Genomic DNA, 127261 nt, shown 5'->3' on the forward strand with positions numbered 1-127261 from the left:
ATGAATATGCCTGCTCGTTCTCATGTGGTCCAAGAGAGGGGACTGTTGTGTACATAGTTCCACATAGTCAGTGCGTACACAACTTTCCCACTAGAGCGCGCCCCGCTAAGCACAACAGCGCAGGCGCAGTGCTTGTCCATCCCCGCACTACGAGATGGCGCTGCCTTAGAGATGGACCAAATTCTGCTTCCACCGATCTGCGTATTAATATGTAACGCAGCCAATGAGATTGCGGCTAACGTAGAACCTTTTCTCCTTGCAGATCACACTCGCGCAGTGATACATGAATGCATGAGGTATTATAACGAGTGTACAGACCTCCGATTAGTCAGTCTGCATTAGTCTGCATTTGTCTGCACCCGTCTGTACCAGTCTATAGTCAAGTTTCAGTCTGCGCCTTATAATACTATCATATTCCTGTACATAGCCTCAAAGAGAAATGAATAGACACTTCGTCTAGTATCTGAGATATGTGAGAATAAGATTAACGTACCAAGACCAAAGGAACTTCAGATTGTCAATTGTAAATAGCATCCAGAACCAAGCTGAGAAATTTTATGCTTCTTATTATTTTAATAAATGTGTGTGAAAATTAATCAAGTTCTGTTTAAAGTTGGTCACCGTCAATCTGCAACTCTAAGCGTGCAAGTGGCATTTCTATCATCTGACCTAATGGCAGAAGATAAACACGCCACAATAAGACCACAAGACATATTGCTGACACTCGCCTACTTCTTTAGAGTGACAAGTCAAATAATCTGATGGTGTGTGTACCGAAGGTCTTACAGTACGCACACCACAGGGACAGGTCTGGATATTGCACGATTCGAGCAGACGGCTAAATGGAGACCCACAATGAGGCCGCTTTTGGATGTGAACAGCGCATAGCGTTGGGCAGTTGGAGGTGAGCCGCCAGCAGTGTGGAGAGAGAGATGCAAGAGTTTTGAGCGGACGATCTGGAAGTGTGTCCGTCAGAAAAAGGAAATTTGTTTAATTGACTGTCACAAAATAATCATATATATATATATATATATATATATATATATATATATATATATATATATATATATATATATATATAATGACTTTTGAACATTATTAAGGTAAATACTTGTTTGTTCTCTATAAAATCTTTCATTTGGTAAACTATATGCCTATCAGTAGTTAGTACCTTCAGTAGTTAGAATCTTTTATTTAGCTGGCAGTATTGGCGCTCGCTGTACTGCAGTAGTTCGAGTAACTAAGATTTTTGTGGGGTAAGTGGTTCATGAAGGGTATAGGTTATTGTTATCAGGGCCATTCTTTTGTGGGGATTATTTAAAGTCAGATTGCGTTGCGCTAAAAATATTGTGTGTCAGTTTAGTGATGATCAGAATAAGTAAAGAGAAAACTGTTCGAGTACGTTGAGTTACACTCAGCTGTCTTTGTATCAAATAACTTAGAAGCTTAACACTACAGCAGTTCATAATTTTCAAAAGGGGCGTTTCAAACTTAAGGAAATACCTAAGATCTGACGGCGCTTTTAGCAGCTTTCAGCTACGAACTGCAAACGGTTGTACGCGAAAACTATAGACATCTGTAGAGCTATGAAGAGGCTTTGCCCTAGAGATGTTTACATAATCGCGTTGTAGACACGCAAAGCATCTGTGTCCAGTGTACAGAAACTTCCCGTGATCATCTCGTACAGAACCTACTACAGTAGTACACATAAGATAGCCATAATCGAAAAGAAGATGGTCTTGGTCACAGGTCAAATCGGCAAAATAAAAACCAGGGCAATGCCCGGTTTGAAGCTAATATGGAATAAAAGGGAGGCAGTATCCAGCAGATAACATTTATGTCGTTAAATCTCGAAGTGCTACATAGAGATAAGCAACTTTACATCTCAGCAAAAGGACGGTTCAAAATTAACAGAGCCGCATGCTTTGAGAGATTTTGCAGAGATATTTGTATTTTACTTCACAGCAAATTATCGGTAAAATAATACCATTATCAGGGTCATAAACGAGTCACCAAACTAGATTTCCTGACTTCAAAAAGGAAGCAGGTTGGTATTTGCAACGGAGGTTTAATTGCACGGAAAATCACTGATTGGTTGCTGAAGGGCATGTATATAACCAACCACTTGAGTTCGAGTCCTTGACGGTATCTACATAGCGAAAATTGTGCTAAGAACAATAGAGGTGTAGCAATCTGAGAGAAATAAATTTTATCTTAACATTCGTGTCTGAAGAACTCTTCAGATAATGAATTAACGGAAGTCAACACGTGATTCAGTAGTTTAGCTGAAGAATTTTCTGGGATTTACGTCTGACAGGCAACTGATTTGCAGTCGGTAGACGCAAGGCCTACAATTAGGCTACTCTCATTCCAGACATTCCTTAATCTGTACTTGGAAATCCCTTGAGTTTTCTCGTCTGATTAATAATAATTTCCCAACACACAAAATGATAAAACATACCTGTTGCACGTGCAGAATACTTGAAGTTATTAACTTGGATATTCGAATAATGCAATCAGTGACCTCTTTCCAAGTAGTGTGATCAGATTATAATTCATTCTTTGTAAGTACTACATGATTACTGTTGTGGAACTGCATTTTATTCAATCTAGATGGCCTCACGGAGAGAACACAAGAACGTTTACCATAGTTTCACTGTCCAGTTATATAATGTTCACTATTGCCATAACAGTTTCACAGTAACTTATTGTGCGGGATTTACTTCTACTTTGCTATTCCAGCACTTTATTTCAGTTTCGAATGACAAGCTGAATGATCTCATAATGTTCGAAGAAAATGAAGAATCTCCTCCTTGAGGGATTTCTATATTAGCAATGGACACAATGAACCATGTAAATACTGCGCACTATTTCAGCTTGTTACCCTTGATTCTAAGGGGACACACCTTAGTTCATACTACGGCAATAGTATATTGCCTCTGCTGTTCGGAAGTACGATAAGAAGTTCATTCGGACATGCATGCGTGTCCCCAGGCGCACTGCATCACACTTCTGAACAACACAGTCACGGCAACATCGTATTTATCCTCTGACACCGGGCAAGCGACTTTCAGTTAAAATGTCTCCCCGGCACGGGAACATACTTAATAGACGTACGAGTACAGGTCGTAGACAAATGGTTGACGACATATGGAGGTTTGGGTCTAGCCGAGAGTCGTGCTCAGATAGCCTAATGGTAAGGCGATGCTCGCGACAAACTGGAAATCCGGGGTCGAGTCCCTGTCTGGCATAAATTACCATTGTCGTCATTCCATTATACAGTTGATGGTTGTCCATTGCGCATCTGCGAATACATTTCATGCATAGTTCAGACTGGCCGAGTTGCCAATGCAAGAACTAATTGTTTTCTTAAAACCATGAGATTTGTCTGACAACGTATTTAAAAAATGTTTATATTCCCATCTATATATTCATCATATATTAAACAGACAGAGCATATTTCTTCCCAAGTATTAATAATTTATGATTAATGGGAAACTTTGTGTCACCCGCTACAGAACCCTAAGAACGTTCTAAATGTCGGTAGTAAGTATGCTTGATGTGCTTGTCATTTCCTTTTTGCGTTGTCAATATCTAGAAATTTTCGAACTTTATTTTTTATACATTATGTTTTTTATGAGGTATGAAACTCTGTACTTGTTGGGGTATCGTTTAACTAGCGCCTACGATTAGACTACCCTTCAGACGGCCATGTAGCAGAAATGATCTGCATCCCTCGCCTGCTTGCTACACGGACTCCGGCTATCACAAGGAAATAATCTAACGTAAATATACTGGTGTCCAAAATTGAAGCAACAAACTATTGTTTCCCCTTCCTGTGTTTAATTCACGATACAATCACACAAACTGCCAACAGACATCCGTACGATCGTATTCTGCACGGAAGATGGCACTTCGGTCGAAGGAAAACCACGCCAGCGATAACGTCTGGGCAGCTATCAAACGGAGTAGTGTTTGTCTGGTAGTCCGTGCAGTACGGCACAGAGAAGACGCCCGTAGACTTTCTGCTGTAGGGGGCCACAGGAAGAATGGAAGCAGGACAGTCGCCAACTCATGTGGCCCAGTGGCTTAACGTGTCATTCTGTTCTTTCTCGGAAAGACCGAAACTGTATCCCGAAGACCAGGGCAGTGCCGACCACGCGTGACTCCAGAAAGAGAGCACTGTTATTTGGCTGTAAGGGCATGATGGCACGACCTTATTACTGCGTACCAACTGGCATCGGACATCGCAGCACCTCCTGGACGTGTTGTATCGAGGGAAATGGTGAAGAGAAGGCTTCGACAGAGTGGCCTTTATTGTCAGAGACCTGCTGTTTGTGTGCCTCTGTCTCGTCTTCACAGAAGCCAACCTATGGAGTGGAGTGGTCAACATGCCACCTGGACAGTCGAAGAGTGGGCCAGTGTGCTTTTCACAGATGAGGCCTAATTTTATCTGGAGAGTGATTCTCGACGGATTCGCGTCTGAAGTGAATGTGGAACACGAATTCGAGACCCGAACATCGTGGGAAGAGACCGATTTCGAGGAGGACCCCTAATGCTGTGGACAGGGATTTTGTTGACCATTCGAACACCTCTTCATGAAATTGTAAGGGTGAATCGGGAAGGTTTAACTGCTGTCAGGCATCGTCACAAGGTCTTGGGACTGTATGTACCGTTGTTGCGATGTGCTGTGAGCCCAGACTTGACAGAGATAAAACTCGACCTCATAGAGCACGGGTGGTTAATGTTTTCCTGGAAACGGAAGATACTGCACCGATGGCGTGGCCTGCTCTCTCTCACAATCTGAATCCCATAGAGCACGTCTATGATGCGCTAGGGAGACGGGTTGCACCACGTCAACATCCACCAGCCACTCTCTACGACTTGCGAGCAGCTCCGCAGGAAGAATGGGCTTTATTGCCTCAACATGACATTGATGACGTTTTTCACAGTATGTGTTGTCAGGCCTCTATTGATGCAAGAGGTGATTACACTCCATAGTGACCACGTTAATCAGTTATCGGAAAGTGTGCTCAAGTTGGAAAAAACGAAAAACATTTTCGTCTACTGTTCTGCATGTCGCAGTTGTTTACATTCTGTATTATTTACATTGTTTCTACAATGCTATCACCTGTTTATACTGTTTTGCGGGAAGATAAACGCAAACTTGCAAAATCTCCGTTTGTTGCTTTCATTTTGGACACCAGTGTAAAAACCAGCGGGACTGTATACCTTGATGTCTCCAGCTGTCGTCGAGCGTCCTGGGGGCACAAGTTACTTCACAGTTGTCGCTGCCAGCGCTGGCACTATCTTGCTGCAGCCAGTCACGTGACTCTAAGCGCTGGTCCCCGTATCCTTCCGCGAACCAGCTATAAAGATCAGGGTTCTGCCGATCTAAGGCAGGTACACACCAGAGGAGCCTCGTGGGCAGGTGCCGACCGTTACCGGTTCGGCAGTAAATGGTAGGATTAACATTAGTATGGAAAGAAACATAAATCAATGTGTGAGAGACGTACTGGGAACCGACGACTTATCTCTGCTTTTTGTTTTGCACATCATTAGCGTCGCACATCGTTCAATGTTAGTACATTGTATATTTTATATCCTTGAACCGTGATTTATTTTCAAACAATATTCTCAAGAATTTATTTGATTTACTAGCGATTCATCAAGAACATTAACACATTTAATCACATTATGTAAGAATAGTTGCCAGGGAGTAACTGATGAAATCATAACCAAATTCCTTTTAACAAATGGGAATTTTCATCACTTTAATAGTGCCTAAAAGCATTTTTTAAAAGAAACTGATTCAAAATTATGATCAGAAAGCACCCTCTAAATATCAAAGTTACAATTTATTCAGAGGCAGAAAGAAACAAATTTTGACTGTATGTGCTTTCGGGCAGAGAACCTTACCGCTCCCTTTTGACACGGCCGTAGTTAGGACCACTCACAACAGCCTCTGAAAGACTACACTGGTGCAAATCTGCAACACACCAGATTACTTTAAACTAAGAGTTTTAACAATTTACACAAGCACACAAACTATGCACCCCAAGTAGGAGGTATGGAAATGGTACAAAACAGTAACAATTAAAATATTGACGTTGCCACCGAAGGTGCAACTTGATTTTAACTTCTAAGAAAAGTCTTACGGTGAAAGGGTGGCAACTTTATATACTAAAATGACCATTTAAATAAAAGCCCATGAAATGCAATCTTATATAAAATTCTACAAGGTTGGCCAAACAATAGTTAAGATGCTCTACAGTACACAGATACCGCCTCTCAAGATCATAGGCAATAATATCAAAGTTTCCAAAGATCAAAACATATTTCAGGTATCAGGCCGTTACACTCCAAGCAATAAATTCATTAGCACACCAAATCCGACAAACATGACAGAGGCAGCCAAATCCGACAAACATGACAGAGGCAGCTACTAACGTACCGTAGATTGATAGGGAGATTACCGAACAACCAGAACCGCAGATTGCTCTAACCCGCCTCTACTCCACAAGGGAAAAACGGACCACCCAGTTTATAAACAACCACCTTCCCGTGGGCGGGTAAACGGAGAAGAATGGTGGGACGACCCTAAAGCAAAACGGCTGGTGACCTCACCAAGAAAAGAAGTAGAATTTAACAAGTGTAAATCAAACAACATATCACCAATCACTTAACTTATGATAAACTGCGATTTCTCGAGAAGACCTGGCGCAGCACCCCCAAATCGCTCTCCCGAACCGTCCGCTGCCAGGCGCTTCAACGGACGTAGGATGGAGCGCCGATCTCCCGTCTCACGGCGTCGCAGCTCGCACCGGCCAGACTGATGTTGCTCTCGTGTCGACCGCGAAGTCACTATCCCTCGCTATACGCCGCGGCCCACTGGACTCACGTGGCGACCTCACATGCGCCGACGCTCAAGACGGACAAGTCATCTAGCGTCTCAGTGCGCGACCGACCAACCGATCGATCCAACCGCCAATGATCATTGCCTGAGCAAACTCGAGCAAACTGGCGGCCTAACGCGCAGACTCAGATGCAGGAACTAAGCCCCGACCGGGCGACCACTCGCTGAGTTTTACTGGCGGAGAGGAAAGACTCTCATTTTGCCGGCTTTAAAGGTTGATCCGAACGACAGACATACTAGCACTCCGAACGACAGGCAGACACTAACTGCCTAACAAATGCGGACGACAAACAGACTAGCAAGCTGGGGACGAGAGACTGACCCAGACTGACCGACGGGCGAGCTCATAGCGCCCCTATAATGCGCGTGAACAGGCAACCTTTCCCATTTCCCACCAGAGTGAGACACCAAAGCTGGGACTGCCACAGCGACGCCACGGCCAGAAATGGTGGGCGACTGCTTCACACTACGCGCTGCGGCGCGCTCTTCAAAACAGCAATTGTTACAACGGCTCAATCGTTACAAAACATAAATTGCATTTTATAAGTGATAAAAAGCCTCTGCGCTTTTATGTAGCTAATGCAATTACTTTTGATGCAAGTACAGTTTATATATATATATATATATATATATATATATATATATATATATATATATATATATATCATTGTTGTTATTTTGTACTCAAAGGCAAAAGTTTCCTGCTGTTACTGATAAGAACGAAAGTCGCTTATGAATAACAGAACGTGTTTTATATAAGCTTGACGAATTTTTAGGAAATTACGTCTCTTATAGCGCTATATGCTGTCTACATTCTTATTTTTAGTACATCAACCCTCTGTTTCACGTTATAGGTCAACAGTTTTCGAATAAAACCTGAATTAAACATTGACAATTTCAATTTTGCTACAAATACTATTTATTTTTAGGTGGCAGATAGGAGGTAACTATGTAGAGCAAAAATATTCCTTAGGTTACGCGGCCCTTTGAACAGCGTGAACAGTAATAAAACCGACAAACTGCAGATACAGGGATCTGACTGGAAATGGAGGAAAAAAGCTCCTATGAACATGTTCGGAAATGGACGGTGCAACGACGATAAATTGTCCCGGAACAAAATCCTTCCCGTAGAGGAAAATCCGCTGCTGATAATCCATGCACTCCTTACAGGTGATTGAGATAGTAACGGTTGTCAAGCGTGATACAAGTAATCGTACACTGGCTTCCACCGTGTTGGCGGGACACTTGTCTGAGCTTGTGCTAGCGTTCGTCTCAGTATCCTGTAGAACACGGTCCTCCAGATCTGCTGTACGCTCAGTCCGCCACCTCCCTGCTAAAGGTCGTCTGTCTGAAAGAACCCAGGATCACACAGACGCTCAAAAATGACTTGAAATGTTGCATGATGTGGCTGCTGTCTGTGAGGATCCTTGTTTTGGTATAGCTGTGCTGTCTCTCGAGCGTTTCCATATATTTGACTGTACACAAACACCATTTCAGCCTGTTCTCTACATGATTACCGGACTATTCTGCTGCATAAAATACGCTGCATCAATCACACAGCCAGGAACACACAAGGAACACATATGGCATGTGGTCAGAGGAACTTTCCATTCGTCAGCGCCACCAACTGTGTCAACGGTGCATTTCTGGACACATGTTGATAGGACCGGTGTTCCTCTTCTTCTTCCTCTTCGGCGTTTCCCCTCACGAGGTAGCCATTTTCTACCTCCGAAGGCTTCATTCGTTCCAGTAATCCTCTCTTATATTTCTGTCTTTCACTTCTTCCTGTATCCATTTTTCCGTCTTTCGGACGGCTTCCAGTTTAAAAGCTTCGCGGGCCACCTATAGTTAGGCATTCTCTGTATGTGCCCGTACCACTGAAGCGATCTATGCTCCTAAGTTTATATTATGGAGAACGTTATCTCTCTTCGTCTCCATATTTTCTCATTTCGTATTAGGAATAGCGGTTATCGCTGTAACAACCGGCTTTCCGTTATATCGGGCACGTCAGTTTAATCTGTCTGTCAAGATCGCTCAAAATAACCGTTTCTGAAATAAACGATTTTCGGTTTTTATTCCTATTATTTCAGGTAGTAATAAATCAAACAAAAATTGAAAACATTAAATTCTCTCCGTTTCATGATACATATAATGAACATATTAAATTAAACAGGCAAATAAAATAAAAGTTAGTCTCTCATTCTAAGGTCTGATCTAATTTTTTGAAACTATGCTTTAAAATCATGTTGTAATCGGTGATCATGCCACCATTTGCGCATTACGAATAATCAGCGCTAGGGTAAAAACTGAGGATGAAGAAGTCCTTCGTTTTTCGTGTTGGTTTTTCATGTCAGTTTGTCCCTTTTCAAGGGCTTGAAGCAGAAAATAAAGACATTACGTAGACACAGTCAGCGGATCAGCTACTTTCCTGTTTTTTTTATTTATACTAGGAATGAATTGTTAAGTTTTTACTTTAATACTGTTACCATAATTTTCTTCCTCTTTTATTATTTCACAGAAATAACAGACAAACCTTTAATCTTTTAAAGCAAAAGGAGCGTTGTACTTCATTGCCACGACGCTTCGTAAAAATTTTCCACACTAGGATTAGTGCCATTCTGAAATATAACGGATGTCCGGCGACAGCGAGAAATTACTTGATAGTCCAGGTTGTGACAAGTCTTGGGTACTGCACCTAATCACTTACCTTAAGCCACGACACGGCAACAGGGACTTTATTGTCTCCGCAATGCTGTACCACTTCTTATATCATGTGTTTGTTGCTCGTTTCCGTCGAAATTGTCATTAAAATAGAGCTAATCACTTTTCCCATTTTTTATAACAACACAGTATTTCAAATCAACGCAAACTTTACGAATAAAAACGACTCCGTTTTGAAAAAAGTTTTATTTAAAAACAAAAAACTTTGGACTGCTGCTATGGCTATTTGATATTTTGGTTTTCTTACTCGGATATAAGTAAAACCGAGACTAAACAAACACCGAAAATACCGGTTATTCAGAACTAAAATACCGGTATCGGTTTTAACTGGGCGGTTTTTTCCTTCCCTATGTCGTATCCTATATTGCCTCATTAACTGCGGATTCTTCTCATATAGCCCATTCGTATGTTCTAATTTCCTCCCTAACTTTCCTTGTTCAAAGCCACATCTTAACTCCACATAGAACTACCCCGTCCACCAATTCTTTACGCAGTCTTCTGCCTGATACTATTATACCAAATTTTCCCGTGTAAAGCTTTAGCTGTTCTGAAACAATATCATGAGCACAAGCAGATGAGTTATCTATTCTTAATATTCTCTCAAGATGAGCAGTATATGGAATACAATAATTTGTATTTGTAGTTCCTGGAGGATTTTATTAATGCGTCATTTGTATTTGTAGTTCCTGGAGGATTTTATTAATGCGTCATTTGTATTTGTAGTTTCTGGAGGATTTTATTAATGCGTCCTGTGCATCAATTCCCGTCCAACACATACGCACCGTTTATGTCCAGATTTATTCCCAAACAACGCTTGCTACACTCCTCTTTAACCTTTCTCAGCATATATTCCAGTATACTGCTCATCTTGAGAGAATATTACGTAGTGATCGCAAATAAAAAGAGAGTGTGTAGTATTGTCAACAATCTTTATTCCCACACCTGAGTATTTTCTGTACCAGCCATTCAGCGCTTGTTCCAAATAAAGGCTAAACAGAATAAGTGACATTCCACAGTTTGTTTTAGACCCTTGCCAACGAAACTACGTCGGGTAAACTTGTTTTTCAGTTTCATCATCACTTCTTGTATAACTTTCTGGCCAGGTTAATCCATTTTATCTCGCATTAAACGTTCTCACTGCTTCCCTTAATTTTAGGAACATTGACTCATGCTTTTGTAGGTCCACAATGGTTTTGTATACGCTTCCATTTTGATTTCTGCATTTCTCCAGTAACTGTCTGCTACAGTTTCTGTTATAAAGAAGTGATAGTCCTTGCCCAAAATCTTTTGCTCTTATTTCCTATTTTGTTACTCAAAGTACTGAGATAATTCAAGCTGCTGCTAGGATAACACTTGTTCATTTATCATTTGTGCATACCCTCTTGACAATTTTTTATAAATAGAGGAGATAGGAGATGCATGACAAATTCCACTCCATATGTGGATCTTCTTCATTCGTATATATATATATATATATATAGTATTAACTTCCTCCATACTCCACATACTCCAGAAGTTCCATTCGCATATTTCGAAGTCCTTTGGCTTTATTTACATTAGCTTTAAAAACCTCTTCTTTCACATCCTCTTCCTTTTTCTTTATATTTTTTCTTCTAAAATCTTAGTCTCTTCTTCTCCTTTGTAGTCCAACCTATTTTTCTGCAAGGACGTTCAGTAATGCCCAAGCATTCTTAAGCATGAACTTTTTTATAATGTCCTTATACTCACTTTTATTTCTCATTTTTAATAACTTTCCATGCCTCAGTAGACTTATTATACACTTGTGGCCCACCTATTTTCCTGCACAGCTTATCCCAGTGTTCATACCTCTCCACACTGACATTTATTTTAACCTGTTCTCAGGTTTTGATATATGTATCTTGATTCTGACGTCTTATCATTTAACCATTTCACGTTTTTTCTTCCTAAATCATGTATTCCGACTCACTGGAAAACTCTTCTACATATCTGTTCTTTTTATCCTCTCCGAAGGCTTCTCTTGCTGCTTACAAAACAGTTTCGTTCAGATGTTCGTACTTAGTTGTGGAATCTTCCTTCCTTTCCATGTGAAGCTTATTCTGGAGCCTATTTTGATGTAGCATTTTGAAGCTATATTGTCTAAAATATTTTGTCTTAAAAATCACTTCCTTATACTCTGTAAGTTCATCCTCCTTTGGTCGTACCTTGTTGTAGCATATTTTACTCACTTGCTGGTGCGCACTGGTTGTCTGCCTACTCTTACATAGAAGCGTCTTCCTTTTCTTCCTCAACATCAAATCTGTAATCGATTTATTCCTCGTAGACTCTTCCCGTGTGAATTTATGAATATCTTTTCTCTGGAACACAGTGTTTGCTACAGTGCATTCCTCTTCGTCGTCGTTGTCGTTTACTAATCTTTCTCCGAAAGAATCTACAGTTGCTTCTCCAGATGTTCCCATTCTGTTGTTCACGTCACCAAAAGCTATCATTCCTTCCAGCTCATTTACAGCTCTCAAATTATCAAAAATGGATTCCATTTCTTCATTAACCGAATTTTCGCTTAGTGCAATATTTTAAGTCTTTCTTCTTTGTTTCAGTTAGAATTATGACAACGATTTTTAACTGACATACTTCAATTCGTCTGCATTGATCTTAGACCTTGAATATCCCAAGTACAAATGGAAACAATTGTCCTTTTGCATAGCGTAAGTCGTCTTCTGTTGGTATTTCCTATCTGAAGCCTGTGTCTGGTACTGAAGGCAAGCATGTCTTTTTCCAGAAAATGGGGTGTAGGTCCATCCCTCCACTCCCCTTCCAGGTGGGCCAGGTTATCTTTTAGTTTATTTATTTATTTTTGTTTCAGAGGTTTCTGTCTTATTAGACTTTGAAGTTCAATCTACTGACAGTTTTGGTCCGCCTTGAGTATATGAGTTCCTTGGTACCATTTTTATCTGAAAGGTATTCATGGTCAACCGAGAAGGAGCCCGATGGGATACTAGCAAACACATACCAGTTAGAGACATTTTTTGTGGATTATTTGGGCCCCTTTTCTCGCACAAAAAATGTTAACGGATATATATTTGTCGTTGAAGATGCAGTCCCTTCTTTTCTGTGACTTATAACTACTAAAGGGATGACAGCCTAACGATTCAACATTTGGCTAATGTTTCTCTCTCGCTCTCTCTCTCTCTCTCTCTCTCTCTCTCTCTCTCTCTCTCTCTCAGTCTCTCTCTTTGGGCCTCACAGGGTCTTAGTTAGTGATAACGGTCCCAGTTTTGTGTCTAGGAAGTTTAGATATTTGTGCTTTGGAAACGCGATCTCATGTTACTACCATTCCCTGTTACCCACAGCCTTGTTTCGCAGAACTGGTTAACTGTAACCTTAGATCTAAACCGGTTATTTTCCATGCTCACCATCAAAGTAAGTCCATAGTGTGGTTGAATTCCGGCTTTATTCTGGCGTTCATGAGACCCATAGGCCACCTCTGGCTAGTCAAATGTTTGTTACCCCAGATTTCACCTATATCAAACCTATGGTCTATTAATGATCTCCTACCAAAACAAATCGATCCATACGTCATCCAGCGACAATGGAGGCGTCCAAAACACAATACTGACCTTGCACGTTAGAGAGAGGCTGGGAGGTATGTCCAGGTAGGTGTCCTACCACGTACATGTCGGAGAAATAGTCTTTATTAACAGTTTCGGGGCACAAAGAAAATGTGATAAGAAAATCTCCGATAAACTACAGTTATGGTTTGTTGGATCTTGCAAGATTTCTAACGTTTTCATCCTAGTTAGCCCCTTGGTTAGAAAACTGGCTACGAATAAAACAAGTCATGTTCATGTAAGTCAGTTTAAATCTGGTCATTGTAAAAAGCATTGTAAGACAATGGAATTACCTTACCATTTTCTCTCTCTCCCCATGCTTTTTAAGTGGGGGGTGGTACAGGGGGGTTGGGGGAACTAATGGATCTTTTCTTGTCGTAACCTATCAAGGAGTGCTAGAGTGCGTGCCAAGCTCCGCCTGCACAACTTAAGAGTGTTTTGTGTACGATATCAGGCTGTGTATGTCCCTCAATTAATGGCTTGAAGTTAAACTGGTAGCAAAACTGTTAGCACCGGTGACTCAGGCGCTTCGATAGAGATTACACTGAAGAGCCAAAGAAACTGGCACACCTGGCTAATATCGTGTAGAGCTCCCGCGAGCTGGCAGAAGTGTCGCAACACGTCGTGGCATGGATTTGACTAATGTCTGAAGTAGTACTGGAGGGAGTTGATACCATGAATCATCCAGGGCTGTCCATAAATCCGTAAGAGCACGAGGGGGTGAAGATATCTTCTGAACAGCGCGTTGCAAGGCATCCCAGATATACTCAATAATATTCATGTCTGGGGAGTTTGGTGGCCAGCGGAAGTGTTTAAACTCAGAAGAGTGTTCCTGGAGCCAATCCGTAGCAATTCTTTACGTGTGGCGTGTCGCATTGTCCTGCCCAAATTGCCCAAGTCCCTCGGAAAGCACAATGGACATAAACGGTTGCGGGTGATCAGACAGGATGCTTACGTACGTGTCACCTGTCAGAGTCGTATCTATGCGTATCAGGGGTCCCACATCGCTCAAACTGCACACGCCACACAACATTAAAGAGCCTCCACCAGCTTGAACAGTCCACTGCTGACATGCAGGAGAGCTTCTGTAAAGTTTGGAAGGTAGGAGACGAGGTACTGGCGGAATTAAAGCAGTGAGGACGGGGCGTGAGTCGTGCTTGGGTAGCTCAGTTGGTAGAGCACTTGCCCGCGAAAGGCAAAGGTCCCGAGTTCGAGTCTCGGTCCGGCACACCGTTTTAATCTGCAAGAAAGTTTCACATACCTCGATGTCACAGTCAGCTAACCAGTGACGACACAGGTTCACCATTCACATGGGACCACTGGCGTAGGATCTAATATTGTCCTTAAAACAAATGCAGCAGACATTGCTACGCGGGTATAGCACACGTGAAGCTGCGCCGACACATTACGATGTCTGAAGCAAAACGGTTTCTTTCACAAGCCAATATGGCGTTCTCAGGAAGGACCGTGGAATAATCACTGTAAGGGCTACCTGCGAAAGCTGAGGAACGCTGTCTTCTCTGCAAGGATCAATTATGAACGCACTATGTCGATGTGCTTCGGCGAAGGAGCCATAAAAAACTGAGGTGCCTGCCTTTGCAAAGAAATGCCCCATATCCGATAAACGAATGTCACTTGAGAACACAGGGGAACCCCCCTGCTGAACGCCTGTCTCTATCATTCCTGCTGCAGGGAGAAGCGTAACCATGACCCCTCGCCCGTCCTTCGCATCCTCTAAATTGCCAGCAACAATGTGGGTGTTCTGCTGTCTACGCCGGTGGCAGTTGCTGCGCCCAACAGCAGCCTCAGCCGTCCACGAGGAAGACCCGTTTCCAACATGTGCACAATTCCTTCACCTCAAAATATTGCATGCAGAATTACATTACAACCAAAACCAAGCCTAATCACTGTCAGTCCTCTAAACTGTTCACTGAATTGCTCACTATAACTCATTAACAAGACACAAGTGACCTAATCTGCATATGAGTGGCCTAATCTGCATTTGGTCTGCAAGTGTGATCAATTAGATGAAAGAGAAGCGAGCCCAAATAACTCGCTACCTTTCAGCTGCACGTGAAAAGCTGGCAATTGTATTCTTCATTGACTGCACCATGAGTGGAATACCGACGAAATTTTAATCGGGTGAGAAACGTTATGTCTTCCAGTGCTGTCTGCCGTCTGTCGTGTTTTCCATTATCATTGCTATAGCTCTCCTGCTAGAATGCTAAAAATTTGTATATTATATTATTACTGGTTTTGCGGGGATTATACGTACATCTTATTATGAGCTGGGGTTCCATCACTGTTTACTGCCATTGGGGGTAGAGAAGTATACGTATTTGGAACCATGTGCATTCACATAAGGTTGTTTGCTATTCTGACTGTGTTTGTGATATCAGCATTTATTACTATAAGTACCTGTTCTATTATACTTAATCTCTTTGGAGAATACAGTTTTTCAAATTAGGTATCTGTAGAGTTAACAGTTCATTTCTTTAATATTATCAGCTTTTATGGATTTATAAATCGTTATTCAGAATTCTGATTGTCTGTTTTCATATCTTGTATTGTGTATGTTTTATCTCCTTCCATGTTTTACGAGAACTTGTCAAACGTACAGGTAGTTTAAATCCACGGAAAATTGTTTGGTTGCATCATCTCACTGTGTATTGTGCAAATCGAGGTTATTATAAGTTGGGGACATCGACGCACATTTTATAAATTCTTTTAAAACCTGTGAAACACGAGATTCTTATTGTTATTTACTTGTATAATTCCTGATGGCAACAAAACGTGTGTGAATGTTATTTTTTCTGTAAAGATTAGAGCACAGACCTCAAGTTAAATAAAATAATTTCGGTCGTTTGGGTAGATGCTTTCTTATTGGCAGCTTCCATTCCCTGCTCCTTGTTCCCTATCTTACCTTCCTCCCCGTCGCTATCTTCTCCCTCAGTCTCGCCTTGTAAACTACTTCCATCTTCTTCTGTCTCTTCTACTTCCTTAATTATTCTGTTTAACGTTCCTCTTGTTTTGTTTCGCCTTTTTACGTCCAATAAGCCTCTAATTTTTCCTAATTTCTATAGATTCTTTAACCTCTTTTGGCGAATAGATTATCTCTTCTGATTGCTTCCTCTGATATCCTCACTGATTTTCTACTTGCTCTCATCCTTCCATTATTTTCTCTGGGTATTTTTTAACATAGTAATTCTATTCCATTGAACAAGTTTACGCTACTTCCTTACTCGTTCTCTAACTGACACTTTAGTGTCGCGGTTTTTTTCCCCTAACGTTCTTTCCCTTTCTTTCTCATGAAGCCTCCACCTCATGTTCCTCATACTCTAATACCTTGAATTGAGCTCAAGTTTTATGATGTCATGGCAAATTCAGTATGATTTCAAGGATTTTTGTTGATTCCTCTTCTTCTATTAAACCCAGAAAATTCCATGTCATGCGACCTTCTTCCCTCACTTTCCTGTACGAATCACATCTTGTTCTTCCTACATGTTTCATAAATTCCCACAGAATGTTTCTCTGTGCAGATCATGTATGAGATCCACTTCCTCCAATGACTGATTTTATTAGTCACCAGTTTACTTAAGTTCTTACAGTATTCTCCTATTTTTTCTGCAGTATTGCTTCTTTATTCAGGGTATTTTCTAAATTCTCTTCCCTACTACATGGCAACACTATTATTCCTAAAACGTCTCATGAATTCTTCAAAGGTTTCACATCTTCTCACGCTTTGACACTTCACCCTCTTGTGACTGCTACTACCCTTCGTTCTACTATTCGTATCATTCTGGACTCCAAGCAATCGTCAGTCATCCATCTCTTACATTCGACTATAAACATGACTTGGTGTACACTTCCCTCTAGATCAAACTTGCGAACCATACCTGCTATATTATTGCACCATTCTATCCAGTTCACTGGCACATTCCATCTAGAAATATTTCTTTTCAATTGATCCATTTCATTCTTATCCCTTCCATTTCTCTTTGAGTTTCATTTTTTCCTGAATTGAAAGCATGACTTAGATTACCTAATCCTGCTCCTAGCTCTTCAAGACTTTCTCTAGTTCTTCCTTGATATTCCCTGTCTTCTTTCAGAATGCAGATTTTTACTTCTTATGGTCAGTTTTGAGCTCATTGATAACTTGTTTCTTTCAAATACCGATTTTCTCTTTTACTTTGTTAATTGTTGCAGTTAGGCCAGTCATTGCTGTATCTAGGTCCTTGGTCTGGCTATCCTGTACAACTTTTATCCCTCCACACATTACGCTTGATAAGCATCCAAAATTTGCATTCTTTTTTCATTTCCTTTTTACGCCCCTTACTATACAGCCTTTAGTGACTTCTACTGAGCATCCAGTTTTGGATTTATTCTTCCTCTCAGTAAATCATTGTTAGACTTTACTTCTGACTTCAGTATTTCATTATTCCACTTAATATCTTCTGTTGTAGACTCCGTATTGGTACCCATAGCAATTATTGCTTCTCTTAACGGTTTTAAAATCTTACTGATTTTGGTTATTGGCCTCCTTTTGCGTGTACATATAATCCGTTTGAATCTTCACTGTCCCCTCATCCAGGTCGTCCAACTGGTATTTTTTATTCTTCTCTTTCATCTTTCTCTTAAACATGTCTGTCTGACTCATATCCCTCATTTCCTCAACCTGTGTCTTTACCTGTTTTGGCCACTCACTGCCAGCGCCTGCGGATCGATCAGCAGTGTCTATATATTCACCCTGCTCTCTATTTTCATCCCCGTTGGTTCTCTGACATTTTGACTTCAGTTTCTTTTTTTCGTTCTCTATTTTTGAACGACAACTCTGCTGTTTGAAGTTGTAAACGCTTGACTATTTTGTGACCAAATATTGAAAGCACTATCGCCATTTGCGACACTGACTGGCTTGTTTGATTAAACTATCTTACTGTCGTTGCCGCTACTTGCAACAGTCTCATCTACTTACATATTCACTTTGCTGTTACCTTAAAGACGCCACTAACACATTGTAGTTCCCTCATAGTTGTTAATTCTAACAATTACTTCTACACTTGCGTTCTTCTCATTTACTCTGATTACTTTATTATTGTTTCATCACCAGCTACACGTGGAAAGTAAGTAGCGGTCGCCTGTAGAGAGCGAAGTAGCGGCCTCCTCGTTTAACTGTGTAATGTATTCCGTGTGTCAGAATAACAGTCACCCTACCCGTGTTGGACACGGTCCCGGCCAGTCCCTGGGAACCACTCTTCCTTTCAAAGAAAGCTGACACCTAGCCGTCAACCGGTCCCAAAATAAGTTTGCTTAACCACACTAAACAGATTGATAAGTGTTTTTTACGTTTGTAAGTTTGAAATTTACTAATTTTATTAAAGGCAATTAACAGGACACACACACGTCCCAACACAGTCGCTCTGCCTGCAGATTGTAGACCTCTTAAAAGCGTACACATTCTTGGAATGCCACCAAGGCCCAAAAGTCAACTGACACTGCATAAAATTTCGCACCGCCACAATACTTGATCCTTTTAAAACGTTCAAAGAACTTGGAATTTCAGATTTTACCATTCATTTTTAAATTAAAAAATGTTCAAATGCTTGTGAAATCTTATGGGACTTAACTGCTAAGGTCATCAGTTCCTAAGCTTACACACTACTTAACCTAAATTATCCTAAGGACAAATACACACACCCATGCCCGATGCATTTTTAAATTACGAAATATCAACAAACATTGTTTCAAACTTCATGTCCTCACTCATGGACACAAGATAGTGACTGTTCTTCACAACATCGACTAACTCTTAACTCCGTCCGAACAGGTTAGAAGGCCCTACGGTACCAACCGACCGCCATGTCTTCCTCTGCCGATAGGCGTTACTGGATGCGGATATGGAGAGGCAAGTGGTCAGAACACCACTCTCCCTCCTGTTGTCAGTTTTCATGACCGTCTTAAGAACTGAGTGCACCCAGTTTGCCATCAGCACTTGGCAGATTGAACGGTCACCCATCCAAGTTCTAGCCAAGCCTGACAGCGCTCAACTCTGGTGATCTGACGGAACCAGTGTTACCACTGCGACAAGGCCATTGGCTCACAACATCGACAATATGTCGAAATTACACGAGTTTCTTACTTGTTGATTTCTTCACTCATAATAGTCGTAGAGACCCTTCCAATGCGTTTCCTGGAAATGTAGTCTATGGAATCGTGGGGGGTGCTGGGAACTGTCACTAGTCATTTGTATTTGAAATTTACTGTTTACATTTTTTATCTGCTCGCCCAAAAAAAAGTCACAAAATTACTGGCCGCAGTAATTATTGCTTATTCTGCGTATAGTGTGAATAGATCATTTGGTAGGTTTTAACCTTGCTGTATTCCCTTCTCAATTACTGGCTATTTCATATCCTTCGATTGTTCATGGGTTTTTCCTTTCTGTATTTTATACCTTATAACTTAAGATTCCCAAGAGTGTATTCCAGTATTCCAGTTGATTGGATAAGTGACGAAGAAATACTGAGGCGAACTGTAGAGAAAATCAATGTATGGCACAACTTGAACAAATGAATCAGTCGATTCAAAGTATGCATCGTGAGGTGTTATAGAATAGTCATTTTCGAATTAATTGGTGGGATGAACGTGTGGGCAGATGGTGAATGGTAAAATTTACGGATGGAGTCCAAGGCTGCACTTTAATAAGCAGGTTCAGATGGATGTAGGCTGAAAACAATGAATTCAATTTTTTTATTTTAAAGCTCTTAAAGATTTTAAAATAAAACAAACTCTGTTTACATTCGACATCTTCATTCTTCATATCTGCATATTTATTTCTCAACGTGATCACTCTGGAAACGAATACATTTCCTCCATTGAGAGACCAATTTGCTGATACTGTCACTGTTTGATTTTGTTGGTGGAACCACAACCTCACCTCTGCATAATCTGCCTCACCATAATCAAAGTGAGATCCTCAAAGGTATTCTTTAAGTTTTAGAAACACTCCGATCTCAGGGGTGTCACACACGTTGAGGTTTTTTTTCCTTTATTGTAATTTGATGCCCCTGCCCCTTATGGCCAGGGAAGGGCTGGCAGTGGCACAGTCAGCCGCTCTTCAGCCGAATGGCTTTGTAAAAAATGTATAGAGGGAACTCATACACAAAAAGGGGAATATAAAAACACAGTAAATGGAGATAATGGAAGTTAAAATACACACTAACACAGGAACATTCACTGGGACAGTTAAAAAGACGATGTATAGTTAAAATAACACAGCTGGAAATTCAGGGGCACTTAAAATACACTGGAGTCTCAATACAAGTTAAAAGCTGGCCACAGTATAAAAAACACACAGAGTGAAAGACATTTAAAAAGACATTGTAAATGACAGAGCACACATGAAGAAGAGTGAAAACCGCTTGTAGGGACCTGCCGAGTGGCTGGAAGCCTGAGAGGAGGGAAAAAGAAAGGAGGAAGGTGTGGTGAGGGGTGGGGGCTAAGGGGGTGGGAGAAAGAGGAGAAAGGGGGCAGGCAGCGCACCAAGAGGCAGGAGACAGGCAAGGCGGGAGATGAAGAGGGAAGACAAGGCTGGAGGGAGCACAGAGACACAGAAAGGGCACAGGAAAAGGGAGGGGGTGGGGAAAGGGAGCCCTGGGGAGTAGGGGAGGGGAAGGTGGGGTTAGAGTTGGTAGGAGGGGTACATCTCAGGTCAAAACTCATCATGTGGGAGGCGTAGGTGCTCTACGTTGCGTTGGGAAAGGAGGTGGAGGGTGTGGAGATAGACAGAGGGCGGGACACAACGGTGAAGGTGCAGCAACTGGCTGAGTGTGGAGAGGAAGGGGGAGACCAGGGGGTGGGAGGGATCGAGTCGGCGGATGATGTACAGGGTACAGACGTGTTTGAGGAAAAGAAAAAGGCAGGAGAAGGCGATGAGGTCATAAAGGATGTGCATGGGGGATGGAAGGCGGATGCGGAAGGTGAGGCTGAGTGCATGGCGTTTGAGGATTTGGAGGACATTCTAGAACCTGGGAGGGGCGGAAATCCAAGTGACACTGGCATAACAAAGGATGAGGCGAATCAAGGATTTGTAGGTGTGAAGGATGGTGGAAGGTAGCAGTCCCTATGCCCAACCGGGCTCGAGTTTCAGGTGGTGGATTCTATTGTGGGCTTTCTGTTGGATCGTTAGGAGATGGGGAGTCCATGTGAGGTGACAGTCAAGGGTGAGGCCAAGATATTTTACGGTAGGAGTGATAAGGATAGAACGACCATAAATAGTTGGGTAGAAATCATGGAGATAGAAGGAGTGGGTGGTGCACATTGAGGTTAGCACCATAATTTCCTCCATTATAAGCACGAAAAGCCCAAAGTCACACATTACTGATGTCGATACAATCATCACCATGCACACCTTTCATTCTTCTATGGATTTCAATTGGAGGCACGTTTTCTGCAGTTAGGAACTTGATTTAAGCTTCTTGTTGCTCACGCATTGGCATAGATAAGTTACACACCGCCATGCTACAAACTACAAATCGAAGCCCTCTAGCGGCAGAGGATTGCGACTTTCGACAGCGAAGCGGGAATGTCGAACGAGTGATATGCATGACCTGTAATATCTCACATGACATTGAGAACAGAATAAAAAATTCAGAAGCATTATTTTCCAGGACTCACTCGTAAGCTGCAGTGTATTTACAGAGACGAAGAGACTTGCATAGGATAGACTAGCATAGACAGCTGCATCAAACCAGTCTTGAACTGAAGACCACATGTACATACATACATTAATCCTTGTTCCATAGATCATGAATGCGACATTCCGTAATGTCACTTTTAACAAAAGTTTTCTTTACATAAGATATTTTTTCTTTTTTTTTTTTTTTAAGTTACTACTTCATATCTAAGAATTCATCTATTGAGTAGAAGGAGCTGTCATTCAGAAATTCTTTTAATTTGCTTTTAAATATTGGTTGGCTATCTGTCAGACTTTTGATACTATTTTACAAATGACCAAAGATTTTTGTGGCAGCATAATTCACCCCTTTCTGAACCAAAGTGAGATTTAATCCAGAATAGTGACGATCAATTGGGGGGCTGTGTGTAAGGGACTTGGCGGATTTTTTGAGGTTGAAGGGTCTCAGGTAACTACAGAAAGTGCACCTGTCTTCAGGGGTGTAGCACACACATAGGAATGTAGATCTAGAAACAATCGATACTGTAGTTGTCATGGCTGTGTTGTGAAAGAACCAGAGCTCCAAACGCTAATAGAAAGTAAGGTAGCACATGTAGTTATAGGTACAGAAAGCTGGCTAAAACAGGCAATAATTTCAGCAGAATTTTTTACAGAGGACCTAACCATGTTTATAAAAGACAGACGAAATACAGTTGGTGGTGGAGTGTTTATTGCTTTCAGAATAGTTTACCTTGTAGTGAAGTTGAAGTCGATAGTTCCTTTGAGTTAGTATGGGCAGAGGTTATGCTTGACGACTGGAATAAATTAATATTGATTCCTTTTACGGACCCCCTGACTCAGATGATACAGCTGTTGAACATTTCAAAGAAAGATTTAAGCGCTCGTTTCCCTCGCGCGCGGTTCGAGTGTAGAACGGTAGAGAAATAACTTCAAAGGTTGTTCGATGATCCCTCTGCCAGGCACTTAATTGTGAATTGCAGAGTAATCATATAGATGTAGACGTAGATGTAGTTGTACCAGTAGATCGAGTTAGAGTTCTACAATCATGACTAGTTAAACTGAAGGGTCGTTGATGCTCAGAGCTGTCATCGCTTTCTCGTTTACGTATCGTATTATTTATTGCGAAAAAATAAATGTACCATCCGTGTGGCTACTTGCAGTGTGACAGTTTGTGACCTCCACTGGTTTATTAAACGGTCCTTTCCTCTAAAGTATCCTTTATGCTCTCTGAGGTGTTTACAACTAAGCGAGATCAAGTGCTCAAAGTAAGCGGCATTCATACGCTAATCTTCGCGACTGCTTGCACGGGCCCTGACCTGCCCTAGCTTGCGCCCCCCATCACCAGAGTACGCTCTGGCTGACACCGGCGACGTGGTGTGACGTCACGCTGCACTGGTTACTCAGTCCCGCTCTGTCTGCGAGGCGTGACGCGGGGCGGCGGCGCCTTTGATCTGGGCGCCGTGTGGCGGCATGCAAGGGGAGGGATCCTCGCTGAAAGCCTCTGCTTTCCCAAGTGAGCACGCGCACGCTCCGTGAATGCTACGCAGCGTCTTTGTGAAGAGCGAAATGTGGCAGAGAATGTTTAAGTTGAGCTACAACGCTAACCGGAACACTACCGCAGTAGTCATGACCCTTGTTTAGCTTAGTTTAATTTATTCATTTGCGTGTTCCATAGAACCAAACAGTAGGAAAAGCAAATGCCAGACTGAAATTCACTGGAAGAATCGTAAGTAAATGTAATTTATCCTTGAAATAAATACACTACTGGCCATTAAAATTACGCCACCAAGAAGAAATGCAAATGATAAACGGGTATTCATTGGACAAATATATTATACTAGAACTGACATCTGATTACATTTTCACGCAATTTGGGTGCATAGATCCTGGGAAATTAGTACCCAGAACAACCACCTCTGGCCGTAACAACGGCCTTGATACGCCTGGGCATTGAGTCAAACAGAGCTTGGATGGCGTGTACAGGTACAGCTTCCCATGCAGCTTCAACACGATACCAAGAGTAGTGACTGGCGTATTGTGACGAGCCTGTTCCTCAGCCAACATTGACCAGACGTTTCCAATTGGTGAGAGATCTGTAGAATGTGCTGGCCAAGGCAGCAGTAGAACATTTTCTGTATCCAGAAAAGCCCGTACAGGACATGCAAAATGTGGTCATGCATTATCCTGCTGAAATGTAGTCTTTCGCAGGGATTGAATGAAGGGTCGTAACACATTTGAAATGTAGCGTCCACAGTTCAAAGTGCCGTCAATGCGAACAAGAGGTGGCCGAGACGTGTAACCAATGGCATCCCATACCATCACTCCGGGTCATACGCCAGTATGGCCATGACGAATACACGCCTCCAATGTGCGTTCACCGCGATGTCGCCAAACACGGATGCGACCATCATGATGCTGTAAACAGAACCCGGATTCATCCGAAAAAATGACGTTTTGCCATTCGTGCACCCAGGTTCGTCGTTGAGTACAACATCGCAGGCGCTCCTGTCTGTGAGCCAGCGTCAAGGGTAACCGCAGCCATGGTCTCCGAGCTGATAGTCCATACTACTGCAAACGTCGTCGAACTGTTCGTGCAGGTGGTTGTTGTCTTGAAACCGTCCCCATCTGTTGACTCAGGGATCGAAACGTGGCTGCAAGATCCGTTACAGCCATTCGGATAAGATGCCTGTCACCTCGACTGCTAGTGATACGAGGCCGTTGGGATCCAGCACGGGGTTCCGTAATACCCTCCTGAACCCACCGATTCCATATTCTGCTAACAGTCATTGGATCTCGACCAACGCGAGCAGCAATGTCGCGATACGATAAACCGCAATCGCGATAGGCTACAATCCGACCTTTATCAAAGTCGGAAACGTGATGGTACGCTTTTCTCCTCCTTACACGAGGCATCACAACAACGTTTCACCAGGCAACGCCGGTCAACTGATGTTTGTGTATGACAAATCAGTTGGAAACTTTCCTCATGTGAGCACGTTGTAGGTGTCGGCACCGGCTCCAACCTTGTGTGAATGCTATGAAAAGCTAATCATTTGCATATCACAGCATCTTCTTCCTGTCGGTTAAATTTCGCGTCTGTAGCACGTCATCATCGTGGTGTAGCAATTTTAATGGCGAGTAGTGTATCTTATTCGACCGACTCATGAGTATTGCTTATCTGTATGGGACTCCTGTCAGGTGAGATTAAAGGAAGAGATCCAAAGAGGAGCGTCGCTTTTCGTCACGGAATCGTTTAGCCAGCGCGAGGGAGTCACGGAGATGCTCAACTCTTACCAGTGGATTTTAAGCGGGACATTCTGTATCACGGTGGAGTTTTTCTATTGTAATTCCAAGAGTGTACATTCCAGTAAGAGCAGCGCAACGTATTGCTTCCTGCCACACATGATTCGCTAGGTGACCAAGACGAGAAAATCAGAGAAATCTGACCTAACGCGGAGGATTACAGACAATCTTTCTTCCCATGCGCCATTCTCGAACGAAACAGACAAGGGGGACAGGGGGAGGGGAGGAACGCAGTGGTACCAGAAATAACCTCCACCATACACCTTACAGTGACTTTCGGAATGCAGATGTCATCAGCGCCCGTGCAAGTTCCCATTCTTTCCAGTTCCAATCTCGCCACTTCCCGAATGATGATGAGGACAACACAAACACCCAGTCCTCGGGCGGAGAAAATCCCAGCCGGACGGGAATCGAACCCGGGATCCCGCGATCCAGAGGTAGCAACGCTAGCCACAAGACCACGAGATAGACATCTCGCTATAGTGAGGAACGTGCCAACACATTCCCAAATACATATACAGTGAAAATATAACTATATGCTGACAGTTTATGTGATTGGTTTGAATGTTAATACGCGTTTAAGTTCAATAACTGAAATTCATTTTCCTTTTATTAATTGAGAAATTCATGCACAGCAAGACCTGAGTCGAAACAAGGCCCCCGGAGTAGACAACATTCCATTAGAACTACTGACAGCCTTGGGAGAGCCAGTCCTGACAAAACTCTACCATCTGGTGAGCAAGATGTATGAGACAGGCGAAATACACGCAGACTTGAAGAAGACTATAATAATTCCAATCCCAAAGAAAACAGGTGTTGACAGATGTGAAAATTACCGAATTATCAGCTTAATAAGTCACAGCTGCAAAATACTAACGCGAATTCTTTGCAGACGAATGGAAGAACTGATAGAAGCCGACCTCGGGGAAGATCAGTCTGGATTCCGTAGAAATGTTGGAACACGTGAGGCAATACTGAACCTACGACTTATCTTAGAAGAAAGATTAAGAAAAGGCAAACCTACGTTTCTAGCATTTGTAGACTTAGAGAAAGCTTTTGACAATGTCGATTGGAATACTCTCTTTCAAATTCTGAAGGTGGCATGGGTAAAATACAGGGAGCGAAACGCTATTTACAATTTGTACAAAAAGCAGAGGGCAATTATAAGAGTCGAGGGGTATGAGAGGGAGGCAGTGGTTGGGAAGGGAGTAAGACAGGGTTGTAGCCTATCCCCAATGTTATTCAATCTGTATATCGAGCAAGCAGTAAAGGAAACAAAAGAAAAGTTCGGAGTAGGTATTAAAATCCATGGAGAAGAAATAAAAACTTTGAGGATCGCCGATGACATTGTAATTCTGTCAGAGACAGCAAAGGACTTGGAAGAGCAGTTGAACGGAATGGACAGTGTCTTGAAAGGAGGGTATAAGATGAGCATCAACAAAAGAAAAACGAGGGTAATGGAATGTAGTAGAATTAAGTCGGGTGATGCTGAGGGAATTAGATTAGGAAATGAGACACTTAAAGTAGTAAATGAGTTTTGCTATTTGGGGAGTAAAACAACTGATGATGGTCGATGTAGAGAGGATATAAAATGTAGACTGGCAATGGTAAGGAAAGCGTTCCTGAAGAAGAAAAATGTGTTAACATCGAGTATAGATTTAAATGTCAGGAAGTCGTTTCTGAAAGTAATTGTATGGAGCGTAGCCATGTATGGAAGTGAAACGTGGACGATAAATAGTTTAGACAAGAAGAGAATAGAAGCTTTCGAAATGTGGTGCTACAGAAGAATGCTGAAGATTATATGGGTAGATCACGTAACTAATGAGGAGGTATTGAATAGAATTGGGGAGAAGAGGAGCTTGTGGCACAACATGACTAGAAGAAGGGATCGGTTGGTAGGACATGTTCTGAGACATCGAGGGGTCACCAATTTAGTATTGGAGGGCAGCATGGAGGGTAAAAATCGAAGAGGGAGACCAAGAGATGAATACACTAAGCGGATTCAGAAGGATGTAGGCTGCAGTAGGTACTGGGAGATGAAGAAGCTTGCACAGGATAGAGTAGCATGGAGAGCTGCATCAAACCAGTCTCATGACTGAAGACCTCAACAACAACAACAACAACAACATTATAAGCAGGATCAATTCTTAGTAAAAATATTCTTGAGAGATTTAACGTATTGTTTCGCTGTTGTAGTTGGTAGGCCTATTTAAATTTTTTTGTGGTTACTTACTTGAAGTGCGAGGACATGCACCAAGTTTTATCGTTACAAAAGGTTCCCGTGAACTCAATATCTCGTCTCAAAGTGAGCAGTTGACCCGTAATATTATTTCACGTGCCACTGATGAATTAAGGTATGTTAACTAAGTTAATTTTCTCGATGGTTTCAAAACCAAAAACAGTAACACGCCCAGCGTAAACTATAAAATTTATGTGAAATAATAGGTACCTGTCATTTCGTAATGATGTGTAGTACGGTGCCACCATACTGCATGCGACAGGGAAGGAAGATGTCGTTGGACGACGTTGCGCATCCAGTGTGGCATTGGGTGACGTGGCTTGCCGTCAGCCATGTACGACAAGGCTATGGGCTGAGTTAGGCAGCAATATATGAAGTGAAACAGGATATCTTGGGAGCTGATTGGTCGAAAGGCAAGGCTTCCTTTCTTGTGTCACAGCTTGAAGATCAGAACTGACAAGTTAGTCAAGGTGGGGAGTATAGTTAGCGTTTTGCATATTCGCAGTCTGTTGCTGTGAGGTCACGTATATGCATGTTACGTGTCTTCTGTGTAATCTCCCACCAGCTGCAGAGTGGGATATTAATATGCAACGAATGAAGTGTAAAGTGACGATATTTCGGGATAGTTAGATAACTATACGGCTTCCCTTCTTAAATCATTGTGAGCTCTTTACTCACAAAATAAGTTGGGGATTCCCTTCACAATTCACCATTGCTGCTGTACCTCCGGGTCCATGACCATCGCCTCCTCTGCAGCGAAAGGTACATCATCTGAAAGAAACAGGTTACTGAATTTAGATCAACAAACGCGAGATGTAATGGACGTACATATCTCCAACGACGACCTTACCGTGTGCACTTGTTCTTAAACTGGTTTTGCCAGCGCAAGAGGAGTGTTATAAAATGATAGTAAACTTAGGTGTGCAAAAAATCTCTAGTATGTAACTTACAATTTAAATTCATATCAACATTCAGATCCCCTCCATGTTCCGTGGACCTCGTCAAAGTAGTGTGGCTTACGTACATCAACGGTTCAGATAGGCATACCATAGTTGCAACCCACTTTGGATGGATATCTGTGTGACGGTCAGACTAACCCGTGATTCCTGAAGAGGGGCAGCGGCCTTTTCAATAGTTGCAGATACAACAGTCTGGGCAATTGACTGGTTGATATAGTAGGATGAGCGAAGATAGCATTGCTATGTTGTTACTGTGAGTGACTGAAAGTAAGGGGAAACTACAGCCGTTACATTTCCTGAGAACATGTAAATCTACTGTATGGCGTAATGATGATGATGGCATCCTCTTAGGTAAAATATACAAGAGGAAATAGTAACCCATTCGCATCTTTGGGTGGACCCTATTCACGGGAATGTCTCCACAAGGAAAAACTGAAATGGCATTCTACGGATCAGAGCATAGCATATTAGTCCCTTAATCTGGTAGGTAGATTAGAGTATTTAAAAAGAGAAATGGACAGGTTGAAGTTAGATATAATGGAAATTAGTGAAGTGCGGTGGTAGGAAGAAGAGCACTTCTGGACAGATAAGTGCAGAATTAACAATGCAAAATCAATTCGGGGTAATAGAGGAGTAGGCCTAACAATGAATAAGGAAACATGAATGCAGTTAAGGTATTATGAACAATGTAGTGATCGCTTTATCATAGCAAACATGGATACGAAGCTAACATCCACTGCAGTAGTACAATTTATTTTATAACTATTTCTGCAGATAATGCAGACACGAAGCCAAAATCCACTGAGGTAGTACAGGTTTATTTGCAAACTATTTCTGCAGATAATGCAGAGATTAAAAGAACATATGATGAGCCAAAGAAAAATATTCATACAGTTAACGGAGAAGAAAAGTTAATTAAGAATGGCTACTGAAATTCGATAGTAGGAAATGAAAGAAAAACATTAGGAGAATATGGATTGGCGAAATGTATGAATGGGGAAGCTGCCTGGCAGAATTTTGCACAGAGCATGACTTGATCATCGCTAACTCTTGGTTTAAGAATCATGAAAGAAGGCTGTGTGCGAAGGTGATACCTGGGCACTCTAGAAGGTTTCAGACATATTATAGAACGGTAAGACATCTTTCGAACCCATATTTTAAATTGTAAATCGTTACCAGGGACAAATATGGACTGTATATTCACATCAAATGAATTTGCAACTTCGAATGACTATCATCAGCTCTAGAAAGGAGCCTCCACGAAGAGTATGTGAATGCAATACATATATTCGGGCGTCCCCTGGGCTGTTGTATACCGGCTGATCCTTTCACTCCAGAAGCAACATGACAAACCTACAGAAAAGGACCTTATCAGGCCCAGCACTGACGATTATCTCTGTAAATATTGAAGGCCTGTCTGCATGCAAAGAACGTCTACTACAAGACATCTGTCAGAAAGAGAAATGCGACGTCCTGTGTCTACAAGAAACTCACAGAGATAGCACACTCAAAAGACCCAAGACAAACGGCATGCGACTAGTAGCTGAAAGGCCACACCGACAGTATGGCAGCGCAATCTTTACCAGGCCAAACATACAGATCCTTTCAAGCAGTATAAACGGCATCAATGATACTGAAGTGCTAACCATTGACCTTAGTGACTGCACTGTTACATCAGTGTACAAACCACCAACTGTGGACTTTTCCAGCTCCAACGTAAACTATTTTAATAAAGACAGAATTAATTTTGTAATCGGTGATTTCAACAGCCACAGTACGCAGTGGGGCTACCAAGAAGACGACGACAATGGCACGGCTGTGATCTGCTGGGCCGAGCTAAACAACCTAAAACTGATACATGACAATAAACTGCCTGCTTCCTACAACAGTGGCAGATGGGGGAGAGGTTATAACCCGGACCTCATCTTCGTTAGCCATCAAGTAACGTCCCAATGCTCAAAAGGAGTTTGCTCACCAGTACCAAACACCCAGCACCGTCCAATAATGTGCCAGTTCACATCTGTTGTTAAACCCCATAGCGCAACTTTTCGCCGTAGGTACAATTTTAAGAAAGCAGAATGGTCAACCTTTCAAAACCTCATGGAAGATTCTGTAAACAACCTACCACCTGAACCAAGATTCTATGACAATTTCGTGAAGGCTGTGCAGTGGTGTTCCAAGCAATCGATCCCTAGAGGATGCAGAAGCAATTATGTTGAAGGCCTTACGCCAAAATTAGAGGACCAGTTGTAGCAATACCTGACACTGTTTGACGCAAACCCTCTATCCGCGAGAAACTATCACTGCGGGCGAGCAGTTAACCGAGTCACTAGCTAAAACCAGGAGAGAGAAATGGCTGAGGACAATAGAGGAATTGGACATGAAAAGGAGCAGTCAGAAAGCCTGGACACTCCTTAAACGTCTCAACAATGACCCGACTATCTCTCCAGGACATGCTCCCGTCACAGCCGACCAAATAGCCCACCAGCTTCTCAAGAATGGGAAACCCGACACCAAAATCAGGAAGTCGGAGACCAAAATAGACAGGACTGAACACCAAGAAAATTCAACTCTGACCACCCGTCTCCCAATGGCAGATCTGGACAAAGCCATAGCGAAATGCAAGCTAAGGAAGGCCCCGGGACTGGACGGGATTTTTGTTGAACAGATTAAACACATTGGTACCAACGTTAAACAATGGTTACTGAAACTGTTTAACAATTGCATGAAAATATGTCAGATTCCCACAATCTGGAGAAAGGCTAAAGTTATTGCCATTTTAAAACCAGGCAAAAATGCTGATGACCCCAGAAATTTCCGACCCGTATCACTTCTCTGCCATATTTTTAAAATCTTTGAAAGAATACTTCAGGATCGCCTCTCCAGTGCCATAGAACCCTACCTAATCCCCCAACAAGCAGGTTTCCGCCCAGGGAAAAGCACTACATCTCAGGTAATTAACCTCACGCAGCTGATTGAAGACGGCTATGAGAACCGGAAAATAACCGGTGTCGCCTTTATAGACTTGACAGCCGCATATGACACCGTCAACTTACGTCTGCTAATGAAGAAGCTGTATGCCATTGCCAGGGACTTTAAATTCACATCCACAGTTAGAAGTCTGTTAGAGAACCGTAGGTTCTCTGTGGAATTCCAAGGGATGCATAGCAGGTGGCGGGCCCAGAAAAGTGGTCTCCCTCAGGGCAGCGTACTGGCACCCTTACTTTTTAACATATACACCAATGATCAACCACTGCCAGCTGGTACGGAAAACTATATTTATGCCGATGACCGTGCTATGGCCGTACAGGGTGACTCCTTTGAGGATGTTGAGACAAATCTAACGGATGCGCTAGACATGCTCTGTCAGTACTACGCCGACAATCAACTCAAGCCGAACCTTAGCAAAACACAAGTTTGCGCCTTCCATCTCCGTAACAAGCAGGCATCCCGTAAGCTGCGTGTCTTCTGGAAGGACACACTCCTCGAACACTGTGTTAACCCCAAATACCTAGGAGTAACCCTAGACAGGGCTCTGACGTATAAACAGCACTGTATTAACACCACAATGAAGGTGAGCGGCAGAAATAATATTCTTCGGAAAATAACGAACTCCTCCTGGGGCACAAAGCCAGAGGTAGTGAGGACCACAGAACTAGCAGTTTGCTTCCCAGCAGACGAATATGCAAGCAGTGTCTGGTACAAATCTACCCACGCTAAACAGGTCGACATTGCTCTGAACGAGACCTGCAGGCTCGTCACTGGATGTCTGAAACCGACGCCAACAGACAAGCTCTACCATCTTGCTGGGATTGCACCTCCTGCAGTGCGAAGAGAAGCGGCAGCCTATAGTGAAAGAGCGAGGGCTGAAATGGCAGAGAGCCACCTCCTCCACAAAACTCAGCCAGCCACCAAACGCTTGAAATCTAGACGCAGTTTTCTCAGAGCAACCGAAGATTTTAGCGACCAACCTGGATCTAGGGTGGAGAGATGGAAGCGGTCGGGAGAAGGGCACTGGATGGAACCAAAGGAAGAATTGGCACCAGGTTACGATGAGGACTGGGTAGTCTGGAGATCACTAAACAGGCTACGCACCAACACTGCACGGTCAAGAGATAACCTTCTGAAGTGGGGATATTCTACTACATCTGATCTCTGCGACTGTGGAGAGGTGCAGACGACCCAGCACATGTATAACTGCCCTGAATGTCCTTCACACTGCACTTTAGAGTATCTGATGTTGGCAACCCCAAATGCTGTCGACGTAGCCCGCTTATGGGCCAAATGCCTATAACATTTTGTTTCTGTGCACACATATTTGTATATATATTTATATATATTTTCATACGCCTGTAATTAATTTTTTTTCTGTGTGCTATTCATTTTTTTATATTCCTGTATCTATGGTGCTTCAGACACGAATAAAAAAAAAAGCTCTAGAATGGAATGACGACAACGAAAATTTGTGCCGGACCGGGACTCGAATCCGGATTTCCCGCTCATCACGAGCGGTCACCTTACCATTTGGCTGTCCGTACACGACTCACGGCCACGCCCAGATTTTCATATGTCGTCAACCATGAATGCATGTCCAAAGGAACTTTGCATCTTAATCAGAATAACACAGGCACTGCAATATCGTATTGTACCGTACTATAATTAATTGGCCATGAACTGTAGATTGAAACTGAAGAAGTGATAAAAAGGTGTTAATCTATGGAGACGGGACGTGGATGAACTGAATGAATCAAACTATGATGAGATTTTCAAAGTGAACATTACGTAACATCGGTCTGAAACAACGAAAAGGAATACAATGTGTCATAAACTGACAGCTTTGAGAGCCGAAACAGTGATGGCAGCAGGGCGTCGCATACGTTAAGAGACATGACCTACTAGAAATGCATGGATAATATGAGATAATGAATTTGATTGACGAAAGAGGAAAATATGAAAACAAATCAAATAAGCAGGCGAAAAGAAGTACAGGTGTCTAAAAAATGAAGCTGACAGGAAATGAAAAATGGCTAAGCCGGAGTGCCTTGTGAGCAAAAGCAAATGACTAGGAGAAAGAGGCATGCTACATACAGGAAAACTGAAGTGACCTTTGGAGACAAGAGAAGCAGCCGTTAGATTATCACAAGCTCAGATGGCAAAGATGGCGAACCAGTGCTAAGTAAAGAAGGAAGCTGGAAGGTGGAAGGAATATATCGAGGGGCTGTATAGTGGAAATGGACTTGAGGATAATGTTAAGAGAGAGAAAAAGAATCAGCGAATATGAGACAGCATGCCGCGAGAAGGATTTGACAAAACACTGCCTGACCCAAGTGGAAACAAGGTTCCTGGAGCTTACGACATTCACACTGAATTATTGACATAATTGGAAGTTGTTAGTTGACCCTCCGGCTACGCATATCTGCTTAATAACTGACATTGAACTTTCTTTTGGAGTTCTAAATTTTTGATACCTGATGATAGCATCTACCGAAACGGTGTATTAAATAAAGAAATTTATTAAACATTCTAGATGGTTTATTCATAAAAGGTCTTTGGGAGAGTCATTCGTAACACAAATGATTCATCTAGTTGCAAGATATATGAGATAGGAGAAATATCACTAGACTTCAAGAAGGTTATCATAAAACCATTTCGAAAGACGGGTGCGGACAAGTCTGAATACTGCCGAACCATCAGTTTAATAAGTCGTATGTATAGGATATTCGACAGCCTCCGAGTATTAGGCAAAATTTTATTCTGAATTTCTCCGTATGCGTTCCAACAAAGCTGCGAGTGAGTACCCACTGCGTTTATGTGCCTACTCAAATCTGGCATCAGCATCAGGCCAACGATTCTGGCACATTATTGGCAATCACACCGACACACATCTGTAGGCCGCCAATAGGAGATGTGAGAAAGAAGTCACGTGTTGGATGCTAGCCGTGCCTAGAATGCAGAGCGCAGTATAGTATTTTTCTAGCACTTCAGCCTTCCGACAAACCAGATGCTTTATGCTGTCTGGTCCTATCTCTCGCGGCCTTCACCTAACTCAATCACCTTCTTTCCCTCTTGTTATTCTCTTACTAGCTGACAGACCAGGCATAGCTCCGGTATTCATTTCGCCAATTTTGTCTTGGAAAAAAACTACGAACTGTGTTTGAAGTATCTAAAATACTACACTACTGGCCATTAAAATTGCTACACCAAGATGAAATGCAGATGATAAACGGGTATTCATTGGACAAATATATTATACTAGAACTTACATGTGATTACATTTTCACGCAATTTGGGTGCATAGATCCTGAGAAATCAGTACCCAGAACAACCATCTCTGGCCGTAATAAAGACCTTTATACGCCTGGGCATTGAGTCAAACGCAACTTGGAAGGCGTGTACAGGTACAGCTGCCCATGCAGCTTCAACACGATACCACAGTTCATCAAGAGTAGTGACTGGCGTATTGCGACGAGCCAGTTGCTCGCCCGCCATTGACCAGACGTTTTCAGTTGGTGAGAGATCTGGAGTATGTGCTGGCCAGGGCAGCAGTCGAACATTTTCTGTATCCAGAAAGGCCCGTACAAGGCCTGCAACATACGGTCGTGCATTATCCTGCCGAAATGTAGGGTTTCCCAGTGATCGAATGAAGGGTAGAGCCACGGGTCGTAACACATTTGAAATGTAACGTCCACTGTTCAAAGTGCCGTCAATGGGAACAAGAGGTGACCGAGACGTGTAACCAATGGCACCCCATACCATCACGCCGGGTGATACGCCAGTATGGCCATGACGTACACACGTTTCCAATGTGCGTTCACCGCGATGTCGCCAAACACGGATGCGACCATCATGATGCTGTAAACAGAACCCGGAATCATCCGAAAAAATGACGTTTTGCCATTCGTGCACCCAGGTTCGTCGTTGAGTACACCATCGCAGGCGCTCCTGTCTGTGATCCAGCGTCAAGGGTAACCGCAGCCATGGTCTCCGAGCTGATGGTCCATGCTGCTGCAAACGTCGTCGAACTGTTCGTGCAGATGGTTGTTGTCTTGAAAACGTCCCCATCTGTTGACTCACGGATCGAGACGTGGCTGCACGATCCGTTACAGCTATGCAGATAAGATGCTTGTCATCTCGACTGCTTGTGATACGAGGTCGTTGTGATCCAGCACGGCGTTCCATATTACCCTCGTGAAGCTACCGATTCCGTATTCTGCTAACAGTCATTGGATCTCGACCAACGCGAGGAGCAACGTCGCGATACAATAAACCGCAATCGCGGTAGTCTACAATCCGACCTTTATCAAAGTTGGAAACGTGATGGTACGCATTTCTCCTCCTTACACGAGGCATCGCAACAACGTTTCACCAGGCAACGCCGGTCAACTGCTCTTTGTGTATGAGAAATCGGTTGGAAATTTTCCTCATGTCAGCGCGTTGTAGGTGTCGCCACCGGCGCCAACCTTGTGTGAATGCTCTGAAAGCTAATCATTTGCATCTCACAGCATCTTCTTCCTGTCGGTTAAATTTCGCGTCTGTTGCGCGTCATCTTCGTGGTGTAGCAATTTTAATGGCCAGTAGTGTATTTCCATGTATTCGTAAAAATACATTTGAAATAATCAAACAGTCGCAGTCGCAGAAAGTAATATGCATAATGTACAAATATGTAAGAACAGTACCGAAATTAGAAATATGATCCGGGTAGTTTATGTACTGTGGGGCCAGCTGCTTTGTGTGTCTACAACGGTATTTGTAACTCTCTCTATTTCAACGCCTCTCCATCGCTCTATAGACGGCAACTGACGTCGCCTACAGCTGTTTGCACTTCACAGTCGAAAGCTGTCAAAAGCGCTCATCAATTACCTTCATTTGATTCGACTATATGTGAGTCTTAGCAGTACAGAAGAAATGTATTAAAACTTCATGGATGATGCGGAATTTTCTCGCGTATTTCGGTGTTTATAACGCCATATATCTTGTCTTACAATGATGTGTTTGTGTAAGTAGCGGCATAGGTGGTCAGTGTCTGAGTTAAACGTCAAACATGATACTGCAGTTTTTCATGTTTCTCAGTGCTTATAACATCATATCTCCTGAACTGCGTGTGGCACTATGATATAATTTTGTATGTTCATTTAGTGACGTACGTAGATATTGTCTGCGAAATTTATTGCGGGTTCAATTAAGAGGGTTGTCCAGAAAGTAATGCACCGCATGTTTTTCTGAGCCGAAAACAAAGCTACGAATGCGAAACGTTACGTATGTATTATTTGAAGTCTCCTGAGTGAGCGCGCCAAGTTTCCGTCACTCCCGACAGATATCGTAGCTGCAGGACAGTTTTAGAATGGCGTCTGTAGGTGATGTACGTTACAAGCAACGTGCCGTCATTGAATTTCTCACTGCAGAGAAAGAAACTGCGGCGAATATTCACATATTCGCGAAGTCTATGGAGCATCTGCTGTCGACAGAAATTCAGTCGCTGGGCACGGAGGGCGAAGTCACAGAAAGCGGTTCGCCGGAGCTCCACGATTTGCAGCGGTCGGGGAGACCATCCACGGCTGTCACACCTGACATTTTGCAGCGAGCTGATGTTGAAATTCGCAAGGACAGATTAAAGGCTGTCATTCGTGGAAGACATTTTGAGGACGATGAGGAGGTGATTCACAAAGGGAAGCACTTGCTGCGCCACCAAGATAAGGTACCGACTGGGCACACACTCCCTTGTTTCGCGCTGGAGGAAGGCCGTAGAACGGGATGCAGATTACACGGGAAAATAGGGTGTGTAGATAAAACACCATTCTCTCGTGTGTGTAAATCTCATTATGTTCAATAAAGAATTGTTGAAGAAAAAAATGCGGTGCATTACTTTCTGGGAAGCCCTCGTAGTAGCACAGAAGTAATATATCTAAACGTCTTGCATTTCATTGTTTATGACGTCATTCATTCTGAACTATTTTAGGTAGGTGGTTCTCATATTCGCACTGCTCGTTGGCTGAAGGTAAAGGATATATGTTTGGTTGATATATATATATATATATATATATATATATATATATATATATATATATATATTTATATTTATATTTATATTTATATACGCAAAAGTCCATTTTTATAATATATCAGAATTCTGCTATCTCCAAGACTGACATACAGCCTCGCAATCCAGTCTGCACTAGCCCTTTATGCTTCCATGCCCAGACTATAACACATTTTTATGTGTTCAGCTCTCCTGTTCTTACTAGAAGCTCCTCTTATCGGATGCCCACTTTCTTATCCGTCCCGATACCTGTTCAAAATAGTCCAAAGGCATATTGCAAAATTTTGATGCTGTGACATCGGTGAAAAGTACGTTGCCATACCATTGTTATTGCCTTCCAACAGGTGCTGCAGTGTACCAGCCTTGCTGACTAGAGCCTGCCACGTTCGCATATTCGTTTGCTGGAGTGGGGCAAAGTCCAGCACCCAACACTGTAATGACCAGCCAGCCCATCGCAGGTGCTGCTCTTCACATTTGCCTGGTGTGGGATTCTCACTGTGAGTTCAAAGCATTAGGGAGCGACTCAGTGTGACATCCACATGTGCGTGGTGAGGGAGCCATTAACCGCCGTCATGGTCTGGGTACATGAGCCCAGTGTATGTAGTTGGCGTGGACTGCTGCCGCCCAACGGAGACACCCCACTTGTCGAGCTGTAGCCTGACCTGCCGGCCAAGCTGTCTGCCTACTGATTGTTGTAGCTCAGTCGCCACGAGATGCTGCCAACCTGCTCCCCAGCGCTGATCATGGCATCCAGCTGCCCGCTGCCGGTCATACTATGGACCACCTGTCAGCCAACATCGTGCCGTCCTTGCTGGTGTTGTACTGCCTCACCACAACCTGCAGTCATATGGCCCACCTCCAATTGCTCTGCCTGAGGGTTCTGTGATCAACGCCAGGGTCAAACCATGACTGCCCGCCACTGGAGCCCCTTGTGGTGTCTGTAACAAGTAGCGTGTGTATGCGTAGTTGTCTAACGTCTCCACAATGGAATTCTCACGCCTACAAATGGTTAAAACAACCCTGCCACTGACTACCTAATCCTGGAAATGTCCATAAAACGAAGTGTCGTCTTGTGGTTTTACTTCAGTTTAGCACACCAAACCAATCATTCCTATCGGAATGCTACTAGAATTAATCACAATTTGGATGCCGTAAATGATTTATTCTCAAAAAAATACATGTAGAGGTAAAAAGTTGTATATATATGATGTGCACAATGGCGTATCCTATCCTAACTGTAAATTTGAGATTGGCAGAACATATGCCTGACATTTTTTAGACTGTGCCTTCCTTTATTAGACGGACACAAAGCTGGCTGATACTGATTAGTAATGGCACTTTCAGAAAAAGCTCAGTGGACAAGCAGGTGGAACTCAATAAGTTGGTTGTGAGTGTTTCCCTATCCATCGATCTGGAGTGCACATGTCGCCATTTGAAGTGTGGACAGTAAGTTTCATATCAGCGCACACTCCCCTGCAGGGTGAAAATCTCATTCTGGAAACATCCCCCAGGCTGTGGCTAAGCCATGTCTCCGCAATATCCTTTCTTTTAGGAGTGCTAGTTCTGCAAGGTTCGCAGGAGAGCTTCTGTAAAGTTTGGAAGGTAGGAGACGAGGTATTGGCGGAAGTAAAGCTGTGAGTACCGGGCGTGAGTCGTGCTTCGGTAGCTCAGATGGTAGAGGACTTGCCCGCGAAAGGCAAAGGTCCCAAGTTCGAGTCTCGGTCGGGCACACAGTTTTAATCCGCCAGGAAGTTTCATCTTGAAGGTCGTTTTAGCTGCAAGAGCGCCTCCCCAGCGAGACAGCCGCCAGGCGTACGACACCTCCCTTCTCTCCCACCTCACATATTTTTCCTTACCTCACCTTACCCCTCCCTCTACCTTCCACACCTTGCAGTGTCCCACCACTCACTTCCTCATCCTTGGACGCTGCGTCTCGCACTCTGAGGAGAACCACCTCCTCCTCCTCCGCCCCCCCCCCCTACCGTCAGTTTGTTTGAACAGCCATCGCACTTTTTCTCCCTCTCTGATGCTGTGGCTGCCTGCTGTCAGTTTGACATCTTTTTAAATGCTGCACGAATCTCCGAGCCACACTTAGCCGTGCTCTGAACGTAACACTTTAATTTTTTTGTAGAAAACTAGATACATTCTTTCTCTTCCTCTCCATGAAGCTCAGAAATTTAAATAATGAATAATGTATTAGTGTATGGTACCATACTACGTACGTACGTTTGTAAAGCACAGTTGTCACTGTGCCATGGAAAAACGTATATAAAGCATTTTGAACGTTTTTGCTGCTTATTGGTCCGCCTCCGTTGCCGACAAGGAGACAATCAGACCAGTTAATCACGGCTTTTGATGACCCTTAGGTATGTTGTAGAGGGAGCTATCCTGAGCACCTGGCTAGCGGTATTTCATGAGACGGCCCCCGAGCTTCCGAGAAAAGCGATGTCGAAGTTTTATGTGTATCTCTTATACCCGTAACATCCACTCTGGAGCGATCAAAGCGAGCACACCGCAGGGGCTAGGGTTTACGGCTACCACGCTGACGGTACGCATTCTAACCTTGCGCACATGCTTTCTCTTTTTTCCTTTTTCTTCAATTTCATCGTACAGAATATCATTAAACCGTATAAGCCACGCAAAATCAATCAAAAATACAGCAGTCATTTTCGCCATAGTAACTTCCTTAATAAACCAACAATCATTAAAGCAAGCTTTCTTCAAATGTGTATTCCGTTTGTTACAGAATAGATAACAGAATCGTATTATTCGCCATCGCTCGCTGTGCTGGAATTGAATTCAGGACGCTATTTTCCGTAGAAGCAACCGAAACACAAATTCGCGGATCGCAACGCACATTTAATAAAAGCTCTTGCCTTGCAGGGAAACGGATTTTCCAGAAGCAATGCCGGAAAACACAGTTCTTTTAGTTTGAAAACGATTGCTATTTCTTTGATCAACTTGGATGCGAACCACACTTATTTGATTACTCTTGGGAAAATGGTGCACTACACTGATGCAGAATAAAAAATTTATTTTTACGGAATCTTCCTTCGAAGCAGTTTCTCTATTAGTCTTTAGCAAGTCGGGACCATTTTGAATTTTTTCGTGAAAATTTTAGCCGTGCTCTAAAAAGAAACACCAAAGGTTGGCAAAGTGGGATACATTTCGGTGGGATAATACTTATGATGCAGGAGCTTACTTTTCTGTCGTCTACAAAGATTTGGCTGTAAATTGTCTGATCAGTCTGCTTTCCCACGAATCAATAATGTAAAGAAATTTTTCTTGTCCCACGTACGAGAGAATACCTGGTTCTAAAACTCTTCAAACAGCAGTTTTGTGAACTTCCCTGATTTTCGTACAGGTCACAATTACATTATTCACTTTATCAGTCAGATCTTAATTGAACAATCCCAACAACTTTTCCTGATGGTTCTTACACACATTAGAAAACTCAAGGAAATATCTTTCGTGACACAGTTATAGTGTATTGTGCTGTGAAGTAATGATTAATCCTGTTCATATCTCTTCACTTAAAACTTCCGGGCTGATAGGCCGCTTTACCTCCGAGGATGTCTCCCGCAGTCGAAGACGAAACGTCAGAAGACAGTTTTATACTTCGACCACGGCCTATCAGCCCGGAAGTTTTAAGTGAAGACAATACCGGCCGTGAAAGTTTACATTGTATGACCTGTTCATATCTGTTTTCGCTTCCTGTTCCACAAAGAATCTATTGTAAGTCAACTGGTACAGACAGCCGGTTTGAACGGTATTAATTACAAAATCGAGGTCAAAATTAGGGATGAGTACTTTCGTCTGTATATGGAATCAATCCGCAGCTGCTACTACTGCATCCATTGTTGAGAAATCTTTGGAGCTGTACAAATATTTGAAATGTTAACTACGAACGACAAACGAAATGCACATTCAAAGCAAGTGCACTGTAATGACTGATTTATTAATGAAACAGCTACGGTGAAAATGGCTAATTTTTCATAACATATACTGTTTAACCCCCCCCCCCTCCACCACCACCACCACAGCCAACGCCACCATGAACCATGAACCTTGCCATTGGTGGGGAGGCTTACGTGTCTCAGCGATACAGACAGGCGTAACGTAGGTGCCACCACAACGGAGGAGGGTATCTGTTGAGAGACCAGACAAACCTGTGGTTCCTGAAGAGGAGCGGCAGCCTTCTCAGTAGTGGCAGGGTAACAGTCTGGATGACTGACTCATCTGGCCTTGTAACATTAACCAAAATAGTCTTGCTGTGCTGGTACTGCGAACGGCTGAAAGCAAGGGGAAACTAAATCCGTAATTTCTCCCGAGGACATGCAGTTCTACTGTATGATTAAATGATGATGACATCCTCTAGGGCAAGATATTCAGAAGCTAAAATAGTCTTTCATTCGGATATCCGGGCCGGGACTACCCAGGAGGACGTCGGTATCAGGAGAAACAAAACTGGCGTTCTACAGATAGGAGCGTGGAATCTCAGATCCCTGAATCGGGCAGATAAGATAGAAAAGATTAAAAGGGGAATGGATAGGTTAAAGCTAGATATAGCGGGAATTAGTGAAGTTCGGTGGCAGAAGGAACAGGTCTTCTCGTCAGGTGAATACAGGGTTATAAATATAAATTCAAATAGGGGTAATGCACGAGTAGGTTTAACAATGAATAAAAAAATAGGAATGTGGGTAAACTACTAAGTACCGCATAGTGAACGCATTATTGTAGCCAAGATAGACACAAAGCCTACACCCACCACAGTAGTACAATTTTATATGCAAACTGGCTCCGCAAATGAGGAGGAGATATGGAGAGAGAGGAAAGTATGAGATAAAAGAAATTATTCAGATAGTTAAGGGAGACGAAAATTTAATAATCATGTGGGACTAAAATTCGACAGGAGGAAAAGGAAGAGAAAGAAAAGTATAAGGTGAATATGGACTGGGAGAAAGCAATGAAAGAAGAAACCACCTGGTAGGATTTTACACAGGGCATAATTTAATAATAGCCAGCACTTGGTTTAAGAAGCATGAAAGAAGGTTGTATATGTGGAAGAGATCCGGAGACACCGGAAGGTTTCAGATTTATTGTATTCTGGTAAGACAGAGATTTAGGAACCGGGTTTTAAATTGTAAGACATATCCAGGGGTAGATGTGGACTGTGACCACAATTTATTTGTTATGAACTGCAGATTAAAACTGAAGAAACTGCAAAAAGGCAGGAATTTGAGAAGATGGGACTAAGCTAAACCGAAAGAACCAAAGGTTATAGAGAGCTTCAGAGGGAACAATAGGGAACGACTGACAAGAGTAGGGGAAAGGAGTGCAGTAGAAGAAGAGTGGGTAACTTTGAGAGGTAAAATAGTGAAGGCAGCAGAGGATTAAGTAGGCAAAAAGAACAGGGCTAGTAGAAATCCTTGGGTAACACAAGAGATATTGAATTTATTCGATGAAAGGAGAAAATATAAAAATTCAATAAATGAAGCAGGCGAAAGAGAATGAAACGTCTAAAATATGAAATCGAGAGGAAGTGCATAATGGCTTAGAAGGAGTTGCTAGAAGACAAATGTAAGGATGTAGAAGCATACAGCACTAGGGGTAAGATAGATGCTGCCTACAGGAAAATTAAAGAGACCTTTGGAGAAAAGAGGACCACCTCTGTGAATGTCAAGAGCTCAGATGGGAAAGCAGTCCTAAGCAAAGAAAAGAAAGCAGAAAGGTGGAAGAAGTGTATATAGAGTCTATACAAGGGAGACGTACTTGAGGGTAATACTATGGAAATGGAAGAGGAAGTAGACGAGGATGAGAAGGGAGATATAATACTGCGTGAAGAATTTGACAAATAACTGAAAGAGTTAACCTGAAACAAGGCCCTAGCAGTAGACAACATTCCGTCAGGGCTAGGGAGAGACTTGGGAGAGCCAGCCATGTCAAAACTCTTTCGTATGGTGAGCAAGATGTGTGAAACACACATAATTCCAATTCCAAAGTAAGCAAGTGCAGACAGATGTGAAAATTACCGAACTATCAGTTTCATAAGTCGCGGGTGCAAAATACTAGCATGAATCCTTTACAGAAGAATGGAAAAACTGGTACAAGCCGACCTCGGGGAAGATCGGTTGGGATTCTGGAGAAATGTAGAAACACGTGATGCATACTGACCCTACTATTTCTCTTAGAAGATAGGTTAGGGGAAGGCAAACCTACGTTTATAGCGTTTGTAGACTTAGACAAAGCTTTTAATAGCGTTGACCGGATAACTCACTTTAAAATTCTAAAGGTGACACAGGTAAAACACAGAAGAGCGAAAGGCTATTTACAGTTTTTACAGAAACGAGATGGCAATAATAAGAGTATAGGGGCATGAAAGAGAAGCAGTGGTTGGGAAGGGAGTACAACAGGGTTGTGGCCTATCCTTGTTGTTATTAAATCTGTATATTGAGCAAGCAGTAAAGAAAACAAAAGAAAAAATTAGAATAGGATTTAAAGTCCAGGTAGAAAAAATAAAAAATTTGAGGTTTGCCGATGAAATTGTAATACTATCAGAGACATCAAAGAACTTGGAAGAACAGTTGAACAGATTGGCCAGTGTCATGAAAGGAAGATATGAGATGAATATCAACAAAATCAAAACGAGGGTAATGGAGTGTAGTCTAATTAAATCATTTGATGCTGAGGGAATTAGATTTAGAAATGTGATACTTAAAGTAGTAAATACGTTTTGCTATATCGGAAGAAAAATAATTGATGATGGTCGAAGTAGAGAGGATATAAAATGTAGTCTCTTCTGAAGAAGAGAAATTTGTTAACATCGAGTATACATTTAACTGTCAGAGAGACTTTTCTGTAAGTATTTGTAAGGAGAGCAGTCATGTATGGAAGTGAAACATGGACGATAAATAGTTTAAACAAGAACAGAATAGAAGCATTTGAAATATGGTGGTACACAAGAATACCGAAGATTATATGGGTCACGTATCTAATGAGGAGGCAATGAATAGAACTGGGGAGAAGAAAAACTTGTGGTACATCCTGACTAGAAAAATGGATCGGTTGGTTGGTATCAATGGATCAAGGAATCATCAATTTAGTACAGTTTAGTACTGGAGAGAAGCGTGGGGGTAAACATCGTAGAGGGAGACCAAGAATACACAAAGCCGATTCAGAAGGCTGTAGGTTGCAATAGTTACTTGGAGATGAAGAGGCTTGCACAGAGGGAGTAGCTTGGAGAGTTGCGTGAAACCAATGTTTGGACTGAAGACCACCACAGCAACATACAGGTTAAAAATAATGGAAATACAGGGGCAGGATTTGAACGAGTACCGTTAGAGTGGTAGCTGTGAAGCTAAATCCCTGCGCTGCAATCGCGTGTTAATCACATTGTTAATGTTTCGAATATAAGAGATGTGCATAAACGTTCGACGTCGATTTTCTCGGAAACCAGGGGGCGTCACATGAAATGGCGCTAGCGAGGTAGTAAGAGCAAGTCTATTTACAACATACCCAAGACTCATCGAAATCCGTGATTAACACGTCTGATGGTCAACTTGTGACCGGTGGTTGGCCTTTGGTGGCCGTGGTGAGCGTGTGCTGTAAGCTGCTGTCTGCCGCGCCGGAATCGGAATCGAACCAAGGATACTAAGGCTCGCGAAACGTCGCCCATGGAAATTCATGTAGTTCGTTCCACTCCGCCCAGTGCCACTCTCTCTAACAGTGACTGTGTTCGTCCCACAAATAGTGTGCGTCGACATCGCCGGAACTCCCGTCAAGTCGCAAGGGATTTTGTACCAGTGTCAGTTCACGTTGCACGAGACAGTCGCTCTTGTCGTCAGCAGGACAATAAACTTTTTGTAGACTTGGACATTGACGGCAAAGTGATACCATTCCAGCTCGATACCGGAGCTGCAGTTTCACTGATCAATCAAGACACTTACAAACTGCTGGGCACACCTCCGTTGCGTGCCGCAAATGTCAACTAGCTATTCAGGTCAAGAGATACCTGTGTTAGGACAGTGCAGCCTTCTTGCAACATACAACGGACAAACAAAACTTGTGTCATTTTACGTCCTTCGTTCTTCTCCTGCAGTAAACTTGTTTGGTTTCGATTCATTTCAGTTGTTTAACTTGTCTATAGTAAATAAGGTCCTATCAGTAAACCGGACTGTGCCTTCAGACAGTGTTCCTTGTCTATGTGAAGAATTTGCAGACATTTTTGCACCGGACCTCGGTTGCGCTAAAAACTATAAAGCACACTTGGAACTGAAAATAAACGCGCAAGCGAAATTTTTCAGAGCGCGCAATGTTCCCCACACATTGCGTGATGAGGTCGCGAAAACATTACACGATTTGGAATCACAAGGTGTAATTGAACGTGTGCAGGCTTCTCTCTGGGCATCACCCTTAGTAATTTTGCCAAAACCGTCGGGAAAATTGAGACTTTGTCTGGAATAAGGTTAACAGTGAATCCACAACTAGTGATTGCAACTTTTCCTTTACCCCGCCCGGAAGATCTTTTTGACAATCTGTGCCCGGGCAAATATTTTTCGAAGTTGGACCTAGGAGATGCGTACTTGCAAATACCGGTGGACGAAGAATCCCAGATAGTTTTGGTGGTTAGCACGCATCTTGGTTTGTATCAACTCAAACGACTGCCATTCGGGTGTGCATCCCCCCCTGCATTGTTTCAGGAATATCTACAGACTGTTTGTGCGTCGGTCCCTACTACAGCAAACTATCTGGACGATATTGTGATCTCCGGAAAGATGAAGAAGAACACTTATCCAATCTCAGAACATTATTTCAGGTCTCGCGACATAATGGTCTTCGCTTACGGAAGGACAAATGTGTGTTTTTTGCTCGTGACTTGCCCTACCTGGGACATGTACTCAATGCCCAAGGCATACATCCTAGTCCCGAGCACCTCCGTGCCATACAAGTCTTGCCTTTGCCGCAGAATTTGAAGCAGCTACAGAGTGTGCTGGGAAAAATCAACTATTATCATAAATATGTGCCACATGCCTCTTCCATTTCAGCTCCGCTTCATCGCTTACGCCGTAAAGGTGTTCCGTTCGTCTGGACGACGGAATGCGAACGCGCCTTTCGCCAGTTGAAATCGGCGTTGCTTTCCAATACTTGCCTTACGCCATTCGATCCCCAGAAGCCCCTTTTGTTGATGGTGAATGCATCGGATTTCGGGATCGGTGCTGTTCTTGCGCACAAAGATGGATCGCACGATCGCCCTATTGTCTTTGCGTCCAAATTGCTCTCGTCTGCGCAAAGAAATTATTCACAGATCGAGAAAGAAGCATTGGCTCTCGTATTTGGTGTTACAAAGTTTCATGATTTCTTGTATGGTCGTCACTTTACCATCATCACAGACCACAAACCTTTGACATCGCTTTTTCATCCGAACACGCCTGTACCTCCACGTACAGCGCAGAAATTCATTCGCTGGTCTATTTTCCTCTCGCAGTACCGCTACGATATCTTGTATCGGTCCACTGCTAAGCACGGAAACGCCGATGCGTTGTCCCGTTTGCCTGTTGCTGAGGATAGGGCGTTCGATTCCTCCGAACTTGCTTGCATGTTCATTGATTCGGAAACGGATGACGTGGTCGAATCGTTCCCGATTGATTTTCGTCGTGTAGCTACAGCCACAGCTGCTGTTCCTGTCCTTGCTACCGTTCTGCGTTTTGTTGCTACGCAATGGCCCTTGTCAAAGTCACGGATCGGGGATCCGTTGGTTCGCCGATTTTTTGCTCACTAGGAGAGACTTTGTGTTCGACGTGGTGTTTTGCTGTTGCGTTCTGATAATGATCAGTCCAGGGTCGTCGTACCACGTTCGTTACAGTCCTCTGTCTTACAGCTTCTCCACCAAGGACATTGGGGTATAGTGAGAACGAAACAACTTGCTCGTCAGCACTGTACTTGGTTCGGAATCGATGCCGCAATTACGAATACGTGCTCTTCTTGCATGGTGTGTGCCGAACAACAATCAGTATCACCGCGGAAATTCTTTGCATGGCCAAAAGCCACTTCCCCTTGGCAACGCTTACACATCGATTTTGCTGGTCCATTCTGGAATGCTCGATGGTTGGTTGTGGTAGATTCGTTCAGTAATTTTCCTTTTGTTGTCCGGATGTCTTCCACGACGTCGTCTGCCACCATCCAAGCGTTATCCGCTATCTTTTGCATTGAAGGTCTTCCATAGACTATTGTTTCCGACAATGGCCCACAATTCATGTCCGCAGAATTTCAGTCATTCTGCAAGGCCAATGGTATTCAACATCTGACGTCCGCGCCGTTTTCGCCAAACGGTGCCGCTGAACGATTGGTCAGGACTTTCAAGTCACAGATGTTGAAGTTAAAAGAGTCGCATTCTCTGGAGGACGCGTTATTGCTCTTTTTGTCCTCGTATCGCTCTCAGCCCCGAGATGGTCGCTCGCCGGCTGAGTTGCCCCACGGTCGTCATCATCGAACCTTGATGTCTTTGCTACATCCGCCGCATCAGGTTCCTGTGCAGCGGCAGACACCTGCTTTTGTTCCAGGCGACGTTGTCTACTATCGCCACTACCGATGTTCACGGCGTTGGCTCGAAGGGCGCATTCTTCGCTGCCTCGGACGCGCTATGTATCTGGTTTTGGGGGCCTCTGGTTAGGTGCGCCGGCATCTCAATCAGCTGCGCCTCTGTCGTCGCACGGGATCTGCCGATCGCCGTCTGCTTTCAGCGACGGTCCCGTCCAGTCAGCGCCCCGGGGACCCATCTGCTGGCTCGCCTCAGCCACAAGTGTTACCGACGCTGCCTTCCATTTTGCCCCATGGTGACGCGCCGCCGCCGCCGCCGCCGCCGCCGCCGCCGCCGCCGCCTGTTCTCCCGCCAGCGACGCCCGCAGTGGACGCGTCGCTGCAGCCGTCGGGCGCCTCCCTGGGTCACGCGCCGCCAATCGCTTCCCGTGACCAGTTGTCCTCCGCAACGGAACTCTTGCCCGCTCCGGACCATATGTCGTCTTCGCCCGTCGGGTGCCCCGGCTCGACGGAGGTCGACCCTTCGGCCCCTCCTGTCTCTCTACGGGCGCATACACCGCATGCTGGCGTGCACCCTGGAGCGGGATTTCAGGCGTTCCCTAGCTCCCCGCGGTCCGAATGGGAGAGTGCGGGTGGCACAGCCTCGCATGTTGTTAGGCTCCCCACCTCGTCGCATACGTCAACATGGGGTCCTCCCCACAGCGGGCGGAGGCCTTATACCACAACCGTCCTCCGATTTGCGGGGGAGGAATGTGGTGTCACCGCCAGACACCACACTTGCTAGGTGGTAGCCTTTAAATCGGCCGCGGTCCGTTGGTATATGTCGGACCCGCGTGTCGCCACTATCAGTGATTGCAGACCGAGCGCCGCCACATGGCAGGTCTAGTCTAGAGAGACTCTCTAGCACTCGCCCCAGTTGTACAACCGACTTTGCTAGCGGTGGTTCACTGTCTACAGACGCTCTCAATTGCAGAGACGACAGTTTAGCATAGCCTTCAGCTACGTCATTTGTTACGACCTAGCAAGGCGCCATAATCAGTTACTATAAGTACTATCATCAAGAATGTCTTCTGAACAGATAATATTGTGACTCATGTACCGCCAAGAGCGACGTTCATCATTAATGGATTAAAGTTAAGTATCAAACTAATTATGTCCGCTTTCTGAATTCTCATTCTTTGTCATGTTCCAGACCTCACGTCAGTATAGTTCTTCCCTCCTCACGCCAGCCTGTGTGAGCTAAACCGCGTGCACTTCAGCCTCCACTCGTAACACGTTGGCTCTGCTACTAACACAAAAGAGATTGTACACGTCAGGGTGGTAGCAGGTGGCATCCAGATGTTTTTCCTAAACGCAAAATCATAAATACCGGCATTCAGGGAAAAAAGGGTTTTATTCCCAAAAAATGACCACTAAAGGATGCAATGTTAATGGAAACTGGCGACGGCCACGGAGTGGACCGCGTATGGTACGGAAAGAGCATTTCGCCCTCAATAGGACGGACTGGTGGACATGCCCAGAGGGTAAGGAAGCTGGCAGGGGAGAGAGAGATCCGCTGTTGCGGCCGCTACTTGGCCGACTCTCTTGCGTACCTCGCGTGACGGCACCCGGTTCTCCCATTGGCGGATTTGTGGCAAAAAGTTGGCATCTCTCCCTCAGAAATATCGTGGTGGCGTTCTTAGCTCAGCGTAATAGCGTGGGAACCGGCCACAAGTACTGCAGAGTAGTTTACGTAAGTGCTCACCCCACTGCCAAAGGCTAAGTCAAAATGATGGAAGTAGAATACAAACCATTTTTACCCGTTACCATCATGAAGATCTTTCATGGATTTATATTAGAAGAAAAGATGTGTCAGCCTAACAGGAGACGTTCACTGAAATTTATATTTGACCAGAACTTTCAGAGACCGAATTCGTTTGAAATCGAGACATGGCTTGAGAAAACTGCGAAAATTTCTTTCCAAGGTATTTTAGGTATCTATCTTTCGACTGTGAGCAGTATGGCGTACGCAAAGGTTGAAAGCATCGAACTGTGTGTGAAAATTGCGGAATCCTGTGGTAGAGCTTTTAAGTGTAAATATCATAACGGTAATATTAGTGAAATTTGTGTCACGCTTGCAGGGCTTGGAATTAAAACTGTTCGTATCTTTTAGTTGCCTTTCGAAGTCACTACTGAAAAGATAAATTCCTTGACAGCTCCTTATGGGAGAGTAATCAGTTATTTTGCAAAAAAGTGGTCACTTACTCACAAGTTCCCCGTTGTGACTGTAATTAGGCAACTGTGAGTTGATTTACACTAGCACATACTCTCACATATCAGTGTTTACGGTTATCGTGCTACTGTAATATATGATGGGCAGCCAAGAACCAGCACCCTGCGGCGCTACAGGCCATGTCCGCTAGCAGTGTATACAACGGCGGGTGGCCCAGCTACCGGGCGGCGAAGCTGTGAGACCGGGGACTGTGTCAACACTGCCTTTAACCTACGCAATGGCAGCCACCGGACAAAGCCCTCTGCCTCAAGCCCCTGAAGTTGTCCGGAATGAACCTGCTCTTGACAGTCAATTAATAATGGAAGTTAGCGACTCTACAGTGACGACACAACCGAAGAGAAAGAGAAAGAACCGAATGTAATTGTTCAGTCAGAACAAACTCCACAACCAGTAGTCGTTCATCAGACTGAACAGACCCCAGAAGAAAAGAAGACATGCGATGCTACACCTAATGAAGAAAAAGACAGCTCACAAGAGATAAATGTCGCAACCGGAAAAGCTGGAGCACTTACTAGAGACACTCCTCCAACATAACGTAAAAAGAGGAGATTGGCTCACAAGGGTGCTGAGCAACTAGCACCGATTTTGCGAGAGAAAACAAACAAAATCGGCAATAAGCTACTTGAGGAAATGCCTGGAAATTTGGCTTTAAGTGTGCACTCATCTGATTCAGTGCAAGCAGAAACAAGTCTACCATGCCACATGTCCCTGGATCATTTGTCATACAAAATAATCACAGCCGGGAGCCACCCACGACACAGAGGAAGTTCTTCCTAAAAGTGGATAAGCAGAAAACGACCCATCCAAAATTAGCCCTCACGAAAATTGGGAGGATGACTTGGAGGAAATCCAAGGAATTGCGCAGATCCCTGCTCGACAAGAAGATAATTCAAGCAAAATAAAAAAAAACTTCGCCGGAATGGATATGTGGACACCACTTCCTACGACGAATATTAAAGATGACAATGACTAGAAAACCATGAACGCAGTACAAACATACAAATCGCCACTTTGAACATTAATAGGATCCAGTCCTCCTTACACCTAAAACATTTGCAAGAATTCATGTATGCTGCCGACGTTGATATGCTATTGTCAGGACGTACGGGAGGTAACAGACATTCGATTTAAAAAAATACGTGAGTATAACGCCATGACCAACACCGGTGGTGGAGCAGAGCTGGGAACCGCCATTCTCACGAAAGAAGGCACTCACGTAACACAAATAGGAGAGTAAGTGAGACGATACCCGCACCATCAACGTTTTCGCCTATTAACAGGCGCACTAGATCGGAATTTTTTAAAAGTGAGATCATTCTTTTCTCCCTCTTTTTTGGCCATCATCAAGACCACGTAATCTTAGCCGATGACTTTAATGCTGTTCTCAGCCCAAACCGTCAGAATATGAATTTCAATAAATCTATACAACTGGAATGTATTTTCCACCGCCGGCCGAAGTGGCCGTGCGGTTCTAGGCGCTTCAGTTTGGAACCGCGTGACCGCTACGGTCGCAGGTTCGAATCCTGCCTCGGGCATGGATGTGTGTGATGTCCTTAGGTTAGTTAGGTTTAAGTAGCTCTAAGTTTTAGGGGACTGATGACCTCAGATATTAAGTCCCATAGTGCTCAGAGCCATTTTTGTATTGTTCACCAATTAGAATTGACCGATAAGTGGGAAGATACCCACGGCGCAGCGCTCGGCTTTGCACACTGTGCCACGCATGCACCCAGTAGACTAGACAAGTTCTACTTATCAGTAGATTTAAAAGCCAAGTCCTCCAGTCTGAAGTGTGGTCCACTAGTTCCTCTGATCATGCTGTCTACATCGCCACAGTCAACTTGGAAAAAAAAAAAAAAAAAAAAAAAAAGTCGACCGTGCCGCTGATCCCCGCGGAGGTTCGAGTCCTCCCTCGCGCATGGGTGTGTGTGTTTCTCCTTAGGATAATTTAGGTTAAGTAGTGTGTAAGCTTAGGGACTGATGACCTTAGCAGTTAAGTCCCATAAGAATTTAGAGACTTGCCGAGCCAGGAGCATATGGATACTGAACATCTCACATTTACAAAATGACGATGTCGCGTGACGTTGATTAATGTATGGAAAGAATGCGAAAGCAGATTGCCATTAGACAATTCCTTTACAGCTTGGTGGCTACAATGTACGAAATCCAAGATACGAAAAATGTTGATTGAAAATCCACGACGGAAAAGTTTTTGCTACAAAAAGACAACTGAGTTTTATGTTAACACCCCACGAGATTTATACACCCATAATGCTCGAGTAACTGAGAATAATCCAAGTATTCAGAAAATCAAAGCGGAAATCCTAGCTAGCTCTGAAGCGGCAGCAATCAGAAGGTTGTAAAACACGGGATTAGAATGCAGTGTCATAGAGGGGGAGAACCAACAATACAGGGTGTTCCGAAATCCCCGTTACAAACTTCTAGGACTTGTAGAGGGGTGTGAGTACATAATATTTTGAATAGGAACCCATGTCCGGAAACATATCACTCCGTTCTACGACGGTTTCAGTTCAGATGTTTAACTCATCCACTTCTGATTCGGAAATCGAATCAGGCATGACGCGGTAAAATTATTTGGAAACAATTCGAATGGAAACATAACGTAACTTAAGCACATTTGTTTGTTTTATCACTTAAACATTACGTGTTCACAATATTCCAAAACAAAAAGATCCCAGCATACTGTACGTACAGAACATAATTGAGCGTTCCATAGAGTAAATACATACAAAATGTGGTTCAACTGGCTCTGAGCACTATGGGACTTAACATCTTAGGTCATCAGTCCCCTAGAACTTAGAACTACTTAAACCTAACTAACCTAAGGACATCACACACATCCATGCCCGAGGCAGGATTCGAACCTGCGACCGTAGCAGTCCCGCGGTTCCGGACTGCAGCGCCTAGAACCGCGCGGCCACCACGGCCGGCCCATACAAAATGTGCTTGAGTGATAAACGGATGACTCGTTATGTTTGCTTTCAGTTGTTACCGTGTAACTGTACTGCGACACGCCTAATCCAGCTCCTCACCCAGAAATGAATAAGTTAAACATCTGAGTGGAAACTGTTGTAGAACGTAAGTGGATTCCTACTCAAAACATTATGTACGCAGTTCCCTCAAAAAGACCTAGAAATTTGTAACAGGAATTTTCGAACACATTGTATATTATTAAGACATGCATGAGAGTAAGACAGGGTACAGCAAAATACTGCCAGAAATTAAGTTACTAGATGGAAAAATTCTTATGAAAGAGAACGAAATTAAGGACGCAATTCACAACTACATCTCAGAACTAATGTCCTACAAACCTACTGACGACAATGTGGAACAAGATCTTATAAAAAAAGTACAAGGCAGAATTATCGTAGAGGAAACAGAAAACTTCGTAGCTGCTATAGAGAAGACCGAGCTGAAAGATGTTGTAGCACAAAGTCCTAAAACCATATCGCCAGGACCTGATGGCATCCCCGTAGAATTCTACTAAGTGTTTTGGCCACATATGAAGAGAAAATTGCTATACGTGTATAGTGAATTACTGAACGGAAACGTCGACGTTCCTAAAGAATTTCCAGAAAGAATAACAACTGTAATCCAAAAACACTCAGGGAACTGAAAACCTACGGCCAATCACGCCACTCATCAGTGGTTACAAGATTATTGTCCACGATTTAGTAAGAATATTAAAAATGGGAATGAGCTCCATTAGTGGTTAGTACCAAACATGTGTAGACAAAGAAATAAATGTCCTACAAAGTATAGGGATATAATATCAACTATAGAAGTCTGTCGTATAAAATGTCCACTAGTATCATTAGAATTCGAGAAACCGTTTGATAGAGTCAGTCACAAGTATCTTCCCAAAACCATGAAAGTCATGGAATTGACGCCAAGAAACGCGCAGATACTTCAGAAAATATTAAGAAACGTTACAGCACGAATAATGATAAACGGACAGATAAGTAAGGTTATTGAGAAGCACATACATACGAGGAGGCTGCCCCTTTGCAATGGCCCTATTCGCAAAAGCAATAGAACCTCTGCTTCCGACACTCACACAACTACAAGGACTGCACACAAATGGCAAGAAAGCAGCATGCAACGCGTATGTAGACGACGTAATCTTCCTGGTCAGGAATGAAGACGAAGCGGCGCACCCTCTCCATATTGCCCACAGATACAAAATTGTATCTGATACGCTCACACGATCAGAGACACCTAACAGAATTATCCTATCTGAGATGTCTGGGTACTGAATTCAAGAGCAACAATCAGGTCACTGTTACTGTTAACTACAAAAAATTACTAACGAGTATGCGACCACCTGTACAAACGAACACTTTGAGTCTGCTTCATGAAATTCAAAAATATCCCCCTTTTCAGTCTATGGTTAGCCTCCAAACCACGTTGCACAAGCTTTACCTATACACTTAGCCAAAATAATGATGTCTGCGATAGGAGACTTTGTGAGACAAGGTAACATTTTCAAAGTGAAGTTCGACGCGATAATGCTCATCAAAGGAAATGGAGGGTTCAATCTCACCGATGTCAACTTAAAGCTACAAACCTTATGCGTCTGCAAAATGTACAGGTTGTGAAAACAGTCGCCAAACGCCTCAACTGCCCAGTTGCTGAATGAAATAGTTGCTGCCAGCGTACTACCATCGATACTGTACACTTTATCCCTGATGCTCTTGATCCTTTACAAAAAAAATTATTTGAATACAGTTACAGTCTATCGAGGATACCAGAGCAGAGTATGACAACTGGTGAAGTACATCTACACCGAACTGACGGAAAACGAGGAAAGAATTTTGGTCTAACAAAAACATCCCAACTATGTCTGGCCAGCAAATAGGAAAAACATCCACTACCAGTACTTAACCTCCGTCGTGAAACCACCATGATATTCATCAGTCAACAGAAAAGTACCGACTAGCTCTAAACTGCGTGCTATACATTTAGCAAATTCGCCAGCGTCGATATCATGCAAGCTCAGTCATACAGAAGAACAAAGATTTGTCTGCGCAAGTGTAAAAGCATTTCGCAACTGGCAAAAGATAAACTAGTGATTACTAACAGATCATCGCCCAGCGCCTTCACACCCACAAACTCTCTGAATCCAGAGGCGGTACCCTACCTAGCAACAAAAATAAACGCTGTAAACCGTGTAACAGAGCAAACACAGCATTACATCTTGAATGAAGAAAAAAAGAATGTAGAAGATTACTGTACACTTTATCCCTGATGCTCTTGATCCTATACAAAAAAAATTATTTGAATACAGTTACAGTCTATCGAGGATACCAGAGCAGAGGATGACAACTGGTGAAGTACATCTACACCGAACTGACGGAAAACGAGGAAAGAATTTTGGTCTAACAAAACATCCCAACTGGGTACAGCTCACTACACAAACCATAAATTCACTTCCACAAAAAACTACAAAAAGTTATGCATTTTTCTTGCATCGAGTCATGATATGAAACGTTTCAGAACTAATAAGAACTTCACAGATTTTAATCTAAAATTAACCCCTCACGAAATTTAAGATCTGATGTATTTTATTTTCCCCTGTTAGTCCTTTAAAAATTTTCTAAGACGAAAGGTTTTATGTTCTCGTTCAACAGAAGAAACAGAAAAACATTTTCTTTTATTTTCAGAAAACAGAAGGACATTTAATTAGAACATTTTAAATTTTGTGCATAAGCAATATTTAACGTTATTTTTAAAAGAAGATGAATCACTTCTCGTTTAGTTTATTTTCGCATCATCAAGTTTCAACTATTAAGGAAGAAGATTTATTTGCGTAGCAAAAAGAAGAAGAATTAAAAGAAACATTTATTGTCCTCTTGCAAGAAAAAAAATCATTATTCCTCTTAATAAAGAAACAAAAATAACCAGAAAAATGAGCTTCACTGACAAAGTTATGTTCTGGAGTAGATTTGGAATGACGGAGAAGCAACATTCGGCGAGCGCAAGAAGGGGCTGGAATGAGGGGATGGAGGGGAGATAAAGGTTGGAGGAGGGGGAGACGTCTAGCAGGTGACTGCCATGTAGAGGACCCAGGATCGATTCCCAGCACTGATAATGATTTTTCCTCGGTGTGAGGACTGGAAGAGGGAGTAAACAGTCTCATGAGACAAGGTGGGAGCTACTTGACAGATTAGTAGCGGCTCCACGTCACGAAAACCGACAGAGGCCGGAATAGCGGGGTGCTGTACTCGCACCCGTCCATGCCGCAACCTGTGAACCGCATTGGTAGAGAATGGCACGGCAGTCGAACGGTATTAATGAGTCCGCAGGGGCCTGTGGATAGAGGTTTTACGTCCTACACATTGATGGTGCGCTCAACTGATTTTACAGTTTTAAGTCAGCAGTTCATTAGAACATGCGCTGTTGTCACTGACATAATTTAATGACTTTCGAAGTAAAAGTTTCCTCTGTGTACCGTAGCCATCTTTGAGGATCACAGGAAGCGTTACTTTCATGCCCCATCTTAATGACGATGCCGTACGGCCCTTTCTTACCGATTGACGGCTACCCCGAATCACTTTACTGGTCATGCCATTTGGCGGGAAGCCAAAGGTACGTTCTGATTCGTCTGCATCTGGTTATTCTGTCATTAAAAGTGGCTATTAAAATAAAATCATAATCGAGTATAGGATAGCCTACTATTTAAAGAATATCCTCTGTAATTATTAATGAAATGAGAACAATAAATGAAGATTAACAAATTAAAATGTGGGATTTCGCACGATGGCGCAAGGATAGTCCCTACATCTTTTGCGTGGAAGCCAATCAATTTACGAGAATATTAAGTTGGCGCAGTTTCTCACAGAATTAGTACTCGTTATATCTTCTGTTGTCTTTGTCTTACTGCACTTTCTTACATCATTATACATCAACTAGTATTTCAACCCATTGCCCAGGGGTAGCGACTTTGACTATAACAATATGTCGTGGGTGCCGGGTTCGAACCTAGGACCTGTTTATGTTCTGAATGAAAATCATCAGCAATGGTGGCCAAAGGCTTACAGCGTATGAAGTCACCCTCGATCTGCCGGGAGCAGCGGATAAACTTACAGGGGTGGGAAACTGTGCAATAATCAGCAATGATCAACGACATAATGATGCAGAAGACAATGCAAATCACAGCATTAGATAAGGTTCATCAACAGGATTTGTCACTGAAAAAGTCATGATTATCTCTCCATTCTCTGTGAGGGGACTGCCAGGAGAAAAAATGGAATAACCAACGAAATGGTAACGTTCTACAAGTTGAAGCGTGGATTGTCAGAAGTTTTAACGTGGCAGGAAAGCTGGAAAATATGAAAAGAAGGATGCAAAAGTTTAGTCTAGATATAGTGGTTGTCAGTGAATTGAAATGGATAGAAGGTAATAGTCCCTGGTCAGGTGTACATACTGCAGCAGAAAATGGTATAACGGGATTAGGATTCGTTCTAAATAGAAAAGAGAGTGAGTTACTGCGAACAGTTCGAACATAGCCTAGTTCTTATCAGAACTGATACCGAATGCACGCCGACAACGATAGTTCATATACATACACGCCGACGTCGCAAGCAGATGAGAAGGTACGAAAGTATATGAGAGTACTGAAAGGGTTATTCACTGTGTAAATGGAGATGAAGATCTTATAATCTTAGGGGATTGGAACGCGGTTCTTCGGGGGAGTAAAAAGCTAATTAGAAGAGAGAGTATGGGCTTAATAGTAGGTAAGAGAGAAGGCAAAGAGTGATCGAGGTCTGCAATACATGTCAGCTAGTAATAGCGTATACTCTGTTCAAGAATCACAAGAGGAGGACATATACTTGGAAAAGGGCTTGAGACACGGGAAGATTCCAGCTACATTACATATTGTATTGAAAGGCATAACCAGGAGCAGATATAGACTCAGATCACAATCTAGTAATGATAAAGAGAAAACTGAAGTTGAAAAGTCACTAAGGAAGAAAGTGGGAAAATGTACTGAGGAGTGATGAGACGTATCGCTAAACATGTGATAAGGAATAACACATTAGGAAGCTCAATTGAAAGGAAGTGGACATCCCTAAAACGAGTAGTCACAGATGTTGGACTTTCAAAAATAGGTGCAAGGAAGGCAAACGCGAAGAAACCTTGGGTAGCAGAAGATATACTTCAGCTGAGTTGTGAAAGAAGGAAGTACAAAGATGGTCAGGGAAAAATAGTAGTGAAACCAAAAGCAATTGTGGCAGCATTAAGAGTGCAGTGGCAACTCAACTGTTGAACGCAGAGTAGAGAGTGGATAGGTGGAAAGGGTAACTGTAGGCCTGCATGAGGTCGAGAAATGACATGATATAAGAAAAAACTGGAGTCGATATGCAAGACATAGGGACTACAGAATAAAAGTCAGAATTTAAAAGAGCTTTTGAAGAACTGAGATCAAATAAGGTACTCGCAGACGAGATAAGTAACATTCCACCGGGATTTCTAAAATCACTGGGAAAGGGGCAGCTAACAACTATTCAAGATGGTGTGTACAACTATGAGACTGGCGATATACTATCTGACTTTGGCAAAAATCATCCAAACAATTTCGAAGAAAACACAGACGCATAAGTGCGAGAATTGTCGTACAATTAGCTTAAAATCGCATGCATCCAAGTTGCTGACAATAATAATATACATAAGAAGGAAAAAGAAAATTGAGGATCTGTTAGGTGACGTTCATTTTGGCTTTAGGAAAGGTAAAGGCATACTGACGTTGCAGTTGCTAATAGAAGCAAAACTAAAGAAAAATAAAGACACGTTCATAGGATCTGTCTACTTAAAAAAAATCATCGACAATGTAAAATGGTGCAAGATGTTCGAAATTCTGAGAAAAACAGGAGTAATAGGTATGGAAAGAGAGGTAACCATAGGGAGCGTAAAGACTGGAAGGCGAAGAACGATGTGCTACGATTAAAAGCTGTGTAAGGCACAGATAGTCTTTCACCTCTGCTGTTGAATCTATACATCGAAGAAGCGATTAAGGAAATAAAAGAAATATTAAAGAGTAGGATAAAAATTCGGGGTGAAAGGGTATCGATGATAATATTTGCTGATGACATTGCTTTCCTCTGTGAAGGTGGAGATGAATTACAGGATCTGTTGAATGGAATGAAATGTCTAATGAGTACAGAATACGAACTGAGAGTAAATCGATGAAAAACGAAAGCAATGAGAAGTAGCATAAATGAGGATAGCGAGAAGCTCAGCATAGAAATTGGTGATCATGAAGTAGACGAGTTAAGGAATTCTACTACCATGGAAGCAAAATAATTCATGACGGGCGAGGCAAGGAGAACATAAAAAGCAAACTAACACAGGCAAAGAGGGCATTTCCAGCTAAAAGAAGTCTACTAGTGTCAAACATAAGCCTTAATCTGAGGAGGAAGTTGCAGAGGATTTACTTCTGGAGAACAGCATTCTGCAATACTGAAGCATGGACTGTGGGGAAGTCGGAACAGAAGAGTATCGAAGCTTTGAGGTGTTGTGCTAATGAAGAATGTTGAAAATTACGAGGACTCATAATAATCGCAGAATCGCCGAAGAAAGAAACATATGGAAAACAGTGACAAGAAGAAGGGTCAGAATAATGGGCATCTGTTAAGACATGAGGGAATAACTTTCATGGTAGTAGAGGGATCTGTAGAGGGTAAAAACTTTAGAGGAAGATGGAGATTGTAATGCACCTAACAACTAAGTAGAGTGCAAGTGCTGCTCTGCAGTGATGAGGTTGGCACTGGCACACCAGAGAAATTCGTGCCGGGCGGCATCAAACTTGTCAGAAGCTTGATTGCAAAAAAATAAATAAATAAATAAAAATTTAAAAAATCACGATATAATCATACAAGGCTGTAGAAAAATTTCCGCAACCAGTCCCAAGAAAAGATCATTTATTCGTCACAAGACCGGTTTCGGGCTTTTACTCATCCTCAGGTGTTTATACATTCATGTACATGTTTATATTGCTAGAAATCGCTGTTTAAATACAAAGAAAATTATTTGCTGGTGACTAAACAGACTCAAGTGGAACAATTGTAAGTGGCAAGGCAGCATTTGGCGAAAATATGTGTCTGCTTACATAAAGATGAAGTATCCTTATTATAATTATGCTGTGGTGATAGTTTTTCCACTCAGTTGCACATCTGTTTCCATCTTCACGTTCATGTTTAAGCTTTTTCTTTTTTTTTTAATTTAGCTGCATATTTCACTACTGCGTTGTGAACACGTGATGCACACTGTGTTTACATTCAAACATGTAGGTAAGGTCAAAGAACTTAGACATAGGAGGTGCAAAGATGTTGCTCATACAGAAACATGTAGGTTTTGACGTCAGGGCAACTATCAAACAGAGTGGTGTTTGTCGGATAGTCCCATATCCACAATTGCTGTGTACACACTCACAGACGGTGCAGTATGGCACAGAGAAGACACCTGTCACACTCTCTGCAGTGGTGGGCCATAGGGAGAATGGAAACAGGACAGTCACAAACACTTGTGGCCAGATGTGGTGACAGTTTATAGAGACCGAAACTGTATCCCGAAGATCAGAGCAGGGCCGACCACTAGTGACATCATAAAGAGAGGACTGTTATTTGGCTGTAAGAGAACGACGGTACAGCTCAGCAACTGGCATCGGGTCTCGAATCATCCGCTGGACTTGTTGTACTGAGGCAGACAGTGTAGAGATGCCTTCGACAGGGCGGTCGTTATTGTCAGAGACATGCTGCATGTGTGGGTCTGACGCGTCTTTACAGAAGGGAACATTTAGAGTTGAATTATCAACATGCAACCTGGACAATCGAAGAGTGGGCCAATGTTCTTTTCACAGATGAATCCCAGTCTGATCTGGAGAGCGATTCTCGAAGGATGCGCAACTGAAGGGAATGTTGAACACAATTTGGAGACCTGAACATTGTGGAAAGAGACCGATATCGAGGAGGATGGCTGATGGTGTGGGCAAGGATTATGTTGACCAATCTAACACGTCTTCATGATACTGTACGGCTGACTCGGAAAGGTTTAACTGCTGTCAGGTATTGTGACGCAGTGTTGGGATCTCTTGTACGGCTGTTGCGCGGCTCTGTGCGCCCAGACGTCGTACTGATGGACCTCATAGAGAACGAGTGGCTGATGGTTTCTTGGAAACGGAAGATACTGCACCCATGGCGTGATCTGCTCGCTCTCCCGATTGGAATCTCGCAGGGCCTGCCTGGGATGCACAAGGGAGACGGGTGGCATGACGTTAACATTCACCAACTCCGCAGTCAGAATGTTTTGCCTCAACATGACAATTATGACGTTGGTCTCAGCATGCTCCGTCACTGTCAGGCCTGTATTGCTGTAGTGCTGTTCACACCACATAGTGAGCACATTAACCGGTTGTTGCAATGTGTGTGCATATCTGTTAAGTTGGAAAAAATTAAGTAGGAAAAAACGAAGAACATTTTTGTCTACTCTTATTCATGTTGCAGTTGTTTACGTTCTGTATTCTTTACATAGTTTCTACTTTGCTATCACCTGTTTACACAGTTTGTGGCGAAATAAACGCAGCCTTGCAAAATTTGCGCTTGTTACTTTAATTTGGACACCAGTGTATTATGGTCCCCAGATCCAGAAATGTTATAGTCGACTGCAGCTTTAATCGCTTCAAGAAACATGAGATTGAATGATATTCGTTTAAATCATGTGAGCAACGTCTCTATGAGTAAAACTCAAAATACGAGCGCTTTAGTTTACTTGCGACTGTCAATAGACTGCACAGGAAGAGGGTAGTATGGCTTTTACTTCCGTTTATTTCATTTTTTCTGGAGAAAAGTCAAAATGACTTGGCAGTACAGATATATTTTGTTCAAATGAAAAATAATAAACGTATAGTGCTACTTTACTCCATAAATCATAATGGCTTGCATTATGCGACAGTTGGTGAATGTGTGTAAAATGACGGAACCCCCAGTTATCAAATGGGTCAATCAGTTAACGGTTTATTTACGGCTATGGCTCATTTTCACATTAAGAACATTAAATCTACCTGCGTTCTCTTTCCCTTTTCCTTTTCAAACCGCAGTGTATTTACTTCTTCCACTTTAATACACCAAGATTGGTATCTTTACAGGAAAAGCTACACAGTCCCAGAATACGTTTACACTTTTGAATATTGATTACTATAAACTTACAGTGTAAACACATTCCAAACGGTACTTTTATACAACAATAATTACTTCGCTTTTTTGCTGAAAGCAAAAATCCATTTACTAAAACTTCAACGACGTTTACAGATAGATCTAGATATTACTTAAGAAAATATTATCAGCGCACACTCCGCTGCAGAGTGAAAATCTCATTCTGGAAATATTTTCGTGTTTCCATATATCCCATGAACTTTGCCATCATAGCAGGATGTGATTACATAAGCCATTTTTACTGGGACATAACGTAATTTTCACGTGGCAGTAAGTTTAGCCGATCTCCAGTAGCTTGTTATATCGGCATTCACCTCTGCTAGCTCCAAGGGAAAAATTACTTATGAAAGATATCAATTCGTTCGTGTTTCGCTCTCTGATTAAAGACATAATTAAACAGATGTTTCATTCGTCTCTTCCTCTTTCCCATTGAATGCTGAAAGAAAACAGCTGCTCAAAAAATACTGAAATGTGTTTACAGAATTTTCTACATTTGTATACTCTACTCACAAAGAAGTTATTGCTGAGAAGGAATATTGAGCTTAGACAAACAGCAATGCTACATGTGGTATGGGAGAGACACATTAGAAAGAGAAAAAATTACGGTCGAATAGAGTGAAATATTATAATTGTCTCGTAGATCATATACATAGCAGAAGCAGTTTGCAAACCACCAGGGATTATGAGCGATTAGCTGCTGGTACAAATCCACTGACACCTTCACATTATTCGGCGCCATGCAGTAACGTCCCCAATCAAAGGAAAGCCTTTTCATTTCCAGGAACTGGAGATGTCAGACAGGTACGATGGAGAGCGTATGTGGAAACATGGAGTTTCTTTTCTGTTCCTTTGGTTACTAATGATTAGAACTCTAAAAATTGTGATGTACTGGGTCACACCTAATAAATTACTTGTAAATGTGGTCCATACTGTTACAGCATGGTACGTTTCTGGATATGGGTTCCAATTCAAAATAGTATTTAGTCATCTCCTCTACAATTTCTAGAAGTTTGTAACGAGAATTTTAGAACTCTCTGCATATCCCATTGCACTTACGACTTGTAGGCTATCTATTTTAAGAAAACAAGTCCTACATATTGTTTTATACTGCTAACTTCATCTGCTTCTTTTCCCTTGCCACGAAAGGTTAAAGAACACTACCTAACCTTCGTCCTAATGTGTTGTACCCGGTTCAGGCCTAGCACGTTACCCTTGTAGAGGCCGGAGGTGTCACGTCTACTGTGGCGGACGAAACGGCTATGCGAAGGTCAGGAAGCAACGCCGCCTACTTCGACGTGGACTGTGGGTGGTGGTAATAGTGAATGGAAGCGAGCGGCGAACCGCTAGTAAGATATCCATGGTTGACTTAAACTTTTATGCATGTTGGGTACAGATATGTGGTCGTTGTTAGAGGGGAGGCCACCGACCCCGCGATGATGTAGTGAGCCGCAGAGCCGTCTTCAGCAGGTACGACTGGGCAGCAGCGTAAGTAGGCTGTGCCACCCGCTGGAGTCGGCAGGATGGCCTTAGCCAGTGGAGGCGGGTTGTATGTTGTCCAGGCTGCTGGCCTCCCCTGGACCATGAAATACAGGACAGGGAAAGAAAGTACATAAACCTTAGCCCCCAGAATGATCGACTTCGAAGACGAGCGCCCGCTCCTGACGACGATCGGCATCGATAGAAGCCTTTAGGACCATTGCACAGCGACAGACACTGGACCGCCCCCAACCCCCGCTCGAACAGTTTTCCCACAAGAGAGATAGGCGCCAGTAGGAAGAATTCACCCAGAAGGAGACCCAGTGATGCAATGGCTCCTGTATACGGTCATTTGTACACGGGCCATGGCGCAGGTGGTTGCCTGCTGCTAATAAAGTCCATGGTTGATGACTGGATCCGTCACCAGACACCGCAGTAGTCTCTGCCTCGAAGTTCACAGATGGAGATGGCAGTGGTTGGTATCACGTACACACCATGATACCATTCTGTACAGAGAAAGTCAGCGAGCATCTGAGAACAATTGAGTACATCAGAGAGAGATGACCTGATTTTGACGGATATTCATGAGTCTGTTGGCCAGTACTTCAACTACAGCGGCTCCCCCATACTGGAAGAGACAGCAGATCTTAGGGCTCAGGTGTCACCATTGAGTGGAAATGACTACATTTTTTCTGCTCTTCTTGTTTGGCAGCTCGTGAAGGGGTAATATTGCCCAGCTTCAAGCTTCAGAGGCGCTGGGCTGGCTAGCTTCTTCCTCTTTGTCAACTTTCTGAATGAGGGTGCTTGCGATCTGAAAACATTTACTTCATAGTTCGTCGTCACCACAATGGCATCGTTTTGCTACACTGGCGCCAAACGTTTCAATGCCCCAGACTATGAAGTGGCGCAACACTCTGCATTCTACGACATATGTGGCTTATTTGTCATGAACGTAAATATCTAGAAATTCCTAGAGAACATTGCGCTTACAGGACTGTCGCTTGATAATAGACGACTGTTACAGTACATGTTACAATGTAAAGTTATTTTTAAAAACGTTCAACTACGTGATCAACATTCTAGCTAGTGAAGTTTAGTAAAAGGTGCTGAAAGCATAGTAGCACATGGGCAGATAAAGATGTGTATTTTTTTATGGAGTGATTGATATGAAATTTCAGCCTCATTACACATTACCACATGAACGCTCTTGGAATATTTCGTGTTTACAGATATGCTTGAATTCATGTTCAAACCATAGTCTGTAACACGCAAAGGCGTTACCTCGTGCCTCTTAATGAGTTATTCATTGGGAAAGTTTTTCAAACGGGCGACATTAATTAGTACTTACCAAGATATATGACTTTGCATAACTCAGCAGTTGCCGTTCGGACCCAACGCACATTGATGACGGATAATGTCTATATATATAACACCATAAAGTCCAGCTCATTCAAACTTCTCTTGGTTTAACTGAAACATTACCTTATTACGCTCCATCATCAGAATGTTTCCTCATAACGGGGACTGCTTCAGGCCAGTGAGTCATTGCTCGAAGCAGTAACCGATCACACCAAAGAGATTCTCACAATAAAATGTCACGTACAGCAGGGAAAATGATCGCATAAAACATCTGCGAGGAATTCTGACTTTCTATTGTAAGCAATTAACGAAGGCCACAGATAGTGTTCGGTCGTCCACCTCCGAACGTTCCAATGCCAGCCTCTTCCATTTTCCATTGAAACACATTTAATATGCAACATACATGAAGCGCCAAAGAAACTGGTATAGGAGCGCGTATTCAAATACAGAGATATGCAAACAGACCGAATAAGGTGCTGCGGTCGGCAACGCCTATATGAGACAACAAGAGCCTGGCGCAGTCGTTAGAGAGGTTACTGCTGCTACAATGGCAGGTTATCAAGATTTAAGTGAGTTTGAAAGCGCTGTTATAGTCGGTGCACGAACGACGGGGCACAACATCTCCGAGGTAGCGACGAAGTGGGGAAGGAGGCTCTGTAACGGTGTGGGGCGTGTGCACTTGAAGTGATTTTTTTTTTTTTTTTTTTTTTTTTTTTTTGTCATTAGTCTTCTGACTGGTTTGATGCGACCCGCCACGAATTCATCTCCTGTGCTAACCTCTTCAACTCAGAGTAACACTTACAACCTACGTCCTCAATTATTTTCTGGATGTATTCCAATTACTGTCTTCCTCTACAGTTTTTTCCCTCTATAGCTCCCTCTAGTACCATAGAAGTCATTCCCTCATGTCTTAACAGATGTCCTATCATCCTGTCCCTTCTCCTTACCAGTGTTTTCCACATATTCCTCTCCGATTCTGCGCAGTATCACCCCATTCCTTACCTTATCAGTCCACCTAATTTTCAACATTCTTTTTTAGCACCACATCTCATATGCTTCGATTCTCTTCTGTTCCGGTTTTCCCACTGTCCATGTTTCACTACTATACAACGCTGTATTCGAGACGTACATTCTCATAAATTTCTTTCTAAAAGTAAGGCCGATATTTGATATTAGTATTCTCCTGGCCAGGTATGCTCTTTTTGCCATTGCTAGTCTGCTTTTGCTGCCCTCCTTTCTCCGTCCGTCATTGGTTATTTTACTGCCTAGGTAGCAGAATTCCTTAACTTGATCTACTTCTTGACCATCAATCCTGATGCTAAGTTTCTCTCTGTTCTCATTTCTACTACTTCTCATTACCTTCGACTTTCTTCGATTTAGTCTCAATCCATACTGTGTACTCATTCCATTCAGCAGATCACGTAATTCTTCTTCTCTTTCACTCAGGATATCAATGTCATCAGCCAATCGTATCATTGATATCTTTCCACCTTGAATTTTAATTCCACTCCTGGACCTTTCTTTTATTTCCATCATTGCTTCGATGTATGGATTGAACAGTAGGGACGAAAGGCTACATTCTTGTCTTACACGGTTTTTAGTATGAGCACTTCGTTCGTGGCCGTCCACTCTTATTATCGCCTCTGGCTGTTGTACATATCGTGTATGTCCCGTCTCTCCCCATAGGTTACCCCTATTTTTTCAGAATTTCGAACATCTTTCACCATTTTACATTGTCTAACGCTTTTTCCAGGTCGAAAAATCCTATGAACGTTTCTAGATTTTTCATTAGTCTTGCTTCCATTGTTAACCGCAACATCATAGTTGCCTCTCTCGTGCCTTTACCTTTCCTAAAGCCAAACTGATCATGATCTAACGCATCCTCAATTTTCTTTTCCATTCTTCTGTATATTATTCTTGTAAGCAACTTGGATGCATGAGCTGTTAAGCTGATTATGTTATAATCCTCGCACTTGTCAGCTCTTGCCGTCTTCGGAATTCTGTGAATGACGCTTTTCCGAAAGTCAAATGGTATGTCGCCAGACTCAAACATTCTACACGCCAACTTGAATTGTCTTTTTGTTGCCACTTCCCCCAATGATTTTAGAAATTCTGATGGAGTGTTATCTATCCCTCCTGCCTTATTTGATCTTAAGTCCTCCAAAGATCTTTTAAATTCTGATTCTAATACTGGATCCCCTATCTCTTCTACTCCTGTTTCTTCTTCTATCACATCAGACAAATATCCCCCTCATAGAGGCTTTCAATGTATTCTTTCCACCTATCCCCTCTCTCCTCCGCATTTAACAGTGGAATTTCCGTTTCACTCTTAATGTTATCACCCTTGCTTTTAGTGTCACCAAAGGTTGTTTTGACTTTCCTGTATGCTGAATCTGTCCTTCCGACAATCGTTTCTTTTTCGATGTCTGCACGTTTTTCCTGGTCAACTCGTCTTAGCTTCCCTGCACTTGCTATTTATTTCATTCCTCATCGACTTGTATTTCTCTATTCCTGAGTTTCTCCGATAATTTTTGTACTTCCTCCTTTCATCGGTAAAATGTATTCCTTCTGTTACCCATGATTTCTTCGGAGTTACCTTCTTTGTATCTATGTTTTCCTTCCCAACTTCTGTGATGGCCCTTTTTAGACATGTCCATTCCTCTTCAACTGTACTGCCTACTGAGATATTCCTTATTGATGTCTCTATAGCCTTAGAGAACTTCAACCGTATCTCGTCATTACTTAGTACTTCCGTATTCCACTTCTTTGCGTATTGATTCGTCCTGACTAATGTCTGAAACTTCAGCCTACTCTTCATCACTACTATATTGTGACCTGAATCTATGTCTGCTCCTGGGTACGCCTTACAATCCAGTATATGATTTCGGAATCTCTGCCTGTCCATGATGTAATCTAACTGAAATGTTCCAGTATCACCCGGATTTTTCCAAGTACTTGTGATTATTGAACAGAGTATTCGCTATTACTAGCTGAAACTTGTTACGGAACTCAATTAGTCCTTCTCCTCTCTCATTCCATTTCCCAAGCCCATATTCTCCTGTAACTTTTTCTTCTTCTCCTTCCCCTACAACTGCATTCCAGTGTCCCATGACTATTAGATTTTCATATCCTTTTACGTACTGTATTACCTATTCAAAATTCTCATACACTTTCTCTATCTCTTCATCTTCAGCTTGCGACGTCGGCATGTATACCTGAACCATCGTTGTCGGTGATGGTTTTCTTTCGATTCTGATAAGAACAACCCTATCATTGAACTGCTTTTCCGAAAGTCAGATGATATGTCGCCAGACTCAAACACTCTGCAGACCAACTTGAATTGTCGTTTTGTTGCCGCTTCCCCCAATGATTTTACAAATTCTGATGGAGTGTTATCTATCGATCCTGCCTTATTTGATCTTAAGTCCTCCAAATCTCTTTTAAATTCGATCCGATCTTTAACCTCAAAAACAACTGACGACTTATTCCTTTTATAATACGTCGTTTCCAGTAAGAAAAAAACGTGGTCGATAAAAATCACACTCTCTGCCCGATCTTCCTATTCATAACTAATCCTACTCCCGTTACACCATTTTCTGCTGCTGTTGATATTACCCTATACTCAACTGACCAGAAATCCTTGTCTTCTTCCCATTCATGTCACTGATTCCTACTATATCTAGATTGAGTCTTTGCATTTCCCTTTTCAGTTTATCTAGTTTCCCTACAACGTTCAAGCTTCTGACATTCCACGCCCCGATTCGTAGAACGTTATCCTTCCGTTGATTATTCAGTCTTTTTCTCATGATGACCTCCCCCTTGGCAGTCCCCTCCCAGAGATCCGAATCGGGGACTATTCTGGAATCTTTTGCCAATGATGAGATCATCATGACACATCATGTCACTTGGATACACGTTACATGTCTTTAATGCACTGGTTTCCATTGCCTTCTGCATCTTCAAATCGTTGATCAGTGCTGATTCTTACGCCCTTAGGGGCAGTTTCCCATCCCTAGGACAAGAGAGTGCCCTGAACCTCTATCCGCTCCTCCGCCCTCTTTGACAAGGCCGTTGGCAGAATGAGGGTGACTTCTTAGGCCGGGAGTCTTTCAGCACCAATGCTGATTATTAATCAAAGTTTAAGCAGCGGCGGGATTCGAACCCGGTACCGAAGACCATTCTGACGGACTTGAGAAATTCCAACAGGACGAAGCGACACCCCAAACGTTCATAATTGCTACAGAGTGGCTCCAGGTAAACACTCCTGAGTTTAAATACTCCCGCTGCTCATCAAACTCCCCAGACATGAACATTATTGAACATATCTGAGATGTCTTGCAACGTGCTATTCAAAAGTGATCTCCAGTCCGTCGTACTCTTACGGATTTATGGACAGGCCTGCAGGATTCAGCCCCCTTCAGAACTACTTCAGACATTACGCGAGTCGTTGCCACCTCATGTTGCGGCACTTCTCACGTTCGGGGGGCCCTTCTATACAATATTAGGCAGGTGTACCAGTTTCTTTGGCTCTTCAGTGTACGTCGAGTACATGGTACGAAGACAGGATTGTTAAATAATGAACTCAACTAATTATAGTGAAACAGATAATTATTAAGCCAGAAAAACTACAATCAATTCGACTTACATCTATTCTGCACAAGTTACCATCTATGAAAGACAAAATGGAAGTGCGAAGATAAGTGAAATCGTGTCTTTTCCTCGGCGACGTTGCTTTAACTTATGTTACAGTTCTGGAAGATTCTCCCGGTGTAAATGTTCATTGGATTTACACAAGTGTTCACTGGTTTGTAGACAATGACACATTTTACCAGATATATTTAGTGTCACATTACCCGCCTTTTATAATCAATCATTACGGACGTCAGTTACATAATAAGGATAAAAGAAAACACTTCATCACACCAAATCCAGATTAGGACCTACCAATAATCCTTGAGACACTTTGGTCGGTATCTAGTCACTATATTAACCCAGCAAACTCTAAACCTTTGGAGTTACTGTGTATTATTTTACACTTTCTCGTGAACGTTTTAAATTTTCAGTCAATGCTTTTGCTCTTGACATGATATTATATCTCGACATCTACAGAATCAACGGATTATGTGATTAATTACCACTTTCCGAGCGTTAACCTCAAAAACAACATTTATACTACTTAGTTTCCAGTAAGAAAAAAATGTGATCGATAAGCAATGCTTCTTTAAGCCATAAATGTTAGTTTTATTTAGTACAATAGAAATACAGATTTGCAGACTGGAAGAAGTAAGACAAGCAGTTGCTACAACTGCAATACGTTGACCATTTTTGTAACATACAGATCTACAAAATGACAAATGTGTCTCAAGCAGATACGTGGAGTGTTTTTATGTAAGGATCGTTTTTAAACATGCTTGCAGCAGCGCTGCACTCGTTAATAAGGGCATGCGTACACTGAATATTTGATTCTATTGCCTACGCACAGATGTCATTGCGGAAGCATTTGTTTGTGTGTACGTTTGTGTTTACATCTGTCTAGACTTGTTTAAAACATCTTAGTTGACTGCAAATTCCACCCGTGTGAAAAAATACGCGCAATGAGTCGTTTTGCGTGTGCGAAAAATGCGTTGAGGAAGCAGTTGAAATTCATCGACATTTTACTGGAAAAATCACTACGAACCTTGGAATATTAATAAAATTGCCTAGTGCATTTAAATATGGCTATGCCATATATTCATCATAAAGTACAAAGTGGGTGAACGGGGTAGTGATACGAAAGTTAAAGAAAATAGGTGCTTTAGGATTTCGTTTTTACCTCAAGAGTTTGCTAACGTTTCAAGACATTCCTTATGAAATTCCGTAACGGCAACTATTCTGACGTCAAAAATAAAATTTATCCTGGGTTGGCCAATCAGGTGGCAGATTTCCATGAGAATGGAATTCATGAATTCGTTTTGATAAGTGGCTTAATATTTACAAAAATTGTGCTGTAGATTCGGATACTGCTTTTACGTAAAAATAAAATCGTTTTTAAATATTCACTTCTGGTTCCTATAAAAAAATACGAAACTTACTTCAGAAACACGCCCCATATAAAAGAAGCTTAATCTCGACGAAAGGCACACACATCTTTTATGCATGTTTTTTTTTCGACGCATAACTGTGTTCGAGCTTTCAAATTAATCAGATCACAGAGATATACGAGGACTTTTCAGAGTCGTCCTGTGTTATAGAGTTATCGAGCGACCGATTTCTCGCAGTCTTTCGATTCAGTGCCTACTAACTTGTCCCTCATTTCGGCACCGATGTCTTCCAGCGTACGGCCCTTTGTCTCAGGAATGAAAAAGAACGTGAACACGAAGTCCGCAAAGGCGCACGCGCCGAAGAACCAGAAAGGGATGTAGGTGCCGAGCGCCGAGGAGACGACCTGGAAGAGTTTGATGCAGGCGAAGGTGAGCAGCGACGTCCAGACGGCCACCACCGAGTTGGCGAGACCGCGGATCGAGGCAGGCACCACCTCGCTCACCACGGTCCACACCAGCGCGTTCGCCCCCACGTTGTAAGTCACCTGCAGAAGAAACCAACCAGTCTCACTGCAGTTACAGCCGCTCTAACATCGGCATCGCGTGTGCACTAGCGGAATACCACAATGTAACGCTTGACTGGCTACTAAATGTCTCGAGAGCGCACCTTTTAGCATAAAAGGAGGCGGGCAGTACTGTGTTGTCAGCACAGAAACAGTAACAATGTAATGTATTAAAAAACTAAAACCCGCCTCGATTGCGAATAAAGCACCTAGTGTTAAGTGTTAACCCAGGTTTCGGCGTAGATAACTACACCTTCTTCAGAACAACAATAAAACCCACAAGTGCCTAAGAAGACCTTTGTCAATGATTTAAAAGAACACCATGGCTATACATTTACAAACGAAAAAGAAAAGGAAAACACAAACAGTACATATGTACAAAGTCAAAACCACTGCTTAACTTGATGGTGTACGCTCCACCTCACACCGGCCTATGTTCGATGGGCCATGACCCGCCATAAACTGCAGTTCCAAGAGAAATGCTTCGGTTTAGACCTCCGCATAATAGTGTCTTGTAACAGAGACCGAAAAGGGCAAGCAGATCCTCTTCTTAGAATGTTCGCTCCGGGCTACGGTATGCTGCAACCAAGCTGATGTTGCATCCAGTGATGTTAGTTGAGACAGCTGTGTAGGTGTCTGTGTGATGCTACGTCCGAGAAAGATAGCCGTTCCGCCCCCATGACCATTAGCCCGATGTCCAGTAATGTTCCTCAGTCTGTATTGTTGCGTAGGCAGAAGAAGTGTTTCTCTCAGAAAAAGTATATCGACCTTGAATCTACCGAGCGCGGTGGCGCAGTTGTTAGACACTGGACTCGCATTCGGGAGGACGACGGTTCAGTCCCTCGTCCGGCCATCCTGATTTAGATTTTCCGTGATTTCCCTAAATCGCTCCAGCCAAATGCCGGGACGGTTCCTTTCAAAGGGCACGGCCGACTTCCTTCCCCATCCTTCCCTAATCTGATGAGACCGATGTCCTCGCTGTCTGGTCTCCTTCCCCCAACAAACCAACCAACCAACTAACCTTGAATCTCATGATAAAATCCTCCAGTTCTGGCTTTCTAGATAACATTCTATTGGCATTGTGGATACAAGATGTGAGGTCATCTCTCGGTGATGGCCTGCGGACTATTCGCAGAAGTAAAGAGTTTCTTCGTGCCGCTGAAGAGAGCGAGTGGTTTGGGAAGAATATCTGGTGCAGCTTTGAACTGTTGAAACGTTTCCTGAATGATGGCGGGGATGTTCTTCTGTTAAAGTGTTGTCAGGAAGCACGTGATACTTGAGAATATCTTCTTGAGCTCTGAGAAGTCGTAGGTGGCGCTAGTAGATATAGAACCGACGATCAGTTGTTGGGTGCTTGTTGTGGCTGTTTGGCGTGAAGTGGATGTCGTCCTCGTCGGCAGTGTGGGGAATTCCCTGGTGCTGTTGACCTATGGTTGAGCAGTAGTAGTGGCTGGTTATTGATTTCAGAGTCGTGTTGACTGCCTTGTGCCGTGTATATCGTTCGTGCTTATGTGAAAGTGGAGCATCCTTTTCATGTGGCGGGATGTTCACCTTCACAATTGACGCAATTTGGTTTCTAGGTCTTCATCCTTTGGCAGTCCTTCGAGGGGTGGTGTCCTGTACATTTCACACACCTCGCTGGCAAGTTACAATAAGTCACTGTATTAAAGCAACGCTGGCAGCTTTTACATTGTGATGGCCCTTCCTTCGGCCTATAAGTTTCAACTTCGGTGTCGATCAAGTGTTTGATATCATAAACGGATTCACTGGTTGGCCCAGCCAGCATCGAGACGCTATAAACTGTTTGTAGGATTAGTTTAGCGGTCTTTTCGTCACGTTATTTGAATTGATGCAGTGATGCACTCTGAAATCCAATGGCATTGTGTTCTTTTTCCAGTTCCTCCCCTGATATATCAGATGGTAAGTATTTGACTACCTCCGTAGGTGGTTGGTGTCTATAGAAGCGGGTATTCGCTTTCCAGAAGAAGCGAAGTCCAATTCGTTGATCAGTCAGCATTTCAAAGTGTTATTTTATAGTTTCGCACTTATGTGGCTTTAATTGAGCCGGTCACATCTTTCTCCAGTTCAGCTTTAAATTATACACTCCTGGAAATGGAAAAAAGAACACATTGACACCGGTGTGTCAGACCCACCATACTTGCTCCGGACACTGCGAGAGGGCTGTACAAGCAATGATCACACGCACGGCACAGCGGACACACCAGGAACCGCGGTGTTGGCCGTCGAATGGCGCTAGCTGCGCAGCATTTGTGCACCGCCGCCGTCAGTGTCAGCCAGTTGCCGTGGCATACGGAGCTCCATCGCAGTCTTTAACACTGGTAGCATGCCGCGACAGCGTGGACGTGAACCGTATGTGCAGCTGACGGACTTTGAGCGAGGGCGTATAGTGGGCATGCGGGAGGCCGGGTGGACGTACCGCCGAATTGCTCAACACGTGGGGCGTGAGGTCTCCACAGTACATCGATGTTGTCGCCAGTGGTCGGTGGAAGGTGCACGTGCCCGTCGACCTGGGACCGGACCGCAGCGACGCACGGATGCACGCCAAGACCGTAGGATCCTACGCAGTGCCGTAGGGGACCGCACCGCCACTTCCCAGCAAATTAGGGACACTGTTGCTCCTGGGGTATCGGCGAGGACCATTCGCAACCGTCTCCATGAAGCTGGGCTACGGTCCCGCACACCGTTAGGCCGTCTTCCGCTCACGCCCCAACATCGTGCAGCCCGCCTCCAGTGGTGTCGCGACAGGCGTGAATGGAGGGACGAATGGAGACGTGTCGTCTTCAGCGATGAGAGTCGCTTCTGCCTTGGTGCCAATGATGGTCGTATGCGTGTTTGACGCCGTGCAGGTGAGCGCCACAATCAGGACTGCATACGACCGAGGCACACAGGGCCAACACCCGGCATCATGGTGTAGGGAGCGATCTCCTACACTGGCCGTACACCACTGGTGATCGTCGAGGGGACACTGAATAGTGCACGGTACATCCAAACCGTCATCGAACCCATCGTTCTACCATTCCTAGACCGGCAAGGGAACTTGCTGTTCCAACAGGACAATGCACGTCCGCATGTATCCCGTGCCACCCAATGTGCTCTAGAAGGTGTAAGTCAACTACCCTGGCCAGCAAGATCTCCGGATCTGTCCCCCATTGAGAATGTTTGGGACTGGATGAAGCGTCGTCTCACGCGGTCTGCACGTCCAGCACGAACGCTGGTCCAACTGAGGCGCCAGGTGGAAATGGCATGGCAAGCCGTTCCACAGGACTACATCCAGCATCTCTACGATCGTCTCCATGGGAGAATAGCAGCCTGCATTGCTGCGAAAGGTGGATATACACTGTACTAGTGCCGACATTGTGCATGCTCTGTTGCCTGTGTCTATGTGCCTGTGGTTCTGTCAGTGTGATCATGTGATGTATCTGACCCCAGGAATGTGTCAATAAAGTTTCCCCTTCCTGGGACAATGAATTCACGGTGTTCTTATTTCAATTTCCAGGAGTGTAGTTATTTTCCAGTAATGGGTGGTATTATAGCCGGTGGCCTGTGACGCCCTGCGATGTGCTAGGCGCAGATCCAGGTGCTGGTGTGACATCCAATTGTTCATCCTCTTGTTGGGGGGGGGGGGGGGGGGGAACTGGTCCTAAGTCGGGAGTGATAGTTGTCTCTTTGTGGTGTCGGTAAGTTACTGAGAATTCTTTCATTCCCTTTCGCCTCGACTGCGCCAGAAGAGTTGAAAGTCGCCTTCTCCTTCGTGTTCTGGCTGCTGGAAAACATCACAATCGGATTTTGAGACCTGTTATTGTGCTTTTTTTCTGTCCTCAGTTGCTGTCTGCGTCACGTTCGGGTGTTATCTGACCGCGTCTGAAGGCTGTGCTCGTGCAAATTGGTCCATACTTCGTCTATCTTCATTGGTGATTGTTTGGTCACAGTCCACTTCTCTGCGTGCGATGTTGACAGGGAGCAGGGTGTAAGTTCCTAATGCAAAGGTCCTGGCGGCGGAGCTGTTCCTCGTCCCTGACCTCGACCTTTGCCTTGTAGGACGCGAGCGTAGCGGCCGCGACCAGGGCCTGGGTCCTCCGTGGTTTACGACCATAGGAGAACTGAGTGTGCCGTCTCCGAAGCAGTGATCATCTACTCTTCTGTCCTTCAACCATAGCCAATGTCGTCGTACAAGACGGTCCTGCCGCCGTTGCCTGGATCGTTATACTCGGATGTCCTTCCGCCATCGTCAAACAAACCTGGCAAGACGCAATCAATACCTTCAATGGGTTATAACAGTGCTGATGTTATTGATTTCAGTGCCACTAAAGTAGAGTTACTAAATACACTTTTCCAAAATTCTTTCACAAAAGAGGACGAAGAAAACATCTAGAATTCGAATCAGGAACAACTGCCAACATAAGCAACTTAGAAGTAGATACCCTCGATGTAGCAAAGCAGCTTAAAACACTTAAGAAAGGTAAGGATTTCGGTCCAGATTGTATACCAGTCAGGTTACTTTCGGAATATGCTGATACAATAGCTCCGTACTTAGCATCACATTACAACCGCTCGCTCGAAGAAATATCAGTATTCAGATATTGGGAAGTTGCACAAGTCACACCAATACCCAAGAAAAGAAACAGTAGTAATCCACTGAATTACAAACCCCTATCACTAACGTCGATTTTCGTAGGATTTTGGAAAATATACTGTGCGCAAACATCATGAATCATTTCGAAGTAAACGATTTATTGACAAACAGCCAACACAAAAAATGGTTCAAATGGCACTGACAAGGGAACCTCCCCATCGCACCCCCCTCACATTTAATTATAAGTTGGCACAGTGGATAGACCTTGAAAAACTGAACACAGATCAATCGAGAAAACAGGAAGAAGTTGTATGGAACTATGAAAAGAATAAGCAAAATATACAAACTGAGTAGTCCATGCGCAACATAGGCAACATCAAGGATAGTCTAAGCTCAGGAGCGCCGTGGTCCCGTGGTTAGCGTGAGCAAGTGCGGAACCAAAGGACCTTGGTTCAAATCTTACCTCGAGTGAAAAGTTTACTTTCTTTATTTTCGTAAAGTTATGATCTGTTCGTTCATTGCCGTCTCTGTTCACTGTAATAAGTTTAGTATCTGTGTTTTGCGACCGCACCGCAAAACCGTGCGATTAGTAGAAGAAAGGACGTTCCTCTCCAATGGGAACTGAAAACATTTGATGGCAAGGTCATAGGTCAACCGATTCCTCCACAGGAAAATACGTCTGATATGTTCTAACGCCACTGGTGACGGCATGTGCGTCACATAACAGGAATATGTTGTCGACCCACCTAACTTGTACACTTGGGGAATGGGTAAAAAGATTCTTCAACCTTGCCCGATTTAGGTTTTCTTGTAGATGTGATAATCACTCCCAAAAAAGTGATGAAAACATTACAGTTTGTCACATAAACTGCAACAAATGAATGCAACAGTTTCACAGTCTCACAGTTTTCCCTGTGCTCTGTCAAAACATATGTTATTAACGATTTCCAATTTTTCCGTTTGGGTATAGCGTCCCCATACTACGGCGCAGTTTCCTCGCATCGGACGGATGGACGGACAGATAATAATTGTCTGAAAATAAAAAATTAAACTTATCACTCGAGGCGTGAATTGAACGAAGGACCTCTCGCTCCGCAGCTGCTCACGCTAACCACGGGACCACGGAGCTCCTCAGCGCAGTTTCTCCTTAATGTTGCCTATCTTGCGCATGGACTACTCAGTTTGTATATTTTGCTTATTTTTTTCGTAGTGCCACACAACTTCTTCCTGTTTTCTCGATTGATCTGTGTTCAGTTTTTCAAGGCCTATGCAGTGTGACAACTTATAACTAAATGTGAGGGGGGTGCGATGGGGAGGTTCCCCTATGAGCACTATGGGACTTAACTTCTGAGGTCATCAGTCCCCTAGAACTTAGAACTACTTAAACCTAACTAATCTAAGGACATCACACACATCCATGCACGAGGCAGGATTTGAACCTGCGACAGTAGCGGTCGCGCGGTTCCAGACTGTAGCGCCTAGCCAACACAGATTCAGAAAATATCATTCTTGTGAAACACAAGTAGCTCTTTATTCTCACGAAGTAATGAGTGCAATCGACAGTGGATGTCAAATTTTTTCCATATTTTTACATTTCCAGAAGGTTTTTAACAGCGTTCCTCACGAGCGACTTTTAATTATATTGTGTGCCTATGGAGTATCGTGTCAGTTGTGCTACTGGATTCGTGAGTTACTTTCACAAAGGTCACAGTTCGTCGTAACTGACGGAAAGTCATAGAGTAAAACAAAAGTAATATCTGGTGTTCTCAAGAAAGTGTTATAAGCCCCCTGTTGGTCCTGAACTACATAAACTATTGGAGATAACCTGAGCAGTCCTCTTAGATTGTTTGTAGTTGATGCTGTCATTTACGGTCCAGTAAAACCATCAGATGATTAAAAAATGTAAAATCATGTAGTGAATACAACTCTATGATGCGAAAAGTGAAAACTGAATCTAAATAATGAAAAGCGTGCAGTCATCCACATGCGCACTAAAAAAGAATCCGCTGATTTTCAGTTACATGATAAATCACACAAATCTGAAGGCTGTAACCTCAACTAAATAGAGATTACAGTTACTTAAACTGGAACGAAAACTTAGATAATGTTGTGGGGAAATCAAAACCTGCGACATATTGGCAGAGCTTTTACAAAATGTAACAGTTTTACTAAAGAGACTGCCTAAACTACGCTCGCCCGCTCTCTTCTGAAGTATTGCTGTGCGTTGACGGAGGACATCGAAAGGCTTCAAAGATGGGCTGCTCGTTTTGTATTATAGCGAAAGAGACGAGGGAGTCCCAGGGACGATCACAAGGTTGTGATAGCAACTATGACAACTGGTCTTACAAAGAATGTTAAGAAAGGTAGGAAGAAATTTTTGCTTATGAACAGTGACTGGATACAAATTTCAGAGAATCTGAGTAGTCAGCATCAAAGTTTCAGTTATGAGGACGAAAATGTGCAGAAAAAATGAAAAAAATTCGAGGGCATCTTGCAGTATGTACTACACAAGTACGTTCCGAGTAAGGTTTTCAGGGATGGTTTTAATAGCCGTTTTAGAAAACTTCTACGTAAACAACGAGAACTCCATCTTAGATACAAGAGAAGTAAAAAACAAACTGACAAACAAAAGCTGAACGAAGTGAAAACGAGCGTAAGGAGACCAATGAGTGAGGCGTTCAATGACTTTGAAAGTTAAACTTTGTCAAACGATCTGAGTAAAAACACTATGAGGTTTTGGTCACATGTAAAATCAGTAAGGGGGCAAAATCATCTATTCATTCACTCAGTGGCCGTAGTGGCACCAAAACGGAAGATAACAGAGGGAAAAACCGAGCAAGGTGGCGCAGTGGTTAGCACACTGGACTCGCATTCGGGAGGACGACGGTTCAATCCCACGTCCGGCCATCCCGATTTAGGTTTTCCGTGATTTCCTTGAATCGCTTCAGGCAAATGCCGGGATGGTTCCTTTGAAAGGCCACGGCCGACATCCTTCCCTAACCCGATGAGACCGATGACCTCGCAGTTTGGTCTCCTCCCCTCAAATCAACCAACCAACCAACAGAGGGAAAGCCGAAATACTGAATTCGGTCTTCTGAAACTGTTTCACCGCGGAAGATAGTAGCGCGGTTCCTCCTTTCAACCGTCGTACGAACGCCGAAATGACAGATATTGAGATAACCGATCGCGGAATGAAACAAACGGGTGCAATCGCTTAGTAGTGGAAAGGCGTCAGGACCAGATGAGATATACATAAGATTCTACAAATGTTATGTGAAAGAACTTACTCCCCTTCTAGCAGTAATTGATCGTAGACCGCTTGAGAACAATGGTACCTAGCGACTGGAAGAAAGCGCAGGTCATCCCTTTTTTAAGAAGGGCCGAAATATTTTCACACTATGAGGAGAAAGTTGATGATTGAAATTTCATGACAAAGTCCTGCCGCAGAGAAAAGCGCCTTTGCTTTAATGGCTCGCTACGGTCGCAGGTTCGAATCCTGCCTCGGGCATTGATGTGTGTGATGTCCCTAGCTTAGTTAGGTTTAAGTAGTTCTAAGTTCTAGGGGACTGATGACCTGAGATGTTAAGTCCCATAGTGCTCAGAGCCATTAACTACTGGCCATTAAAATTACTACACCAAGAAGAAATGCAGATGATAACCGGGTATTCATTGGACAAATATAATATACTAGAACTGAAGCGACTTCGTTCTGGATTACGTAGCTAGCTTGCACATTTACACCCCATTTACGCTAAAGTAAATCAGGTGACCCTTCAGCCAACGTAGGATTAGCTTTTTGTGTACACGGTACATTTTGCAGGCGTATTTGGTGTGGGGAATCTTAAGTCTTTGTTCAAACTTCCAAATTGTTTGGAACACGTGGTAATCAAAATCCATTTCTAATTAGTCAGCCGCGGTACTGATACCGCGGCTGACTAATTAGAAATTTACATCTACATCTACATTTACATCTACATTTATGCTCCGCAAGCCACCCAACGGTGTGTGGCGGAGGGCACTTTACGTGCCACGGTCATTACCTCCCTTTTCTGTTCCAGTCGCGTATGGTTCGCGGGAAGAACGACTGTCTGAAAGCCTCTGTACGCGCTCGAATCTCTCTAATTTTACATTCGTGATCTCCTCGGGAGGTATAAGTAGGGGGAAGCAATATATTCGATAACTCATCCAGAAACGCACCCTCTCGAAACCTGGCGAGCAAGCTACACCGCGATGCAGAGCGCCTCTCTTGCAGAGTCTGCCACTTGAATTTGTTAAACATATCCGTAACGCTATCACGCTTACCAAATAACCCTGTGACGGAACGCGCCGCTCTTCTTTGGATCTTTTCTATCTCCTCCGTCAGCCCGATCTGGTACGGATCCCACACTGATGAGTAATACTCAAGTATAGGTCGAACGAGTGTTTTGTAAGCCACCTCCTTTGTTGATGGAATACATTTTCTAAGGACTCTCCCAATGAATCTCAACCTGACACCCGCCTTACCAACAATTAATGTTATATGATCATACCACTTCAAATCGTTCCGCACGCATACTCCCAGATATTTTACAGAAGTAACTGCTACCAGTGTTTGTTCCGCTATCATATAATCATACAATAAAGGATCCTTCTTTCTATGTATTCGCAATACATTACATTTGTCTATGTTAAGGGTCAGTTGCCACTCCCTGCACCAAGTGCCTATCCGCTGCAGATCTTCCTGCATTTCGCTACAATTTTCTAATGCTGCAACTTCTCTGTATACTACAGCATCATCCGCGAAAAGCCGCATAGAACTTCCGACACTATCTACTAGGTCATTTATGTATATTGTGAAAAGCAGTGGTCCCATAACACTCCCCTGTGGCACGCCAGAGGTTACTTTAACGTCTGTAGACGTCTCTCCATTCATAACAACATGCTGTGTTCTGTTTGCTAAAAACTCTTCAATCCAGCCACACAGCTGGTCTGATATTCCGTAGGCTCTTACTTTGTTTATCAGGCGACAGTGCGGAACTGTATCGAACGCCTTCCGGAAGTCAAGGAAAATAGCATTTACCTGGGAGCCTGTATCTAATATTTCCTGGGTCTCATGAACAAATAAAGCGAGTTGGGTCTCACACGATCGCTGTTTCCGGAATCTATGTTGATTCCTACAGAGTAGATTCTGGGTTTCCAAAAACGACATGATACGCGAGCAAAAAACATGTTCTAAAATTCTACAACAGATCGACGTCAGAGATATAGGTCTATAGTTTTGCGCATCTGCTCGACGACCCTTCTTGAAGACTGGGACTACCTGTGCTCATTTCCAATCATTTGGAACCTTCCGTTCCTCTAGAGACTTGCGGTACACTGCTGTTAGAAGGGGGGCAAGTTCTTTCGCGTACCCTGTGTAGAATCGAATTGGTATCCCGTCAGGTCCAGTGGACTTTCCTCTGTTGAGTGATTCCAGTTGCTTTGCTCACTAGTCTTTGTTTCATGCATCTTTCCGCGTTCCATACCTTCACAATTGCTCACGCAAGAGCAGCATCATCGAACCGTGCCCATTTTATGGTATTCAAAGCTGGGGTGCAGCAGCCTGCCTTAAGCAGTGATTACAAATAGCAAGAATTTAAGCTATACAGTTGTCTGTGTCGACATATGACAGCGGAGACGGAGTTATCGAGATGAATTCTGCTACCACACAATTTCAGGAGTCTTCAGGTTATTAGGCAGACTGCAGCACAAATGGTAAAAACGTTTGCAATGCATAAATTGTATCTTCGAGGTACAATTTCGTTACGTATACCGTTAGTAGATGCATGAGAGCTACTGTTACGATTCTAATTTCAATTTTGTCTTGGCTAACTCTGATTAATCCGTCTCTACGTTTTTAAAATTTTGTTCCGCTTTTCGATAGGCCTTGCCACTCAGAAACTTTAATCGTCTTAGGGAGAAACGTTTACTTAAGAGAGGCATTCAGTAAGTAAAGTAAAACATTTTTTTACTCGACCAGTTCCGGTTGAAAAATGCGGAATTTGTTGTGAAACAGCATGGAATGTTCCTGCTTCAGCACCTATACTTTCATAAATTTCCGAATCGTCGCGCCGCTACACATAGGCTTCATATAGTTGTCTTAACTGAGGTGCGTTCCAAATACAGAGATGTCATTAAGCTTCCTTTGGCGTAAAACCAGCAGATCGCAGATATTCATAGGTGCTTGCGGAATGTCTACAGATACCTGGCAGTGAACAAAATCGGTGATTCGTCGGGCAAGGCATCTGTCACCATCGTAACAAAGTCGTGCAAACCTGTCCGATCTCTCGAGTGTCGCCATGCGCATGTAGCTGTGACTCGAGAAATGTTGGAACACGCGGACACTCTCATTTGAGGTGATAGACGGATCACAATCAAACACCTCGCTGCTCAACTGGACGTCTCTGAAATATCTGTAGTGCTGACATACTCGTCCACCACTTAGGGTAATCGACGGTGTGTGGCCGCTGGCCTGACAAAACACCTTACAGGGCAACGAAGGACCATCTTAGCAAAATTTCTTGCGCGTTACGAGGAAATTTTTTGTCCAGCCTCATCACAGGCGATGGGTTCATCACTTCCAACCAAAAACAGAATACCAATCCATGGAATGGCGCCACACCACCTCTCCTCCTCGGGAAAAGTTCAGAGCCGCACCCTCAGTCACCTAAAGTCATGGTGACTATCCTCTGGGATTGTGAAGGGGTTATTCTGTTCTATGTCCTCCCTCGGGGTGCATCGATCAATTCTGAAGTGTATTCTGCTGTCCTCAGGAAACTGAAGGAACGGTTTCAGTGTGTTCGTCGTCACAAAAATGCAAACGAACTTCTTCATGACAACCCAAAGCCTCACACAAGTCTATGCGTCTGAGAGGAGCTAGCAAATCTTCAAAGAACTGTTCTTCCACATCGACCCTACAGGTCGGATTTCGCACCTTCCGAGTTCCATCTGTTTGGCCCAATGAAGGATGCACTCTGCTGGAAGCATTATGTCGATGATGGAGACGTTATTGACGCCGCGAGACGTTGCCTCCCACGACGACCAGTAGAGTGGTACCAAGGGGGGATACAGGCTCTGCCAGTAACGTGACGTAAAGTCGTCTCATTTAACGGAGATTGTGTGTGAAGCGTAACGCCGTATACCGATCCTGCCTTGGAGGCGGTTAAGTGGGAGATGTGTCTCAGAGCTGGATAGTGACAAATGGTGACGCGAGACTGAACGCTCACGTAGTTTATGTATAAGCCGATAGAGGACAGTGTTGGATAGCGGACTGTGATTTAGTTTTGATTGTGCCCACTAGAGTGCACTGAAGTAATAGAATGTGTTTCATAAAACTGTTCTAGTATTTTCATAAAGTGTTATTATGTCTTTTTGTGTAGGTAAAATGTTATACATGTGTTTTAGCAGTATGAATGATGCGTGAGTGTGGTTTAAGGTTAATATGAAGATAATTGTTTGACTAGTTATGTAGTGGGATTTAGTGTGGGAACATTTCGAAGAAGTATGGGTGTGGACAAAGGGGATTTTTGTAGAATAGATTTGTAAAGGAAGTTTATGGTAAAGGGAATGTTAATTCAGGTATAAATAACAATAGTAAATAACTTTGTGCATAAACAAAACTTCAGCATATTAGATAATTACGTCAGTAAAAAGTACAGTCGTTAGGTTTACTATTTTGCGATTGGTTATTGATGAAAAGCGCGGACTGACGAGGGAGAATGTTGTTTTGCTATTGGCTGTTGAGTAAACTGACCAATGGTAAAGCAATATCCTTTGCGCACCTCTCTCTGCTGGTACAGAAGACTTAGAGTATTCTAGAGAGGAGTCGGAGACTAGCCATGAAACAGTACGGATGTGTGTAATAGTAGTTCCGATAAAAATGATAAGTTGCCGGATCTAGCAGTGTTTCATACATCAAAAGTGTTGTAACGTGATGGCATAATTATTCCGATGGGTATGTAGAAATTTTGGAATTTTTAAGTGAATTTTGTGACGAGAAAAGTCATATATTCCGCGTGGCGTATTGAGCAGGTCGGTGGCTAAAAACTGTGACTGCATTAGGTACCGACAGACTTAATATTTGGCGAGCATTCTCAACCAAAAACAATGCGTATTTTTGTAGCTATTACGTTTTCGGGAAATGCATCACCATAAACGTGCTAACATGAGTGAAAGGGATTGTGAGTTACTGTGTTAAGAGTAGCACGGGCTTGGCAGAGATACTTGTTCACCTAAGTTTCAGAATATATTAATTAAGGACAAAATTTCCAACCTGTCCCATGTCACCATCATTATTTAAAATCTATATAGATATTAGCCTTAGAGCATGGTCTCGTAAATGTAACAGTATGGGATTAGAAATAAGAGATGGAGTTTACCTACATCATTTACTGTTTGCTGATGGTCAAGTAGTCGTAGCACAAGATGGGGAGGATGCTAACTATATGTGCAATCAACTAGCAGTAGCATACAAAACTTGGGGTTTGAAGATTAATTACCAAAAAACAGAATACATGACTAATGATTCAGATGAGCTATACATTGAAGGAAAGAAAATTAAAAAGATAAACACTTTTTGTTATTTGGGATCCATTTTAGAAATCGAGGGAAAATCAGAGTCAGAAATCAATAAAAGAATTAGTAGCGGACGGAGGGTCATTGGGATGCTTATCCCAGTCTTATGGAGCAGGAATGTAATGAGCAGAACTAAAAAATTAATATACAAATCCATATTAGAGAGTGTAGTTCTGTATGGAACGGAGACCTGGACAATTAACATGAAGCACATTAAAAAATTACAAGCTCTAGAGATGGACTTCTGGAGAAGATCGGCAAGAATCTCCAGGAAAGAAAAGATAAGGAACACCGAAATAATAAGGAGAATGGAAATAAAAGAAAGAATATATGACGTAATGGATAAGAAGAAATTACAGTGGTACGGGCATGTACGACGAATGGGCAAAACCAGAATACCAAAACTGGTACTGGAGTGGGAACCGGAGGGGAGAAGAAGAAGAGGACGACCAATGACCACATGGCTCCAAAATGTACAGCACACAATGAGGAGAATGGGCGCAGAGGAAGAGGACGCACAAGATCGAAACACCTGGAGGAATATTTTGAAAATATAGTTTAAGGACGTTTATTGTTTGTATTGTAATTTCCTAGAAATTATTATGTTGGAGAGAAGCCTCTGTACTGAGGAAAGCTCAAAATAATACATACATACAATTTCCAACCTTTCATTTCGTGTGAAAACTTTCTCCCGAAACGTAGATTAGTGACTTTAATTGCAGCCTGGTTCACGTCGAAGTACAGTAGGTTTCGCTCGGCTTCCCTGCTGATGATATGCTGAGACAATGTTCACAGGTAGATGCAGGTTCGTCGTAAAGGGACGGAAAGAACCGCGCCGCCTCATGTGGACAAAAACAATAAAGTTGTCAAAAGAATAATATGCGGTATTGGAATCCTGTATCAATATATCAGAAAAAAATGTGTTGCATTACTTGTTGAATGCCCTTGGTACGAGTGGGTGAGACTCCATATAAACTGGGGTAATATTTCAGGCCATAAAACCAGTGTCAGAAGTTCTTATGAACTCCCAGGTAAAAAATAAAGGAGGGTAGGCTATCAAATTTTTTATGCTTTGGGGGGAAGAGGTACGGCGGCACTCTATTGTCAGATTTTTCGCTTCGAGATGGTAAAGCTACGCCTACTTACGTAGAAGCAGATGAGGGCGGTGAGCGGCAGCCAGCCCAGGGTGTCGGTGACGTCACTGGAGGCGTGCTCCCTGAGGTAGAAGTAGGCGCCCTCGGCGACCAGGGAGGCGGACGACACGAGGAAGGAGACGAGCAGCAGCGGCCGCCGGCCCAGCCGGTCCACCAGCAGAGACGCCGCCAGCGACGACACCGTCTGGATGCAGTTGACGATGATGGTGGACACGTCCGAGTCTATGGAGCTGCCGCTCCACAGGAAGATCTGCGTCGCGTTCACAGCCAGGGTGGCGCTGCCGCAGAAGATGTTCAGCCCAGACAGCACGAGAACCACCTGTTGTCAACAGGAAGCTTCTGAAGCGACAAGGGGGGAAACAAAGAGGTCAGATGGAATAAAGAGATTACCATCCTTTTAACATTTAAAGATATGCACTGTAGTCAGAAGTATTTGGTATCATACGAAAAAGTACACTAGACAACACATCGCCACCCGCAGCTGATAATAACCACTCTGCATAACTTAAGGACAAGACAGATAACATAATATAACTTAGAATGAGATTTTCACTCTGCAGCGGAGCGTGCGCTGATATGAAACTTCCTGGCAGATTAAAACTGTGTGCCCGACCGAGACTCGAACTCGGGACCTTTGCCAGGAAGTGTCATATCAGCGCACACTCCGCTGCAGAGTGAAAATCTCATTCTGGAAACATCCCCCAGGCTGTGGCTAAGACATGTCTCCGCAGTATCCTTTCTTTCAGGAGTCCTAGTTCTGCAAGGTTCGCAGGAGAGCTTCTGTAAAGTTTGGAAGGTAGGAGACGAGATACTGGCAGAAGTAAAGCTGTGAGGACCGGGCGTGAGTCGTGCTTGGATAGCTTAGATGGTTGAGCACTTGCCCGCGAAAGGCAAAGATCCCGAGTTCGAGTCTCGGTCGGGCACACAGTTTTAATCTGCCAGGTAATTTCATAATATAACTTGTTAACAACTCGGTGTAAATGAATTTATGTGCTGGAGCATGTTGCCAGAGGTCTCCCAATCGTACACAGAAATCTGGATATCTCATGGCGTGAGGTCAACGTGACTAAAGAGCCAAATGGGGCTGGTCCTGTAACACGACAAGGGGGATAAAACGATAAAAGATAGTGTGTGTCAATCAGCGAGGAGCTATGGAGCAATGTTGTGGTGTTCTTCATTACAACACTGCCTGGAGACAACATCTGGACGAGTTCACGCGGGGAAGGATCACCTGGATATTGGAAGAAGCACGACGTATGACACATGTAGCCCAGGAGTTTGGTATTGGTCATAGCACTGTTCAACGTGCGTGTGGAGCAATCCAAACTACAACTACTGCAGCCGGAAGAAGACGAGATGGTCGACCACGATCAACTACAGCACCACATGACCGCTATACTGTGCAACATCCAAGAAGTGATCAACGTCAAACAGCGGATGCAGTTGCAGCCACAGGAAACACTACTGCGAGCACTCGAATCTCACGCTCCACAAAGGCATGGCGACTGCGTCGTGTGGTCTCTTTGCAAGACAATCAGTTTATTGCGTTGCGCTGACACTCGCACATGGCCCAGTGCAGGGATTGGACCAGCGAGGAGTAGTTTAGCGTGCTTTGCTCGCTGAGTAGTGATTATCGACGTAGCCTCATACTGCGATAGATGGAAACCCGTGATGTAACCAAGGAAAACTGTCGAACACGGTCGTTTCGGTGATCCATATGTTACGGTGCGGGGAGGCATAATTTTACATGCATGTTCTGACCTCTATATCTTCGAATACCAGTCAACATTACTGTGACACTGTACTCCCTTCACCATTGAGTCTTTTCAGGGGTGCATTCTGCTCTGGCTTCACTTTTGTGAGTGACGACGTGCGACCGCATCGAACTGCGCATCCGGAGGAGCTCTTAGAACGAGTGGGAAAATTATTCTCATAGTTTGTTTAGAAAACTGCAGTGATTCAACTCCAAATGTTGTTTCATTTAATTAAGAATTATACTTTCAGTTGGTAGGAGTTTCGAATAAAATGACACACTGGGGACGTTCTCCATTTCCAACAGTAGAACATGTTGTTGTTGTTGTTGTTGTGGTCTTCAGTCCTGAGACTGGTTTGATGCAGCTCTCCATGCTACTCTATCCTGTGCAAGCTTTTTCATCTCCCAGTACCTACTGCAACGTACATCCTTCTGAATCTGCTTAGTGTATTCATCTCTTGGTCTCCCTCTACGATTTTTACCCTCCACGCTGCCCTCCAATACTAAATTGGTGATCCCTTCATGCCTCAGAACATGTCCTACCAACCGATCCCTTCTTCTGGTCAAGTTGTGCCACAAACTTCTCTTCTCCCCAATCCTATTCAATACTTCCTCATTAGTTATGTGATCTACCCATCTAATCTTCAGCATTCTTCTATAGCACCACATTTCGAAAGCTTCTATCCTCTTCTTGTCCAAACTATTTATCGTCCATGTTTCACTTCCATACATGGCTACACTCCATACGAATACTTTCAGAAACGACTTCCTGACACTTAAATCAATACTGGATGTTAACAAATTTCTCTTCTTCAGGAACGCTTTCCTTGCCATTGCCAGCCTACATTTTATATCCTCTCTACTTCGACCATCATCAGTTATTTTGCTCCCCAAATAGCAAAACCCCTTTACTACTTTAAGTGCCTCATTTCCTAATCTAATTCCCTCAGCATCACCCGACTTAATTAGACTACATTCAATTATCCTTGTTTTGCTTTTGTTGATGTTCATCTTATATCCTCCTTTCAAGACACTGTCCATTCCATTCAACTGCTCTTCCAAGTCCTTTGCTGTCTCTGACAGAATTACAATGTCATCGGCGAACCTCAAAGTTTTTATTTCTTCTCCATGAATTTCAATACCTACTCCGAATTTTTCTTTTGTTTCCTTTACTGCTTGCTCAATATACAGATTGAACAACATCGGGGAGAGGCTACAACCCTGTCTTACTCCCTTCCCAACCACTGCTTCCCTTTCATGTCCCTCGACTCTTATAACTGCCATCTGGTTTCTTTACAAATTGTAAATAGCCTTTCGCTCCCTGTATTTTACCCCTGCCACCTTTAGAATTTGAAAGAGAGTATTCCAGTCAACATTGTCAAAAGCTTTCTCTAAGTCTACAAATGCTAGAAACGTAGGTTTGCCTTTCCTTAATCTTTCTTCTAAGATAAGTCGTAAGGTCAGTATTGCCTCACGTGCTCCAGTGTTTCTACGGAATCCAAACTGATCTTCCCCGAGGTTGGCTTCTACTAGTTTTTCCATTCGTCTGTAAAGAATTCGTGTTAGTATTTTGCAGCTGTGACTTATTAAGCTGATAGTTCGGTAATTTTCACATCTGTCAACACCTGCTTTCTTTGGGATTGGAATTATTATATTCTTCTTGAAGTCTGAGAGTATTTCGCCTGTTTCATACATCTTGCTCACCAGCTGGTAGAGTTTTGTCAGGACTGGCTCTCCCACGGCCGTCAGTAGTTCCAATGGAATATTGTCTACTCCGGGGGCCTTGTTTCGACTCAGGTCTTTCAGTGCTCTGTCAAACTCTTCACGCAGTATCGTATCTCCCATTTCATCTTCATCTACATCCTCTTCCATTTCCATAATATTGTCCTCAAGTACATCGCCCTTGTATAGACCCTCTATATACTCCTTCCACCTTTCTGCTTTCCCTTCTTTGCTTAGAACTGGGTTTCCATCCGAGCTCTTGATATTCATACAAGTCGTTCTCTTATCTCCAAAGGTCTCTTTAATTTTCCTGTAGGCAGTATCTATCTTACCCCTAGTGAGATAGGCCTCTACATCCTTACATTTGTCCTCTAGCCATCCCTGCTTAGCCACTTTGCACTTCCTGTCGATCTCATATTTGAGGCGTTTGTATTCCTTTTTGCCTGTTTCACTTACTGCATTTTTATATTTTCTCCTTTCATCAATTAAATTCAATATTTCTTCTGTTACCCAAGGATTTCTACTAGCCCTCGTCTTTTTACCTACTTGATCCTCTGCTGCCTTCACTACTTCATCCCTCAAAGCTACCCATTCTTCTTCTACTGTATTTATTTCCCCCATTCCTGTCAATTGCTCCCTTATGCTCTCCCTGAATCTCTGTACAACCTCTGGTTCTTTTAGTTTATCCAGGTCCCATCTCCTTAAATTCCCACCTTTTTGCAGTTTCTTCAGTTTTAATCTACAGGTCATAACCAATAGATTGTGGTCAGAGTCCACATCTGCCCCTGGAAATGTCTTACAATTTAAAACCTGGTTCCTAAATCTCTGTCTTACCATTATATAATCTATCTGATACCTTTTAGTATCTCCAGGGTTCTTCCATGTATACAACCTTCTTTCATGATTCTTAAACCAAGTGTTAGTTATGATTATGTTGTGCTCTGTGCAAAATTCTACCAGGCGGCTTCCTCTTTCATTTCTGTCCCCCAATCCATATTCACCTACTATGTTTCCTTCTCTCCCTTTTCCTACACTCGAATTCCAGTCACCCATGACTATTAAATTTTCGTCTCCCTTCACAATCTGAATAATTTCTTTTATTTCATCATACATTTCTTCAATTTCTTCGTCATCTGCAGAGCTAGTTGGCATATAAACTTGTACTACTGTAGTAGGTGTGGGCTTCGTATCTATCTTGGCCACAATAATGCGTTCACTATGCTGTTTGTAGTAGCTTACCCGCATTCCTATTTTCCTATTCATTATTAAACCTACTCCTGCATTACCCCTATTTGATTTTGTGTTTATAACCCTGTAGTCACCTGACCAGAAGTCTTGTTCCTCCTGCCACCGAACTTCACTAATTCCCACTATATCTAACTTCAACCTATCCATTTCCCTTTTTAAATTTTCTAACCTACCTGCCCGATTAAGGGATCTGACATTCCACGCTCCGATCCGTAGAACGCCAGTTTTCTTTCTCCTGATAACGACATCCTCTTGAGTAGTCCCCGCCCGGAGATCCGAATGGGGGACTATTTTACCTCCGGAATATTTTACCCAAGAGGACGCCATCATCATGTAATCATACAGTAAAGCTGCATGCCCTCGGGAAAAATTACGGCTGTAGTTTCCCCTTGCTTTCAGCCGTTCGCAGTACCAGCACAGCAAGGCCGTTTTGGTTATTGTTACAAGGCCAGATCAGTCAATCATCCAGACTGTTGCCCTTGCAACTACTGAAAAGGCTGCTGCCCCTCTTCAGGAACCACACGTTTGCCTGGCCTCTCAACAGATACCCCTCCGTTGTGGTTGCACCTACGGTACGGCTATCTGTATCGCTGAGGCACGCAAGCCTCCCCACCAACGGCAAGGTCCATGGTTCATGGGGGGGGTAGAACATGTAAAACTGAAATTCAAGTAACTGCCGTCATATTTTCTAATTTTCTTCTGTTCATATCTTTAGAACTGCAAGATAGATGTGGTGTCACCGCCAGACACCACACTTGCTAGGTGGTAGCCTTTAAATCGGCCGCGGTCCGGTAGTATACGTCGGACCCGCGTGTCGCCACTGTCAGTGATTGCAGACCGAGCGCCGCCACACGGCAGGTCTAGAGAGACGTCCTAGCACTCGCCCCAGTTGTACAGCCGACTTTGCTAGCGATGGTTCACTGACAAAATACGCTCTCATTTGCCGAGACGATAGTTAGCATAGCCTTCAGCTACGTCATTTGCTACGACCTAGCAAGGCGCCATTATCATTTGCTATTTATCTTGTGATGCATGTACCGTCAGACCGATGTTCACCAATTATGGATTAAAGTTAAGTATTCCAGCAGCTACGTACTTTTTTGGTAGTATAATTACTTTACCTGCTCCAGACCTCACGCCAGCCTGCGTGAGCTTAAACGCGTGCCTTTCGGCTTCCTCCTAGTGGCTTGGCTGTCTTGCCAAGTCACAACAATAGATTTGAAATATCATGTCGTGTACTTGCATTTAAATATTTGTCCAATATGACAGAGAAACACATATCACAGAAGACTGACAACAATTATAAATATCTGTATTCGACAAATCTAACATTCAAACTGACTGTTATTGAGAAGAAACAAATGAGTCAAGTAGTACGATTCGACTGCCATGTACCAAGTTGCCATAGTAAAAACACTTAACTGTCGGCCCTCTAGATATCACTAACAGCGTACACAAATCTTTATTTTCAGGGAGCCACCACGACGCCCCTACAGTAAGGCCACGTCCCTTCTGAGAGTCGCAACACAGTATGTAAAAATCCCTGGTATATATATATATATATATATATATATATATATATATATATATATATATATATATATACCGGGTGATCAAAAAGTCAGCATAAATTTGAAAACTGAATAAACCACGGAATAATGTAGATAGAGAGGTACAAATTGACACACATGCTTGGAATGACATGGCGTTTTATTAGAACCAAAAAAATACAAAAGTTCACAAAATGTCCGACAGATGGCGCTTCATCTGATCAGAATAGAAATAATTAGCATAACAAAGTAAGACAAAGCAAAGATGATGTTCTTTGCAGGAAATGCTCAATACGTCCACCATCATTCCTCAACGACAGCTGTAGTCGAGGAATAATGTTGTGAACAGCACTGTAAAGCATGTCCGGAGTGATGGTGAGGCATTGGCGTCGGATGTTGTCTTTCAGCATCCCTAGAGATGTCGGTCGATCACGATACACTTGTGACTTCAGGTAACCCCAAAGCCAACAATCGCACGGACTGAGGTCTGTGGACCTGGGAGGCCAAGCATGGCGGAAGTGGCGGCTGAGCACACGATCATCACCAAACGACGCGCGCAAGAGATCTTTCACGCGTCTAGGAATTTTTTTTTTTTTTTTTTTGTTCTAATAAAACTCCATGTCATTCCAAGCATGTGTGTCAATTTTTACCTGTCTATCTACATTATTCCGTGGTTTATTAAGGTTTTAAATTTATACCGACTTTTTGATCACCCGGTATATATATATTATAAAAAGCAATAGTCCTAAACACTCCATAGGGGTACTCCATAAATTACATTCGTCGATTTAGTCCCGTTAAAAATAACAGACTGAGGTTTGTTTCTTAGAAATCACTCAATACAGTCACAAATCTGGTTCGATACGCTTTAAAATCGCACTTTTCTCACGACATAATAATGCGGAACTGCATCAGAAAATACGATATCGACCCAGCCTCCTTGCCTACGGCATTCTGTATTTCGACGATGAACAGACTGAGCTGTGTTTCTTACATTCTCTGTTTACCGAATAGAGCACATTGTCATGTTACTGAGACGTCGTAATGCGTGAACGCAGAACACGCTCCATAATTCTACAGCGGCCTGAGATAAAAAAATAGGCCTATAATTATGGTCATCTGTCCGGCGGTCCCTCTTGAAAACAGTAATGACCTGTGCTTTCTTCCAAATAGCTTAGTATTCTTGTTGTTCCAACTACCTACGATAAACTATGACTAGAAGGTGAGGAAATTCTTTCGCATAATCTCTCACAGGTAGCTCAGTCGGTCTTCACGGTTTCTACCGTGTGATCACTTACCTCAATGTCAGTGTTTAAACACATGAACAGATGGAATCGGGAAGCTAGAAACAGGTTTAGCAAAGTAAACGTTCCATCAATTCATAACTTCCAGTCTCTTACCTATCCTGTTGCCGCCGGCCGCTGGTGGCCGAGCGGTTCTAGGCGCTACAGTCTGGAACCACGCGACCGCTACGGTCGCAGGTTCGAATCCTGCCTTGGGCATGGATGTGTGTGATGTCCTTAGGTTAGTTAGGTTTAAGTAGTTCTAAGTTCTAGGGGACTGATGACCTGAGATGTTAAGTCCCATAGTGCTCAGAGCCATTTGAACCATTTGAACCTGTTGCCAAACTCCTACCAAATATTGACTTTGAGAGAAGTACATTCAGTTCTGACCAAGTGAAATCCGCAGCTTCTGACTTGACGTACTTCCTTATAGACTGTTGAACAGAATGCTCTACTCTTCTTCAGGATAGACGTATTCAGCAGCTTATGCTTATCTTCATTGTGAATTATTTATTTGGCATAAAGAGTTTACGTAGCGATCGCACTAAATCACATATTTTACGCTGTGGCTTGAAGCAACAACGGATCGGCGAATTTAACTATCAGCTCATTCCAGGATAGTGGTTGCTTTCTCAAAGTAACTGAAGGAATGTTGCGTTAAGATGTCACAGTCCGCGCACGATATCACTATTTTATTAGGTCCCTAAAATAAAATGATCACATGGAAAAAAGTCAGTAAACTGTTTATTATTTCAGAAGTAATCGGCCTAACTGTTAGTCTGTTACTGTGAGGCAAGACGGTCAGTGCCTTCATGGAAAAATGTTTTCGATAGCCTACGGAACGATGTTTGTACCCAGGTCTGCATCTCTTTATCCGAAGCAAACCGACGGCAACGAGTCCCTTCCTTCAAGGCTTCGAAACTACGGAAACCGCGTGGACAGAGATCTGGACTGTACGGAAGAAGTGTTAAGTGCTCCCCAGCGAAACTTCTGCAGCGTGCTTGGAACAATCTTGGCAACACGTGAGCCGTTATAATCCTGCAATGGAACGATGCTGTTTCGAGTACTTCCCATGAAGACACCGACTCTTTTGTCTCACTGTGGAATAAATGTATTAAAAGTTTTGGCTCTTACTTTTAAAATAATAAATAGTTTATTTACTTTTTACATCTTCGCTTTTTCATTTGTAGCCCCTTGTATAGTATTCGCGGTAGACGTACACAAATGGATAAAAGGATACACCACCGAGTTTTTATATCTTATCGTTCCTTCGTTGGGGAGAAGAGAGGTATATGTTGGGCAAGATAAAACGGAAGGACAGGTCACTCTGACTGGGGAGACAGGACCACGAGTTCACGCCCACAATCGTCGGATATTTCTAATAGGGACTGAGGCTTCACCTCCTCAGAACCAGTCTTCTATATATATACTAAGATGGTATCTGTTCTTTCGGACGTGTCCGAAAGAACATATAGCATCGGTGACCATGCAGCTCGTTAGAATGAAATTGCAATGAAATGAACACCATTAGCTGCTTACGTTGAGAATGTGGGTTTCGCGGGAGGCGTGCCAGAGATAAATCCCTGCAGTCGCGCTATCCTCTGTGTTCTCGGTGGCTCAGATGGATAGAGCGTCTGCCATGTAAGCAGGAGATCCCGGGTTTGTGTCCCGGTCGGGGCACACATTTTCATCTGTGCCCGTTGACGTATGTCAACGCCTGTAAGCAGCTAAGGGTGTTCATTTCATTGTAATAATGTCTTCTCTCTCATTCAGCAGCGTGAATTGCTGCCCTTCGTTTTTACCACCTCCAACGTATCCTTGTCTTCTCCCCAACGAAGAAAATGTAAGTTATGAACATTAAGTAGGCCGCCCGGTGTGACCAAGCGGTTCTAGGCGCTTCAGTCTGGAACCTCGCGACCACTACTGTCGCAGGTTCGAATCCTGCTTCTGGAATGGATGTGTGTGATGTCCTTAGGTTAGTTAGGTTGAAGTAGTTCTAAGTTCTAGGGGACTGATGACCTCAGATGTTAAGTCCCATAGTGCTCAGAGCCAACATTAAGTAGAATATCCCTTTCAACATTTATGGGTATCTACCGGGAGTTTTATAAATTTCGCCTGACGATGATATTACAATCATGGGAGACAAACGAAACGTTTCAGCAAATGTAATTTTTAACAAGTGACCTGTTCATTCTAGCGACCTAATAAAGCAGTGATATAAGACGTGCTCAGAGTTTACATAATGGTCGCAGGCCTCTAGCACGTCTTTGTGTCCCAACTCAAGCTAACAAGGAATCCCTTGAGCGCGAGATCGCAAGTTCATCCTCTAGTAAGACTCATTTGAAAGTGTTAGCAATTATTAGCTGCTACTGAGTCATCAAGTTCATCAGGATGGCGACAGAAAATGAGCGTCCGGGAGGTGCAGATATCATCCCTCTTTGGGATGTATGTATTACACTTCACAAAATGGCATCGCCGACATTCAAGAAATGTTCAAAACAAACCATTAACCTGCACCATCAACTCCGAATGAAAAATGGGGTCCACAGTGATCGCAAAGGTTCGCAACATCAAGATCGAAGGCGAACTTCTTGGGAGTTACAAACCGTATAGAGCGTTCAGTTAGATATCTACTCTTAAATAATGCTTATAGAATCAAATTGGTTTAACGGCGTAATGAAAACTAATGGAATGTGACGGCATGCAACCAAATATGAAACAGCCTGTCGCGGAGCTTATAGAGAAACTGGCTATTCTTTAAGATGTAGTTACACGTAGTGAGACAAAATAGTTTTTGGCACGGAAAAACGAATACCCAGAGGCTGCATTTGTCCATTCATACCGGGAGATACCAATTGCAATGTAACACATTTTTCAGGAGTGACAGTTTGCTCTAAATTAGTATGATTTTTTATACGCAGACCAGGAATCAACAAAATCAAGTTATTTTGACCACTATTGGCCACAGGCAGTGCTCGTACCATAGTTGTAGTTATTACACTCTGTTTACCACTTCTGCCTACTGCGACCTAAATATTCCCTGCTGCCCTTGCAAGATCACGCACACGAGAAAGACTAGTAGGTAGCTGAGCATCTCCATCTTCTCGCAGCACAATAAATAACTTCCCTGCCAATTTACCATCCGGATTAGCAGTCGGCATAACTTTATGCATTAAGCCGTTGATGTTAATTGGTACCTCTCATTTACAGAGTTCCTTTCATATGCGTTTCCTCTTAAATCCCAATTGGTCAGAGGCTTTTCCTTACTGAACAATGGGATAGGTTTGTTTACCTCATCTACAAATTTTCGTGTCGATTCCGCAATTTTCTGTACATCGTCAAGCTGATACTTCGTTTGAAATTTCGTTATCTGACATCTTCGAATTCTGCAGCACTGAAGCTATGCTTATTTTGAAGTCACTGTAATCTACGTCGCGCGCAGTTTTCTGTGTCTAACGTAGTCACTATCTTGCACCCCATGTAAATTGTATCGAGCGTCCGTGAAACGCGCAAATACAAGTTTTTGTATCAAGTGGGTCTGTCCTGCCTTGAATACCTGTAGTTTTTCTTATGCACTGCGCGGTCGTATTCCTGCGGACTTGTGAATCTTCAGGTTTTGGAGACGCATAGATTGTTCCATTAAGTTTCAGGTGTGCAGCCGCAAGAATTCTCCTTCTTCTTCTAATATTTCGGCTGTATAACGTTCAGCCATCTTCAGAGTGAGCCACAAGACTGCCGCTCCAGTGCTCGCTTCGTCCCTTTACGCCTTCCATTCTTGGATGTTCTGGATCGGCGCAGAGAGGAGGGCAATTTGGAATATGAAGTATATCGGAAGCCGACGCACACGGAGTTGTACTTACGTGCAAATAGCTGCCACCATCCTGCCCAGACGACGAGTGTTCTCCGAACTTTGACCCATAGAGCGCATATTCTTTCTGACGAAAGCAGTCCGCAAGATGAACTTTCCCACTTAGAAAGAGTGTTTGAAGACAATGGGTACTCCCCACAGCAAATACAGAAGGCACTGAAAATGAAACCGAAAGAGGCCACAAAGAAAGCAGAAGAAGACGAAGAAACCTTTAAATCGACGGCCTTCCTGCCGTATGTGGGTAACCTCTCATCAAAAATAGGAGTAGTTTCGTCCTCCACCCAAGACAGCTGAACTCATGGACTCGGTCAAAGATGATTTGCTGCTCCGAAAATCTGGAATTTACAAAATTCCCTGTGAATGTGGCCTTTCTTATACTGGACAAACAACTGTCCAAGAAAGATGTATAGAACACCGGAGGTACACACGAATTTTGCAACCTAACAAGTCGGTAGTGGCAGATCATTGTATTGACACTGGTCACAGTATGTTGTATGACAACGTCGAAATTCTGGCAATTACATCGTCTTTTTGGGATTCGATAGCGAAGGAGGCAATTGAGATTCGCTTGACGTCGAATTTAATTAATAGAGATAGTGGTTTCAACCTTGATAAATCATGGAATCCGGCGCTTGGTGTAATAAACTCACAAAGACGTCGTCACAGTGCAGCTCACAATGATATATCGACATGCCAACACAGATCGACTGCGGAGTCTCTGCCGCATACCAACATCTCTAGCGCATTTGCATCTGTGGCCGCATGCGCAGTTGCGCGGTTCACGAGATTAAAGGGACGAAGCGAGCGCTGGAGCGAATATGCTCTCCCCATCAACTTCGTCCGTCTCGTTGCTTCCTTCCTCTCCCATCGTCCTTCCTATGTGACTATCCACAATTCCAACTCCCGTACTTTCTATCCCTCTGCCGGCGTGCCCCAAGGTTCTGTCCTTTCCCCTCTCCTCTATCTCCTGTGCACTGCTGATATGCCCAAACCTCCCCCACCAGTTCATCTTCTGCAGTTCGCTGATGACACCGCCTTCCTAGCCCTTTATCCTAGCCTCCAACGGTCCCAACGTACCCTCCAAACCTACCTTGACCAATTCACCGCTTGGTGCAACCAGCGATTCCTCCATGTCAATCCCTCCAAGACCCAGGCGATCATCATAGGCCGCACCACCCGCTCCTTCCACCTCCATGATTTCTACCTGACCATTTATGGCCGTTCTATCCACCTCACTCCTACCCTCAAATACCTTGGCCTCACACTCGACCGCTATCTCCCCTGGGCTCCCCATCTCCTTACCATCCAAAGCAAAGCTCACAACTGCCTCCGCCTCCTAAAACTCCTGTCCGGCTGGACGTGGGGTCTGCATCCTTCCACCATCCTTCACACCTACAAATCCTTGATGTGCCCCATCCTCTGCTATGCCAGCATAGCTTGGATTTCCGCCCCTCCCCAGTTCTATAAAGCCCTCCAACTCCTCGAACGCCATGCGCTCCGCCTCGCCTTCCGCATCCGCCTTCCGTCCCCCACTCACATCCTCTACGACTTCATTCCCTTTCCCCACCTTCTCCTTTTCCTTGAACACATATACACACCCCCTGGTGTCTCCCTTCCTCTCCATCCCCAACCAGTTGCCGTGCCTTTACCGTTGTGTCCCACCCTCTCTCCATCTCCACACCCTCCATCTCCTTTCCCAACGCAACTTCCACCGTCTACCACTCCCAGATGACGAGCTTCGCCCTGACATCTACCCTTCCTACCAACTCTAACCCCATCTTCCTGCCTTCTCCTCATGGCTCCCTCTCCTCCACCTCCCTCCTCCTGAGCGGCTTCCCCCTCCTACTCCCCCTCCATCTCTTGTGCCTCCTTTCAGTGTCTCTGCACTCCCTCCTGCCCTGTCTTCCCTCTTCCTCTCCCACCCCATGTGTCTCCTGCCTCTTCATGTACCCACTGATGCCCCTCCTCTCTTCCTCCCGCCGCTTCCCCTGCTGCCCCATGCTCTCCCCTCCTTTTCCATCCTCTCTGCCCTTTCCCTCGGCAGGTCCCGCCTGGCAGCTTTATTCTTCTTCATGTGTGCTCCAAGTGGGTTTTAAGTGTGTTGTTCCAGAGTGTTTTTACTACTGTGGCCGACTTTTAACCTGTCCATGTCCATTCAGTGTCTTCTCTGAGTTTTGAAGAATCGCCAACTGTGTTTTTTAACTTTCTGGTGACTTTTTTTTAACTGTCCTCCATGAACGTCTCTGTGTTAGTCTATTTTTTACCTCCATTTTCTCCCATTATTCTGTTTTAAGTTCTCGTTTAGCACCTTATGTATGTAATATTTTATTCTTATTTTAAGTTGTCATGTCACTCGGCTGAAGAGCGGCGGATTGTGCCGCTGACAGCTCTCCCCTGCCCATATGGGGCTGGGGAATGAAATCACAATAAAGAAAAAAAACTGGAGCGGCAGTCTTGCGGCTCACTCTGAAGATGGCTGAACGTTATACAGCCGAAATATTAGAAGAAGAAGGAGAATTCTTGTAGCTGCACACCCAAAACTTTATGGAACAGTCCTGCAGACTTATTCGAATCCTGTTCATAATCGGTTTTTTCTCCTATGCTGCGGATGATCTTTCACGTACGTAATTATACTTAGTACTCGCTAAGTGGTCACCGATTGTTCTTTACTGCGTTTTGCTGGAGACGGAATTTATGGCTCTCGGCTCGACACGGATGTTGAATTACATGGCTCGACACCTGTTTCAGTATTGCTTTCACTTGTTAAGCACGTATCATCATCCCTGTACTCTTCGTGTATATTGTGTGTGAAATCTTATGGGACTCAACTGCTCGTGTATATTAGCCTCACAGTCCAGCGTATACGACACGATACATTCACTGACTCATCTCGCAGAAACACTGTTATTAATTTACCACTTCTTTCTCACTTTACGAAATTCCTTGCGTTCATTTCATGCAAAGTGTCGCCTTTGGCAGCTGCTGTAGTAGATATAATCAATGTTTGCTTTGTTTATCGTTGCCATCGCTCTGCTTTGTATCAACACCACTAGCGCTGTGACACTGTTGTGGGTTACTCGTCGATTAAGCAGTACAGCCATGCTCCATAGCCTTATCCCGTCCTCACCATTAGATACTTCCAGTCCTGCTCCCTGCCAGTCCTGCTCCCTATTGTCAAGAAAAATGGTTCAAATGTCTCTGAGCACTATGTGACTTAACATCTGAGGTCATCAGTCCCCTAGAACTTAGAACTACTTAAACCGAACTAACCTAAGGACATTACACACATCCATGCCCAAGGCAGGATTCGAACCTCCGACCGTAGCAGTCGCGCGGTTCCTGACTGTAGCGCCTAGAATCGCTCAGTCACTGCGGCCCACTCCCTATTGTCATTAGCAGGCGGTATTATGGTACACGGTAGACAATATGCAGGGTGTCGAATGCTGTATACAGTATTATCTTCTTGCGACCCTGCACTCAAGGAGTTCCTTGTGAAAGGCAGCAGGACAGAGTGGTACTCACCAGCAGCGCCCTCCTGGCCGCAGCGCTGCGCCGCAACTCCCGGAAGGCCTCTGCGGTGCCGCTGCCACCCTTTTGGTCGCGCTGCTCTGCAGAGCGCAGGATCTGCTGCAGCTCGCCCTCCACCTCTTTGGCGGAGCCCTTCGCGCGCAGCCGCATCAGTGCCTCCGTCGCCTCCTCCGTGCGGCCTTTCGACACCAGGTAGTACGGGCTCTCGGGCATCCACCAGAAGGTCACCACGAACAGCACTGGGAACGCCATCATGAAGTAGCATAGCTCGAAGAAACTGACGTAGGGCGCTACGCAGCTTACGAGGATGCCGCCTGCACCCATCATGACCATGCAGATGGAGACCATGAGTCCGCGCACGCGAACGTCTGCTATCCCCACCAGGTACTGCGGGCTCACCTGTCAACAAAGAGCACATAACGACTCTGATGTTTTCTTTTTCTTTATTGTTATTTTGAAACCTTTACAGGAAAAGGTAGGCCGGCAGCAATCTATCTATGCCGCTCTTCAGCCATAAAGAACACAGACATTAAACAGAAAGAAAAACAAACAAACATGGTGGATAAAAACGGGAGACAGACATAGTAAAATAAATGAAGCCGTTTACAGACGCACTGTCTGGATAAAAACGTTCATCACTGTACACAACGGAGAAGACAGATTTTACACACGGGAACGGACGAGTACAAATGGAGAGACACTGAAGCACCAACGTGAAGACAAACACGAGCACTGGCAACGATCTCTGGCGCACAAAGATGCACCATTCACACGAAAAAGCCGGGGGCCTGCCAGAGGGGAGAGATGAGGGTAGGAGGGAGAGGGGGAGGGGATTGATGCCAGTGGGAGACGAGAAGGGAGGAGGAGGGGAGAGGGTAGGGGGGATGTGTGGAAGCCCAGGGAGGAGTGGAGGGGAAGGAGAGAGAAAGAGAGGAGGGAGAGAAGGGAAAGAGGGTGCCCTGGAGGAAAAACACAGGGGGAGGAAGGGGAGGATCAAAGTTCGTAGGAGGGGTGGATGGTGGGGATGAGGGCATCATCAGGGAGGGGGAGTTGGTGGAAGCAAGGGTACGGAGTGTGGAGAGATGGAGAGCAGGTGGGATGTGGGAGTAAAGGTGCGGCAGTCGACATGGGTGGGAAAGGATGGGAGAGACAAGCGGGTGAGGGGGATCAAGTTTGAATGAGGTATAAAGGATCTGTATCTGTTCAAGGAAAATGAGGAGGTGTGGGAAGGGAATTAAGTCATAGAAGATCCGTGTGGTGGAGGGGAGACGGATGCAATAGGCCAGGCGGAGCGCATGGCGTTCCAGGATTTGAAGGGATTTGTAGAAGGTAGGAGGGGCGGCGATCCAGGCGGGATGGGCATAACAGAGGATAGGGCGGATGAGGGATTTGTAGGTGTGGAGGATGGTGGAAGGGTCCAGACCCCATGTGCGGCCAGAAAGGAGCTAGAGGAGGCGGAGTCGGGAGTGTGCCTTGGCTTGAATCGTCGGGAGATGGAGGGTCCAGGGTGACGCCAAGGTACTTGAGGGTGAGAGTGAGGTTGACAGGATGGCCGTAGATAATGAGATAGAAATCGAGGAGACGGAAGGAAGAGATGGTAACTCTGATGAGTTATTACCTGAACACTACAAGTCATAGCCACAGATCTCAGAAAATGTACAGTATTCAGCTTGGCTATACAGGGGGAGTAAGGAGGAAAGGCACTGCTTTGAGGGGTGATGTGCTCCAGCGTAAAAGTCAACCGCCGGCACGACGGTCGGGAATGGTAGAGCAGAGAGGGCTGGGAAGAAGACACCAGCCAAGAGTAGGCTGACCGACCCCTCTCTAGGACGACAACGAGGCAGCAGCGGCCTCTAGGCATAGAGAACATAAGCGCCGCGCAGCCTGCCCGCGCCCCAGTTGAAGACTAGCCATTCAACGAGCTCTATAGCAGCGACTTGGGAACTGTATTGTTTCACTTGTATTAGGAGTTGTGTATACTGAAGAGATTTTCTTATTTTGCCTGTAGTCCATTGCTTGCGACACACCATTGTAAATCCTCAAAGTTAAGTATCGACCTTTATCTTACTGTAATAAAAATTGATTAATACGATTTGCTTTAATAGTTGTCTAGCGATCCGAGAAAATGGGTTTCCTAGGCACCCAATAAATGACGAGTTGGCAGGACACGACAGATGGTATTTATTTCCTATGGACATACGGCCTATTCCGTACGGTTTTCTAGATGGAACACATTGAATGCGCATTGTTATTTATTTTGTGCAGTATTCAAATATTGTCATTGTGTACAACGAGAGGCAGTTGTAACGAATATTTTGATACAGGACACTTGTGGTCTATCAAGTCGGGAAACTACCTCAAACTAGTCTACGTACGCTATACTGCATGCGTGTCCAGTGAGATTTTCAGTATTCAGGTGTTCTCTTCACACAGACTATTAGTCCTAGAGAAAAAAATGAATTTGGCCTTTTTGTAAGATATTTAATTTAAATGTAAACGTAGGCTTCCGCGGCCGTTGTCACACTCAATAAAATTCTTCTGGGTTTGAGGCCGCATTGTCATCTATTAAATTCCTACGTTTCGGCGACTGTTGCAAGGCGCCTTCCTCATGGTTTATTGTTACATTCTGTTGCGCCTTGCAACAATCACCGAAACGTTGGAATTTTATATATTTAATTTATTTTAACTTTATACCGTGATACGTTTTCACTGGAGGGTGCGGTTTTCGAGTTATTCGAGAAAAACTTACAAAAGTTGTGTTAAACGTGTTCTGTCTCGGAAACCATTTTCGGAACGGGGCATATGTTCACATGATATTTTTTGTTGAGAATCACCGACGCTACGACCTCTCAAAGCCTATACCTTTCCTCTTGACTCACCCTGTATATTTGTCAGACGTTTTAGACAACAAAGAGTGACTGTCATGTGAAGTTCAGAATGTTGGTGGGTTGAACCTGCCAATACCGGAAGTTGACCAATGGCATAATAATGTTGTGGCGTGTGGAGTCATATGTGTGCAAACACAGATGTGACAATCCGCTGACAATATTTATTTAGCTTTTACATTAGCTTTTTGGATCGTACTTTTTAGTGACAAACTCATTTATAGCGTAGTCTGAGATCTAAGTTAGGACGAAAGGTGACAGTTTGGTTATTGGTTGTTGAATCCAAAGAAAAATTTGACAACAGTGAGCTGTTTTTTGAAATGAAGACTTTGGTGAGAATTTTATCTGAAATGTAATCTGAGGCCTTGGTTATGTTTCAAGATGACAATTTTGTTGTGAGTTAACGTACTCAACGAATATGAATATGAAATCTTGCTTGCGATGAGAGGAATATGTCCTTCATTTTCTGATGTCTTGAGTCAGAGCAAAATCTGGCATCGTGTATGGTCGTTTACAAATAATCCAAACCAGACAAGAGCTGACTTTGATGAACATACATTGAAATACGTAATTTTATTTCATTGTGGAGGCTAGCTGCTAACACTGTATATTTAAAGAATATTTTGTTTGATGATTCGCAGACGTTTAATATATTCTTACATGCGCTTCTTGACGCTTCTTTCATACACAGAGTTTTATCAAGTGCGAACTTCATATTAAACCCCAGATAAATTCCTAGTAGCAGTACTACTGGATTAAGAGTCTGAGCTGCCAAACTAACTTCGTAACTAACAGACAAGGAACTGAATACACACCAGATGGAGTATTTATTATTTATTTATTTATTTGCTGCCCTTAACAAATGACCTACCAGCTTGTTGGTAAGACAGGTCGTACTTTCACAATACGAAACTGTACATGTACAGAATATGATACTTATTTGTTATTTCTTATTTGTAAAAAGGATTAATAATATTGCAGCTTTAAATACTTATAAACTTAAAAGTACTTAAGAAACAAAAATCTTAATATTAGCTATTGCACTTTTGAAGACAGAGAGGAGGTTATGGCACACTATAATGAATTCGGAAATTTTTTTTCTAAAATAAGCAAGATCCTTACATTTAAGATGGATAGACAAAAGATACTAAACATTTATGAAATTAACAAAAATTTTATTTATGGAATGTATGGAGTGGATTGTCATCACAAACATATCTTTTAAATACAACAAAAAGTCGTGAATGAGGTTGCGACCAATTGATTTTTATAAAAATTGTGATCAGTGCTGGTAGGTCGCTAATAACAATCACAAGATACCAGTTGAACTTCATTGCGTTTCACATTTCTGCGTACCCCATCATCAAATGCCCTGTCAAAAAATTATTATATAATTATGAGCACAAAGGTAATCCACATCAAGTCATAATACAAAAATACGTAACATATGTCAGTACAGGAAGTACAAATAATAAATACCAAAGCAAAAAGTTGAAGAAAAAAATGTAGGCGCAAACAATGTAGCACATAAAAATCGGCGATGATACGGTAGTAGTATCAAGTGATCAACATCAACTACAATAGACAAGTGAATTTAGTTGCATCCAAAATTAAGATTAACATTACACACCAGATGGCTTCAAACCCAGTGGTGCTGCATTATGTACACGAAAGATTTTTTTTACATTTATAATTACAATGTTCTGTAAGTATTACCAAAGGAACCAAGTAAACTTACATACAAAGGGTCAGTAACATAAAACAAATAAGTTAGAGAAGTAACACAATACCGGTTAAAGCGCTGCTATATAGGTTACCACAAGGTGAGGGAGAAAACTATTTTCAAAGCATGAAATGTGGATATGTCTCATACAGAAAGTAAAACAAAGTAACAAAGCAGAGAAAAGAATATGAATTCCCTATAACATCGATTCCCTACAACATCAGTTCCCTACAACATCAATCAACATATCTGCTTTCGCATAAGCACACAGATGCGCTTGAGCCTACCAAGTGATGCTGTTCACACATTCAAATTCAATTAATATAAAAGGAAAATTCGTGCTTACATTCGTAGACTTCAAGGAAGCCTATGATTCTGTAGACAGACACACACTGTTCCAAATTTTAGGGGGGATGAGTTTGGATAGAAAATCCGGTGAACTGGTTAAACAGACCCTAAGCAACACAACATCCAAGGTCAAGTTCAGAGGAAAGCTATCGGAGGCCTTCAAGATCAAAACCGGGGAGAGACAGGGAGACGGACTCTCCCTTTTGCTCTTTAATTGTGTCCACGATAAGGTGATCAGAGAGTGACGACAAGGAATGAAAGGACTAGGTGGAATACGACTGAGGTGTAAGAATAAAGGAGTACAGGTGGATTGTCTGGCATTCGCAGATGACATTGTGGTCTTGTTCGAATCACTAGAAGAGGCAGTTAACCAAACCACAGAACTGCAGAGATAGGCAGTTAAAGCAGGCCTACAGATCTCTATTGACAAGACACACTATGTGACAAACATCACGACAGCTCCTAGATGGATGACACTAGGAGAAGGGAAAATTCAGAAGGTGGAGGGATTGAAATACCTCGGAGAATAGATAGACATTGGACTGACCGAGAAAGAAGCAATGGGAGCACGAACAAACAAAATGAACTTAGCATATAAAATATCAACACCTACCGTAAGAAGAATATTTCGATAAATGCAAAATTGAAACAATACCAAACAGTGATCCGCGCTGAAGCTCTAGATGCAGCAGAAACTTTCAACTTAGCCAGAACCAGAGCGATCATGAGGCTAGAACTGATGGAACGAAAGATTCTCAGGAGAATATTAGGACCTCGAAAACAGAAGAAGGTCAGTTTAGAAACCGAGTCAACCAGGAACTGTATACCAAGATAGAAAAAATGTTTGACGTCATCAGGAAAAGAAGGAGCATATTCTTCGGACGCATTCTCAGAACGGACCAGAGGTATCCAAGATATACAAAGAGGTCTGGAAGAAATGAAAATACAGGAACCATAGATATACAACAGAGATATACACACACTTTCGTCCACGCTGTAACTTAGCAGGTAAAGTTTTTTCGTTTTCCCACCATGCAGCATAACTCTTCGATTCCGTGCCTCTTGAATCACCAAATCCTTTGGCTAGCTTTGTTACGCAAGTAGCCATCACACGAGCACCAACCATTTACTCACGTTCGAATTGACTTAGCTCCGACATAACGCACTCTCAGTTATACAGAAAATTGTTCTGACCACAACTGATACTTGCAGCACATTGTGGGCATTGCACACGTGGCACATTCGTGATCAAATACTTGCTGTATCAGAATGGGCACAGAACATTGGTTTGAAACTTAACCCATCTAAAACACAAGCAATCTTAGTCCCTTACAAAAGACTTAGTTCTCGTCAATTCAGAGAATCTCTTCGATGCTTAATCCTAAACAGCACAGAAATCTTCTGCAAAGAATTTGGGGATTAGTCTGGATCATCACTTAAACTGAGCTGAACACACATCAGTAGTCTGTAAGTATAACGTCATTCATTACATAAATATAAAAAAAAGTATTTCCTGTCGAACTTAAAAAGAAACTCGCAGAGTCGCTAATACTCCACATTCTTCATTATGTCGGTTCTATTCTGCAAGGGCTTTCTTATGCGAGCTTACACCGTCTGGAAATGGGGCTTGTGCACGATTGTGATGTACGCTATTTCGACCATATCGCGCCTGTCTGTGATGATTATCATTGCTACGTGCCGATCAGCGTAGAAATTATCATTCCCTGTGTTTGTTGCATCATCTTCTCAGTCATTGCACTCCTTCCTATTTATCTTCAGCCCTTCGGCTACTATCTGTACAACACAGCAAACATACCCGTTCGTAACAAAATAAAATCCTCTCTGTAGCACTACACAGCACGGCCATATTCTCTAAGTCATTTTCTGTATGAGGAACCCGACGTTGGAACAATCATCCTCAGAATACTAGAGAAATTAAAATCTTTTCAAATTTCAAAAGACAGTCTTCTTTCACAGTCTCCATCGGTCCATCAAGAACAGGGGACATCGGCTGGATAAGTAATTGTCAATGTCAATGACATTCGCCAACAGCTGTGTAACGTAAGATGTTATTTTATTTTATTTTGATGGCTACCAGTTTCAGCACATCACTATGCCATCTTCAGCCGCTCATATGCAACTCTCCAAATAAATGAAAATATCAGTAGATCCATAAATCTCTGGATATCGTAAATTCACTCGTTACATTAGTACTTCATTCGAAGTGAATTGGAGTGGCAATCATTAAAACAAATGCGTTATTTTTTATTGCGACGGGATTTTCTCATGAAATTTCAATCACCAGTTTTCTCCTCCGATTGCGAAAACCTTCTGTTGGCACCCACCTACATAGGGAGAAATGATCATCACGATAACATAAGAGAAATCAGGGCTCGCACGGAAAAATTTAAGGGCTCGTTTTTCCCGCGTGCCGTTCGAAAGTGGAACGGTAGAGAGACAGCTTGAAGGTGGTTCATTGAACCCTCTGCTAGGCACTTTATTGTGAATAGCAGAGTAATCACGTAGATGTAGATCTAGAAGTAGATGTAGATGTAGAAGTTGATATCAAGTCTTCGATTGAATTCACGACATCCAGAGATTTATGGCTCTTTATGACATTTTCATTTATTTGGAGAGTTGCATATGGGCAGCTGAAGGTGGCATAGTGAAATGGTGTAACTGGTAGCCTTCAAAATAAAGTAAAATAACATTTTAAGTGTCAGGCTCAGGTAAACTTCATTGACATTGAGAATTCTATCACAATAACTATATCTTATTGAAGCTCACTCTCACCAACCCTCCCTCCCCCTCAAGTTTTTCGTCCTCTTGTCTATAGAGTTCTATATTGAAATTCTCTTCTTTCCTAGCAGCCTTTGTCACCTTCATTTCAATTCTCTCCTCTTTCATTACCCCTTCCACTTGTGCTAATATCTAACAAGGCTTCAAAAGTGCTGCATTGATTCAATATCATTCTTAATGCCACCATTAATTTACTATTTTTATTATTACGATTGTTATTCGTATTGCAAATAATTACTTTTGTTAATAATGAAAAATGTTATTATTGATTTTTATGTAATAACTAATCGATATCATTCTTAATCCCTCCATTATTTTACCTTCATTATTAATGTTACTATTACGATTATTGCCAATTATTATTTGTATTGTTAATGCAAATTATTACTATTGTAATTACTATCTAACAGCTTTTTGTATGCGTTTTTCCTGGTCAGATGTAAGAGAGTGCCTTGAGACCCTAATGTGGTCAGGATAAGTAAGCAATAAATAAATGAATAAATACAACAGTGGACTCTGCAGGCGTGGCTAGCACCTGTATTTATGTTCAAGAATGCATTTCTCGAGGTGTTTCTATTTTTTGGCTAACCCTTGAAGTAATAATAATGACTATAGCCATGGTCGTATTGGTGGGGGACACATGGTAATGATTGTTAAAAAACAAACACGACCAAGGATGTGATCTCTAATTAAATAGTTCTGTTGTCAGAAATTAATTAAATTGTGGTAACAGTTTACCAGAATGGAGCTTACAACCCCCTGACGAGGAAGGCTGCGACATTCATCGAAATCGTATTTACAAAAGGGAAATCGTCAACAGAAACATTCTATTTATCACTTGAGCCTTGTCCCGCAGTTACGCAGGGTCAACCATCTTAGAAGAAAGATTAAGGAAAGGCAAACTGAAACGTCCCCTTAGTACAATTTATACACGACTGTCCTTAAACTGACACACAATATTTTGTTAGCGCAACGCAATCTGACTTTCAAAATTCCCTAGAAAAGAATGGCCCTGACTAACATTAAACTATACCTTTCACAAATCACTTACCTCACAAAAATCTTCGCTGCTCAAGCTACTGCAATACAGCGAGTGCCACTACTGCCAGCTAAATAAAAGATTCAGACTACTGAAGGCACTAACTACTGATAGGGATAGTTAGCAAATGAAAGATATTAATAGAGAACAAACAATGTATTTACCTTGATATCATCATATATAAATATAGCAGTTCATGACAAATTTCAAAACTCCGCCATCTCTCTCCCCATATCCACCACTGCTGGCGGCTCACCTCCAACTGCGCAACGCTACGCGCTGTTAACATCCAGCTGCCCCTCTACAATGGCAGACAACAATGCAAACTAGCCACAGACTGCACACAGCACAGCCAGTGATTTTCATATAGAGCGCTACATAACTTTGCCAATAAGAAAATATAAACAGCCTACTTACATAGCCCCCATGCTCCCCACAAAAAATTTTACAAATGTTTTTGGCCAGTGGCCAATAATGATTTGATAAAATTTTTCATAATTACACTAACAAAGATATCCAATGCACACACTTATTGACACAATGTTGGTCAAAAGCTAAAATTTTCTCACAGTCCATAAAGACAGTCCTGATCATTCATCACAATAGTAATTACAGTTTTTTTTCACATTGTCTCATTAGTAAAAAAAATTGCACACAGAAGTAGTGGATTTCCATGCAGTCTTGAAGAAGTAGTGTTGTCCTTCCAACGGAAAGACAGTGCTGACTCTTGACATGCTGACAGGTAATGGGCCACAATGGAGCAAACCCACAGCAGAGTCATTCGAAGTTCTGACGAATATTGGTAGGTAGGTCATCACAGAGCAGACCCACTGTAGTCCTGGTAGAGAGTATTGGTACTGGTGGGCCACCAGAGGTGCAGACCCACTGCAGTCCTTATAGAAATAATGGTATTGGTGGGTCATCAGAGATGCAGACCCACTGTAGTCCTTGTAGAGATGGCCAGCAGCCATCTGTTGCGACTGTGCAGGTGCACAATCACCATCGAAGAGGCTTGCAGAGAAGATAGCAAGTCCATATACCCCCACTTGTGCACTCACAAAGTTTGTGGAATTGTCCTTAGACCCAGCAATGCTGTTGTCCAGTCCCTTGCTGAATTATTAACACACGTGCAAACACTATCAGTCCCTACTTCTCACATATTGTCCATATACTATGACCAACAGAAACGTGTGCAGTGAAATGTAACATACAAGTTACTTAATTAGATGAACCGGTGTCAATTACAATTTTATAGCAGAAGAATACAGTAACAAAGGTACAAAATACATCATGAAAAACATAACAATACAGATAACATTTGTAGTACAGGCTTTACAACAGAATAGAAATAAACATACACATCAGTGTTACAGGAATTATGATATAAGTAAATACATAAACGATCGGAATAACTTTTGAAACATCAACTTTACACATGAGCATTAAAACAAAACAGAATAAATAATGTCTAAGCATCTTTACAAAGAAAATAACAGAGTATTAGAAAAATTCTACAACATAGCTCTCATCAGCTAAACACATAAAGACAGGAAAAACACAAATACACAAGGGTACACAAACATATAGCGGAATAATAGAAGGAAAGGACAGGGTTTGTTTTACTGCAGTATTTTGCAAACAAAACTTTCTTTACTTCTCGGAGATCGCCCTTCATTCATCATTATTCCCAAAAAGTCCTATCTATACCTCCTTCCTGTATTCTATTCATATTTCTTTCAAAATAATTATTTCTGATTGTACGATACTCATTTGGGCCCAAATCTTTTTCATATAACTTCGCATTGCATTCTTTACCTATTCTCCATAATCAGTTTCTTATATAGTCTACCCCCTCTTAAGCTAACTTAAATCTACTGAGCTCAGAGATATATATACTAAGGGACGAGGCAATGCAGCATCACATAACAAATTAACACAAACAGCAATGACATAAAATGCAAATTGGCAAAGCTAGCAGCATAAATTAGCAAAAGTCAAATTCAATAACACTATGCCTGGCAAACAGCAGCAACTTATACCTAAACATTACATAGCGCAAGCAGAAAAAATATTATACTAAAGACGATAATGCAGACAAGGGAAATGTATATTCACATCTTAATGTCTATGTAATTAAAGTGGTGCACCATAGCAACTTATTGTAAAAAAAAATATTACCATGTACTTGAAAAGAAAATTATGTGTTACTGTTACTAGTTCCTTCTTATTGTTCTTTCCTTTCCAAGTGCTCCTTTTTTAAAGAATGTGGATCATAAAATAATTATTTAATAGATCTGTTGACAGAAAGTGTTCACATTAGCAAATGCATTTCATTTTATAAAAGCAATGCTGCAATACAGCTGGAAACCAGACATCAAATGAAATAAGCAACTATGAAAAGCAAAGCATAAAAATATCATTCAATAGTCATGTGGCATTTCGTAAGTCAGTAGCACTCAACTCTCGGAGAAAGACACTTGTCATAATCAGGTGTGCAGATGTACGAATATTTCCCATCAATTCATAAGCATTTCAGTAATTAGCACAAAGTGCGAGTAATCATATGTTTTCAAGTAACGAGGGTGTCGCATTAGCGATGAAAGGCACACCCTAATGGCTTGTTCTCCAGGTGTTTGACACAGCTGTGTGCCCACAACGCATTACAAAAATCATGTTTTCAAGTAACGAGCGTGTCGCATTAGCGATGCCCTCTACAAAGGAATATCAATACCAAGGTTAATGGAAGTAATGAGGGTGTCTCATTTGCAATATTTTCTCTAAAGGAATGTCAATGGCGAGGATAAAGGCCTGCCTTTTTTTTTCCTTTTTTTTTCTACCTGTGCCTCTGGAAAGGCCCTCACTCTAATGGCTTGTTCTCCAGGTGTCTGACACAGCTGTGTGCCGACGACGCACGTGCATGTGGTCACTTTCTTACGGAAATATTTACGACAGCAGTTTCCGCTACAGAGACAGTCTCATATACAAAATTTCACGGGTCGAGAATTTGCGTTGCAAGTGTGTAGAAACAAAATCCTATGAATATAACAGTGTCCAAAAAAATTTTCGCCAGCATTGTGATACATTCACGCATTTACACACACATTTCATAACTCTTAAAGTACGATTCTCGGTTTCCAACATCCTTTTTCAAAAGTCAAGAGTCCCTACCCACTATTCATTACTCCTTACCTTATTACACATATACGTATCCATCGACACTCGTCAATATTTCGTCATTATAAATATGAAGCATAATCAAATAACTCATATAGCCTCAGCCTATTAATCGTAAACATACCTCAGCAGCATAATACACATCGTCGTCGTAAAAATAACATCATAACACCTCAGTCAAATCTCAAAATCGTCGTAGCTTCCTCCAATAATTAAAAAAAATTCTCTGCTCATGTCAAAAGTGTCATCTGCCTCAAACGTACTTTAAAAATCATGAATCCATACCAAATACATCATTCAAAGCTCTCATAGTATCACAATGGTTCCGAAAAAATATGAGCATTTCACAAAGTACAGACAAAATACAATTTCATAAGTGTGAAGTTATCCAACTGTGTAATTGCGTAAACATCTGTCACTGATGTAATAAAAAAAGTTTATCTCTCAGTTAGCTGTGTAATTTGTGTGTTAGAGAAATATGGTACCGATGTGTAAAGTTGTATAAGCAAATACCATATTAGCTAGGGTTCCTTGTGGTTGCCAAACACATGGTACACAAAGTAGGCGTATACCCCCCTGAGGATTATTGTAATTATACCCTCAGGTGTTACAGATTACAGCAATGGAATGAAATGTATCACGAAAAACTTTCTTTGTAATTCAAAACTCTTTAAAAATAAATATTTTAAGTACAAAATTAATCACTCAAATACGTGTCCTGTAGCGTTAAATGTGCGTCTTGCTGTAAGATAATCTCTGTGGAAGTGTCGTAGTTATTGTCCTCCGAAAGCTAAGTTCTGCAGAAGTCAATGTACTTACCTCATGATAAACAAAAGTGAAATGCTTTGCGTATAGATTTCTTAGTTATTACGCTTATTGTTGTGATGAAGAAATTACTGTGCTGTAACGTATTGTTGTCCTACGGAAAAGGCTGTCTCCTCGTAGCAATAGCACAAAAGTCACCACTAAAACATGTCTCACTTTATAGAAGAATTCAGAAAAAACTGTGCAGATATAAAACAGATACACCGCAAAAGCAACATTGTAAATTGTCATGCATTAGCAGCGTCGTGATAAAATCGTGTAGCTGTCACATAAACTAACCACAGTGTCATCTGGCATTTCACAGAAAGCACCTCAAATCCAGAATCCACTCTCAAGCAAACCAAAATGTTGCATGAAAATTTCATTAGCAGTGCTGGTATATGTTCTAAGTATGTAAGCCGTATATTTGTTATGTAATCGTGCAACTAACAAGGAGGAATGTATAAATAACAACACTGTGTCATCTGTTCGCAATAACAATGCATTCGCAATTACTTGTCTAAGTTACCTATGTTCTTGACTGGATAGTTAGTTAGCTTTAAAACATAGTTGCATGTTAACAGTTTCTCAGTGTGACAAATTGTACAAGTAGCGTGAAGTGAAAATTGCAAAGACTAAGTTAAAAAGCAGATTATCTGTCAATAAATGGTTTTACATGAGAAATGTGGTGTAAACCTTTACTCTTCCTAGTACGCAGAGTTTCAACTTCAAAGCAATTATCATGTTGTATACATCGGTAAAGAATGCTAAAATTTTTCTCAAGGCTAGCGTCTTATGTTATTTTTCTCGAAGCTAGCGGGCGCACGCGGCTGCCTGCTGTGCGAGTCATTGTCTGTCTCTTTGTTGGCGCGCGTCGTTATTGGGATTAGGAGACCTAACTTCTACAAATTCACTTTGTCGAGAGGGCCCTCCTCTGCTTGAAGCTCGCCAGTTCTGATGGAATTCAGGTCTGTCGTTTTGTCGGTAGTTTACATAGTTTCTTTTTTGTCGGTCATGTGGTGGAGAATTTCTCCCGGAATCGTAACTGCGCGCTGAACTGTTGCGTCTGAAATTACTCTGTCTCCCTTGATAATAATAGTTCTGGTTACCATATTGTCTGTTTCTCTGATTGTCTCTGTGATAGTCATTACTGCGGAGAGGTGATCTTTCCCTGTAATTATGACTACTCTGCCAACGGTTGTCATACGGGTGGTGTCTATTTTGGTCACGATTTGTGTGGTGAGAATAGTCTTGTCGCGTCCAGTTATCGTTTCTGTCGTCACGGAATTGTGACGGATGTGACCTGTAGTGATTGTTTTCCTGTTTTCGCATCCCGCGACTGTCTGTGTCAATTTCTAATTCTTGTAACAGTCCCTGAAAAGCTTCAATGTCGTCTTTGCAACGTCCTGCTAAAATAATATGTCGTAAATGTTCAGGCAGTTTGATTAAGCAAATGCGGATAAGTTCTGACGGGCTGTATGGGTTTGACAGGTATTGATTCTTGTGCAACATGTCTTCAAAATATTTCACAAGACTGGAAAATTCAGATTGTTCGAAATGTTTCATCATTATGATGCTATGTTTTACGCGGTCTTGTGTGGCTTGAGACCAATATGCTGAGAGGAAGGCATGGTAAAATTCTCCTTCACTGTGGCAATCGTGAATGACCGATCGCATTCTTACAGCTGGTTCATTCTCTAAGTAGCCACACATAAATTCTAACCTGTGCTCCAATGACCAGTTGGGAGGGAAACAATGAGAGAATTGATGGAGCCACGCTTGTGGATGAATGTCGTTGGCAGAATTCTTAAACGTTTTGAATTTACGTGTAGTAATGAACAGCTTATAGTCAAAATCATCGTGTCGCCGAGTAGCATATCGGTCATTGTTACGTCGTGTCGGCGGTTCCATCTCAAAATTCGGTGTACCTTGCCAATTTCTTTCATAATTACCGAAATGCCCTGTGTTATTATTTTGTGGCTGTTCCGTATTTCTATGTCCCTCTTCCCTTATTGGGGCGCGAGTGTCCTCTGAAATACGTAATTCTTGTATTACCTGTGTCAGCTGATCTTGTACTTCCCGCATTTCTCTTTTGTATTGCGTATTAATTTGATTCTGATTTTGTTTGAATTTTCTTATTTGTTCATACTCTTCTGTGTCAGTGAAGGCTACGGGTCTTGTGTCATTCAGATCATCATCTACCTTTGTAGATAAGTTAGTGACCTGATCCGAAAGTTCGGCTACTTTCTCGGATAGTGAACACATTTCCTCAGTGTGTTTTTCTGAACCAAGTTTCAGAGTGTCCATTTGTGTTGAAATCGAATCTACTGTGTTCTTTAAGTTTTCCTGAGTTTTTGCCAGTTGCGTAACCGAATTGGTAGATGCAACTGAGTCAATTTTAGCCCACAAGGTCTCATGATTTTCATGAGCAATGGTTTGCAGCTCTTTTATGGCTGCTTCGTGATTCTGTAATGCATTCTCATGACGCGAAAAAATAGGTTGGAAATGCTCACAAATTTGTGTTTTTACGTCATTACAGACTTTTTGACATTTCGATTCAATGTTATGTAACTCAGTAGTTAAATCTTCACGTGTTTGTTCAAGTGTGGTGTCTAACTTCCGAAGATTTTGTTCCATTGTGTCTAACTTCTGAAGCTTTTGCTGTGTTTGTCTCTGATTTTGTTCCATTGTGTCTAACTTTTGCAGCTTTTGCTGTGTTTGTCTCTGATTTTGTTCCATTGTGTCTAACTTTTGCAGCTTTTGCTGTGTTTGTCTCTGATTTTGTTCCGTTTGTTGCATTAGTTGTAATAACAATGCATTAGTGTCTGGAATCTGTTCCTCTACTCTTTTCGGCAGTGCATTTGCACCGGCAACATTCACATTTTGACAAGCTGAAAATGTGTCTTGACTTATTTGAGAAAACGGTGATGACCCAAAACCTGAATCTACAGTATTTGCGAAATTGTGTCCTGTCATTTCGGATTCCTGAGGCGAGCTGTTGCCGACCGATTGATCGATAATGCTTCCCTGTTCACTACCTGTTTCACTGTCTACACCATTGTTTGCAGCCCGCTCCATTTCCCTATGCACAATTACCAAATTACTACTTTGAACATCAGTTAATTCATTACTCGGTGGCGCTAACACACTGCTTTCATTTGCACTGTCATTTCTCAGTTTACTTTGGAGCCTAGTATTACGTTTTTCACACGCCATTATTGTCACAGTATTTCACACGACAACACAGAAAAACACAATTTGAAGATCAAAAATAAGAGAACACATTAACATAGCACTGAAAATAATATCTAGTTAATTGCAGCTGCGAAATACTTGGTGCAAATCTACATGCATGCCACAACTGTTTTACAGTACAACAATGAAAGACTGCAACTACAAAGGAGATTTTCTCTACAATTACGCGCTAGCAATAAACAAAAGCTACACTAAATACACAAACTACAAGAAAAAATCAGAAGATTCCAGTGAGGTATCCTAGGCTAAGGGTCGACATATGAAACGTCCCCTTAGTACAATTTATACACGACTGTCCTTAAACTGACACACAATATTTTGTTAGCGCAACGCAATCTGACTTTCAAAATTCCCTAGAAAAGAATGGCCCTGACTAACATTAAACTATACCTTTCACAAATCACTTACCTCACAAAAATCTTCGCTGCTCAAGCTACTGCAATACAGCGAGTGCCACTACTGCCAGCTAAATAAAAGATTCAGACTACTGAAGGCACTAACTACTGATAGGGATAGTTAGCAAATGAAAGATATTAATAGAGAACAAACAATGTATTTACCTTGATATCATCATATATAAATATAGCAGTTCATGACAAATTTCAAAACTCCGCCATCTCTCTCCCCACATCCACCACTGCTGGCGGCTCACCTCCAACTGCGCAACGCTACGCGCTGTTAACATCCAGCTGCCCCTCTACAATGGCAGACAACAATGCAAACTAGCCACAGACTGCACACAGCACAGCCAGTGATTTTCATATAGAGCGCTACATAACTTTGCCAATAAGAAAATATAAACAGCCTACTTACAAAACCTACGTTTCTAGCATTTGTAGACTTAGAGAAAGCTTTTGACAATGTTGACTGGAATACTCTCTTTCAAATTCTAAAGGTGGCAGTGGTAAAATACAGGGAGCGAAAGACTATTTACAATTTGTACAGAAACCAGATGGCAGTTATAAGAGTCGAGGGGCATGAAAGGGAAGCAGTGATTGGGAAGGGAGTGAGACAGGGTTGTAGCCTCTCCCCAATGTTATTCAATCTGTATATTGAGCAAGCAGTAAAGGAAACAAAAGAAAAATTCGGAGTAGGTGTTAAAATCCATGGAGAAGAAATAAAAACTTTGAGGTTCGCCGATGACATTGTAATTCTGTCAGAGACAGCAAAGGACTTGGAAGAGCAGTTGAACGGAATGGACAGTGTCTTGAAAGGAGGATATAAGATGAACATCAACAAAAGCAAAACGAGGATAATGGAATGTAGTCGAATTAAATCGGGAGATGCTGAGGGAATTAGAGTGGGAAATGAGACACTTAAAGTAGTACAGGAGTTTTGCTATTTGGGGAGCAAAATAGAGAAAATATAAAATGTAGACTGGCAATGGCAAGGAAAGCGTTTCTGAAGATGAGAAATTTGTTAACATCGAGTATTGATTTAAGTGTCAGGAAGTCGTTTCTGAAAGTATTTGTATGGCGTGTAGCAATGTATGGAAGTGAAACATGGACGATAAATAGTTTAGACAAGAAGAGAATAGAAGGTTTCGAAATGTGGTGCTACAGAAGAATGCTGAAGATTAGACGGGTAGATCACATAACTAATGAGGAGGTACTGAACAGAATTGGGGAGAAGAGGAGTTTGTGGCACAACTTGACTAGAAGAAGGGGTCGGTTGGTAGGACATGTTTTGAGGCATCAAGGGATCACCAATTTAGTCCTGGAGGGCAGCATGGAGGGTAAAAATCGTAGAGGGAGACCAAGAGATGAATACACTAAGCAGATTCAGAAGAATGTAGGTTGCAGTAGGTACTGGGAGATGAAGAGGCTTGCACAGGATACAGTAGCATGGAGAGCTGCATCAAACCAGTCTCAGGACTGAAGACCACAACAACAACAACAATGGATAAGGGGTGGCCAGATGCCCTTCCTGCCGCCACCCCGTAACCCCTGAGAAGGAATTAGTGTACCCAAAGAGTCTGCGTCGAGCGTAATCGATGGAATAGTGCAAATGTGTTCAGATGTCTGCGAGCCGTGTAACTGAGGCAGAACATGGGGACCAGCCCGGTATTCACCTATCGGGATGTGGAAAACCGCCATAAAACCACATGCAGGTTGGCCGGCACGTCGGCCCTCGTCGTTAATCCGCCGGGCGGATTCGATCCGGGGCCGGCGCGCCTACCCGAGTCCAGGAAGCAGCGCGTTAGCTACCCTGGTGGGTCAACAGAAACATATGTTCCATCATTTATAAAATCTCTATTGAAATCTGCTGAGAAGTGATAATCGGCCAGAGTTCTTTGGTTAACTCACAGGTATGACGATCCCGTTCCCGAGGCCCACGATGGAGCTGGTGCCCAGCAACTCGCCAAAGCTGGTGGCGAACCTCTGCCACAGCGGAGCAGCGAAGTAGGGCGCCGCGGCGGCCAGCAGGAGCCAGCGCGGGCCCACCAGCCCCACCAGGGTGCCACTCAGCAGGTTGGTCGCGATGCCCACCAGCGGCCCCACCGAGCTCACCCACGACGCCTCGTCCGCCGTCAGCACGATGTGCGACGTGTTCTGCTGCAGGCGCGGCATCACCGGCGCGTTCCACGCCGTGAACATGCCAAGCGACATATACGCCAGGGAACCTAAGAAAGCACCAGAATGCTGGAATTAGAAGCAGGCCTGGACGAGGGGAAAAGAAAGATTTGTGTGGCACCGTAGTCTTGAAGACCCCAAGAGGCTGTTCAGCTATCTAATCGGAAACGGTTTTCGTTCTCCGTGCACAGTGTGCCGTGTCCTAAGTGGGAGAGGGAAAAGGGGGTTGCTGGTCAGTCTGCGCTCCCGAGCGGCACAGAGAAGGAGGGGGAAGGATAATTCACAGTGAAGGCATTTGATTGTTTTCTTCTATCTGAGCCAACATTGGTATAGGCATTTACTAGAAATGCAGGTGGTGAGACTCGGTAGGGAACGCTTTGTGGAGACTCTTGGACAAACAGGCCCTGCCAAATAAGGCTTGCAACATTATTGGTTTACGTCATTTAGCCCCACTCCTCGGGCTCGCCGGAGTAGGGACTGCTAGGTCAACAGTTTTTGGCGTTTTCGCTCTCTTTCTAACCCTTGTGAGTCTACTGACGCTGCTGTTCTCAGGGCTCCATCAAGCTGGCTTTATACACTAGTACGTGCCTGTTGGTTACAAAGTTCTACGGTGACAACCTACTACAGCGTCTAGACGACATATGAAGTTACATGTTAATTCCTTGAAGAGTAACTAACCCCCAGGGACAGCGTCTGAGGGCGTCTGCATTTTCGCAAGGCTCTCCCCTTAGGGTTTACTTCATGTAACAATATCTCTCCTAGTTTCGTCTGCCCTCAGCATCGTCTCTGCTTCCGCCCCTTGGAACGTCTGTCCTCCTTACTCACAGCTTCATGACAACACTACAGTAGCAAGGAATAATCAATATATTAGAAGTGGTTACATCCCACTAGGGATTGAAAAAACTGACAGGTTAAAACCGTTACCGATATGTTAATCCTGAATAACCAGTATTTTTGGGGATCTATTTGCTCTCGCTAATACCAAGTGTTTTTATTTTTTCTAGTAACTGGATTAAAAGCCCATAAATCAATTAAGCATACAGCAATGCTAATATTTTTAGTTTTTATACGACTAATGTTTATTCGTAAAAATTGCTTTGCCTTGAAATATTGCCTTGTTATAGAAAATGGGAAAAACAATGAGTGCTATTTTAATAAGTGGTATACAGGACATAAAATCCCGTCTCAGGTCTGCGATCATTTTTATGTTAATAATTGGCAACCAACGCTGTACAATCGCAATAAAGTCATGAGATATTGAATTGACTCTTTTATTAGAACATGTTATACATTTCGGGAAGTTTGTGTTAATGGAATATGTTGGACCATGTTGCCAAAAAATAACTACAACCTTCAGGAAGGCAGGCGTTCGCGTAGGCTTCCATACAAGGAAGAACTTGGGGGAAATACTACGACATAAGGAAGAAGGGAAAACAGATAAGTTTAAGCAATCCGGTGTATACGAAATTAAGTGTGCTGGGACATACATCGACCAGACAAGTAGGGATTTTGCCACAAGGTTTAGAGAGCATAACTACAGTAATAATAGTGGGCTGGGGTGCCATACGAGGGAGACTGGCCATAAGCTGACCCCGATAGAAGATAGCCTAAGGATTCTGCGTTTAGAACCAAAAGGGAAGATTTTAGATAACCTTTAAGATCTAGAGATATCCGCAGGTATACAGCACGCTGCCCACCGAGTGATTAATGAACAGGCTTCCGGAGGGAACAACTGGTTTTTTGGCTTGTTTGAACGGATACTGGTTTGAACTTGGTGTCTATTATCCCCTCATGAGAAGTACGATAGTGTATTTCATAGGAGCTGGTGGTGTCTGTGCACGTACCGTTATGATAGGCTAGGTTTTTTGCTGAGTGGTTGGCTAGTTTGACGTCATACGGGGAAAGTTAGATGGGCAGATAGGTTGGCATATACGGATTTGTTCACCACCGTACCCTTTGGATGGTCCTTGGTGACACTATGGTTTATGTTATTGATTTTAGTTTTTACTGTTTTAACACTTTTAATGTTTCGTTTTTTTTATTTTTTTTTAAATCTAGAGCTCTCCGGTGTCCGGATAGCATAGGTAAGACTCGGGCAATTGTCGTGCCACTAGGTTATATAAGGAATGTATGACGTATAACCCACGTGTGTTTTGGTTCAAATGGTTCAAATGGCTCTGAGCACTATGGGACTCAACTGCTGAGGTCATTAGTCCCCTAGAACTTAGAACTACTTAAACCTAACTAACCTAAGGACATCACACACATCCATGCCCGAGGCAGGATTCGAACCTGCGACCGTAGCGGTCTCGCGGTTTCAGACTGCAGCGCCAGAACCGCGCGGCCACTTCGGCCGGCGTGTGTTTTGGGATTTTATGAAAATGCTCTTCCTCTTACCATTAAACTTTTTCCATGTGGGAGAGGGGTGTAAGTTGTTGTTTGAAGGCTTCTATTTGGGCAATCATGGCCCATGAGTAATACTTGGCTGTAATTCGATAGGCGGATGGCTGCCGCCGATGTGGTTGCCATTGGCTTTAACAGATAGCGCCTAAGACGTTCGTGTACTCCAGCCGATCACAGGGTTTTAGTTTATGACGGATAATGTTCGTTATATTTAATTTGGTGGTATTCTTTTAGAAATTTTAGAGGTTGAAAGATTTATTCATGAAGGAACTCCCCCCCTCCCCCCATTATTTGTTTTATATTGACATATGGTTTGAGTTGTGCTTAGTGCCACTACTGGCTATAGGCATAGTATGACAATGAAAAAAGCTTTGTTTCTAAAAAAAATTAAAAAAAATTCTTTAGTGTTAACGTGTACAGAAGTAATATTCCGATTGCAAGTCGTAATTACACCCTGTTAGATGTGTATATTATTATCAAATAACATGTGAACGCATGGAGCACATGACCATGCAGCGCCTCCCACCGAGGGCCCTTCGCTGCTAGTTGACTTGTTTAGCGCCAGTATAAGCTCTACTTCAAGACTGCTTGTGTCGTAGTTATTGTTATTCGACACTTTCTTTGAGTTGTCAAGGCTGTACGCCTAGTTGGTTAGGAAGAAGTTGAAGTTTGTGGGATGTAACTCAAATGACCAGATCTCATTTTATGTAACGTTGAGATGTGTTGAGTATGCTGTTCACTTATATTTTGTACTTTTTTTGTAACAGATATCTGAAGATGGGTGTATCCCGAAACGCATAACATCTTCTAATAAAAGAGTCAATTGAAAATCCCATCACTTTATGGCGACTGTACAGCATTGGTTGCCAATTATTAACTATTTTAATAATAATGCCAACAGAAACGAGCAGCAAACACGTGGCATAAAACTGGTACAGCCTACCCGAGACAGTAGCATCTATTACCATGTGGCGTGGCTTACTAGATGGTACGTGTGTACATGCAGTGTGAAGGTCCCATCTGGTCTGTATGGTAGTTTCCCACTGTCGTCTGTATTACAGAATGACACCATCCATAGTCTGGAAGTTTTTACGAAGTGTGGTACCAATGAAGTACAGTGCTCCGTTTGCTTTAAAAGATTAAAACGAGAGGAGCCACAGCAACGTTGTGACATAATACAGGGGGAAATTTAAAACTTACCAGTTCATTTTTAGTTTAAAATAAAAATAGAAAGCATTTGATTTGATGCCTGTACCTACTTAACATGCCTATATCTGCTTGTAGCCCTCGAAAACGGACAAATTAACTCGAAAAAAGCTTTTTCAATCTCAGTTTTCGCTCTTTAGTATTCACTATTTGTAATGTGCAAACAATGGTGTGATCCCCGATTACAACACGATTTTTGAGCAGTGTTTCAAAAAAATAGAATCAATAGGAAAATACTGATGATTTTTTGTTTTAGTCAGCCACTTATCACTTTCCAAGAAAATCAGTGAACAGTGGACAGCGTAAGTTTTCTTTTATTTGTTTGTTTAATATTTTGGTTCTACGTATCTTAAAACTGAGAGACTCAACATTTTTCAATCTTTGTCCGATTCCCATATATAATACAGGAAATAATCGGAACAGAAATCTGAAAATCGGTTATTTCAGAAATCGGTTACTTTGACCGCTTTTAATAGTCCGGTTAAACTGGTGCTGGAAGAAACCGATATAACCAAAAACCGCTTGTTTCAGCGATAAGCACCATCCCTACTTCCCACGCGGTGTATGAGAGTTACCGGGTGACAATTACTGAACTATACGAAAAAACCGTAAATTAGTTACAAACTGCGGTGTGCACACACTTTATTCAACATGTAAACGTTACTACAGATATTCGGATTTAGGTTATGACACATTCGATATGCCTGCCATCATTGGAAATGATGTGGCACAGACGATAGCGAAATTCTGTATGACCCGCTGAAATGTCGGAATATCGATGCTCTCGGTGGCTGTTTTCAGTTTAGCAATGGTTTTTAAGTTATTGCTGTACACCTTGCCTTTAATGCTGCCCCACAAAAAGGAGTCGCATCTGCTCAGGTCCGGAGAATAAGGCGGCCAATCAAGGCCCATGCCAGTGGCCTCTTGGTACCCCATAGCCAGAATGCAGTCCACAAAGCGTTCCTCCAGGACATCAAACACTCTCCTGCTGCGATGGAGTCGATCTCTGTCTTGCGTGAACCACACCTTGTCGAAATCAGGGTCACTTTGAATAATGGGGACGAAATTGTGTTCCAAAACCTTCACGTACCGTTCGGTAGCGGCCGTCCGCTGTGGCCGTGCGGTTCTAGGCGCTTCAGTCCGGAACCAAGCGGCTGCTACGATCGCAGGTTCGAATCCGGCCTCGGGCATGGATGTGTGTGATGTCCTTAGGTTAGTTAGGTTTAAGTAGTTCTAAGTTCTAGGGGACTGATGACCACAGAAGTTAAGTCCCATAGTGCTCAGAGCCATTTGAACCATTCGACTACCATCACTGTCACTTTTTCTCATTTCAAGAGACATTGCGGAGAAGTTTGGATGTTAATCCACTATATCCCTCAAATTCTGATGATCAAGAACTTCGTACACCACCATCTCTCTTTCCTCCCTGGCAGCGAACATTTTATCCAGAACGGTTTCACTGAAGAAACTCGTACTGCGCTTCCTCCTTCAGATTTTCACACGACCGTGTAAATGCATCGCTCAATAGAGGAAAGGTCACACCACTTGATGGGATACCAGTACTGTTCTACATATGTAATGCCCCTCTTATAGCAACAGTGTATCACACACCACTGGAAGATCGAAGTGTTTCTAGTGACTGGATAAAAGACTAGGTAATTTCCGTTTACATGAAGGGTCGACCAACAGAGGCACGAAACTATATGACTGCATCTCCGCCGTTGGTCTATTGTAGAATTTCGGAAAATATGATATGCTTGCGTGCTATGACATTTCTGGAGACCGAAATTCTGCGACGAAATCAACATGGGTACCGAAAACAACGGCCTTGCTAACCCAGCTCGCTCTGTTCGCCCACGAGACACATAAATCACAGATGCAGCGCCCAGGCTGATGCCGTGTCACTTGACTTGTGGAAGGCGTTCCATACAGTTTCGCACCGCCCCATAATGAACAGAATATGAGCGTACGGAATATCAGACCAGCAATGTGACTGGATTCAAGACTTTCTTACGAACACAAGACAGCATGTTATTCTCAACGGAGATAAATCTTCACGCGTACGTACCCCAAGGGAGAGTTATAGGACCATCAATCTTCATAAAATAAGTACATGATCTAACGTATAGAATAGAGTTCCGTGACGCTATTCGTGAATGATGCTGTTTCAGTCAAAACGCTAGAAAACTGTACCGAAATGCAGAATGACTTGCAGAGGGTCAACGCCTGGTGCAGGAATTGGCTGTTGACCCTCAAAATAAATTAATGTATTGTAGAGCGCATAAATCGCTAGAAAGACGATTGCAGAACAGTCGCTGGAAGCAGTCACAACTATGAAATATCTATGACTATGCGTACGGAGCGAAGGGCAAATGCTAGGCTGAGGTTCAGGAAATGTATTGCACCGACTAAGGAGGTAGTTCACAAAACCGTCGTTCGACCAATACTTGAATATAACAGTTGGGGGAGATAGCGGAAATAACGGAGATCCAAAAAAGAGCAGCGTGTTTCGTTACAGGTTCATTTAGTAGGGGCGAAATCGTCGTGGAGATGGACAGGCAACTCCAGTGGCACACATTGCAACAGAGGCGTTCCACATCAATATTTGGTTTGCTGTTAAAATTCCAAGAGTCAGTTACTATATTGTTTCACCCTATGTAAATTTCGAAAACAGCGTCCTTGTTAAATTGGGTTCAGGTGAGAAGTATTAATAGTTAACTCCAAATTACTGTTTTTTTTATAAGAGTATTTGAAATGACAAAAGTTATTGATTATCTTTTCGTTTCCGCCCCAGAAGAACAGACAATTGAAGACCTTGGTGCAAAAAGGGGATTACTCACATTCTTCAGCAAACACAAAAAACTAATTTTAAAAAATCCATTGTATTTCAAGCTGTTATTTATCCAGGTTTGGTAAGGGTCTAAAGGTTACTTTGGAGGCGCAAAAGCAAGAAGTGCACTCTTTTTCCTTCATACAGCATTAAAAAAATTGGTTTGCAGAAAAAAATGGAGTTACCCCTTCTTGCACCGAGGTGTTCAGTTGTTTAATTTGTTTAATGAAAATCTTTTAGTTTATTTTGACGCAAGATTAAGTTAGGAAGAAGCCTGAACACTTTCAATTATTATCACAATTGCTAAATTGCTAGTAAGGCTTGTTTAGTAATCAGAACGTCCTCGGTCCCTAAATAGAAATCCACCACCGTTTAAATTTTCATTAATAGTCAGCACTGGCGGCAGAAGACTTCCAGATAAGATGTCACTCTCATTCTGCCAACGGCCTTGTCAAATAGGGCGAAGGAGCGAACAGAGATTCAGGGCACTCTCTTGTCCGTGGTGCGGGAAACTGCCCCTAAAGGCGGAAGAATCAGCAATGATCAACGGCATGAGGATGTAGAAGGCAATGGAAACCACTGCATTAAAGACACATAACGAGTTTCCACAGACCATGTGACCTGTAACTGAAAAGGTGTCATGATGATCACTCCATTGGCAAAAGATTCAGGAATAGTCCCCCATTCGGATCTCCAGGAGGGGGACTGGCAAGTTCAGGTGACCATGAGCAAAAGATTCAATAAACGACGAAAATATAACGTTCTACGAGTCGGGGTGTGGAATTTCAGAAGCTTGAACGTGGCAGCGAAGATAGAGAATCTGAAAATGGAAATGCAAAGGCTCAGTTTAGATATAGTAAGGGTCAGTGAAGTGAAATGGAAAGAAGACAAGGATTTCTGGTGAGATGAGTATAGGGTACGGTCAGGCGAATATGGAATCATATCAACAGTAGCAGGAAATGGTATAATGGGAGTCGGATTCGTTATGAATAGGAAGGTAGGGCAGAGAGTGTGTTACTGTGAACA

At 42.9% G+C, this 127261-nt stretch overlaps 1 protein-coding gene across 1 annotated transcript; it reads right to left on the reverse strand.

Moving 5' to 3' along the window:
- Positions 1 to 63893: 63893 nt before the first annotated feature.
- LOC124795842 (facilitated trehalose transporter Tret1-2 homolog) lies at positions 63894 to 119832 on the reverse strand. The gene is made up of 5 exons (XM_047259924.1): positions 119530 to 119832; positions 101191 to 101595; positions 86237 to 86563; positions 71603 to 71886; positions 63894 to 64059 (listed from the first exon to the last, which is right to left on the reverse strand). The coding sequence occupies exons 1-5, from the start codon at positions 119830 to 119832 to the stop codon at positions 63894 to 63896; spliced, it is 1485 nt and encodes a 494-aa protein (XP_047115880.1).
- Positions 119833 to 127261: the final 7429 nt, after the last annotated feature.

This window comes from Schistocerca piceifrons, chromosome 4, assembly GCF_021461385.2.
Source record: "Schistocerca piceifrons isolate TAMUIC-IGC-003096 chromosome 4, iqSchPice1.1, whole genome shotgun sequence".
NCBI lineage: Eukaryota > Metazoa > Arthropoda > Insecta > Orthoptera > Acrididae > Schistocerca > Schistocerca piceifrons.

Coding starts and splice junctions, on each gene's coding strand:
- LOC124795842 (XM_047259924.1), bottom strand. CDS start 119,832: ATGTCGCTTGGCATGTTCACGGCGTGGAACGCGCCGGTGATGCCGCGC. Junction 101,596..119,529: donor GGAACGGGATCGTCATACCT/GTGAGTTAACCA, acceptor CTTTGTTGACAG/GTGAGCCCGCAGTACCTGGT. Junction 64,060..71,602: donor GGTGCCGAAATGAGGGACAA/GTTAGTAGGCAC, acceptor TTCATGGTCCAG/GGGAGGCCAGCAGCCTGGAC.